Source organism: Perna viridis, chromosome 8 (genome assembly GCF_037379345.1).
Source record: "Perna viridis isolate PV_CMFRI_1.1 ecotype Kerala chromosome 8, ASM3737934v1, whole genome shotgun sequence".
Classification (NCBI taxonomy): Eukaryota; Metazoa; Mollusca; class Bivalvia; order Mytilida; family Mytilidae; genus Perna; species Perna viridis.
The window spans coordinates 48,030,465-48,132,975 of NC_142452.1; the positions used below are offsets into that span (position 1 = coordinate 48,030,465).

General features: G+C 32.8%; 1 protein-coding gene across 8 annotated transcripts; it reads right to left on the reverse strand.

Annotated features, from left to right (window-relative positions):
• Positions 1–20,001: 20,001 nt before the first annotated feature.
• On the reverse strand, positions 20,002–96,561 carry LOC148610793 (myotubularin-related protein 13-like). Of its 8 annotated transcripts, XM_088596157.1 has the most exons (42): positions 96,423–96,561; positions 83,500–83,585; positions 81,979–82,236; positions 80,881–80,983; positions 80,137–80,253; positions 78,448–78,580; positions 77,283–77,391; positions 74,233–74,346; positions 72,314–72,394; positions 70,992–71,105; positions 69,941–70,168; positions 68,661–68,815; positions 67,392–67,557; positions 66,388–66,606; positions 65,812–66,000; positions 64,961–65,074; positions 63,769–63,959; positions 61,985–62,151; positions 60,164–60,237; positions 58,868–59,063; positions 58,061–58,194; positions 57,012–57,184; positions 55,163–55,356; positions 54,313–54,508; positions 53,320–53,400; positions 51,881–51,990; positions 49,428–49,658; positions 47,128–47,151; positions 44,766–44,885; positions 41,971–42,015; positions 39,377–39,546; positions 37,978–38,151; positions 36,858–36,962; positions 33,997–34,182; positions 33,259–33,439; positions 31,844–31,965; positions 30,838–31,062; positions 29,389–29,692; positions 28,763–28,918; positions 27,698–27,837; positions 26,460–26,591; positions 20,002–26,040 (listed from the first exon to the last, which is right to left on the reverse strand). In XM_088596157.1, the coding sequence occupies exons 1-42, from the start codon at positions 96,475–96,477 to the stop codon at positions 25,951–25,953; spliced, it is 6,162 nt and encodes a 2,053-aa protein (XP_088452283.1). In that variant the 5' UTR covers positions 96,478–96,561; the 3' UTR covers positions 20,002–25,950. The 8 variants fall into 8 exon arrangements, with proteins under 8 accessions (XP_088452283.1, XP_088452284.1, XP_088452287.1 ...); XM_088596158.1 differs by lacking the exon at positions 47,128–47,151; XM_088596161.1 differs by lacking the exon at positions 44,766–44,885.
• Between the last annotated feature and the right edge of the window lie 5,950 nt (positions 96,562–102,511).

The following is a 102,511-nucleotide window of genomic DNA, read 5'->3' on the forward strand; positions in this document are numbered from 1 at the left end:
CATATCAGTAATATTGACGACAAATATATGATTAATCTTGCTGTGAACAATATGAGATTGAAATACACACACACACACACACACACACACGTACATATAATACATTTGGTTTCCTTTGCACTTGTGGTCATATTTTGGTGAATACTCCAATTAATTATGGTGTAATTGTTTTTCTTTAAAAATCCAAAGTTGTTGTACCTTTGATTGTAATGATGTTCTAAATGTCTTTTTTAGGTCACCTGACCATAAGCCAAGTGAGCTATTGCCATCACTTGGCATCCGTCGTCGTTAACAATTCTTCAAACGCCTTCTCCTCTGAAACTACTGAATGGATTTGGATGAAACTTGATATGATTGTTTTTAAGTGTATCCTGCACAAAATGATTGTTTCGATTTTTGATATGTCAAAAAACATGGCCACCATTACTAAAAATAGAACATAGAGGTTCAGACAGCAGTTTTTTGCATATGTATCCAAAACTGTTAGGTTTAACCAAATTCTGACAGGTTAAAAGTTCTTCTCCTCAGATACTGCAATACAGAATTCAATGGAAGTTGGTATTTTTGTTTTTTAAGGGTATCCTAAACAAATTGACTGTTTGGATTTTTGATCTGTTAAAAACATTGCAGCTGTTACTAAAAATTGAACATAGGGGTCAGAGAGTAGTTTTTGGCATATATCTCCAAAATGGTTAGGTTTAACCAATATCTTTCAAATTTGTTGAAATGATTCTTATCATAACGCCAATATCTTGAAAACTATAATAGATAGAATGAAACTTTCAGTTGATGAAATGATCCTTATGATAAGTCCTACCAAAGTCTTCATGGAGTCAAAATTGTCGGACAACTGTTAGAGTCATTGCCCTTGAAAGGCAAACATTCAACCAAGTGAGCGATTCAGGGTCCTAGGAGCCTCTTTGAGGTGAAACACTTTTTCAGTAAAGTACTAACTGGAACTTTTTCCACACACAAGTTAAATGTTCAAGCATTCAATATTTTGGTTATTCACGAATTGATTATTCTATTTATTATCTAGATGTTCCTCATAATTTATCGATATTTTCAACATGAATTTTAGATTCTGATATTGGCGTATTGATATCAAAGTTGTAACATTTTGAGAAAGTCCAAGAGTGAAATTACCGAATTTATTATACCCCACGCAACAAAGTTGTGGAGAGTATAATGTTTTTGAATCGTCCATCAGTCTATCTTCAGTCCATCTTCTGTTTTCCAGACTTTTTTTATGAAACACTTGCAGATATGGACATGATTTTTATACCCCTCGCAACGACGTTTCGAGGGGTATTATGTTTTTGACCCGTCCACAGTGTGGGAAATTATTTTTTCCCCAACTTGCCATTCTGGCTAGTGGAATATTGATCTTGCTAGCCAAATAGAAATTCAACTATACTCGAAGTCACATACAGCACATTTTCGATTTGAAGCTCTATTTTTTAAACTGTCGGGACTTCACTTAGTCATATTCAAGCTAAACTTCTTAAAATGTAGGGAACATATTCTTAATGTATGATGTTAAGGGATGTTTTACTAAATAACCTTGTTGGTTGGTTAATTTCCTTGGAACTTGCCTAAAAAATGATGGTCCCCAAACTGACGAGCGTAAGCTAATGAGAACTGGCCAAAATACACATCTCGTATTGGGCGAGCTGGCGAGCGTTGGTTTCCCACACTGAATCCGTCAATCCATCTTCAGTTTTCCGGACTTTTTATCTAAACGATAATGACATGATTTTTGGTCTATAAGTTCACCATGATAAGTTACAGGTTAAGTTTAATTTTCATTTTGCTCTGATGATTTACCGGGCCTTGAACTAAACTAAGTTCACTGAAATCACTGTTTTTCTGACTTTTTTTCTAAACGCTTGCAGATTATGAAAGGGAGAAGAGGAAGAAATCTGTAAAAGAATTAAAAACCCCTGAAAATCCACTTTTAGTGATTTTTCCAGTGTTCCAAGGAAAGTTGTTGAATTTGTATATATTTCACTAATATTATGATTATAAATAAATAATTATATAAAATGGCATGGTTTACCAGGTGAGTGATTCAGGCTCTTGTGAGCCTCTTATTTGTCTTTAATATTTGGCATTAGGGTAGATCAGCTCAAGGCAATTTGTCATGTACCTTGGTTGATGATCTTTGACCTTTGAACTTAGACCTGAAGGTCAAATCAATGATTTTTTGCATGAATGTTTTGTGTCTCAGCTGTAATGAGTTTTTCCTAATAAATTGAATGTGGCTGATGTATAAAATTTTTACCACAGTGGGTTTCCACAGAGATGGATTCCATCTCAATGATATCTAGTAAGAATACTTATATCATTTGAATGTTGTTGTGTATTAAGTGAAACTTGTCTTGAAATCAGCACTAGTCTAATGCAGATATGTTCTGAACAACCACCATGCCACAAACAATATATTTTGATCCTGTCTAAACACCTATGTAAATTGAACAAATTCTTTAGTCTGAAAGTGTTTAGTTTACACAGCTTTCACTGAACATGTACATAGCTAATGAGCCTGTTATACTTCCTTTCAGATTCACTGCCAAGCCTTTAGTAGAAAGTATATTTGATGGAGGAATGTCAACATGTTTTGCCTATGGTCAGACAGGAAGTGGGAAAACACATGTAAGATATTTAACAAATATTTGTTAAAGCTAGATAAGTTTCTCATTGGTGTAGCCAAAGAAGATTTGGTTAAGGTTATGTCTTCTATCCAGTCTGCCTATCATTCCTCGCTCTATTTGGCTCGTGAATCTATCCCTAGAACCATTGCTCTGTAAACGGTAAAAAATGCTGGTCATTGAACAACAAATTTTGCTAATGAGCAATGACAATTTTCCAATGTTGGACACATTTTATCATTTGGCAAACCAGTGCCACAAGCAGTAGTACCATAGTTTTCCCACAAATCAGTATAAAGACAAGGAGAAGTAAAAAAGTTGTCAGTACACGTGATAACCTTGATATCTTAATCGTCCATTAATAATGCAGTTCTTGACAGGGGATGCTAGGCTTCCTTCGCTTCCAATAGTTTTGCCTGGGTTTAAAGTGTATATCAATATATTATTTAGAATAAGTTTTCAAAAAAAAACAACTTTCTTGATATCAGGATATTAACTTTACTACTGGTAAATGGAATAACAATTATCTACAACAAGCTGTTTATTCAATAACCCTAGAGGCTGTGTCGTAATTAGGTTATAGGTCAAGTGGGTCAAGTCAGGGATACGTCATCAGTTTTGTAGTTTCTTGTTGAGTTAACAGGTTATTTATCGAAGTCATCCTAATTAGTGTTTTCTTTTAAATTTCCGCCATCCTCCCCACCACTCACCATGTTGTCAGTGCCTTAGGGGACTTATATTGTTTATTATTTCCATGTTTTGTTACTGACCAATGATCTTTATTTTGATGTTTATCTATACTTTAATGTTTTTGTTTTTCATGTGTACTCATGTTGTATATTTCTCGTTTTGAAACCTTGCTTAATAATTTTTGAAAATGCTCCCCTTTTTGATGCTATGCTCACGTATGGATGCATGCCTTTCTATTTCGATATCATGCTTACGTACGGCTAATTACCTTCCCATTTTGATACCATGTTTACGCATGGTTTAATGCTTTTCTTTTTGATACCATGCTTACGTATGATTAAATGTTTTCCTTTTTGATACCATGCTTACATATGGTTAAATGTTTTCCTTTTTTATACCATGCTTACGTATGATTAAATATTTTCTTTTTTGATACCATGCTTACGTATGGTTAAATGTTTTACCATTTTGATACCATGCTTACGTATGATTAAATGCTTCCCTTTTTGATGCCATGCTCACGTATGGATTTATGCCTTTCTATTTCGATATCATGATTACGTATGGTTTATTTTCTCGTTTTGTACCATGCTTATGTACGGCTAATTACATTCCCATTTTGATACCATGCTTACTTATGGTTTAATGCTTTTCTTTTTGATACCATGCTTACGTATGGTTGAATGTTTTCCCCTTTTTGATACCATGCTTACGTATGGTTAAATGTTTTCCCCTTTTTGATACCATGCTTACGTTTGGTGAAATGTATTCCCATTTTGATACCATGCTTACGTATGGTTAAATGTTTCCCCGTTTTGATACCATGCTTACGTATGGTTAAATGTTTTTTTCCTGTTTTGATACCATGCTTACATGTGTTTTAATGCCTTACTATTTTATTACCATTCTTGCCTTGTTGTTTTTAACATGCTTTAATATATTAGTTTGGCTATGTCAATTCAAATTTTGGTAATTATTAAAAATAATTTTTAATAATAATAATAAATACAATTTTTCTCTCATTTCCAAGTTTCATAGTTGAGTTGTTCCTCTTTCAAGAGAGACATTATAAACATTGTATTTTCAGCTGCAGTTGTTTAAGTCCCCATTTGCCAAAATGTAAATTTTGTATATAAATAGTTTAGTTTAATCTGGTTTGTTATTCTATAAGTATAGTGTCATGAATTTCATTGAATATAAAGGTTCATACATGTACATGAGAAAAAGTTATGGGCTTGGTTTAGTTTCAGGTATTATGTTGAAGGTACAGGTCATTTATTCACTACAAAACAAAGAGCATTGTTGAAAAACATAAGTTTACTTTCAATGACGAAATACAGTATTTGAAACTTTAGGTGCTTTGTGTGTTCATATTTATATATGTACATGTAAATATGAGATTTGGGTGAAATATGGTATGGCAATGTTGTTGTTCTTTACACAGAAATAGAGTAAATTTTTAAAGAGGAAAGGACCATTTATTCAGTAATTATTTATACGTGTAAAAATGTTGAACCGTTTTAACAAAACATTCCGTTCCATTTTTGTTCATTTTTTTACAAGTTTTGCAATTCCAATGAAATTTATCAATTTCAAAACGTATCAGTTAGTCATTAAGGCAGGCACATTTAGGTATTACTCTGAAGAATCCGTTTTGGCGAAATAGCACAAAAATCGCCTAAATGAAAACGATAAGCATTTGATTTTAAAGACTGATCAAGTTTGTTTTTAAGATTATCCTTTTTGCCCTGTTTTTTTTTCAATTTAAGTTGAATTTAACCTGATCAAGAACTGCACCCTGAATTTTTGATTGATGGTTTAGTTTTTTTTTATGTGGTTAATGTGTATTGCTTTTAACGTCCTTTTTCACTCATTTATGGTATTTCATTTTTTAAACGCTCTTATTAGCATTATTTTTGTTTGTTCGGTTTTATTTGAAAAAAGACTGTCCTAGTTAGTTAGTACATTTTACAACTGCGTCTGAAGGACGTATTTCAAGTTGGTATTCTTATTGGTACTAACTCTGCTCCTCTCCTAGCCGATTTGTTTTTCTATTCATACGAGACTGAATTTCTTCAGAATCTTGTAAAGAATAAAAATATAAAAGATGCTTAATCCTTTAATGTCAGATACATATTTTGATTATGTATTTTCCATCAACAACCCGTTGTTTTGGTAAATGGTTGTTCAATATCTCTACTAGAGCTCGAGATAAGGGGAGACTACAGAAACCACTTGTTCTGCATCAAGGGAACCAAGATCTCGAATTTGACAACAGTGGACATTTCAGCACTAAGATTTATGATAAAAGAGACGACTATTAATATCATAAATTATCCTTTCCCGTGCAGCAAGAGCCCTTCATTTCCTGTATTTCAGAGTTGATTCGCTACGCTATGGCAAGTTCTTAACTACTGTGATTTCCTTGAACGGATGAATATTTCCTGAATCAGGGAATGAGGATATGTGTCTTAAAGGTCTCTTACCAAATTCTTTTTTTAGATATCAGTTCTTGGTTTGAAAATAAAAAATAAAATTGTAAAGTTCTAAATTCTAAAATAATGAGTAACGATTTTTTTTACCCACTGCTCCGGTGTATAATATTTATTTAGCTAGATTTATTTTGGACTTGACTTGATTATGGATGATTAGTGTGATATTTTTGTTACCATTTTTTCTCATTGCTAAAATTATGATAAGCTTTTCCTTTTCTTCTAATCGTATTGATGTTTGCTTACTTTTATTTCTTATTAGCTTAACATCACAATAGTTCATTAATGTACAAATTCTGAGTTTAACAAGCGTTATGCAAAATAAAATCTGTCGAGAAACGCCCTTGAGTTTCTAACGAGATATTTAATGATGTTTGATAGATCTTAATTTAAAAAAAAATATATTATAATGAAGATAGATCATTCCTGATTTTTTGTGGATCTTAATAATGGATTCATTTGTATTTAAAGAACCGATTTTTTTCACCTTGTCATAGATCATTTTCCATCGTCTACATGTACTCCGGACATGATTAACTCAGCTGATGTTTCTAGAAAAGCCCTGAATGTTTACACTACTGTTGCACCCAATCATTGCTTCCACTTTTTTCATGATATGGAGTCCAGGTTGTTCATTTACTTTTGTTTTATGTGCATGTTATTTTGTTTATTTCACGTTCTTTGTTGTGTTTGTCGTTTCCCCTTGCCTGGATTATGTTCCCCTTGTCTGGATTATATTCCCCTTGTCTGGATTATATTCCTTTTGAATACCGTTTTGGACTTGGTTTCCTCAAACCTGATCAGATTAATGATGTGGTGCATGGATATTAATGTGTAACGTTACTGATCTCAGTAGATTAAGATAAAACTAGACAAACATCCTCTCACATCACAATTATATGAATAAAAAAGTCAAAATGAATAGCATTTCTTTTTTAAGCAAACCAACCATGCACGCTGGTTTTTTTACCATATAGAACCATATAATAGTACAGGAATATAAACCCTGTGATGTTCTTTAATCATAGTTGCTTTTTTCTCTATTAATTCATGCATTTTACAATAATAATTTGCAGATTTAATACTACACATAGGATAAAATCAAAAAATGAAATTAAATGCGGTTAAAACTGAAATTTCAATTAATACTGAAATAGTTCCTCGACAAATATTTTCCTAATAGAAAAGAAGTTATTAAATAATAAAACAATACATTGTTACAAAAACTAAAAATGATGGGCTAAGTTAAAACAAATATTTATCCACGAGACAAGTAATTACAACCTTTTCAAGTTTTCCAGATAAACATTCCTCCCCTTGGAAAAGGGAACTATGGAACTATGGAACTAGACCCTGATCATTTCTTCACTTGACTATTAATGCAGACAATTTACACCCCCCTCCCAAAAAAATAAAAAACAAAAAGAAGTGACTCTATCGGACGCATAAACTAGTGGAGATACCCTACTTAAACCGAGACACCTTTGCTCGTTCTCGACTTGTTAATTTCTTTACTTATCCAAAGCCACATCACTTTCACGAGGTAAACTTCAATTTCTATGGTATACGGAGGAGGGGGGAGTGCGGAGACCGAAGGATTAGGAATGGGGTTGAGAAATGCGGATTTGTTAGGGATGGAGTTTTATTTGTGGGATTATGGGGAACCAGTTTTGGTATATATTTTATATAAACATGTCATGTTTAATTAAGTTAAATACATTAGTTGAAATGGTGGTAAAATTTAAAAATAATTTAAGTTGATAATCATATTATATGAGAATGAAGAATGTGCAAGGGGTTATACGGGGGTCGGGATTTTTGTATGGAGAATAAGAAAATTTCTATTGGAATTAGGAATGGGGACCATTTGAGATAGGGAATGGGGTATGGTGTGAATATGGCTCTTCAAACTACTCATTAGTTTGATTAAACGAACTGAAGTTATAACAGTTTAAGTCATTAATTAATTCTTTGCTATTTAAAGTTAATAATGCTGAAACTTTTTTTAGAAATCCGTTGGTTATTTTAATGATACAGATTCATAAAAGTACTCAAATAGAATGTTTGTTTGTTTGTTTGTTGGGGTTTAATGTCCGAGCAGCAATATTTCAGCTATATTCAGGCGATGAACATGAAGTGGACGATAAAATGAACATGAAATGATGATGACATGAAAAATGGGATGGGACAAAAGGACAATGGGGTCGACAAGTTTGATTGCGACTGGAAGCAGGGAGAGGTGGAGAGGGTCGGACAATTTAGCGGAGCCCTATGGTTAGACATTGGATAGACAACACTATTTTTATCATTTTTAACCTACCGGTACACCTAGTCCATCCTCCCAATTTTTAGTGAAGTCCGAGTTGCTCATTTATTTTGTGTCTTTGTATGTTTTATTTTGGTTATTTTGTGTTCTTTGTTGTGTTTTTCTGTTTTCCATGTCTAATCTTTCTCCCTGGATTACATTCTTTCAATTTCCGCTTGAATCTTGGATCCCTCGATTAATCTTATATTTATCACTTTTCTTTACATTTCTAATTTTTTTTCTATATTTTTTGCTTGGTTAAGTAATGATTTGTTTTGTTTTTGCTTGTTTTTGTTGAGTTGTGGTTTGTTTTATTCAGTTTTTTGTTTCTTTTCTAAATACCTCAGACAAGGATCAAAATAACGGCCTTTTGGGCATACGACATATTGCAGGTTTTTGTAGAGTTCCTGTGATAGCCAGTCGATATCGATTAGTGGGCTAATGTAAACCAATAACAATAGTCGACATTTATAGAATGCATGTTTTACAGAAGGTTAGACGCGAAAATGAAAAGTAGCAAATTGAAAAGATATCATAAAACTCGAAAATAAATTAGTTAAGGGTGTTTTTTTCTGATCATTTTTTTTTCTTTTATCATTATTTTCATTTTTATTTGTATTATTTATATATATGTGTGTATTTTTTTATTCTATGTTTTCATTCGTTTAACTTTGGTCTTTATTAAAACAAAATTCTATTAACATAAAATTTTGATTTTATTGGAAACATCCCTAAAACCAAAATGCCTTTTTATGATTGTATATGATTGTATTTACGCCTGTTCGTACCTCAACTGTATCTGCCTTGGAAATTGCTATTAGTCAAAAGTCTTTTCTTACTGTAGGTAAGGACCCTCTGCGTGGATACCACTATCAATACACCGCAATGTCCTGGACAGGCGCATGGGAAATATGTAACAGAGAAAATAGATCTTTACTTATTATCGATGGTGACGAGGAAATGACGAACATCACCCACGTCATTGTTCCTCACGTCAGGACAGTGGCTGTTAATATCAGTATTAGGTATGTACAAGATGTATGATATACACATAGATTTTTTTTCTCAGTATGAGGCAAACATAATAAAATTATTATTTGAAGTCAAACACCAAACAGTGATTGATGTTTAAATGTTTTTTTTTCTTGACGCTGCAGCTAGCCCTTTCAGAAATTACAAGAACCTTATAACATCAGGAAAAATCCAATGATTTAACGTTGTCAAACGACTTTTATTGGTTTGTATAAGAAAAACGAATGTTTGCCGCTGCCTGAAGCGTAACTAGAATTAAAATAAAACATGTCAATACGGAAATCAATTTCGGACTATAAAACTTGTCCAGATGAGAAAAGCGTTCGGTTTAAACAGGCTCAAAATACATTTAAACTGATATAAAATGACTTCATGACGTGTCTGATTTAAACATGTTTTCTAGTAATTAAGGGTTCGGTTTAAACACGTTTTCTTGTAATTAAGGGTTCAGTTTAAAAAGGTTCCATTGTATTATAAATTATGTACAATATTCTTCTCAGTCTTAGAATCAGGCAAAATGTGTGTAAGGTTTGGCACATAAAGTATTAAAACGCAGAATTGCTATTGCATTATCAAAGCATTGATACATCATACCCTGCAGAGATAACCAACGAAAAATTTGGCTTTTCAAGATTTGTGCAAAAACGCACTTTTGACAATTTTTTAAGTGGTGGTGGAAGCGTTGTCATTGGAAACAAGATTCTAATGGAAATAAAAATGATTTAATCCAGGGACAAAGACCAGATATGGAAAACGGACTTGAACAACAAATAACATAAAATTACCAAAATAATACATACAAAATAACACAAATAAATGAGCAACTCGGACTCCACAAAAACCTGGGAGCATGGACCAGGGCAACGGTTGGGTAAGCGTCCTCCGTTTTTTCTAGAAACACCCGACGATTTGCTCATAAAGAGTCAAACCGGGGTAGAAAAAAGAGAAAAGGAAAACTATGACCCGTAAAATAAATCAGTTTTCATGGTGCAGATGGATACACCATAACGATCCACGAGTTCATGATGATGACCATAAAACTTCTGTAGAGATGACTTCAATCCTGTAGCAACATAACCCTGTTCCAGAAGCCTATTTGTTAGAGTTCTAGCGCGATACAAAAAGTGTGCGTAGTTTCGGCAAGCTCTGGCATAACGTATGAGTTTTGATATAAACACTCTGCTGAAGGGATGATTCCACAGATAAAAGGAAAGTTGACAATCTTGAATGAAAAGTCACCACGTTTGTCGTAAAGTTTGGCCAATAGTTTTCCTTTACTATCGATTTCTAAGTGTAGGTCAAGATATGAGGCTGACTTCACAGTGTCTGCAGTATCATTTATCTCAAGTTCTTTGGGAGTAGATGCGTTGTATCAAATCCCCGAAATTAGAATTGTTTAAAAATAATACGTCATCTATATAGCGGAAACTGAGATTAAAGGATCTAGCCAAACGATATTCTTTCTTTCGGATCAGATCTGCTATAAAGTCAGCCTCATAAGAGTGAAAGAATAGGTCAGCAAGTAATGGAGCACAACTTGTTCCCATTAAAATGCCGATCGTTCGTTGAAAAACACGTCCACCACACAAATTTTCCTACATTAAAGATATCAAGTTGTCATTTTTAACAGAGAAAATGTCTTTGATAGAAAGCACGTTGTCCAACCAGTGTAGTTTTGGAATTCATATTTCAAAATTGCCGATTTATGCCAAATTCTTAAAATGACTTATATTTATAGATTCCACACAACCCATAATAGAATAAGACGATATGCCTTATTTATGGATACATTAATTTCCTACGTCCGGCTTCCATAGCTACATGTAGAACGATATTTCATACTTAATGTCATTTAAAGAAGACACAAATAAAATCAGAAACAACAAATAACGAGTAGTCCAATCAGAAAAAAATCAAACAATATATAAAACACAATGTAAATATACAATGTACTATAAGCAATTTCTCACAAATGTAACCTACAAGCCACTGATCAAGCAAACACAAAGAGTTTAATAACATTTCATTATGGCATAACAAAATAAAACTTTTGTGATATATCAAGTTTCTATATGGTATTGGTTTGATTATACAATCAAATCTGTCTGAGCGGCCTTTTTAGGGAGAGTAAAATCATAAGACATTTATATACATCTATAATAAACAGTTACCAGTTGACTTCATACACAAAGACCTCTGCTTTATTTTCGTTGATGACCAAAAGCTCTTTCCTCTCGACGTTGTAGTATATTCCTTTCGGATTCAGTATTCCGTCCGTTTCATCCAACACAACTCGTCCGTTCTGTCGATCGGGCGACAGAAACATAACATTATTGCTAAAGCCGCATGCGAAAAATATAAAACCGTCGTTTGTTGCTGATAGTCCGTGTGGTCGAATGAAACGTTCATCTTGAAATTTCCACTTTTGCTTACCTTCAAAATCGAATGCAGCAACGGTGTCGTCTTCATACGAAGTCAACACAATACAATCATCAAACGCACAGCAATAGAGGTATTCAGAACTTACTAGATTAATCATTTTATTTTCTAAAATATTGAGGTTAATTTGCCAAACTGATTTTGAACTGGATGATGTTGCAATAATATATCCTTTTTGACAGTCTACCCCCATTGCTCGATGGTTGAGAATTTTAGTTTTTAAAGCATTGAGGTCTACACATACAATATTCTTCTCCATAATAAACCCAACAATAGCCGTATCAGTGTCGGTATCCAGTGCGATATCAATTGGATATTCTGGAAAATATGTCAGACTTGTCACATCGCAACCATCGCATTTACACGAAAAAAGAGTTTTACTATCGTAACTTAAAATCAACAATTCCCCTGGTGGCTTTATTACGCCAGCATCTAGGGATCCTTTGATTTTAGAACATAAGGAAAAACGCTGCTTCAATTTAAATGTAAAATCGTCTACAGATTTTGGCTGCTTTTCGAGTACCAACAGCAGGGCGTCTTTTTTCTTCAATACGTTAAGCGTACACTCGAAAGGAACTTGATCGTATTTCATTGTCCCTAGAATAGCCAAGTGCCTAATCGTTTATCAACGTTTGATAGTTCGAGACTGAAGCTTGGCTTTGACAAATCTTCACTTGTTACGAGTGAATCAAGGTACGACACATCCTGTAAAAGCACTTTTTCGATGCCACACATTCCATGGTATGTTTGATGATCAGTCGAGTGTTCCTTCGGCATGGCTAGGCCGTTTTAAACTGTTTTATTTGTTCAAGTTTAGTCTTAGATGTTTGCATTATATTTTCCAGTTTTGTTTTTGCTCTTTTCTCTTCTGAGTGAGTCTACTTTTCCAATTCATTTTCTAGCATGTCTAAATGATTATACAATTTTTTTCAAGCTTGTTTTATTTCTTTTCTGCAAGCCATCATTTGATTTCCGATGTTTGTCATTGTCTCAGAACAATACGTAATAACTGATTCCAAATCGGACTTTAATTCTGCTGCACTTTTTTCAATGGATTCAAATTTCGTAGACGATTTTACATTCTTGACAACATTATCGAACAATTCGATTTCCTGACAAACACAATCTGGGTGTTTATCCTTTAAACAACCGGAACAGCATGGCTGCTCGTGTTTCCTGCAGAAAAGGTTTACCTGTAAATCATGCTCAGCACATGTGTGTTTTCCCGCCAGAATATCTGTAGGGAGTTTTTTTTTATAGTGTCCGATCGAAATGACTTTGTGACTTCTGAAAAGTTTCCACAATTGATGGCTTTCCTTGCAGGCAACGCAAAGTCCTTCATCACATTGTAGGCACCAAAAGCCTGCAGTCTCTATCCGATCTTGTTGTTGACAAATACCACACACAATTCTTGTTACATTTTGTGCCATGGATGAAGTAAATAAGAAAATAAATATGTTAGATACGTCGCACTTTAACTGTCAAAATGATCAAACTTCAAAATGATCAAATGTATTTACTTGTATTAGGGTGTAAAAGCATACTAGCAGTCATACAACCAATTTTACTCACCATGTTTTATTATTTTTATGAAACCTTTTTATACAGAACCCCTTTTGGACTTTGAGTTTGGTTTAGACAGGTGTTCGAATAACAAAATTTCAAAATACCTTTAAATTGATATTTACCCATTTTAATTGGTGGCAATTTCGTTTATTCATAACTTTATTTCCTCTTACAGGAGATATAATGACAATACAAACAATTATATATACATATCATGCAGACAAACAGAAAATATAAGTAGAAATAATTAATACTTATAAATACTAAAGCGAGATCAATACACAAAAGAAGATATCAGCGATGTTAGTCTAATACTTTAAGTAATTCCTGCATTAGCGTATTTACATTCTGGTCCTCAAGATTTTATTGTAGTGACTAAGGCATTGAACGATATGTAAGTGACAAAGTCTCATAAATGTCAACGTCATCAAATACTGCATTTTTTTCAAGTAGTGTTACGAACAGATGTTCGTCGTTATATTCATGTAATTCGGTAAATACAATTAAATAGAGGAAAATTTTTAATTAGTAGGTTCCAAAATATATCTTGAATTGGTAGCGTTGCTGGACAATTGCATATCGCATGAACATATACGTCATTGAACATACAGTTACATAGTACACATAAACCTGCTGTAATATTTGGTGGGTCTGTAAGAAGTTTAATCACAAAATAATAGTTTTGATATCATACTTAGTTTGGACTAAATTCCAGAACGGGTTAATTCAACAGAGTCTATTACGCGTTTAAATTGTTCGATGGTTATAAAAGTCTGGTTTAATCCACCTTTCATTTTGAAATGATTGTACCAAGTCTGGACCATTGCGGTGGTTTTCCAACTTTCCGTTTTTTTTTTGTTTGTTTTTTTTATGTCATTTGTTATACGGCTTTTCTTTTTAGACTATTCCTTTTGACTACCGCCTAGATTTTATCAGTCCGGTAATTTTGTTATTTACCCTTCAGTTATGACTTTTCAAAGCATCTCGTTTATATAGTTTCAGGGTCTGGTTTAGACAGTTTTCACTGTATTGTGAGAGTCAACTGAGAAAAGGATTTCCCGATAAAGTAAAAATAAAACTAAGTTAAAAAAAACTCTGCTTTAGCAAAAACCCATATTGGCCCATTCTCCCAATTCAGGGTTTTGAGTCACTTTCGCTGAGGGAACGAATTGGGAGGATGTATTGGTCATGCATGCTTGCTTTCTCAAGCTACAAAAATATGAATTAAGTTGAATTGTTACATTTCTAATCTCTGCAATCATTCAACTAAAAAATTGAATGTCGTTAAAGTACATATTCTTAAAAATAGCTTTACTACTGCATGGACCTATGCAGTTAGCACTTTTTGCACATGAACCTGTGGTGGACTTTCGAAAACAATTAAACAAAATCAGTAATGTTTAGTTATTGCGATTGACTCCATATGCATAGAATAAACATTGGCGAAAAATGCCATAACATCCGAGTTTACAGTTTTTAGTTAATTGATAAAAGTGCATATTTATTGTATATGTGGGATGTCCTTTTTGCATAAAAATTTACTTTCAGTTTATCCTTGAAAGTCCCTGTTTGAAACAAGTCAACAGTATTTTCGTTTAATTTTAGTTTCGTTTTATTAAAATTGACACAATATTCAAGAATAACATAAACAACCCGATGCAAACCTTTGGGAGGTTAACTGGTTAATTAGGAGGTTAATTAGGAGGTTGAATGTCAGATCTGTTTTGATAATCTGGATAAAGAATAATCTAGTCCGACTTTGATTGCGAAGTAAACGGGGCCTAAGCGTCATTTAAAAATGATTTGATAAAGTATACGTCATGATTATCTTACAATTGCTAGTACTATGTGTATTTATATAAGGTAATTCATGCATTTAGAGCTAGAGTGAAAGAATCGTGTAACATTGAAGAGCTCTAAAGAGCATGAATCGCTCACTTGGTTTGATAAGTAATATTCTATTTTTAGTAAAAGCAGCCACAAATTTTCTGAGATAAAAATTCCTAACACTCATATCTAATGAACAATCATATCAAGTTTCATCGAGTTCAGTCAAGTTATATCATTAAAAATAGCAAAAAGATGTAGCAAAATGGCAATAACTGCAATATCGGTTCACAAATTTTCACAGAAATTAGTAAACAGGTGGATCTTAGTATGCTGAATATTTTCACCACAGGTCAGAATCTGGCTCATCCTAATGGTATTGGAGATATTTGCAAAAATGTACTGTTGAAAACCTGTTTATGTTATATTTTAGTAACGGCAACCATGCTTTTACACGGATACCATTTTGAGCAGGATACTCTAAAAAACAATCATGCCAAGTTTAGTTCCAGTAGGTCCAGTACTTTCAAAGGAGATGATATATGATAATTATAACATCAAAATTTGCAAAAAGGGCAACAACTCCTATATCGATCAATGGATATTCACGAAAATTTTCACAGATCTCATCACACTTTTACCCTAATCAGAATTCGGCTAAACCTAACGGTTTTGGAGATATTAGTAAAAAAAACTTTCTGTTTGATCTCTACGTTCTATTTTTTGTAATGGCGGTATTTTTTTTTCACGACTCAAAAATTTAAAGGCTACTTCTATTTTATCCAGGGTACCCTTAGGAACAATCGTGCTAAGTTTCGTTCCGATCGGTCAAGTATTTTATGAGTGGAGGATTTTTTTTAAATGCGTCCACAGACGGACGACAAACGAGCAGGTGAGCTAAAATAATGAATTATGCTAAGAAAAAAAAAACACACACACACACAAGAATTCGACTACGTGGGTACGTAGTTTATGGTCTATTGAATCCGCTCATCTAAGAAGTGTGAGAGATATCAAAGTTGCAATACAATATAACAATGTATAATGATAGGTGGAATAATTACGCATTTTGTATAATTCTGACTCTTAAAAAGGAAATGAATGTCCATTTCTGCATTTCAGATAACATTTTGATAAGATTTCATGGCAAGACTTAACTGTTTTCGCAAACCTCCTGATTCTTAAAGGAAATAGCACTTAATCATATGTGGTGTACAGCCTAAAAAATAGCGTGAACATATATACATGTACCCAGCATTGTACAAGTCTTAGTCCGAATTTCCTCTGACCCTGCAACCCTCTCCTCTTTTATTTGGATAAATAGTATGCAAGTCTCGTCACGTGACACCGTGGTTTCGTAAGAATGGGTCCTATCCTACCATTCAAATGTATGGAGATTCGTCATTAACATAGCATTGAGTTCCATATTAAAAGCGAAGTATCTTTTTGGGTAAAAATACTGATTAAAAATGACAAATATCTAGTTCCCAGGGATAAAAATGTTAGGAATGGCATAAAATAGAAGATTTTGCATTGTGAAGCAGCGTTTGGATTTCCCGGAATTACACAATAAAATGCAGATCGGTCTTCGGATTTCAATACGTTCTACACCGGAAATTCCGAAAGGGAAACTGAAACTAGAACGAGACTTACAAATCCTATTGATATGTCGGGTTGTAGCAAGTACTGCACTTGTTACAATGTAAAATCGGGTCAATTAATTTAAAATAACACCTATGATTAGAGAATCTTGTGTATTATGAACCCATTATAACTAAAACCATGATTAACTTGTACTATAATGTTTAGTAACATACCTTGATGGTTTGTATAACGGTCACGGGCATGAACCAGGAAGTTAGATATTACAGGTGGACATGCATATTGGGACATAATCGAAGGCATATTACTCATCGTACGCTCGCACAAAATAGAAAACGTGAATTTCTTAGTTACTGAAATATTGAAATAACTTTATCAGTGTTTTGCTAAGCAGCCATACCAGACAGCAGAAAAACACCGAGTCAATTGCAACCTACGTTAACATTTTCATTGTAGACCCAACATATTCTTATAGATGTCATATTTTTGATTAGGGAAATTTGGTGTTTTGTGAAATTTGAAAATTAAGACATAACTACTGTAACAGCTTGAAAATGTAGAAACTATAATTAATTAGTTATTCTGGAACATTTCATTGTGAAATTTGACAAGACAAGAATGCTGCTTGAAATGTAGAAAATATCATTGATTAGTCATTCTGGAAACATATAGGCTACATCTGCTAGGTCATATATATCTATATATCTCGAGCTATATACAACTTTCGAAACTATGATTACAAACTTGGAAAAACGTTCCCTTGTTCCAATATCTTCTTAGTGTGCCACTTAGCCGTTACAAGGAACTCTTCATAGTGACATCAATTTCTTGCAGAAAGTGTCGTATGAATTGTGAAATGAAAATTCCATACGATGGGGGCACTTGATTACTACATAGACATTGCAAAAATCTAAATCGAGTTTTGATGCTAATGTTCCACTATTGTCCTCTTCAGTACGAGGCAGAGTAGAGTCCTCAATTCCAAGCTATTAGAGATAGATGAAAAGACAATTTTCGAAGCTAGGATTGCTCAGTTTAAGAACGTCTTCTATAAAGTAAAAACTGAAATTAAAAAAAATAAGAGGCTCTAAAGAGCCCGAATCGCTTTTTTTTTTTTTTTTTTAAAGTTGCCAACTTTTTTTTCATGGATAAATAATTACAACAATCATACCTAAGGAACAATCATTATCAACTTTATTGAATTCTGTACTGTTGTATCACAGGAGAGTCTTTTTGTAAACGCGATAACATAAAAAAATAACCCCAAAAAGAGCAAAAAAGTCAATAACTCCAGCTTGACTTAACAGATTAACACGTAAATCTGACCGCAATTAGATGTCACCATGCTGAACACTTTTACACAGTCAGAATTTTGCTAAACCTGTCGGTTTCGGAGATATGAACAAAAACCTTAAGTTATATTATGACAACAACGGCCATGATTTTTACGGATCCAAAACTCCCACATAAGTTCAATGCAGCATGCATACCAAGTTGGTTCTAGTTGGTCAAGTAGCGTTAGAAGAGAAGGGTTTTGAATAATTACAAACGACGACGACGGACGCCAACTAAACTTACTTGTCGGTTGCAATAAACCCTGGATGGAATCCAATCTCGTGGAAATAGATTGGCCAAATGAGGTTTTCACAATTTGTACCTATTGGTGTTGTGATTTTCCTATTTCACTTTGTATATATTAAATATATTTGTAAAGAGAATGGACATGGTGAGTATGTCAAAAAGACAACCCCAACTGGACGAAAACTGTCAGCTCAAGACCATCCATTGGTCTCCAATGAACGATGAGGAAACCCTCATACCACCGGGTGGGATGCAGTTGTCCCAAAAACAACATTATACACAGATACAGTGAAATAGTTGGTTAATATACTGAACACTTAAGTTGGGTTCTGAAATGCGTGTTAACCTTTTATAGCGTTGATTTTTTAAATTGATTTGAGTAGAATGTGTTAATGTTACAAAATATTCTCTTCATATTTTGATGGAGGAATAAAAGATATTGACCTAAAATAAATATGTAATCAACATGTGGTTGTTTAATTATTAGTGTTTTGAGTGATTTGAACAAAGTATGCATTGTCTTACTGAATAATAGCATAAGGTAAAAGTGAAAATATCAAAACATTCATTGATATTCCATTTGTAACGCATTTTATTAAAAAAAAACATTAAAAAAACAAAAATAATAATGTCATACATTGATAAAACATCATGAAGAGACTAAACAAATCTTCAGATATCACACAGCAAGAACAAAATTATGTCCATTTCTTCCGTGCCCTGTCAAGCTACTACAATATACCATCGACGTAGGTCAATAGAGCTGACAAGCCCTGCTCCCAGTTGGTGGATCCTAACCTTTAGCTAGTCCAGGGGCGGATTCAGGCGAGGGCGTGGCAGGCGTGCCCCCCCCCCTAAAATTTGCAAAGCAAGGGTTGTCAGGGGTAGATTTAGGCGGTGTTAGGTTGAAACTTCAATTTGTCTCTAATTTTACCCCAAAAAATATCTATATTGCACCCACTCTAGAAGAATATTTCCAAAATTTGACCTCAAAAACTTTAACTGTGCACCCACCCTAATCTAAAAGCCTGGATCCGCCTCTGGCTACTGAATATAGGCTGTTACAATGTCTGGTATTTTCCAAGAAAGACGTGTAGCAAGGGCTGTACAGAAGTCACTGTATACCTCTACATTCCATACATTCATAAAGAATATGTAATAACAATGTTGAACCCTTTTCATATTAACTGAAAATCAATCCTTTTTTATTGCATTTTTTTAGGAAACCAAGATTCAAGCGTCAATCAAATGAATGCAACCAAGGGACAGAGACCAGACATGGTAGGAAAAGCGTAATCTCCTTTTCTAGAAACACTAACCGAGCTGCTCATAAAAATTCATTAACTATGACATGTTGAACAATTCGGTATCACGGTGCATATGGATACACCGTTATGTTTCACGAGTTCATGATGATCCTAAACTTATACAGTAATGACTTCAGTCTTGTAGCAACTTAACCCTGCTTCAGAAGTCTAGTTGCAAGAAGTCCAGCCCGGTACATAAACTCTGCATAATTACAAGCTCTGGCATAACGTATAAGTTACATGAAACCTCCATACGCAGGTGCTGAAGGGATGTTGCCAAAAATGAAAGGAAGATTGACAATTGGGAATGAAAAGTAAACAATTCCTAAAATAACCAAGTAAATTGTATTACTGTATAAACCAGACATTATTTTGGGTTTCAGTTTTAATGCCTTTTTAACCTGGAGAAAAACTAACACTTGCCTACAGTGAATAAGTTTTTTTCAGTCTGAAAGGGATTAAACAATTACAATTTTTCTATATAAGTAAATGGCACAGATACAAACTCATCACTTTGGTTTTTTTTATTAATGACATTATTTCAAACATACTTTAATAGTGTTTTAACCAAGCATAACTCATCAAGATACCAGAAAAAAAACCTCAACAAAGTAAAGAGTTTAGAGAGCAACACATGATCCATAGAAACAAACAAATTGTTAAATTATAGGAGGCATGGAAATTATGTTGAAATTTGACTGCCATTTTGAAAACTGGATGAAAGCTTATATTCTAAACTTAAACAATATCCTTAAAAGCAGTTATATACAAAATATACAATTTATGAAATTGAATGCAGGCTTAATAGAAAGTCTCAACTGAAAACAGCATATCATTTCAGTCATTATTCTAATATCTTCTTGTTAATCGTATTGTGTCTACACTGTTTATTTTCTCTCTCTCTCCAATTTCTGTGATTTCCCTGGCTAATTCATAAATAATCAAATCCTATATCATTTTCCTTTATTAACATTTTTGACAGGGACTTGTAGAAAATCGAAATCACATGTCTGCAGCTGAACGTACAATATATTTAATATCAGTACAAATGTGTACCTTGTTTTTATAGTGGACATAAAGAATACACTACAACTCTGGTCTACCTTGCTATTCCCACCATCTATGGCGGAAGTGAGCCTGAAGTTACAATACAAATCTGATATACTTTGCCATTGCCACTAGCCATGGTAGAAGTGAGCCGGTAGTTTTGACTACAACTCTGATAATTTTAGCCTTGAACCTTTCAAATTTTTACATAAGAAAAAGTCCCTTTGACCGCCATCTGAGCCAATAAATATCAAAAGGACAGAATGGAACAGATATTTTAACAAACAGGCAAATTGAAGTTGTTTTCCTTTCACAAATTTGTCCACTGTAAACTGGTGGAGACAGCAAAAGTCCCGAGCTGCAGTGTATGTTTAACTATATGGACATATTCCTCATGTGTTTCACAAAGAGGTCTGATATGCAAGACAATTAATAAAATAGTACACACAATCATAACCAAAACTGCCAGAGGAAAGATAACATAAATATTAGTAGTAGTCCTCTCATATAATTCTAAAATTTATCAACTTAATTCCTAAATATTAAAATCCTACTTGACTAGACTTTTGTGAAGCCTTCCAAAAAAGTTCATCAAAGGATAAATCCTAAATCACACACAGAAAAACTCTTGCTAGGTTAACAATTATCAGATGTATCCAAGATATATCAATTAATAGAAAAAAAATGGAAAAAAAAAACAAAATAGTAATTGACTTGTCATGGTGTACAGCAGTCAGATCTCATATCCATAGTACTGAACTAAACATTTCATGTCATTCATCTAAATTACCTTAACAAGTGTAAGTCTCTTAAAGAATCAGGCAGTGGCTGAAATACGGTAAAACTCACCATTTTGAAAGTTTAATTTGACCATTTGCGCCATCTTAATCAAGGAAAAAATACAAAATTTTCCATATCCTTTTGGTAAATTAAGTTATAATTTCATGGAAATGCACTTTAAATACTAAAGAGCAGATACTGTCAAAAATCTCATTTTTCTTGCATTCTATTGAAAAATTTCTTAGCAAATCAAGTGATGCAGCAATCAAATAGTGGTCATTTCAAATAGAGAAAGCATCTTGAGTGAAATTAATTTGTCTGATCGGCAGGTTTTTGACATGCATGTTTCTGATTTTTCACATTTTGCATAAATTTACACTGTAAATTACTGTACTTCCCTAACAGAGAGTTTAAATGGTGAAGGAAGTTTTCAAGATGAAAGTAATGTGTTTCATCAACTAAATCATGTTCTAAAGCTAAAGATGATGTAATATTCTAACCTCAAACTACGGAAACTAATGATTGGAGCGTTATTTTAATGATTTATTGCACAACTGGAAAAAGTTCCTATCGAAACTAATCTAGTCACTACGAACTAAATTTAGAAAAATGTTGGCTACAATTAGAAAAAAAATCATCCCCGTCTTATTTACATAATCCATCTATCTTACTATTGTTAAAAGCAAAAATGTAAGATTTGTAACTCCATTTCAGCGAAAATGCAAAAATTAATGTTGACAATTGTTTTAACATTGTAAATATACTATTTCATCTGTACATTATAGAGTAAGACACATATTGCACCTCTATCTTGAAAGTTTACAACAGTATTGTATTGTTTTTACTGGTTGATGAGCAGGGCAGACACTGTACTGTAACGGTAATGAATAGTCATTTTTCATATTCCCGATTTTTTTTTTTTTTTTTATAATTTTGAGCGAAGGGAGATAACTTTCCAACCTGACATACTGGTTTACTGTCCAACTTGAACAATGGACAGCAGTAGACATCAAATTCCAATATTTGACTTATTGGAGCTATAGTAAGTACTTGGATACTTTTAAATAACTTATTTCTCAAACCAATTAGGTAAGTAAAAATAGTTAAGTTTCAAAGAAAAAAAGTTTTGTTTGTGAGTTACGTCCCTTCGACTAACTTGCTTAAATGGCTTGCATTCTGATATGAAAAACGACTACTAGATATTTCACAAAAAAAACTCTTGACAAGCAACATCTATAATCACAACAGTAAGATCTAAATCATTACATAAAGATGTGTTTAAGTGGCAAAGTCAGCCATGACAATGGAATATTTTATGAGCTGAAGGAAAGTCAATTCAAACATTTCACCACAAAAGAATGTTTACATCTTGCAAATTTGTCAGTTTTGCATTGAAAGTAAGGAATTTTACAGGCCTTAAGTTTAGAAGTTAAACAGCTGGAAACTCCATTTAAAAGAAAATAAGCAGATTGCAAAACAAAAACAAATTCAGATTCTTCACAAGAAACCATAATACAAAGCAATAACACAAAATTAAACAATCTGAGATAGAGGTTCAAGATATACAAACAAATTTACATCACAATATATTCTTTGGGCACAGAATATGACAATTAAATTTTCTAATTACCAAGTTTATCTAAATTATAACTTCATAATAAAATTTTCAAAATATTCTAAAACCTTTTAATTATTTGGTATCATTGAATGCCACTGATTATGAATTGATGAAAGGTTTAATCTTTTAAGTTTAAGTTTGTCTTACCTTCATTGGTCAAGGGTTAGGGTTAGTTAGAAATAATAAAATTCCACTTTAATTCATAAATATTTGGCTTTTGTTACTCAAACATTACATAATTTCTAATTATAAAATCTAGAATGTGTTTATATCATGATGACATTATACAATGAGATGAAGCTATGTAAAGTTTTCTATGGCCATTCATCGTACAGGTCCATCTAAGAATCATGCTGGAGTAAAATTGGAAACAAAACAAAATCTGGAATCATGACTGAAAATGTACACCCTTGAGGCTGAAAATACTTTTCAAAATACGGTAAATACTGACTGTCACAGATTACAAATGTTTAATTTTTATTTTAAATAATACGGTAACTGCCTAAGCTCAAATTACAAAAAAAATATTTTACTTGACAAAGGGCAAACCCTTTTTGAAAAAAAAAAAAAAAGATTTACACTTCCTACAAGGTCTTGTTTTTATTGTTCAAGTTTCATACCGTTAGTTCCCATTATTGGTCAGCAGCAGAATTCATGCTAAATTGAATTTAAATTCATTGATTAATTCCAACCTGAAAATCACTGCACAAAAACCCTTGCTATTTTTAATGTATACAAGTTTCCTCAAAGAAAGCCTTCATCAATAACCTTTTAAGTAAGAGTTATCCTTCCTATAACAGAGGAAAGAAAACAATTATTGAATCATTTTTACCTACTCGACAAGACCCTTAAGTGGACCAGTACATAATTAGGTTGCATTTTTTCCCTCCTGAGTATATCTCCTTCCCAGAATAATACTGATATATGATGAGCAGTGTGAAATTTTCAGATCATTAATACAATATTTAAAATTAATACCCTATCACTTGAAAGTAAATTCAACTTTTTAAATGAACATGCTTGTTATAAGAAGTCTTTGTTAAAACACAATGGAAAATAACAATTCATACTTATTTTCTATTATAAATGAAATTTTTGATAGGCTTTTAAATTATTAAGTATAAACCACAAATCCCCCTTGGGTACCCAAATTAATACACTTGGTTGAACTGTCAAAGGTCAAATATGTTATTAAAATATAGTGAAACCTGTCTTACCTGAATGACCTTTGAACTGTAGAATATGTCTGGTTTAGTTATCAAGGTTAAAAATACATTAAAACTAATTTGAAAGGAGTTGAAGTATAAAAATAGGAATGTGGTTTAGACACCATGTCTGGACAATCAAGTTAAAAATACATTTGGTTTAAAAGTAAGGCATAAATGGAACATTGACAGCCTGCCATGAAATTGTGAAAAAAGGGGGATGGGAAAATGTTCAAAATGGCATTACTCGAAAACATTTTTGATTTGACTTAAAATTCAATTTTACCTGTATGTTATGGTATTTAACAAGTGTGCAAAGTTTAAAAAAAAAATCGTTCATCTGCCTTAAGTGGCAGGGTATAAAAACTGAATTATAGAAGTGTCTAGTTATGACAGGTTTTCCATTTTTTAAGGTTCAGTTTTAACAGGTTTAACTGTACATTAGCTAAATTTATAGCAAGTTGTTGGTTAAATTGACTGACATACCTGCAATAAAGCTCTAATACACCCATCATTACATGGATATAAAGATTACGTTTACATTAAAAAAATGAATGAACACCATTTTACCGAAAGCAGTCTTTTGAGATTTATTTAAACAACATGTGCAAGCAGACAAACTGACATTGGTATACCAAAAATTCATCAGTGGAAGATGGGCACTTTATATGGCCATGACAAAATGATGATAAACCTTTTGTCAAAATCTGCACTTCATAAATTCATGTATTTCTAATTTACTTCAATGTAAATAGGACTAAAACTACAACTTTAAATAGCAGTAAAAAACAATTGAAATTAAAAGTTAACAGCACTAAGGAAATAAAACTTCCCAATCAGAAACATAATATAAAATTACACAAAGCATACCACTAACAAAGATTGCATAAATCACAATTGAACATGATACAACTAGAAAAACTTAAGGAAAAGCTCACTTAAGGATAACCCCCGCATCTCATCCAGTAACCGTAAGGTCAAGGTGAATCTTTTCGGTCTGAAATCAAATGCTACAATATAACAGACCTATATGAAGCTTCTGTCAAAACATCAAGAGGCTGTGATCAGTAGTTGCAGAGAAAAGAAGTAGCGAAAAAGTTTTTCATGTACCAGCATACAGACAGACACCATAATCACTATATACCTCTGGCAATTCAGAGGGAATAATGAGATTAAACCTCTGACATATAATGCATTATTTTACAAAACATTAAATAATTTAAAATAGAAATATAATACAATGAATGACTGCATGTCTATAGACAACTACATTGATCAATGACAAAAATTAATGGACACAATCAACTGGTACTCAAATTCGTCAAATATGTGCTCAAATGTTTTATGTTCCAATATGGTACATGTCCATAACACATGCAATATGTTCAGTTTACAAAATTACACATGTCACCATGCACCAACAGCTGAGACGATGATGAAGAATAGTTAAAGGCTACAGCTCATTCTCTGGTTTATAATGACTCGGTAAGTGAATGATCCTGTTCACCAGGGTTAAGTTAGTGAACAAACTGGTTTACCAGGTTCAGTTTGTCAATGTCAAAATGGCTTGACAAGATGCCATTTTCTTTTTCACTTCACCACCAAAGTGCATGACCTCAGGAACAGTTGATCTGTAGTTGATCTGTGTATTGCCCTAAAAAAACACACGTGCCTTGCATTTTCATCGTTATTAAAAAAAAAAAAATATCCCTGCCTCCTTCAATATGGGATGATCAGTATTTTTCGCTAAATGTAACTTTAATAAATAAATACAATTCTTTAACAGTAAAAATCTATGAGTCCTAGGTTCATATAAAGCTGTGTATTTTGTCTATCCATTCCTGTGCTGTTTTAGCATCAGTAGCATAAAAGTGGTACATCCTCTTGCTTGTCTTCAACTGAAAAAAAATATTAAGAATTGTCATACTGACTGAATGGACTGTATGCTTAAGTGGAAGTATTTATAAGAACCAGATAAAATGGGAAAATCAGAAACATGCATTTGGAAACCCCATTGCTCTGACAATATATTTTACTCAAGGATGCTTCCTATAATTGAAAAGGCCATTATTTGATCTCTGCATCAATGGGTTTGCTAAGAAATTTTTCAAAAGAATGTTATAAAAATAAGATTTTTGAGTTATCTGCCCTTGAATGTTCATTTTCAGTGCACTTCTATAAAATTATAACACAATTTACCAGAGTGATATGGAAAATCTTGTCTTTTTTCCTTGATTCTAATGGTGCAAAAAGTCAAATTAAACTTTTGAAATGGAGGATTTTTCATACCATGTTTCATTCACTGCCTGATACTTACCTCGAAAGCTGCATTTTCATCAGATTTCTTGAGGGGGCCCTGAACATTTTTAATAGGATGGACTGCCTGCACATCAAACAAATCTATATAACCTTTACAGGAAGGGTCATCACTGGAATCATAATACCTCATCTGAAACAGAATACAGCATTGAGGACAAAGTCCTTATAATGGTATAGTACGCAAATTTAACCTATGACCTTAGAACCACCGAGTGTTTCATTTCAGCCTGACAGGATGTGATCAGCTGTGCAAATACTTGTCGCAAGAACTCAGCTTTCCAATTTAACAAAGGTTGTCAAGAAATTACAGAAGTTTCAAATATATCGGCCCACAGGCACGTCATCCCAAGTCTACTAAGATAAATGACATCACCTAATTTAAAATATGTGACATATCTATTGATAAAGCCTATACAACTGTCCTCATACAGGGTAAACCTGCCTTATATTACAAGTGAACCAAATTGCCAAAAATTATATTAATGAGATTTTGACAATTTGCACCCCTCTCCACATGTGTCAATCCTACTTTTATACACCTGTACCAAGTAAGAAGATCTATTAGTAGTTGTCATCGCCCTATTTTTTATTTATTTTTATATAAATTTTTTATAAAACAATTAATTTGTACAATTCCTTAACTTTTATTATTGACTGATAAGAGCAAATTCTGAACTATAGTTTTTATCCATATGGAAGGCTGTGGAGTGTTGTAACGTATATTTATCAGAGTATTAATGAAATAATCATCGCCTCACTGACATAATCCCCCCCCCCCCATCTTTACCACATTTTTTGAAAAACATCAATATACAGTAAATGCAGAATATATTGTGTGCATTAACTAGTGGAGTTGTGTAATTTTAGTGAAAAAGGCAATTTTCATTTTCATTAATTTTTTTATGGAAAATATTTGCATAATACATATTTAAAATTCAATAATATGAGATTTAGTTACTGTGATTTTAAATAGGTTATATTATTCATAACATGAGGATTCCCACCATTTTACATTTGCTACAGATTTCATGGGAGAAACCAATTCTCTGATTCTCCTTCAGCCTATTCCTGATTTAACTATTTATCAACTCCCTATGGTAAAATTAAGATTATAACATATTCCATATAGCACACCTGTTGAAAATCTTAATTTTTACCATCTTGAAAACCACTTAATACAGAAGGAACTTCTATATAAAAATATTGCATTAATTCATGAAATTATAATAATTTTACCTGATGTCTTGTAGAATCTAAGACAAACCATCTCTGTTTCCATCCTTTTAACAGTGCCCCCTTTTTATATAAGTATCCCTCCAATGTCCGATGTTCTGTTGTTGTGGTACTGGTGAAGTTCTCATAGCTAGGATGTACTCCTGTACGTAGAAACATAAAACAACTCTTGCTATCATATTTGGATATGTTCAGTAGAAGAAAATATTTGCTAAAGGTAATTAAATACAATGTACAAGTACTAATGTATAAATATGTGAAAATACACATGGGTACCAATTTTTATGGTTTAGTAAAAATTTAACAGCCTTATCTTTTCACTTTCAAATTTAGAGGACATTATTATTATTTATTTGTGTTTTCTGTGTTGAATTTTTTTTCAAATGTAGCAAAAATTTAGTAGTTTTCATTTTTCTGGATTATTCTAACCAAGTAAAAAAAAAAACACACCAAAACAATCCCCCCCAAAATAACCTATATGCTAAATTTTACGGTTAAGGTTTCCAAATGATGGCATAATAAGACCATGACTAATTCCACTATAAAACAATAAACAGATATTGTCCTCATATTCAGATTTATTTTTTTTATAACAAGGTCACAATACAAGTTAAAAAAATTCTGATATTTCACAAATGGCTAAAATCACAGTCTGAAGTAAATAAAAATATCTAATTATGTTGAACTAGTCCATCAGGCCTTTTTTTTAAGGTCAATATAATCTACCTGCTTTTATTGAGCTATTCATTGAGACCTCATTGAGTCACAGACACCTCAGACTGAGGTCAATAAGACAAACCTTCTTATATTGAACTAGTCACAGAAACCTCAGACTGAGGTCAATAAGACAAACCTTCTTATATTGAACTAGTCACAGAGACCTCAGACTGAGGTCAATAAGACAAAACCTTCTTATATTGAACTAGTCACAGAGACCTCAGACTGCTGCCAAAACACCTATCTCCTGATATAGAGTTAATTACTGAAAGATAAGAATAAGATCCATATAACATACCCCAGACACTAAGCTAGTCAATGAGACCTAATGTTGAGGTCAATATAACCTACCTCCTGATATTGAGCTAGTCTCTGAGGCTCCAGTCCGAGATACATTTGTGCTGCTGTTGCTAGATTCTGGTACTATTTTTAGCTTTGTACAATTCTTAGGAACATGAGACATGCATTTTTCATGGCAATTGTATCCACAGTCTGCGCAGTGCATTCCTAAAACAAGAAAAAATGTGAACAAATTAAGAGTGATAAGAAAATTACCAAACTGATGAAATGTAAGCTATAATTAAAAGAAAGAGTCAAAAAGGAAAGTCTCTATAACAAATGGCAATATCAGGGTAAAATCTGGAAACTTGGAAATAGCCGAAATGGTCCCAACTTATTACAGGCATTTCTGATAGAAATGATGGATTAAACATGGTTTTAATGTGCCGTGTACCAAATTTAAGTTAAATCTTATCTCTAAAACAACTTAAAACTGATTATCTCCCTTTGAGAGTACATGAATATGACAAAAGTTATTTTTTCACCTTAACATTTTTATGAAGTTACGATGAAATGAATCAAACAGTTTAAGAAATCATCAAAATGAACTAACAACATGGTAACAGCCTATAACTGATACTCAACCTCTGAAAACTGAAACATTTTTGCATAATTTTGTAGGCTTCAATAGTCCATACCTGTTTTGAGGAAACCCCAGAGCACTTGAGAACAGTAATCACAATATGCAGGTGTAGTATATGTAAATTTTTCAAACCGATGCGGCTGACTGAATCGTTTTGCGGCTTCTCCAAGCATTTTCCCTTTCACAAGAATTTCTAGCGTAGAACGTTTATGTATTGATCTACCGTGAGATCGTAAAACTTGCGTAGAGTACGAAACATTTCGTTTAAGAGCGTCCCGTGATGGTCCTTCTAACTTGTCCCAGATATAGCGCCATTTTTGTTGTAGGTGTCCTAAATCTGTCTGAACTCTGTGAACATCCTGGAAATAAGGATAAAAGTAAAATATGTCTGAATAAAAATACTATTGTTATGAAAGGGTAATCAAGGGAACCAAGGTTATAGCGGTAACCAAAAGAATGTAATCCAGGGACAGACACGGAAAACATACACAACAAAGAACATAAAGTAACGAAAATCATACACACAAAGTAACAAAAGCAAATGAGCAACTCGGACTCCACAAAAAACTGGGAGCATAGACCAGGTGCACCGGTAAGGAAAGTTTGAAAACAAGAAATCTGCTATGGATATCTCTTTAAGTATGTTACATCACAATGACAACATCATTGTAAAATGTGCCACATGACCACAAATTTCAAACCCAGTGGTCGTTTTCACAAAAAGTCTTATGTTATGATGTCACAATGCCATTTTTTATTATGAAGTCAAAATTCATGATCAACTTTACTCTTTTGAAATTGATGCCAGAACTGTTTAGCCAAGATTAATACAACTCTAAATTTGGTTTTGGGTTAAATTTTGACATAGCATAGATTATTCCTAAGCCTAAGACAAAACTATTCACACAAACATATGTTTACTCTTGCCCTTCTTATTGGAATACCCTCCAAAATGAAATATGAAATGCAAAAGGAGTAAGTCTTTTTAAGCAGAATTATAAATCTTCCTAATGGAACAACAGGCTATAGAATAATTCAACTGTATTTACATGTACTATAATGTTAAAAGATAACTTTTTCTGCATGTTTTATTATATTATATCATATTATATGATATTATTTTATATTATATTATTTTTATTAAGAAAAGAGGAAGAATGTAGTAGTAGAACTCAAACAATTTTAAATTGGTAAAAAAAATCAGAATCTAAATTAAGTTCCAGCAAATCAATGTAAGCACTGAATAAGCCTACTAAACACTGTTTTGGTGGGCAATTCATTTTTTTTTTCACACAAAGGGGAGGCGGGGGCATCTACTCATTAGTAACAATATTCTGATTTGAGAGGAAGGCTATTTTTTTAGTTAATTTATTTATTATTATTATTATTATTTTTTTTTTTTTTTTTTGGGGGGGGGGGGTGTATAATCTAATCATCTGTAACAAAACTGATTTTGCAGGCATTTTATTTGTTTACTCCAATGCAAAGGGCATAATCTACTCACTTGTAACAAAACTTTGAATGATTCTGGTTCCTGGATCTGTATATTATCAAAACAGATATTGACGACTCGTCGAGTACTAGGGGATCCCTCAGTTGTAACATCCTCATTCAGAGCCAGCTCTTTTTGGACCAATTCTAACTCCATGGAAGGACCATGGGCAAGATCTTCATCAGAGTAGTAATCCCATATCTTCATATTAGCTAAGTTTGAGTATGGCCTTAACACCTGAAGAAGAAAGTATCAAACGGTTGATTTACGTGCATGTATATTAAAAATATCAATGATATTATTTTAGTAGTGAAAAAGCATACTGAAACGAGGAAACTAAAGTCTAAAATCAAATCCCACAATATGGTACACCTATATTAAGCTTGTCAAAATATCAACAGGCTGTGATTAGTAGTTGTATGGAAATTTGTTACAAAAATTTTGTCCTAAAACAATATGATCACACATATCTTAATTTAAAAATCATCATACAGAAAGTTGACATGTCCCAAGAGAGATAAAACCAGGACCAACAAATGTGGAAACAGACAAACAGAGGGATGGACACCATGATCAATATACATGTGTATGCATACACTTCCTGCTTCAAAGGGGTATAAATAAGTTAAGGCTATCAAAAGGTGTTGAGAACTTTGTTATTACCATGACTTTATTTCTATTAAATGTGTAGAACTTTCAAAATGCACCCCTTCCCCCAATACAAGTAGCTGTGTTGGATATGCTAGTAATAAAAGTTAATCAAAAATGGAGTAGCAGGAACAATAATTGCATAATATTTCTTTATTCAATTTTTATTGCCCATGAAAAAGTGAAGAGGTAGCCTTTTCAGATTATTCACATACAGAAAAGAAAGTTAAGAAATGCTTTTTTTCTTTTCATTTTATTGATATGGTAATTATAATAGGTAATGATGCCTTCTAAAAATGAGACAATGATGTGCCTAGAGAATCAAGAAATTATTTTTAGTTGGCCTTGTCATCTATAAATAAATACATACCGTTTCTTGATCATGAAAACTGAACATGAAGTTACAGAAGACAGGGGATCTTCTATGATGTTTCTCTATGAAGTCCCAGACTGACATTCCAGGGTTGGATGGCTGTCTGTACGACACAAAACCTGAAAGAAGAAAACCAAAGATATAAATGTAACATCAACAATGGAAATTTGATGAAACTTTCTGGATACCATCTTCCTTGATATCAGATATGAGATAATATTCTAAATCCTCAACAACAATGGATTTCTGAACAAAATTAAATGTAGGCAAGTTATTATCTGGGTGTTAGTTTTGGAGATTAAAAGATTCAGTGAATTTACAGTAATCCTTTTTACAAAATCATCCTTCTTAGTTTAACAAATCTACATATATTGCCATTGTATTTAATAAAATTGATTTTTTTAGACAGTAAATTTCATATGTGTAGTTAAGTTCTTATCTGCAAAATGTATATTTTTAGTATTTTCAGTTGGTCAAGGGTAATAACTCTGGTATGACAAACTGATTACACCAAAGTGTTAAAGCGTATTGAAAGTGTGAAAAGAAATAAAAATCAATCTCTCTAAAATACATTTAGATATTTTTTGGAAACCACAAATAATATGAGAAATTTGCTGGTCAGGCTGGTAAAAAATCATAAGCTCCTTTACAAAACATACAGTACCATTCTCCAATAGGAAAATAACTGGACAGCCAATAGAATACATTCCAATTCCAGGGATTCATCAATTAAATAAAAATTAAAAAACAAGTGTTTTCTATAAGAATTATAGTATGGTAAAATCTGTACATATTAACAAATTTGTTTTTTTTTTTTTTTAAATACTACAGATTTCAAGAAATATACGTGAAAATATTTTCTATTTTCCTTGTACTCAATGTACAGATATCACCTCATGGATTTTACATTTGTCGTGATCCATGAAGGAATTTTGCGATCGTCCGTGACGACCTATCATCACGATATGAACAAGGAACCATCGTGGAAAAATCGTGAATCACCGCGGACTAGTTGAGTATCCGTCGCAACATTGAATCATCACGGATTATGATATGATATGATATGATTAATGTCCATTTAAATCCTGACATATATTGATGGAAGAATACGCTATTGTGTACTTTTTATCTTATTTTTTAATTCATAAACAATCCTAACATGCATTTTCTTTGCTGTTCATAATTTTATCTAGCAACTGCATGTATAGATGTTTTTGATATTCTTTTTCGGGAAGTAATAAGGCATTTGATAAAATAGCAGTTCATGTTTCGTATTAAGAAACTTATAATTATTACTAATTCATAGAAATAGGGAACCAGATCATGTCTGATTTTGGGTCACCTTAAAATGATAAAACCAGGTTTGGATGCTGGGAGTGGAATCTGGTCTTTCTAAGTATACTATCACTCACCATCTTCATCTGTATCGTCCAACTTGGACATTTTCTTCTCATCAAGTATCCATCCACACTCAAATCTCTCAAACTCATTGTCCATCATAAACGTCTTGAATCTGTTAGACACATAATGGTATGCCAGGAACTTCAAGAAAAACTGGTTAAACTCAAACGACAGCGGGAACTGGTTGTGGATCTATGAAAACAAGAAGCAAAGCTGAAACTATAACCTCAACAAGTGATAACTCCCCCAAACCCTTAAATCTTCATTGTCCCCTTTGCAAGAATCTTGCAATAAGGTTCAGCAACTTTTTTCATGCACATTTACTCGAGATGTCCATTCTACTTTCTGTTATGATGACCTATCGGAAGCATTATACAAAGAAGGAAAACTCAAAATTCTGAAAAGATCATCTGAACAGAAAGTAGAACGGATAATTAGATTGGAAATTCCATTGAACTGTTGTCAAACAGACAGAAAATATATATATACCCCAAACCTAGGTGGCATGGTGTTGAAAAACAAATACTGTGAGCAGGCTCTCATAAGGATATGCCAGTTTCCATTTTTTCCCCAGACCCTTTCCATGTAATCCTGTGTTTAGTTTGATACTCTAAGCATCTGACTAAATACATAAATACATGTATGGTTCCCAACCTTCAAAGATTCATCAAAATCAATTGTAAAAGTGCATATTTTAAATATATTGCATTCCCGGAGAAATATCTAACTTTTTCATCATCAACTCTTACCTGATGTACAACATCCAAGAACTGTAAAAACAAAGGAGCGAATCCACTGGCTTGATTGGCTGCTGTCTGGTTGCTACGGTGAGTAAATCGATGACCAAAGGACAACCATTCTTTCTCAATCAGACACTTGAATCCTTCTATAGTTCTATAGTGAGGGTCCAAGAGAATCTGTGCTGTTGTTACAACCTATAAAAAGATTCAAATCAATGTTAAATCTTATCCTTTTGCAAAATTGTAATAATTTATAAAATTGTAAGATCCATTGCCACTCAGAACAGAGAAACAACACAACAACCTTTCAATTTTTAAACAAATTTAAAACAAAGTTAAAAGACACCTAATGTATGTAGATATGTCAAGTCTGGAAGAGTTCAATCAAATAAATAAACAAGAGGCTCCCAGGAGCCTGAATCACCCACCTGGTTGAATTTGGCCTTTCAAAGGCAATAAATTTAACAAGAAGTTGTCCAACAATTTTGACTCAAGAAGTCTTTGGTAGGGCTTATCATAAGGATCATTTCAACAATTGAATGTTTATTTTTAATCTATCATAGTTTTCAAGATATTGACTGAAAACTGTTAAAAAAAGTCATTTTTTTTTCCTTTCAGGGGCAATAACTCTTACAAGGAGTCATCTGACAACTTTTATCCCTGAAGACATTTGTAGTCCTAATAATAAGGATCATTTCAGCTTTTGAAAGAATTTGGCATAACCTAACGGTTTTGGAGATATATGCGAAAAACTACAATCTGACTGCTATTTCTATTGTTAGTAACGGCTGCCATTTTTTTTTTGACGGATCAAAAATCCCCGCACCAGTTCTATGCAAGATACACCAAGGTTAATTAATCAATTGCTTAAATAGTATCAGAGAACATTTTTGAAAGAAATAACATTAAAAATAGCAAAAATTGTTGAAAAAGGGCAATAACTTCAACATGGCTTAACGGATAAAAACCAAAATTTGACAAGAAATAGATCTCATCATGCTAAACACTTTAGCTTGTGTCAGAATTTAGCTAAACCTAACAGTTTTGGAGATATATGCAAAAATCTGCTGTCTGACTCCTATCTTCTATTTTTAGTAACGGAGGCCATGTTTTTCAACGAATCAAAAACCCCCACATCAGTTCTATGCAGGATACCCCAAGTAACATTCGTAACAAGTTTGGTTTCAATTGGTCAAATAGTGTCAGAGGAGAAGATTTTTGAAAGAAATAATATTAAAAATAGCAAAAATCGTTGAAAAAGGGCAATAACTCCAACATGGCTTAACGGATTAAAACCAAAACTTGACCAGAGATAGATCTCATCATGCTAAACACTTTTACCCTGTCAGAATTTAGCTAAACCTAACGTTTTGGAGATAAATATGAAAAACTATTGTCTGACCCCTATGTTCTATTTTTAGTAAAATTCATGTTTTTAGACCAAACTAAAATCCCCACATCAGTTCTATGCAGGATACCCCAAGGAACATTGATACTAAGTTTGGTTCTAATTAGTCAAGTAGTTTCAGAGGAGTAGAGTTTTGTATAATTGTTAAAGACGGACGCCAAGTAATGGCAATAGCTCACATGGCCTCTGGCCATGTGAGCTAAAAATGGGTCAAAGACAGAAATGGCTGAATTTCGTTTAACAAGAAGTAGATTTCCAACAGACCTGAAATTAAATCCCACAATATAGGACCTGTATGATGCTGGATACCAAACATAAAAGGCTGCAATTAGTAGTTTCTGAGAATAGTGTTACAAAAATAATTTTCATACCCGCCCACACAACCAACATTCCCCATACCTTATCTTCACTTTGTGAAATTCTGCCAAAAATTACAAGCATTTTTGACTAAGAATTTCCCATCCATCGTAAAAGAATATCATAGGGATGGAGACAGAATGGAGAGGAAATATGCTAGGGAGAAGGAGGTTTTATAGGGGATTTAACTTTACAAGAGTAGAGATATCCCAAATCCTCTAAAAATAATCATTTCAGAAAGAGAAGGAGGGAAGATGCTTTTCAAAGACAATAACAGTGTGTAGTGATATCCCAACCATCCTCTAAACAGATCATTACAGGTGGATGAGGAGGGGTCAGGCCAATGATTCTAAGAGGAGTAATTTTACCTGAGTAGTGATATCCCAACCATCCTCTAAACAGATCATTACAGGTGGATGAGGAGGGGTCAGGCCAATGATTCTAAGAGGAGTAATTTTACCTGAGTAGTGATATCCCAACCATCCACTAAACAGATCATTACAGGTGGGTGAGGAGGGGTCAGGTCAAAGATTTTAAGAGGAGGTAATTCTACCTGATCAGTGATATCCCAACCATCCTCTAACAGATCATTACAGGTGGGTGAGGAGGGTCAGGTCAAAGATTTTAAGAGGGGGTAATTTTACCTGAGTAGTGATATCCCAACCATTCTCTAAACAGATCTTTACAGGTAGATGAGGCAGGGTCAGGTCAAAGATTTTAAGAGGGGTAATTTTACCATGAGTAGTGAATCCCAACCATCCTCTAAATAGATCATTACAGGTGGGTGAGGAGGGGGTCAGGTCAAAGTTTTTAAGAGGAGTAATTTTACTTGAGTAGTGATATCCCAAATGTCCTCAAACAGATCATTACAGGTGGGTGAGGAGGGTCGGGTCAAAGATTTAAAGAGGGGTAATTTTACCTGAGTAGTGATATCCCAACCATCCTCTAAACAGATATTTACAGGTAGATGAGGCAGGGTCAGGCCAAAGATTTTAAGAGGGGAAATTTTACCTGAGAAGTGATATTCCAACCATCCTTTAAACAGATCCTTACAGGTGGATGAGGAGTGGGTCAAGTCAAAGATTTTAAGAGGGTGTAATTTTACCTGAGTAGTGATATCCCAACCATCCTCTAAACAGATCATCACAGAAGACCCTTGTACATCAAGTAAGTCCACTGTAGCTCCTGCTAGCTGCAGTATGTTCTGAACCTACAATTTAAGATAAATTAATTGAAGCAGTCTGTTATAGTGATTAAAGGTAAACATAATCTAAATATCAATGAATTCACAGTGAAGAACAGATTATCATTTGTTATTTTCAATCAGGTAGTTTTTGTTTTCCCTGTGCCAGCTCAAAAGAAAAAACATAATCCTAGGAAAAATGTTATTGATAATGAGTTATAAGCTTGAATATTCTCAATTTTAATTGTTTTTCACTTAAAACAAAATATTTACATATATCTGAATCAATGCCAAAGCAATCACGTTTAACCTGATGATGATCCAATTATTCAAATGGTCTCTTGATTACATCTAGGCTACTTGACATTAAATAGGGTTTGAAAAGGCAAGGGGTCATGGACAATTTGGCTTTTCTGGCTGGAAATGTGCCCTTAGTTTAATAGAAAATCATCTGGCAGTGATTTTGTTCCTTGTTTTAAAAGCAGCCCCAACCCTTTATTTTTGGGAAATTTTGGCCGTATTTACAAACGCATTGGGAAAATATTTTACGGAGGACAGAAACGCTTCATATGCCAATCCAGAATCTGAACCAATACCGAACTGACAAATACATACTCCCAACATTCATTAGGTTACATCCTGCTGACAAAAACATTCCCCAGAAGTGAACAAAGTACCGGGCCGAGAAATCAGGACTCATGGAACATTTCACTGGCTTCTTTGCCTGGTTTTAAAAAAAAATAATACATTGAATGCCTGACAATTGGGAATTCTCCTACCTTTGGGAAAAATATTTTTCAACAGTTTGGGAAAATTCTCCAGGGGAAACAGCCGATATTCGGCTGCAATAAAAGGGTAACAAAATCACTGTATGTTACCCCATATATCAACAAATCCCCTTCAAAATTCCCTTGAAAAATCCTGAAAAAGACCTTTCTAAACATTTCCTTCCCAGCCATTGATGAAATATCAAAAAGGTGATAGATTGCCCTCTGCATGCTTTTTACATGGAACAATACTTCAGTCTTTTACCCTGCCATACCTGCAGAAGCCATTCTGACTCCTCCACAGCCTTGTAGAAAGTAGCATCTGATGATGGAAGACTGCTGGGTACACATGCCCTCATCAACTTCTTAAAACTAGCCTTCACATGACGGACCTCATAGAAATCTACTGGTATAAAGTCACACTTGGGGAAGGATTCCATCTTTATACCCTGTAATTGCATGAAAAAAATTATAATGCCATAACAATTTGAGACTCATCAAGGATAAGACCATATAATTAATCTCAAAATAGTTTAGGGACCAAAAGCAGTGTTCAGTTTCTCCAAAAAGATGACTAAGAGTACTTTGGTCAGTGCCTAGATGATAAGCCCATAAAACTTCCAATCCTGTGTACCTAAAGCTAAGCTGGCTGAAAAAGAGCTCTCCCTTTTGGGAATGTGAATCTATAAGAGGAAAACCTGAAACCGAGATCATAATGGGCCAGAATATATGGACAAAGCCACACTTCATGCAGACATATGATCCCCTCTGTTGAGTTCTATCAGAGTAGGATCCTTGGAACTGCTACAGAAAAGGAATTTTTACTGATTAACCAACAAAAGTGAAAACATAGCTTTATCTTGATTCTATGCCATTCTGTTTCTCCTTGCCTGTTCCATTCTACGTCTAACCTGTTCTCTTCATAGTTATTCATGAAATATTTGCAGCTTTCAATATTTTGAACATATAACAATCAATTAACAACAAATCATTAATTAGTTAAGTACCATTCCGTGTAAGAATCTGGCAATGGGTGGCACATCATATGTCTCAACTTGATCTTTTTTGCCTAAAATACATTTAACACATCTAGAAAACAACTGAACAGCTATTTAAATTTATCCTGAAGCCTCGGTGATGTAGATATTTTTGGACAGCTTATATAAGGAAAAAGTTCGGGAACATTTTCCCACCATTTTTCCACAGTGGATTTCAACTAAATTTGACATATCAATATCTAAAAAAGGCAAACTTTTCAAATACTTTGACAGTAATTTCTTGAGGTTATGAGGTATAAATAATTGGATTATGCAATAAAATGTCTCTGTATTTTTCTTCATGTGCCACACCTATACATATTTTGCCTGATTCTTAGACGGAAAAGTACTTAATAGAACCAACTGCTAATAGATGTATACTCCTGTTCCTCCCATCCATGGGAGCCACACTATACCTTCATCAGAGTTTCTCTTCCCGTACAGACTTAATAGCTCCTTAACTGCTGATCCTGATCACTTGGACATTTGCATCACACCAAAGACATAATTGTTGAACATACCTTGATTTGAGCCTTCTACCTGAGCATGTAGAGAGAAAGAGACCTTTTTAACTTCCTGATGACTTGACTGCTGGTGATTCAAGAAAGTGACAAATGTTGTAACATAACTACTATACCTTCATCTGAGCCTTCTCTCCCAGCACATAGAGAGAGACTCTTTTAAATCCCTGAACTGATGAGTTGATTATGTCCCCTTGACTGCTGGTGATCCCAGATGGTGATGAATGCCTTGATGGATCAAGTGTTGTTCTGGTCTTTTCCTTGATACTGCCGATACGACCAAAAGCTGAAATTGAAACATGAGTATCATTACACAAAAAGCACTTCATAATTCATTTGTAAATCAAAATGTTTTTACTTTATAATGTTTCCAGGGTTAAGTCTGTCAACTCAATTAATAAAACCACTATCTACAAAGTCCTCAGCAAATATGAATTTTCTGTCGATTTTTTTTTTAAATCAACACAATGAAGTTTTACATCCACATTAAAATGCTCATCAACTGTTAAACCTGAAACCCAAGAAAATAAGTTTTGCTATGGTAAAACAAGTCTTGATCAAAATTATGAATTTAATATATTATTTAAGTTAATATCCAAGAAAGATATCTTTTTTAACCAACTAAATATTCCTTTTGAAAAGATGCACACTCTTAAAAGTAAAGATAGATAACTCATCCAGAAGTGAGGTAACTCATTAATTCGTTTGAAAGAGAATATCTTGTGTTAATAATGCAATTAGTTACTAAACATCCAAATATACATTTAATCTTTACATGTACCACTAATCAAACCTTGTCATCTTAGTTAACTCTCATCAACCAATCATCTTACTGCTAAATTCATGCTTACATTATTCAGACACTTGTTAGTAAAGGAATATTTCCAATAACTTATTTTTTTTTTTAAATTTCATTGATAAGGGAAGTAATTCTGATCAACTGATCATCTTATAGCTAAATTCATGCTTACATTATTCAGACATTTGTTAGTAATAGAACATCTTTCAAAAGTTTACTTTAAGATTAAAAAAAATATTAAAAGGGAAATAACATGCTAGAAAGAAAAACTGGTTCCTTGCTTCCCAACAGTTAGATTCTCAGTTATTTCCCTTTTTTACCGAGTAAACAGTATCAGATTTGAATAAATGATGTTTTAGTAAACAGAGCTTGCATAGATTATTAAGTTTGTTAATTAAGAACTTGTAACTTTTACTCAAATACTACAAATTTTAACATTGAATTACCATAGATATTTAATATGGGGCAGGTGTAATTGTAGGAGGAGGATGCAGATAGATTACAATTTTTTTTCAGTTTGTATGTTATTCTTGGGAAGACTAGGGAAGACTAGTCTGCTGGTAGTTTCATATGCCTCAACCTTTTAATGTACTTTCAGGGCCCTCTGCTACTTAATTATTATTTATTTACACAAATTTTGTTTCACCCAATTTCAATCCCACTTGAATTCCTGGAAACCCTCTGAATTTGACACAAAGGAATCAGTCTATTCCAACAAATACTAAGCCATTTGAATCATGACAGATGACAATCAAACTATAGACCAGTCGTTCAGTCACAGCATGAAGGATCTAACAACACTTCACTCTACTTCTTGTTCTGATCAATTTTTCTGATCAGACAATCAGATATCTTTCATGATTTTGAAAGCATTATTCAAATGAGGATTCTGAAAAGATCATCTGAGCAATAAGTAGAATTGAGTGTTGTTAGATCCTACATGCAGTGACTGAATGGAACAGTTAATGAGACTAATTTTAATTAGACTAGTCAAATGAAACGTGACATTAAAATACACTGGATGAAATATTAAAAAACCATCAATTCTTAAGCTGAGGACAGGCATCCAATAATGCAGGATTCTAATACACCAAAGATTTGGATTAGATAGGTTCCATCATGGATTATTTTCCTCTCAATCACAGCCAAGTAAAAACCTTGACCAAGTTGTTCAGTAAGAGACTTGCTACAAGTCCTTATTTATTATATACACTGAAAATTTATATAATTACTGGTAACAACTGTCTAGTAATGAAAGATTTGAGAGTTTTCATTTCTTTTTGGGTGGTGGAAGAGTGTATATAGATTCAGGCTAGTTCTTGTAAATTTTTCCAATAAAAAAAAAGACCAATTTTCTGTAATAATCTGAAAGTACCACTACTAACTGCTCTCCTGCAACAATCAGCAATTTCGCCATAAATGCAATAAATAAACTGTTAATTTGGCTGCATATTAGATAGTGGGAGCAAGTCCCAGTGGTTAACTGAAATAATTTTACAAGACTTCCCTCCCCTACACTCTAATATTTTATAACACCCAGATGATTGGACAGTAGAATCAATCTGCACATAATTTATAAACAATAGTGTATACACAGCCTCATGGGTAAAAAAATGTATGAAAAAAATAACTTCAATACTAGTTATTGAAAAACTGAATAAAAACAATCCAAAGTCACTATCTCAATATCAATTACAGCATTAAATCTAAGAGACAAAACTTGCAATGTGCATTTGTTTTTGTTCCAAAGCTAGCCAAATGCAAATGCTGCAAAGAAATTATATGCCACACATTGATTATATTATCTAAGCATTGTCACACTATAGAAAATTTGTGTACTAAGAGCAGATAACTCCGCTGTATAAATCTAAGTCACTGCTGTGCATGCAGCAATATGTGTAAAGCATATACTTTGCCAAGAGCTTCGAGACCTGGTCCTTCTAGGCAATGTTAGAACTGAAATATACACAGTTTATATGCTAAATATAGTATAACAACAAAAACATAAATATAATCAAAATAATTTTGTGAGTTATATTTGGTAACGTGATGATAAATATAGCAAATATATCTTATATTATACTTTTAAAAGCTGGAATAGAAAAATATAAATGTGAGTGTTCACTAATGTTATGGCAATTTAAAAAAAAGGTCTAAACATGCAAATACAAAGCTAAAAATCTGAGAAAACTGCAGTAAACTAAAGATACCAAAGATTATTGAAAACAGAAAAAAAAATGCTCTGCAAAAAATAATCTAAACAAAAAACAAGTGCTGTATATAAAAATCAATCCCAAAAAAGTGTTTTCTCACATGATGCAAATACATGTATAAAAATCAGGATCAACTCTGTGTAAACTGGACCCTAGAAATACATGTATAAAAATCAGGATCAACTCTGTGTAAACTGGACCCTAGAAATACATGGATAGGGCTTCATTAAAATGATGTGACTGCCACCAATAAATAAAAAAGCTCAGGAAAACATTACCCAGTGAAGAAATTTGAAGGATATCAATTTTTGTTGCATAGGGCTAAATATAGCTATAAAATTGAAAAAGAAATTATATGCCAATCACAAAATATTAAAAGGAATATAACAAGCACTGATATTGTGAATATGTCAAAAGACATCAACCCAATTGGAACGAAACAAATATCAGCTCTAGGTCACCCATGGTTCTTTAATGAATGACGAAGAAACCCTAACATCACTGGGCAGGCTGCATTCAGTCTAGCAGGCAAATAATATATAATTTTCTACATAAAATATGCTGCAAAACATAAGTCACTTAGCTAGCTCCTAATTGTTTTTATCACAGAATGACTAGTAATTTGGATTAGAGGGGGCCATGTGCCATTTATCACCTTGTAGAGGACAATATCACAGTACATTAAATTCAGAATTTTTTGTATCGCGCAAGAACTCTTACAGTTAGGCTTCAGGAACAGGGTTATGTTGCTACAAGATTGAAGTCACCACTACAGAAGTTTAATAGTCCTCATCATAAATTGTAAATTGTTACGATGTATCCATCTACGCCATTCCCATAACATTGTTTTCCTTTCCTCTTTCTTCTTCCCAGGACTTTACTTTTTATGAGCAACTCGGTGGGTGTTTCTACAAAAGCAGATGACGCTTACCCTACCAGTGCACCTGGTCCATGCTCCCAGTTTTTAGTGGAGTCTGAGTTGCTCATTTGCTTCTGTTACTTTGTATGTATTATTTTAGTTACTTAATGATCTTTGTTGTATGTCTGTTTTCCATGTTTGGTCTTTGTCCCTGGATTACTTTCTTTTGACTTCCACAAGAACCTTGGGTCCCTCGATTACTCTTTTACAAAGAATTTTAAATAATTGTGACTAACAATCCTACAAAATTTGAACAAAATTTGTCAAGCTGTTTCCAAGAACTTACATACACAAGTGTGACCAGACGGAAAGACGCATACCGCTATTTCTGAAAACCCATAAAAATTGAAAAATTGATACCCACAATAGAGAACTAGTTACAGTATGAATACACATCTTTGAAGTATCTATGTTGTTTTTAAAATGCAAATACATACAGCTTGGATACATATCTATAAAGTATTTATGTTGGTTTTTAAAATACAAAATACATACATGTAGTTGAGTTAAAGTTTTTATATGGGTACAAGTAGCATATAAATTGGACATTATTCTTGGCTATTTAAATATATTGTTATGGACAGGCGGTTTGGTAAAGAAAGAATACACTTAAACATATCATTCTGTTAATTAGAGAGAAAGTCTCGGAACAAGTCAGTCAGGTTTCCATAGTGATAAATAATATGGAAGGTAAAACATATTCAAATGATTTTTACCTGAATAGAGGAATTTTTTTGTGAAACTTTCACTAAATTGAAACTCATGAACTATTTTACGCAATACTATAGATCTTAAGGCCATCATTAAATAATTCCTTGATTCTCATCCAACATTTTTTTAAATTAGGAGCAGGCGGGCAAATTTTACTTTTTTTTCATTTTTTATCTATATAAGTGAAAAATGCTGTCAATTTACAAGAAATGACCAAAGTTTTGAAAAAAATCCAAAACTTTCTGGGAGGGGGAAAAATTGGGTTAGGGGATCAGAATCTAGGATATGCTTTATTTTTGGCCTAATTTGATAACTAAATTTAAACTACAAGATTTACTGGGTATTTAACTGTTAACCTTCTGTTGCTACTGAAGCAAATGAAATAAAAAAATTCCCAAATTTTTGCTTCTCCTAAATTCATCTACTTGCTGAAAGCAAGGGCAGATATTGATACACGTACCAATACATGTATAAACAAATACTCTTTGTTTAAACACATAAAATTTAGCATAAACAGCAGAAACAGCTTATCCTTTGTTGAAAAAAAATCAACATGCAAAACTGTAGAGAACATATGCACAGGAGCTCTACCACCAAGAACAAGAATCAGAAGTTCAGAAGTATAGCCAGGGGGTGGGGGGGTTCCAACACCCCCCCCCCCCGATTGGACTACTCATTGGAAACCTGACTGAGTGGACTATTGTATAGTTAAGTAAGAGGTAAATAACTGTAATATGCATACACCTGAACTGTGTCATAGGATTAAGGAATAACCTTGGCTAAATTTTAGACTAGACTAAGTTTGATTATGGAAAAGTTTCTGATAGTTTGTGCATGCCTTCATCCAAAATATCAGGACATACTTGAGCTCCGCCATGACCCACTGGCTCGGAAGGCATTTGCGGCTCTTGTGAAGAGAGTACTGCCCCTTGATGACGTACTCAACTGGTCTTCGCTGATTGAGTCAAGGGAATCTCGACTTGCTATCAAAGCAAAAATTGACAACTCAAGAATTGTGTGTATTTCTTCGTAACTTAATATAAACTTTTTTTATACAGTTGATTGAGAAATTGTTTAAGCTATTTTCCTGAAGGTACCATGGTTGACGGTACCATGATTGATGGTACCATGGTTGATAGTACCATGTTTGATAGTACCATGGTTGATAGTTTTTATACTTTTTAGTTGTTAATCGTGATAAAAGTAAAATATAGTGATAAAAAAAAAATTGAAATAAGACCTTTTTTTCCTAGGTAAAATTAACTTTTTTTTTTTTTTTTTTTTTTGTACTGTGATGGAAAAACAAGAACTTCAATTATAAAGGGAGATTTAGTAAAAGTATGAATTGAGCCACTGTAAAAATTTTTCTCGAAAATACCATTTTCAAATACAAAAACAGCAGCGTGCAGTTTTCTCCTACAGAAGCAATTACTGGCTCTAAATTTTTGTATATACCTAATTAGCAACAAGAAAATGTGCTCTAGAATATTGTTTTTCATACAGTGATGAGTGGATCCTTTGAAAGAAATGTAAACAAACAGACAGACAGACAGGGTGACTTTATAGCCACGTCATAACTAACAGCTGGACTAAAGCACATGATACGAGCCATTCCTACTTTGTGTTATGGTCAGTCTCTGTAAGAATCAGGCAGTGGGTGAAACATAGTATAAAAAAGAACCATTTTCAGGGTGTAATTTGACTACTTGTATTGTCAGAATCAAGGAAAAAAATGTTCACTTTGGTAAATTGATTTATAATTTCAATGAAATGCATGGGAAAATGATACATCTCAGGGACATATAACTCTTTCAAAAACTCATTTTTCTGCCATTCTACTGAAAAACATCTGATCAAATCCAGTGCTTCAGAGATCAAATAGTGGTCTTTCTAAATAGAGAAATCATCATTATTGAGTGAAGTCATATTGTCAGATCAGTAGACATACATGTTTCTGATTTTTCCAATTTTACCTGATTCTTACAAAAACTTACAATTAAATTCACAAACTTTACTTTCATGAAAAATGGTTAAGGCTCACAAATATAGAAGTTGATATTGAACAGCACCCAAAATATATGTCCCTTATATATAAAGCTATAAACCCAATTTAAAATCAATCCATACATTTGGAACAGAAAAATTAGATGGACGGTAAGACAGGCAAACTGAAGTACAGAAAAGGTGATTCCAATATACCATATATTTGTTGAGTGGGGGTATATGAATTTGTCATAGAGTATCTGAGCTATGCACAGACAGACAGACAGAGAGTGGTACACCATTACAATCTGTCCAATGATTGGAATAATTTAAGGATGACTGTATTTTATTGCAAGTTATTCAGGATAATTTTTGTTGAAGTGGCAGAAAGAATTTTAATTATTTCAAATAAAAAAAAAACATACTTATAACATGGCAAAAGAATGTAGACATTTCTACATCTTTTTCATGTCTAAATCAGTATGTAAATATAGAATTATTTCTTTAATACAAAAAACATTCAAAATTATACACTCATCACTGTATTAAAGAAATACTGGCTTCTTCATTTAAATGGACAAAAATGGAAAGATATGTAAAGTACAGTGGACTTGTCTAAACCAAACCTATTAAAAACCATAAACCTGTCTATACATACACTTTTTAGAAGTCCCTTCATACAATTACAATGTATTTTTAACCTTGGTAAACCAAAAGCATGTCTAAACTGAATCATTTTTTAAGTCCAAAAGAAAACAAGAGGCTTCTGGGAGCCTGAATCGTTCACCTGGTTAAATTTTGGCCTTTCAGAGGCAATTACTCTAAAAAGGAGTTGTCTGACAATTTTGACTCAATGAAGACTTTGATAGGACTTATTATAAAGATTATTTCATCAATTGAAAGTTTCTATCTATCTATTTTAGTTTTTAAGACATTGACTAAAACTGTTAAAACATCATTTTTGGCCTTTCAAGGGCAATGACTCAAACAATGAGTCATCCAACAACTTTGATCCCTAACAAACTAATGTAGATCTTATAATAAGGATCATTCAGCAATTGAAAGATGACAACAAAATCATAGGGGTAAACAGGTCTGTGTTTCAATAGGTTTCACTGTACTCATGAGATTGTCATAAAATTTGAAACACTGATGTCAATTTTAAATTTTTAAATGTCCATTCAAATAGAAGAGCTTTATATATAGTAATTACATGCAGGACTGAATACTTTCTTTACTTACTATTATAATCATAATCAAAATCATCTAGGAAAAAATGTACAACATGAAAACAAAATGAAAAAGAAAGACAACTTAAAAACAAAATGAAAAGGGAGACAACTTCTACAACAAAATGAATAGGGAGACAACTTCAAAACAACAACAAGTAAAGAGTTTTTTGTCAAATATATCATGCAGCTATAATGTGTGTCATAAAAATGCAAAAATAAATCAATTTATTTTAAAAGAAAATCAGAAAAGCTGCTAACACCACAAAAACCTAAAACAATAAAAAAAATAATAAAACAAAAGATACATTTCTGCTTTCTATATCATAATGTGAATCTTAATTGGAAAAGAATAACTGATATTAAATATTTCTGGTTTTGGCTGAAAGCAACATGAAATTATAAAAGTCCAATTTGCATGAAGTTGATAAATAATTTAGTTATCATTAGTTTTACAATTTAAAGATTCAACAATTCTGAAAAAAAAACACCAAATAAAAAAATCAAAATAATAAAAAACTTCATTAAACTCAAGCAATGGTCTAAATTTCCCAAAAATTCTCCATCATGAATTTATATACTTTTCGTGACTTTTTATTTCAAACTTTCACTTTCACCTACACTCCTTGACATGTTTTGGTTTCCCACACACACAATACAAAAACACACACTAAACGCTCACCAAAACATATGATAAAATAGTCGTGTATTTAAACGAACGCTCCCATCATGTGTTTAAATGCACAATAAATGAACTCTCCCAGCCTGCACTTAAATGCACGATAAACAAACGTTCTCAGCGTGCATTTAAATCACACAATTCATGAACACTTTTAGTGTGCGTTTAAATGCACGATAGAAATTCAATGAAAAATAAATATTAATGAAGAAAGTAAAAATCAAAAATAAAATTAATGAAATAACAAAATAATAGCAAATTAAAGAACCTTAATGAGCCTGCTAACACACCCGAAGTGTCCTAGTGTTGGATAATACATGTAGAAGGACTCCTATAAAAAGTGGAATAAGAGTGTTTTTTCAGGCTTTAGGCCTTCATCTTCTAACTAAATTCTGTTACTCAGTGGTAGTTTCCAACGCTAGACTAATTTCTTAGAGTTTAAGTTAATCCAAAGTAAATATCATCTGAGTGTAACAAAACATAAACTTGACCTGTAACTTATGGTGAACTTATATACCAAAAATCATGTCATAATCTGCAAGCATTTAGAAAAAAGTCAGAAAAACAGTTATTTCTGTGAATTTAGCTATATTCAAGGCCCATAATTTCGGTAAAAATCATAGGAGCGAAACCAACTACAAACTTGTCCTCTAACTTATCATGATGAATTTATATACTAAAAATCACGTCAATATCTGCAAGCATTTAGAAAAAAAGTCCGGAAAAATGTTATTTCTGTGAATTTCGTTAAGTTCAAGACCCATAATTTCAGTAAAAATCATCAGAGTGAAACAAAAGTTTCTGTTGACCTGTAACCTATCATGGTGAACTTATATACCAAAAATCATGTCAATATCTGCAAGTGTTTTAAAAAAAAAAGTTCGTAAAACTGAAGATGGACTGACGGACAGGTCAAAAACATTATACCCTTAACAACTTTGTTGCGTGGAGTATAAATATAAAAATAACTGTTGAATAAAGGAAATAATGAATGTACAAAAATAAATGAATGCTTCTATTGTGTGTTTAAATCAACACTACTATCGTGCGTTTAAATGAACGCAAAACAATATGTAAACAAACAATAAACAATGCACAAACACTAAAATGGGAAACTTGTGAACATTTTTAGGAGTGTATCAAGACCTGATGAAATATTTGAGATTAATGTCAAATAAAAATTGAGTGTATTTCTATGTTACTTAACTTCAGTCGTGACTGGATCTACATACATGCCTGTGACATTAATTTTGAACTACTCATTCATCTGTGAAATTAATTTGACCTATCTACACATTGGTGACATTTATTTGCCCTACGTAAGTGTCTGTGACATATATATGCCTTACTTGTATGTATGTTTTGAGCATTTGACCTCCTTTAACATCTGTGACATAATCTGACCTACATATCAGTCAGTGACTGCAGTTTGAAATACTTATGTGTCTGTGACATGTTTACTTACATGTCTGACTATTGTTTGAAATATTTACTTGTCTGAGACATTATTTGACCTACTTATGTGTCTGTGGCATAATGCAACCTAATTACATGTCTGAATACCATTTGACATTTACATGTCCATGACATTTTTGACAAACATATATTTCTGTGACATGTTTTGACCTACTTACATGTTTGAGACTTTGGTTTCGGTACCCTTGGAAGACTTCCAGTTTTAAAGGATCTTCTAATTGTGTCAGGGGTCTCTGGAACATTGATCCCTGCCATCATCAGCGAGTCTAGACTCGTCAGAGAGTCGCTACAGGAGCCTCGATATCTCTCACTGTTAGGAGTAGCCGAAACAAGACATGAGAAATATCTTTCCTGTTCTATACTTGAAGTGGTTTCATTGCCTGCAGTTCCTGAAATAAAACATGAGAAATATCTTTCCTGTTCTTTAATTTAAGAGGTTTTACTTCCTTCAGTTTCTGGAACAAAACATGAGAAATATTTTTAAATTGATAGTTCTCATAAAGGTAATCTTAACCTATGACCTATACTACTCCAAACAAAAAAAATCTTCAAAAAAAATTTAAGAGAATCTGAAATCCCACAAGTGGAAGCTGACAATGTGTTAATTTTATACAACTCAGTTATTTCCAGGTGCCAATGAGAGCTAACTGTTTATCGACAATTTTATTTATTTTTTTCCCCTTGTTCTTACTGCCTGATAGTTTCTATCTCAAGCCATTGCCGTGATACTCAAATATATTGGAAATCTCTGATTACAATAAACGAAATAAGGTCAGTTTTCAATGTCTCAACTGAACATCACATCATGAGAGGCTCATTGTGATATTTCCTGTCTTGACTTCCAAACGCCCGTTATTTTGTATTTAAGGTGATGTGTTGAAAGTTAATGGTGTTCTTTTCGGGTGACCTTTTATCTGTACACGACCTGACTGGTTGGTTCTATTTAAACATGACCTGAGTGGTTGTCTCTATCTGTACATGACCAGAGTGGTTGTCTCCATCTGTACACAACCAGAGTGGTAGTCTCTATCTGTACACGACCAGAGTGGTTGTCTCTACTTGTATATGACCTGAGTGGTTGTCTCTACTTGTATATGACCGGAGTGGTTGTCTCTATCTGTACATGACCGGAGTGGTTGTCTCTATCTGTACATGACCTGAGTGGTTGTCTCTATCTGTACATGACCGGAGTGGTTGTCTCTATCTGTACATGACCGGAGTGGTTGTCTCTATTTGTACATGACCCGAGTGGTTGTCTCTATTTGCACATGACCTGAGTGGTAGTCTCTATTTGTACATGACCTGAGTGGTTGTCTCATTTCCAAATATCTTTGATATACATGCACTATTTATGTAGTTGATTGATTGATTGATTATTGTTCAATCCTATAGCAAATATTTCATGCATTTTAGGACTAGAACATTTGATCAATCGAACAGACCCTGCTTTGTACTAGACACACACACTGTGTCAGATTGTGTGCTAGCTCACAGAAGCAACAGCCCACAGGTAGGTATCCCCAACTTAGACACATTATTCTGACACTGAGCAAAACAGTCATTAATCTATCCCTTTACATAGTGTGCTATGTCATTTTTGTAGCTGACATACTTTTGTGTAAACAAAGGGTTTTTTTTATTCTGAATTGTGAATCTTCCCACTTAACATCAGGATCAGAACGAAATCTACCAAAATATCTATCTGTACATGACCTGAGTGGTTGTCTCTATCTGTACATGACCTGAGTGGTTGTATCTATCTGTACATGACCTGAGTGGTTGTATCTATCTGTACATGACCGGAGTGGTAGTCTCTATTTGTACATGACCTGAGTGGTTGTCTCTACTTGTATATGACCTGAGTGGTTGTCTCTACTTGTATATGACCGGAGTGGTTGTCTCTATCTGTACATGACCAGAGTGGTTGTCTCTATCTGTACATGACCGGAGTGGTTGTCTCTATTTGTACATGACCCGAGTGGTTGTCTCTATTTGCACATGACCTGAGTGGTAGTCTCTATTTGTACATGAATGGAGTGGTTGTCTCTATTTGTACATGACCAGAGTGGTTGTCTCTGTACATGAATTGAGTGGTTGCCTCTATTTGTACATGACCTGAGTGGTTGTCTCATTTCCAAATATCTTTGATATACATGCACTATTTATGTAGTTGATTGATTGATTGATTATTGTTCAATCCTATAGCAAATATTTCATGCATTTTAGGACTAGAACATTTGATCAATCAAACAGACCCTGCTTTGTACTAGACACACACACACTGTGTCAGATTGTGTGCTAGCTCACAGAAGCAACAGCCCACAGGTAGGTATCCCCAACTTAGACACATTATTCTGACACTGAGCAAAACAGTCATTAATCTATCCCTTTACATAGTGTGCTATGTCATTTTTGTAGCTGACATACTTTTGTGTAAACAAAGGGTTTTTTTTATTCTGAATTGTGAATCTTCCCACTTAACATCAGGATCAGAACGAAATCTACCAAAATATACAATTTGTGCAAAATACAGAATATTACCAGTCCAAAACCTCAAGTAAGTTTTCAATTTTCACAGCTATATAGTTTTTATATGCCTTGATCAAATTACCTGAGGTAGAATCATGTTTTAGCATGCCCATTAGTCCTCTGCTGTGGAATCCACTGGCTCTGATCAGTAATGCTTTGGTTCTAGGATGTTTCCATGTTATCACTGGGAATCTATACAAAATAAACCAACCTATTTTAGAAAATCTATAAAATATTCCCCTGTTGTTGGATGTTTCAATGTAAATGACTTAAGGAGGTAGACCTAAGGTAAGGGACACAACTGTTACAAATCACTGCAACGTTTGTACTCACCACTTTACATTAATCTTATGTAAGCATCAAAGTTACTCGGACTGATTTCATTCTTTTTCAAGTCTTTGAAACATATCACTGATTTAAAGAGTTATTTCCCTTACCCTGGTCTAACTCCATAAAATGTCATCAACGGAATACCCAGTCAGTAGGTGGCACATGCAAAATTTTGTCTTCAAAATATTTTCCTTCATTAGAGATTACAAAGTCATGTTTTATCAAAAATGGATATCCTTATGTAACAAGGCTGCCTTGATTTACCGAAATGGTAACAATGAAAGCTTAACAAAATTTGAAATAAAGGGAGACAACTCACTGATCTGTACATAATTTAGTTGATTTTTAATGGACTTTTTAACCCGAGTCATCCACTTTTGAAAAATTCATGTTATCTCTGATATCAATGGAATTGAACAGTACAATGAAGCAAAAATATGGTGGGATAGAATTTTCTCTATGCCATTCATATGATAGGATCTAGATGGAGGATTCTACATGGACAGTCTCAGAATCAATTGTATCAATATATTAACATAAAGCAATCAAATGTGTACTAAACAGCAGGCCAAAACAACAGGCCAAAACAGCAGGCCAAAACAACAGGCCAAAACAGCAGGCCAAAACAGCAGCAAAGTTAAACATACTTAAGTCAGAATATTCTTAACTTCCATGGTAACTCCAATCAAAGTCTATGAAAATGATGATGTCACAAAGAGTAAGAGTAATCAAGGGAACCAAGATTATAGCGGTAATCAAAAGAATGTAATCAAGGGACAAAGACCCGACATGGAAAACAGACATAAACAAAGAGTAAAGAATATTTTCAGACTTGTGTAATGTTTCAAGTTTGGTGATACTGCTGCCTGATGATAAGCATCCTTTCCATGATAAGCTAGGCTAAAGATAGCACAATTTATCAATCATAAAAACTAGCAACAACTTGGAATTTCAATTATTCAATTGAAAAAGTGGGCCATTTTATCCACTAGTTATGCTGCCAAATCTGGATAATTTCCTATTATAATATTACACAACATTAACTGCAACATCACTAATAAACAGAACTATGTCAGTTTTGAAAGTCACAACAGAACATTACATCTCGCTCTGTCGGGCTGGCTGTGATATTTTCTGTCTCAACTTAAAAACAGCTGTTATTCAATATAGACACCCAATGAGTTCTATTACCTGTATTGTCGATGAGTACGAGCTAGTTTCTTTATACTGTCATCTGTAACACTCAGAGGTACTACCAGTAATGCTGGATAACTGGAATTTAATATGTAGATAACTGCAGAATAGTTATAGTAGTGGCTTCATAATAGATATTGAAAACCAATTGGTGGTCTTTCATAGATAAAAATAGTAGTAAAGTGTCAGTCCCTGTAAGAATCAGGCAGTCAGTATGAAAAAAAACATTATTTTAATAGTGTAATTTGATTATTTGCATCATCAGGATCAAGGAAAACCGACAAGATTTTCCATATCATTTTGGACCATTGAGTTATTATTTCATTGAAATGAATTGTAAATGAACCTTTCAAAACTCTGTCAAAAACTTCATTTTTCTAATATTCTATTGAAAAATATCTGCCCAAAGCCAGTGATGCAGAGATCAAATAATAGCCTTTTCGAATAGGAAAAAAAAGTATCCTTGAGTGGTATTTCATGGTCAGATCAGTGGGGTTTTGACATGCATGTTTCTGATTTTTCTCAATTTGTCTGATTCTTACAAATACTTACACTTAATCTATCCTTGGTCAGGTTGCTTTCCCAATTTATAGTTATGTTTTTCCTCAATTTTGAACTCTTTTTTAATGTGCACAACCCTACTACTGTGAAAGTACTTTAATTTGTGAATACCAATTTTCATGGATAAGGGAAGAAACACAAGTTGATGGATTCTTGAATTCGTCGTTCTGAGTTTTTCAATATACACATCAATGGAAATCTCCTTTTCGTTGGGAACAAATTTTCCTGGTTAAGCTCACCCACGAAAACTACAAAAATTGGTGCCCCTAAAAAAATAGGAGTTTCACTGTATACGAGAGGTTATTCCTTGAAACATGTATACAACATATAAGATTAAGCAATATTCTAAGATTGGTATTTTTGTACTTTAGATAGGTATGCACTTGACAAAGTCAATGCAACAATTTTAACCGATAGCTGTGTGCCTACCTTCGACAGACAGAGAAGTTTGCATTGACAGCAGATATTCTGAACTGTTCACATCGCGGTTCCTGACCATGATGAGGTGTCATAAGACTGTTCAGACCTAGTCTATTGTAATCATTATAACCAGGACGCTGTAGTAACTTCTCTATTGTTTTGGGATCACTGGTCCATGACGATGCATACTCCATCTCGTCTACAACTGAAGTTTAAATATGTATGTCAATTATAGCAAGACCAATGTGAAAGAGTAATCAAGGGAAACTTGTGTGAACTTTGATCCCATGACCCTGACCTTTGATACTGTATGTTAGATATACTAAAAGACTCTGGAATCTTTAAGAAAAAAAAAAGGATTTCTAAAAAGATGGACAAACCACAGCATTACAATATGTTCCATCATAGCAGTCTTAGAAAGAAGATTTAAATGAAGGCTAGTAAGAGAATACATCATTAACACAAGATTCAGTGACTCATGTTGCAAGTTGTCTTTACAATGTTCTGTATGCCATAATAAGATTTTACACACAAATTTTAAACGTGTGCAAAGTGTATTTCTGTAGGTATTTAGTGAACTCAAAAGAATATGTTTTAAAGTAAGCTGACTGTAACCTCAGACTGTGTAGAAATGGAATAACCCACATTAAAAATATGAGTTCACTTAGCATAACTGGTATTCACTTAGGGCTATTCCAGTTCAATAAGGTCAGATGTTAGGGTCAACTCGTTTTAACATTTCAAAGGAAATGTAAGCAACAAGTTCTTGAACTATAAACTATTGCAAACTAAAGATTACCTCTATTTCCTTAGGAAAGACAATCGCCAACAGTGAGCTACATTTAGACATCAAACTTACTTGACAAATCATCAAACTGTTCACTGTTTGGTCTTTCTGACTCACTGTCGGAGCCAGCTGATGATGAACGTGGTGACATGCTTCTTCTGTTCATAGGTGGTGTTGGCAGCACATATTTCTGTTTACGAGCATTTTGCTTGGGCTTAATACCTGCCTTTCTGGCAGTTCTCATCAATGTCTTCTTTGCAAAATTTCTGGAAAAGTAAAATATGGTGTTGAGTAAGGAAAAGTTCTTGTGCCCTTTCCTTATAATTTAATTTCAGAAGTAATGAACTTTCTGACAGGACAAACAAATTTGCCCATCATCTCATAGACCAAATTTTGTTATATGACCGTGACGTCACCTTTTTTACTCATGAAAGTTTGATTCTAAAATTAAATTTAAGGTACAGACTGTTATTTTTTTTAGTTTATTTGAATAACCTAAGTGCCTGTGGTGCACACATAAAAATAACCTGTGTTGCATGTTTTTTAGTGTGCACCACCTAATTGAGGTTATTTCAAACAGACCAAAAAATATAACAGTCATTCCTTAAATGTATAATTTTATAAAATTTATTCAGTTCAATTAAAATTAAATATTGAGGGTTTGTAAGGAAAATATAGAAACACTGTTCATTTTCATATACTGTCCGTTATAACTAAGATTTTAACCGCTTTTTATATCATTTTTTATTGCTTTTATTTTTGTAAATAACATGGTAACCCAATTTACCAACACCATGTCATGTGACATCTTATAATAAACTCTGCAGAAGTTTCTTGAAAAGCAGACGATGCTTATCCTACCCGTTCATGCTCCAAAATTTAAGTGCTCATTTACTTAAGGTTTTTTATGGATGTGTTTTTTTGGCTATTTTATATGTTTTTCACTGTGTGTGTCTATTTTCCCTGTCAAGTCTTTGCCCTTCCTATAAATTCTTTGGATTTCTCTTCATAATCCTGGCTGCCTTGATTACTTTACATCAAAACAGGACAAAAAAATAAATCATTTACAAATCGGAAGATTATAAAATACCTTTAAAGTAACACAGGAAACATGAAAGGCATGTACATGATTTCCTTGAACAGTAAAATTTAAGTAGTAGTCTTTGTAAGAATCATGCAAATTCTGTAATATGTGATACACCCACAAAAAGGCTACATATTTTTATCTTTGTTATTAAGTTGCTTCATATCTCAATAAATGAAATGTTTCATTATTCATTCCAATTTGTCTGCTCATAAGAGATAATCCACTTTGAAAATCCAAGAGTTTCTACTGTATTTTGGTGTCATTTACAGAGTTATCTCCCTTAATTTTGAATTCTTTGGTACATTCTATATAATTTTTATCTCCTAAGAACAAGGGTTATATGGAAAGCCACATGTTAATTTCTGTTTACTATAACATTTTAAACCAAATATTTAGGCTTTCAAACCATAAGTCACATTTTGCATGATTTTATCTGGAGTGCTACTTAAAAATCTTTTGACCTTGAAAATCAAGAAGGGTTAAACGGGCTAATAAGGGTACAAACTTCATACCAAGTTTGATAAAATCAAATCAAAGGATATTTACTGTATATGCTCTTTTTCACAAGTTAATTTTTTTGTTTTTGTTTATAAAATTGGTGATCATGTAATTTTGGCGATCCAAGAATATACTATATATATACAAATAAGGAAAAATAGGGACAACTTTGGGGTGGTAATTCATGAGTTTTTTGCCATTGTTTTTTGCATTATTTTTTGAACAGGGAGTGTGTTCATTTGAATGTTGTAAACAGGCACACAGGCAAAAGCAAAGATGATCGCTAAACTATTCCCCTTTGCATCTTGTTAGCAAAGGGCTAAAGTCAGTACTCACTTCAAGGAGGCATTTTTTTCTTTGTGTTTCATTGGTGTCGGCTGGATGATCACATGACCCGTGAATGCAAACGTGTGGAAGACAGAAGCAGGATTGCGGTATTTATTGGCCAGCTTCCTGAACGTATCAATATCCTCTGGGATCACTTCTTCATCGAAAGCTAATCTCATCAACTGTAGATTAGAATAGAACTGTTCATAAACATAGAAAATAAATTCTTCATACTAAATTCCTACATATTACTTTGTATATTTCACAAACCCAAAAAAGAAGCCGAAGTTGACAAATTGGAGGTAAATGTACAGTAAAAAAGGGGATAGTAATGATAAAATCCTGATTTAAAAAATCGAAATTCCATTATAAGGTGGAAGAAAATCATGTCTGTAGGACAGGTAGAGAATAACATAAAGTGAAAGTATATATAAAAATTTAATAACACAAAGTAAAAGTATATACAAAAAATGAATAACACAAAGTGAATGTAAAAAATGTCAAAATATTTCACCACTGTTGCACAAGTGAATTATCATGTGATCAATCTTATCTAATTATTCAACTTTTATTTCAATCATTTATTATTTCACAATGAATATTCTGCATGTGTTTCATCTAATAATTTTTTTTTAACTTGATTTACACTAAGTTATAAAGCATTTAAAAGGAAAACCTTTACCCATTGTTTGCATGATACAGACCATTAAACAACCATACCATCTTTTTACAGTTGACAGTCAGACAGAAGGATGGACAAACATCTGAATACACCAAAACATGTACATCCAGTCTATCAAGCTGCGAAACAGCATCTGACATTCGAAATTCACTCTAGACGCTGCAGCCAGCCCTCTTAGAAAATGCAAGAATCTTGTAAAGTCAGGAAAAAGTGAATGATTTTACATGATGATGTCTGAATGTCATACAACGTTTTATTTGAAAACTGTCCGATAATTTCAAAAGCCTGTCTGCAGCGGTTAGTAAGAGATGGAATGAATGTCTTCTGCTGGGTGGAGCTTGCTGGTCTTTATTGGGAATAAAAAAATGCTACAAACCTGGAATATATTGGATCTAATTTGAATTCCTTCCTTTGGAAGTTGTTCTAAATTAGGTGTATACCCTAATTTTATCTGTTTCTCTTTTGTCATTGTAGATACAGGGAAATATCTCACAACCACTTGTTCACAAGCTGAAATACATACATGTACACACAATATAACACAAAATAATGTTTCCAAAATCAAGAGCTGGTTCATAAAGCAAGTCATTAATAGAAAAATGTCATTTGTTACAGGTCTTTAAAATGTATCTTCTCTTATGAGTTTTTAGATTTCACAAAATTTTCAGACCTTTTACATCCTTTAATTTGCTTCATGGAAATCTTGACCTTATGAATTTCTTATACTGTAGAAGAACTATTGTTCATGGGGAACCAATTTCCAGTGTTTTTTTTGTGGCTACGTCAAACCTTAGTTTAAAGTTAAAAAAGAAATGAAAAGTTTCTACTGAACTCTTAGAGGGTCTACTAAAATCCATGAATTCAAAACCCTATGTACTAATGAAAATTAGTCTAACACAGTCTAACACAATGTTTTCAGACTGGCAATTCCAATGTAATAGAGTGACACGCAATGTACAGAGTGCCAAATTTCTTAATTTGTTCTGTGAGGATAGTTTTTTTTTTTAATTTACGGTCACATATGTGCATCTATGCTCTAATGTAGCAAAATATTAGTGTTCATATATATTTTCCCACTTCCACCACCTTGCGAATATAATGAAAATTAAAACCTTGCGAAATCTGTTAGGATTTCATTATTGTCCCATAAATATTTCTTAGACAGTCCTATCTATCTCCCTACCTAAAGGATCACAAGGAATTCCTTTAAATATAATCCTATAGTTAGTAAGAAAGACAGCTCCTTCAGCAGGAAGTAGAGTAGGACCTCCAAGGTTCCCTCCTGTACCCTCCTCTCGTCCATCAGGCAGGAGGTACACCCTTAACCCATCCATTATCACTTCCTCTCCTTGTAGTAAGGTTGGCTTCAAGATCTTTGGCTGTAATAGCAAGACAACATATTTACAAACCCCTAGCTTTACATATCACAAATTATTGATGTTTTTGGATATTTAAAAAAACTTTTTTTTCCGATGCAATCAGTATAGTTTTTTTACCCTTTGACCTTAAGGAGGCTCTTCTATGGAAACACAAGTCACCTGATCCCAAATTTGTTTCCCAATTGGCCAAATACTAATAACTGAGTGGCATTTAAAAAAACTGAATCGAAACCATGTGCTCATTTCCTTGAATGAAATGTAGAAACTTATAAGTAAAAAGAACAAAAATTTACAGTGTTGGCTATCCTCTTTTTTTTTTTTTTTTAAGATAGTACTTGTTTTAAATTATTCACTAAACAAAAGTTTAAACTGAAATATAATAAACCAACAATTTGTTTGTAAGTGACTTGTATATACTTTTGCTCGTTTCATCATCTAAAAAAATGTCCCCAAATAAATATATCAGGTTAAAAAAAGTGAATGACTTAACATTATATAGCCATGAAATTAGAACTGGGATCAAGAAAAGTGAAAATATACAGCTGTGAAAATATGTTGGTGTACAGTAAGCTAATATACTGCATCATTAAACCAATAAGACTATTTCTTTGTACTTGTCTGTTGGTACAAGTTTTTTTTTTTTAATTTCAAGTAGTAGTCTTAGTAAGAATCATGCAAATTCTGTAATACACCCCAAAAAAGGCTACACATTTGAATTTTTGTTATTAAGTTGCTTTATATGTCAATAGATGAAATGTATAATTATTCATTCCCATCTGTCTGCTGATAAGAGATAATCCACTATGAAAATCCAACAGTTTCTATTGCATTTTGGTGTCATTTACAGAGTTATCTCCCTTACTTTTGAATTCTACAGTACATTCTATATAATTCTCCTAAGAACATGGATTTTATGAAAAACCACATGTTACTTTCTGTTTACTATAACATTTTAAACAAAACATCAAAAATGAAAATGTGAAGGCTTTCCAACCATGAATCGCATTTTGCATGATTCTTAGCAGGAGTATTACTTAAATCATAAATTGGATAAAGCTCATTTCTTGCCTAATGATAGTGTTTTCTTTATTTGTCCTTACCTTCTGTATGGGAGGTAATCTCTTACTCTCTTTATGGACTCCATCTAATGTCTCTATATGCATAGCAACCACTCCTGCAGAATATAGAAACAAATGTTACAAGATCAGACTAAATGTACAGACAAATAGTCTTTAACAGCCATGCCAAGTAAACATGAATTACCTCCCCTTGACACAAGCAAACCCATTTTCCCCCCTTTTTTAAGGAGGTAATAATAACTCATTAAAATCTTTAAATGTATTTGAATTAATTGAGATTTTTACAGAAATTTAAGTATTTTACTGATTTACAAATTTTCATTTTTACCTCAACATAAATAATTACAAGAATAAAAAGATTAAGAAACCATGAAATATACTACAAGTACAGAAAATACTAAAATATAAAAAGTGGGTAGAATTGCGATCATGCCTCACATAAGTTAAATATTCATATGTACTCAGCAGGACTGAAAAACTTTTGTACTAATCATATTCTCTATTTGTACAAATGTTTTAAGTGTGTTTTTTTTTAAGCAATATCTGATTTATGCAAATGATCTTTTTTTACAAATTGGCAATAACATAACATAACATGACTGCAAAGTAATATGACATTTTAGCCAAATAAACTCAAATTCAAAACAAATTGCAGATATTCAGAAAGTAATTTTCTGTTATTCAAAAAAATGAAATATGAAATTTCCAAAGGATAAGGTAGGATAAGGGCCATATTTAGCCCCCTATTTTACAAAAAAACTAGAAGCCCTGTTTATCACAGGAGCCCCCGCCTCATCTGTTAGTAGTGATTATTTTTTTTTAGTACATCAAATGCGTCTGTAAGACACTAATGATGCCCCCGCTCGCTAGATTTGCCACATTAGGAACATATTTATTTTTGTATGAAGACATGGTTTGCAGATTCAGAAATCCTTCAAAGACTTGTGTTACTCATGGTCTAGGGATCAATTTGGGGATCAGAAATTCCTAAATATTTGCATAACTACATATTGTATCCTGGCCACATAGTGTCATGAAATTCTGTTTGGTAGTGTCAGACTAGTTGCAATGAGAAAAAGGGGACCAATGGACGTATTAATGGACGCATAAAAAATGTTAATACCCCCCCATCACAAATCCCTAACTTTGTTGCTTGGGATATTTTTCTGACAAAAATAACAAAGTCTTAACTATCACCCAGTTCCGTAATTTTTCATGAAAATCAAGATCCAATGACCTTGCACACCATCATTATGTGTAGAAATATCCTCCAAAAAATATTTTAGTTGTAGTTCAAAAACTACAGAAAGTGATAACCATACAAGCCATATAGCCCTATTTTTGACGAAAATAAGTCTAACGTTCACCAATTTCCATAATATTTCACAAAAATCTAAATCCTTTGACCCAGCACACCTTTATCATGTGTTGAAATAACCTGTAAAATATTTTAGATGTAGTTCAAGAACTGTTAGAGGAGGTAGACGTACAAGCCATGATCCATATATTTCTAAGTAAAATGAAAAAGTGTAACTATCACCAATTTCCGTCATATTTCACGCAAATCAAAATCCTTTGGCCTTGCACACCTTCATCATGTGTAGAAATATCCTGTAAAATATTTTAGATGTAAATTCTTGCACTGTCTCTACCTGAATTTCATTTCCCACACTAAAATTCCAAGCTGTCAGTCAAACTGATGTAACGTTGCTTATATCAATCTGTGTCTGTCGTATACTAAAAGTAATGTTTGATCGTAAAAATTGGAAATTGCCAAATTGGGAAGTATACATAAGGTTAAAAAAAAAAGCAAAATCCTTTGCAAATAATTTTTGACCTCACCAGGAATCATGGTATGTAGAGCTTTGATATGATCCTGTGTTACTTTACTGTCATTACACACTTTATCTACAAATCGGGTGACAAACTTCACAACCCCTGCTCCAATGTCAGAAATCTCAGTCTCATCAAATCCACTTTCAGCATCTACACTGTCGCTCCCCGCTAGACTAAAATAAGATATTGAAAACAAAGGCTATCAAAGTTGGTCTATGAAGCAATGAATTACACGTAAATACAGTCACAAAGATAACTATTGTAAGTTCTAAAATTATTGCAAGCATTTATTATTGCAACATTGTAATTTCAGCTGACAAAAGCAATATTTTTTGCGATTCTTTGAAATTGTTCACAATTAAACATTTTACCCCCAGGAATAATGTTTAATTGTGAACAATTTCATAAGTACTAATTACTGCAATTTTATTTCAGTCTCATTTTTGCATTAATAAATACATTGCAATAGTTCACAGTCATCCTTTTAAGATATATTTTATTTACAAACTTATGAACTGATTTAGATCTGACAAATCAGAAATTGTATCAATGGGAGATTTTAAAAATAGTGTCCTTTTTTAAAATCTATCACTATTTGACCTCTACATTACCAGACATGTTTTAAAAAATTCCATTAGGATATAAATAAATTGAGGATCTTTACAGAGTAATAAGCCCAAGAAATGTTCATTTCAATGAAATTATAATTAGTTTTAGCAAATTAACAAGGAAATCTAATCTTTATTCCTAAAGTGGTGGGTTCTTTGATATCATAATTCACTCACTTCAAGGACTGACACTTAAGGTTCTGATAAATCCAAATCTAGGACATCATTTGTCAAGATAATTTTAGTCAAGATGTTAAGAATGCAATTATAATGTTCCTGAAAACTTTGCTTATTTCTTTATACAGTATTCTACATATATGTATGTTTCCTCCTTCACAAAGCATGTTACTACAGCCTTATTTTGTTAACAGTTTTCTTCCTACACAAAGCATGTTACTACAGCCTTATTTTGTTAACAGTTTTCTTCCTACACAAAGTATGTTACTGCAGCCATATTTTGTTAACAACAGAAGTGACAACATCAAATTTTAAAATAACAGATTTTTGTTCGGAAATGTAAATATTCTGTAGCCTAAATATCAACTGCAGTGTAAGCTAGCAATAATTTGTGACATATTGCCAGATTTGAATGAAAATTTAAATATTTTATGTTAATTAGTGTTGGTATTTAGCTGGATCATGGCATAAAATATCTCAATTCATCTAAATTTAAAGAAATTGCAATTTTTTCAAGAAAACTAATGCTAGCTTGCACTGCATAACACATTTAGGAACAGAGCTACATGAATTTCAGACTTCAAATCTTGTTTTGGCAGCTGTAGATTTGGTATGAAGTATGTTGTTTATATTTTTGTTGTCAATATTATGTAGAAGTTATAAACATTTTTTTCTAATTTTGACTTGTGCTTGTGTATAAATACAAATAAAGATGCATTAAGTGATATGTCAGTGCTAATTTAAAGAATGATTAAAACTATTTCATTTCATTAAGGATTATCCTAGTTACTGACTTTAGCTGAACCTTAATTGAATGCATGATCAAATATCATTAATGTTCTCCACATGTGACTTAAAGTTCAAAGAAAAAAAAAACAAGTAATGAAGCCTCATATCACTCAATATTTAAAATCATTCAGTAAAGTTTGGATTTATTTTCATATGAAAAGGAATTCCTATATACAGAACTTGTACAGATTAGTTTTGATATTCAATAGAACTGACCTGGCTGTAATATTGCTATTGCTGTTACTTTCCCAGTCAGAGTACGTCTTCAGATTTGTTTTAGTATCAAGAGGAACCCTCATGTAGACCATACGGTTGGCGTAGTGTATGGCTTGACTGTAGACAGTCGATTCTTCATTATTAATCATCTCCTCTTTCTGCTCATTTGTCATATTCGGCCAGACCCGCAACTTAAGAATTTAGAAATTATAGTATCAAACATAGTACAAATAACCATTTTCTTTCTGGTAAGAGTTGTATAAATCATTTCTTCTATTGAGACAGTCAAATTTAATTTTCAACATGAGAGCTGTAATAAGCATGTTAAAAATATAAATTTTACTATCAAGAGTCGTAAGATATTTTCTGTGAAGAATTGGCTGTTTCTCCCATACAAGAATACATCTGATATAATTATTATTGTTGTTGAATCCAAATCTTTCTAAAAATCAAAATTCTTTGATTCAAAAACCAAGATAATCAACACCATGCAATAAGAGATTCTGTTTCTTCATGCAAAATATATTTTTGTGATTCCCATTTTTAGAAGGGATCCTTTCTTGTGCTAAATTCATTCATGATGTCATCAATTTTTATGAGGATTCCTGGGTTTGTTCAATGCCCTGTGTTTTCTGAGACATATGGGGACATTTTTTTTCTAGCTGTTACAAATTTTAAAATCCAAACACTTCCAAGAATTAGCAAATAATTCATATTCATAAGGCCAATTAAATGTAATGGCTAGATTTTCATCCAGGGGTCCACAAAAAAGTGGGATGGGTTGGAGGATTTTAATTTTCATCCAGGGGTCCACAAAAAAGTGGGATGGGTTGGAGGATTTTAATTTTTATTTTCTTTTTTGTCCTGTGACTTGTCTAGAATTACAAGATGCAGATGGAATTGTCATTTCAAACCATCAAACATTTAAAACATAAATTTTCTTCCATACATATTGATATTAAACCATATGTTTAACCATCGCATACCATCTTCTATTCTGCTTATTCTGACAGACAACGCAAAGTATAGTAAAGGCCAATTTTGTCACAAGGAAGTGTAATTTACTCTAAAACCTGTACCACACTGGACAGGGACATGTAAAAATCCAGAAATTGTAAATTTGAAAAAATAAAAAAATTCAGGATGGAAATGAAAATCTATCAATTAATTTTTATTGGCATTTCCTGGGTACCTGTTCAGCTGCTATTTCTAGAGCACCAATCTCTCTGGGTCTGATACCAGATCTTCTCTTTGTATCCGGTGTGGTAGAAGATCCTCTGTTCCAGTTTATATTCAACTCATTGGGCTAAAAATAAAAACATTTCAAAGAAATAAGAGTTAATCTTTCACTGAATAAAATTAGCAGAAGTGCAAACTAATATTAAATAACCTACGCTCTTTCCTATCTTTGAGTCCAAATGAGCAAATTAAATGAAAAAATTTGAATTTTCAACTTATATTCAGTTTTGATTGTTTGTTTTTCCGACACAGTCAGTATTGAGTTTGCTTTGATATCACGTGACATCCATGATGCTTAACCTTGGCAACCTAACTGATGTAGCTTACAACCTCGCATTTCATTGATCAACTGTGATAGCAACTGTAAAATTACAGCTCCATTGGGGGCATTTGTGTCTGGAATATTTTTGATCCCTTTATCTTTTATAAATTGGATAATTGGAAATAGTTGGACCAAAAAAAAAATTGGGTATTAACAAAGCAAGGGTATGCGTCCGATATCTTTTTTCAAAGAAAGTTCTTGTTTTTTTTGGTTTTTTTGTTTGGTTGTATTTGATTATCTTTCATACACTGTTTATCCTCTTTGTAATTGTTTTCTTCACATTGCCTTTTGAATATTGCTGTAAACAGTCTTATCTTAAATTTTACCTTTGCACAATGTGCATGTATATTCTTCTTTCATTATACACAGTAATAGCTGAAAGAAACTTTGACATTGCAAAGTTAAGAAAATTATTTCAGTTTTTTATGTTTGGTTATGTTTGCCATATGAAACAATAAAAAAATAAAATACATTACACTTACACTAGATGGACCATACAAGGAATCTTTATCTTTGGAGAGATTGTGTTCCTCATAGTGTGGAGCATAAAGTTGACGAATCTGTTTCTGAACATCCTGATAGAAGGCAGCCTCCCAGAACTGGATATTGCCCCACACTGCATGTTCTTGGACACACGTGTAGGCAAACTGTATCACTCCTGTACATAGTTTCTGTAAAACCACACAATATCATCACATTTTAGAAACAATAATTATAAAGCACATTGTTAGCAGGAGGTGTAATAAAATATTACCTCTTCCATCTTTTTTTTTTACATCTATGAACTCATTAAATTTTGTTTAAAATACAAACAATACATATGTCACAAGAACCAGGATATTTATTTTGTATGGCCTGTGGTTGCTGAAGGGTAAAATGGCCTAACCTACCTTACATAAAGAGGTTGCTGAATGTCAAATGGCTTAACCTACCCTACAGAAAGAGGTTGCTGAAGGTAAAATGGCCTCACCAACCCTACAGAAAGAGGTTGCTAGAGGTAAAATGGCCTAACCTACCCTACAGAAAGAGGTTGCTGGAGGTAAAATGGCCTAACCTACCCTACAGAAAGAGGTTGCTAGAGGTAGAATAGCTGCTGCCACTCCATTCTCATCCATACTTGACTCGTTCTGTAGAGCACAGTTGAGTAGTTTGACAATCAAATCAAACTGTTGGTGCTCTAACATGGCTCTGTTACTACGAATATGGTAACTAAGTTCCTGAGTCAAAGCTATCCTAGCCACCCGACTCTTTAGAGCTCTTAGTACTGCTGGAAATATCTGGAAAGAAACAATAACATAAAAAACTGAAAAATTTTGTGCTGTTTTTTACCCGGCAGTTTGTGCAATCAACCTATTTTCACATAGTTTTGAATTTGCGACTGTATCTAGCATCATGTTATAACGTTCTACAAAGAAAATAGTCAAGACTGTTTTATTCTTGAGTTGAAGGTCTTACCTAAAAAATATCAGTATAGAGTAACAATAGAGATAACATGCTGCTGGATAACCAATAAAACTTATGGACATTTTTGCAAGATGTTATTTTGTTTAATTTGCTCTGTCAATCAATTTGTGTGGGTGCAAACTTGCAGTCAGATGTCTTTGAGATTTTACAAATTAAACAGGAAATTTTGATGTTAGGGTCATTTTAGCAGATATTTAATTTCCAATAATTTAGCAAAAGTTCTCCCAAGCAAATGTTTCCACTTAAAGAGTACCAGTTAGAAAACTATTTTCTAATAATTTAATTTTATTGTTTATTACTCATCTGTGCATGACAGGTTATTTTCCATAAACTAACTTGGTACTGTGTTGTCAATAATGTTCATTGGTCGGCAGTCCGCAATTCAAATAATTCCGAACTGAATAAGGCTTCGATGAAGACACAAATCCTAATTTTGACATTAATTAATAGAAATTTAATGATATGGAGTGCTTTTAGTTTTTGAACAAGTTATGCCCGCATAACCTGGTAAAAAATTTAAAACAATCCATATAATTAAATTTTTAATCGATTAATCATTTGATCATTTCTATAAATATTTGAAGTAACTTTTCCTTACAATTCTGCCATCTGAGATCTTATTTTCAAATATAAAGTTGACACAGTTCCTGAGGACTTCAAGCCTCCTGGCATTATTGTCAACTATCCTCTGCCTCTCTGTGAGGGAGGTGGCAGGAGGTCCTATAGGCACTATCCTCAACTGATATGGTCTCATGTTACTGAATCTAAAAATAAATTATTCTGTATCTTTTGTAGATGTAAAATACATATTTAGTACATGTAATATACATGTATATCTTGAGAACCCCCTAAATATATATTTATTACACATAAATAGAGAGATAGATAGATAGATAAAGTATCTTTTGAAATAAAAAATCACAAAATTTGAGTTACAACCAAAACAGGAAATGCCAGATTTTCCCAACTTTTAATTTTATTTTATAAGCCATTTCATACATCCTGTGGCAGTTTCATCATGCTTCCAAATAAAAAAATTATCCAATTAATGTAGCTACCGAATTTTACATGATGTTTTAGTATGAATATATGTTTCTTTCCTTAGACATTTTTGTTGGAAATACCACATCAAGGTAAATAAATTGACCGATCAAGTGCAAAATATCGATCTTTTGTCAAAATTCTACTGGAATCTATGACTAAAAAACTTATCACACGATTTGACCTTCAAAATTGCACTGCATACTATACATAAACACTGCATACTATACATAAACGTGTATAAATCAAAATACAGTATTTAATGTACATGTGAAATATATATTTAGTAGATGTAAATGATATATCTATTACATGTAAAATTCAAGGAACAGTTACAAGATATTGTGAACCAATCAACTTTTACACATTCTTATATTTGCAATACAAGGAGGTAGACCTAGCATAAGTTACAAAGATGTTTTTAATGGAATGTTGAAGGAGGTATACCTAGGGTAACGGACATAACTCTTGAAATCAGTAATATGTTTGTATCAAATTCAATTTCACCAAAGCCTATCAAGCTTTCATTTGAAACAGAATGAAATCAGTCCAAGTTACATTGATGCTTACATGAGATTGATGTAAAATGATAAGTACAAACGTTCCAATGATTTGTAAGAGTTGCATGCCTTACTCTAGGTCTACCTCCGTAATACATCTATCCAACTTCATGGTAATTCAATTTTGCATTTTACACTCTCTCAAAGAGTTATCAAAATATGAAGTGACCTATTCATGACAATATTTCTTGTGTTTTTTGTTGTTTGCAAAATTAGTGGAGAGGAAAAGTCCCAAAAATTAGTTTATTTTCATCTGGGGAACTTACTTAGATTTCAGATTGTTTTTAGCAATGCCCTCATCTATAACTTCCTGTACATGTAACCAGTCTAAATATGGGAATTGTGGCTGATGTATTCTACTATATGCTCCTTCTGTTGGCTTTGGAACTTTCTGTACATATGGCTGGGGGTTTGGGTTTTCCTATACAAAAACAATTTGCATAAAATGATATTAATTATCAATGATATACACATAAAGATGATTTTATTTCATGTTTAGAAAAATATACAAGAGAAATGGACACATAATTCATACTGTGAAATAAATTTGGAAAGATCAGGAGAATTTTTCATTTTTAATATAGATCTGTTTTCTACAAAGTTGGAAAAAGTAATGTATGCTGCACAGAACCTTTTTTTTTAATCAGTCAACAGAATAGAAATTTGAAAAGAAAATGCATATATACCAGTGCTGTACACATAACTTTCCATAATGTACCTGCTTGATTGTGGATTAGCCAAATATCTCATAAATTTCAGGATAACAATATTTCCCAGCAGGGTACAGACCCTACTTTGTGCTGGCCAGAAAGACTGAACCAGGTCATTATTGTGCTGGCTCACAGAAACAGCCTGCAAGTAGGCATGCCACTCTGCCTGGACACAGTATTCTGGCTCCAAGCAAACCAGTCATTAACCCCTTAAATACAGATTGCTTGACATAGAAGTGACCAATCGAAGAGACCCTGCTTTGTACTAATCAGACACACTGATCCAGTTCATAAAAACAACAGCCTGCAGAGAGGCCTGCCACTCCACTTGGACACAGTATTCCGACTCCAAGCCAACCAGATACCTTCTTAAAAACTGACTGCTTGGCATAGAATCAGTGATTACCTTTTGATGAATTGAATAGACCCTGCTTTGTACTAGTAGGACATGCTGACCTGGATATTTATTGTGCTAGCTCTCAGAAACAGCATGAGCTAGAAGGATATGCTGACCTGGATATTTATTGTGCTAGCTCTCAGCCTCTAGGTAGGCCTATCACCCTACTTATAAACAATATTTTGATGCTGAGCTAGCTAAACATCACTCTATCTCCAAATACAGTGTGCTTGGTGCAGAAGCAGTGAATACCAATTTTAAAGTCTGTAGTGTGACTTGGCTAGGGATCGAACCCACAACCTCCCCACTCAAGGTACATATGCTACCTGAGACCACTGAGGCTGTTTTCAGTAACAAACCATTAACTTTAAAATTTTAATTTCCGATTTAAAAAATAGTTCTAATCCTATGTAATACAGCATTAACTTCAAACACTTACATTTGTATGAAGCTGTTTTGCTAGTTCCTTAATATTGTCCAAGTGTTTATTCAAGTCTCCCTTTTCCTCCGCCAGTAAATCTTGAATTGTTGCATAGATCTCATCAAATATATCACAGACACGATAGGGAGGGCCCCTCTCAGCTACAAATCCACTAAATGCCATACAGTCTAAAACACGTACTAGGAACTCGTCCTCAATAAATCCTCTTGTACTAAGAAAATTTGCCTACAAATTAACAAAGGAAAATCATACAACATTGTAAACATTTTTTTTTTCACTACTACCTTTATTTTTTTAAGTACCAATGCATGTAAAATTCAGACATTGCCAACGGTAGAGGTGATTTATGGTGCAGAAAAACTCACGGAACAAATGATATTTGTAAGTCTTTGTATGCTATATTTTAACTTAACTATAATCCTTTCTGTATTCAGATCTTTATTTTTAAGAAAAGCATATTCATCTAAAATCAACAAATTCAAGAACAATAACTCTTGCAAAGTGCTAATTTCATACACATTCTTTATATTTTTATCTCAAAAGTGTGACAATCAAATGATAAACCAAGTCATGGTTACGTGGCCTGTAAATTTAGTGGCTTATCATATTGCATAAATCACCTCGTCTGATTTTTACAACAAAAACTGCTACTTAACAGAAATATTTCTGTTGAAGTTGAGATGTTTTTGTTGTGACAAAAAATGACCATAGAAAGTGAAGAAAAATTTCTCACTTGAGCAATACAAAATGTCACGAAATCTCGGACATATTTCATCACCGTCCAGTCAGTAAAGAGTCAATAGTCAATTTGACATTTAGTTGTAAGTGCATTGTACATGTAAATTTTTAACATTCTTTATTTTACCCCATTCAACTTGTTAATAGAACAAATATATCCCATATGTTAAATATCTGAAGTAACTTAAATACAATCAAATTGATTTTAAAATTTCAAATTCCTGAAAATTGAAATCACTGAATGCAAGGTCTCCTTACAATATTTCAGTGTAAAAATGTACTCACCTAAGGCTTGTTTATTTCTACATACCTTGTGAAATGTGATAAATGGTTCAGGATGAATACGAATAACTGTTAGACATGTTCTGTACCCTGTCAACAACTCAGCAAACAAACGAATAAATACAGCTCTGATTTCTTTATCCTGAAAAGCAGTCATTTAACAATTACAGCAAAACCTGTTCACACTGAACCTGGATAAAAGAGGAACCAGTTTTAACAATATATCTTCTTTCATCTCAGTTTCAATGCATTTTAGACCAAACACATGCCAAAACTGAATATTTACAATTACTGTGCATATCATTAAAATATGTTAATCTGATTGGATAATCGGCTGTACACCTGATGTTTTATTAGTCAATGAAACACATCTTCTATTCATATAAGCCACGCCCACAGTTAAGTGGACTACTTTTATTGATCACTGTGTACTGTCAATTTTCTATTTATTTCTTAAATACAATAGAAAAAAAATTATAGTAACGTATGAAATGTAATAATAGAAATCAAATGTTTCTTTTCTGATGTTTCATGTGTGAGTGAAAGTGTTGATCAGTTACATGACATGAAGCATTCCTTAGTATATATTTAAAAAACATTAAAAAGGGATCTGACAGACATGAGATGCTTCAACATTATATCATTTTGACTTTAATCATGTACAAGGAATAAAACATCATTGATTGAATTATTATTAGTATAGTAAATGTAATAGTTTTCATCTAGTTTTAAGTACATATAGATGCCTGTTTCATTGGCTGAATCAAACTTTTTGTCTAATTTTACAGACAAAGCAGTATCGGAAAACTAGATTCATACACAGGCTAAATATTTTTATACCAAAATTCACATGAAATTCAACTGAATTGAGTTAAATTAAACCTTCAAATGAAATTTCACAGAAGTTAATTGAAGTGAATTTTACATTAAAGTCACAAAAATTCCATGTTAAATTTACATAAATTTCATGTGAAGCATGAGTTGCATGCTATTCTCTGTAAAAATCAGGCAGTGGAAAAAAAACACACATAAATCTTATTCAAAATGTTATCTGAAATGCAGAAATGGCATTCATTACTTTTTTAAGTGTCAGGAATTTAAGGAATAAATTACATGAAATGTATTATGATTTCATCATCAGAGGGAGATAACTCTCCCCCATCATTTTTTTTTCAACCTTACTTTGCATCCTCTGACACATCTAAGATGAACAAACTGTCCATTCATCTTTAACATACCATAAACAATGTTTCCACATAGTACAATTCATGTGATTTTTCTGAGCATGATTCATTATTTTTCAATCATGTTTTATTCTTACAGATTCAAGTATTTAATCACATTACAAACCTTCATCTCTAGACTAGTCTGTTTCTTTGGAGGTGAAGGAGGAAATGCCAAGTCAGCATTAAACAAGTCCATGTTCAGTATCTAAAAATAGTCAAGGGTATTCCATGTGATTATAAATAAAATAAGTAAAGCTTCTGACCAATAAGTCAAACAGTAATAGTACCACAAGCTAGTTAACAGAAATATTATCACACAACAAGGATTTCTGACTCATTTTTTTGGCTTGTTAGATCAGCCATTAATCTATCTTCTGCATACAACTTGCTCCACAGAGATTAAGTGACTATCAACTTTAAAGTTTTGGCCTGAGTTGTATGCAAGCATTTGCAGCTGACTTTTCTGCATATTGACGAAATCTGTTCAGATGATGTCCATAAAAGGTCCATCATTAGAGATCACAAGCTCATGTTTTCCAAAAAAAAAAAAAAAAAAATTGATGTTGGTTTGTAACTTACTTAGACCTGATTTTACAAGGTCAACAAACAAAGTCGAGTTTGGCAAAATTGGAAGGAAATGTACATTAAAATAAGGAATCGTAACGATAGACTTCGGATTTGAAATAGCAGAATTCCCCTAAAAAACAGAAAAAAATCATGTCTGCTAACTGAAATTGATTAAATTACAAAGCCTTTAAAATTTTAAAGTAGAGGGGAAACAACTCTTTGATCTGTTCATAATTTAATTGGAGGTTTGCCTCGTGCATTAGAGTACAAAATCAAAATATGAAAATAGCAGATCATGCATAAAAATCAAATTATAGGGCAGAAATATATTGGTAGTTAAATATTAAGTAATATGAAAGTATAAAATCATGAAAAAAATATTATTAATAAGCAAAATGGCTATGACATGAATCCATGGTTTTGCAGTGAATGAACATATGAAGACCTATCAACATTATCAGAGAAATGTATATAAACTGAATTAAGAATCAGTCTTTGTAAGAATCAGGCAGTGGGTGAAATATGGTATGAAAAAAAAAAACCAATCATTTTGATAGTGTACTTTGATTATTTGCACCATCAGAAACAAGGAAAACAGACAGGGTTTGCCATATAATGTTGGTGCATTGAGTTACAATTTCTTTGAAATGCACTGAAAATGAACATTTCAAGGGCAATAACTCTGTCAAAACCTCATTTTTCTAAAATCCTATTGAAAAAAAGACAGTGATGCAGAGATCATATAATGACACTTTCAAATAGAGAAAGCATCATTGAGTGATATTATATTGTCAGATCGGTGGGTTTTTGACATGCATGTTTCCCATTTTGACTGATTCTTAAAAACACTCACACTCAATTTACAGACTGGGATGATTTTTAGATGTTCTAAAGTTCTGCTTGCCATGCAGAAAGATCAGAGAAAATGTTTATACTGAAACCATATTTACCTCCTCAACCTACATTTGTTTTATACACTTTGTAAATGTTAATGTCATTTATGAGTATACACGCTTTTAAGCTAGTTACTGAGCATGCTCAGTAAGTACATTGTAATCCCCATACTGTAAATTCAAACTTTATTATAAATTTTGGTTGAAAATGGTTAGAATCATTTCAGGAAAATTGTTGAATGTACCTCAATGAAGTATTGACTAAGAGCCCCTCATAAACATGGCATGAAAAAGTCTTTTTTAGCATTACATAGTCATTAAACTATCTCAACTGGAGAAATCTGTTAATTTGTTGGTCACATTGAAAAATTGCACTGATATAAGCTATTTATAAATATATCAACAAAAAAATACTGAAGCGTCAGCTGTAGGATGATTCAAATACACCAAAGTCCAAAAACAAGATGGAAACATGAAACAAAGATCTGCATACACAATGTAACAATCTAAATAATAGTTGGACAGATACAACAAAACATAACCACGAAAACGTACACCATAATTGTTATTTTTAACTTATTACCATATGAAGAGATGCCTTGGTCCGACTGAGTATTGGTTCAGGTATAAGGGGTATATTTACACATTCAGGAATCTTGATGCTTCCGCCATCTAAATCCACAACTATCACATCAAGCTAAAAAAACACAAGAGTCAGTTATCATGTATCTAAAACAATCTCAGGCACACTAGAGGGATTCTAAGTTCTCTAAAGAGGCTCTGCCAAAAAGAGAACAATGATGTCTTCCATTAAAGTGTCTCAGATTTCATACTCTATCATAATTCAACAATTTGTATCTTCACTTTCTTATAAATTTGCAATATATATGATTGGTAATTTTTTTTTGTATTTTATTACCTCTGGGTCTATGCCACTGCTGGTGGATCATAGATCCCAAAGGGAATTCACAAACCCAGCAGTCCAACCCCGAATAATATAAGATTTTATTCATCATATTTATCAAAATTTGCAGTATTCCAAATTTCAAAATACCTAAAACATTGAGGCTTCATACCTTGTATTGTAAATGGTAGAACCCCTCAGTCATGGATTTAGCTTCCTAATTCCATAATTTTTAATTTGAGTACTTCTAGTATACAAGGTTTTTTTCAATGAGATCTTCCTACATATTTGATTCTAATGCAGCTGATGAGAGGTTACTCCTTGAAACATATGTATAGCATACTGAAATTTGCTATAAATATGATTGGTATTTTTTTGAATTTTTTTTTTAATAATTTGGTAAGATGACATCCTGACACATAAAACACACTGGGTCTATGCCACTGCTGGTGGATCATAGATCCCAAAGGGAATTCACAAACCCAGCAGTCCAACCCCGAATAATATAAGATTTTATTCATCATATTTATCAAAATTTGCAGTATTCCAAATTTCAAAATACCTAAAACATTGAGGCTTCATACCTTGTATTGTAAATGGTAGAACCCCTCAGTCATGGATTTAGCTTCCTAATTCCATAATTTTTAATTTGAGTACTTCTAGTATACAAGGTTTTTTTCAATGAGATCTTCCTACATATTTGATTCTAATGCAGCTGATGAGAGGTTACTCCTTGAAACATATGTATAGCATACTGAAATTTGCTATAAATATGATTGGTATTTTTTTGAATTTTTTTTTTAATAATTTGGTAAGATGACATCCTGACACATAAAACACACTGCCTGTACTTTTCCCTTGTACTTACAACAGTTTGTAATACTTTAAATATATTAATTTTTGAACTGAACTAATTTTCGCTATTTTCACTGTGGACAGAAAAGTACGTAAAATAGTACTCACAAAATTAATTTTTAACACTTCGATATGCTCACTATTTCTGGTAATTGTGAAAATTGATACCGGCTAATATGTTCACTCGACACAATCCGCAAAAATAAAGAACCACGAAAATTATTACATTTTCAGAATGTTTAATTACAATAATGAAATCTCAGCTAAAAATAGAAATATCCTTGTCTCAAAGTGAGAAATAATTGGTGGAGTAAAACCTCACTGAGAAAATATCCAGTACTATTTTCATATGAAAATCACACAAAATTCATGTGCATGAAGTATGTTAATTTGTGACATGAAAATCTGAATAAATACACGCTAAATAACAGAAATATATTTGTCTAAAAAGTGATAAATAATTGATGGAGAAGACATCAATAAGTCAAACATCCATTTATATATAAAAATCACATAAAGTTCATGTCATATTTATGTGAATTCCATGTAAATCTCAATTCACATGATTGTCACATGATCAATTTTTGTCTGTGTATCACTATGTATGAACAAATGAACAATGCCACAAATGTCTACCAATTGGGGCAAAAGAGTATAAAAATACCTTCAAGTTGAACATTTTCATGTTTTTTTTTATAACTGAATGGCAAAATGATAGCTCTGACCAGGCACAACTTAAGGTAGGTCATAGTACTGATTGATTAATTGTGGGCAAAAGAGTATAAAAATACCTTCAAGTTGAACATTTTCATGTTTTTTTTATAACTGAATGGCAAAATGATAGCTCTGACCAGGCACAACTTAAGGTAGGTCATAGTACTGATTGATTAATTGTGGGCCAAAGAGTATAAAAAATACCTTCAAGTTGAACATTTTCATGTTTTTTTTTATAACTGAATGGAAAAATGATAGCTCTGACCAGGCACAACTTAAGGTAGGTCATAGTACTGATTGATTAATTGTGGGCAAAAGAGTATAAAAATACCTTCAAGTTGAACATTTTCATGTTTTTTTTATAACTGAATGGCAAAATGATAGCTCTGACCAGGCACAACTTAAGGTAGGTCATAGTACTGATTGATTAATTGTGGGCAAAAGAGTATAAAAATACCTTCAAGTTGAACATTTTCATGTTTTTTTTATAACTGAATGGCAAAATGATAGCTCTGACCATGCACAACTTAAGGTAGGTCATAGTACTGATTGATTAATTGTGGGCAAAAGAGTATAAAAATACCTTCAAGTTGAACATTTTCATGTTTTTTTTTTATAACTGAATGGCAAAATGATAGCTCTGACCAGGCACAACTTAAGGTAGGTCATAGTACTGATTGATTAATTGTGGGCAAAAGAGTATAAAAATACCTTCAAGTTGAACATTTTCATGTTTTTTTTATAACTGAATGGCAAAATGATAGCTCTGACCATGCACAACTTAAGGTAGGTCATAGTACTGATTGATTAATTGTGGGCAAAAGAGTATAAAAATACCTTCAAGTTGAACATTTTCATGTTTTTTTTTTATAACTGAATGGCAAAATGATAGCTCTGACCAGGCACAACTTAAGGTAGGTCATAGTACTGATTGATTAATTGTGGGCAAAAGAGTATAAAAATACCTTCAAGTTGAACATTTTCATGTTTTTTTTATAACTGAATGGCAAAATGATAGCTTTGACCAGGCACAACTTAAGGTAGGTCATAGTACTGATTGATTGTGGATTTACTGTCTGTTGCTGTCAGTGCTTATGAATAGGAACGTTTGACAAATAGAGCAGACCATGTACTGGACATAACGAGCCAACATCACTTACCAGATCAGCAGCATCGTCAGCTAATGATGAATGGATACCGGCCATGAATGGTGTAGGTGAAGTAAGAACTTCTACAAGATGAGCTGGCAAGATGGGTATATATACATAACTGTAAATAGAAGCAATGAAAATGATTTAAAAAATATGATATGGATCAATTTTAAAAAAAATATGTCCATTAACTTCTAAGTGATTTTTCCTACCTTTCCTAAGTTTCTCTTTCCTAAAAAACACTATCTAACAAATCATCTAGGATCAACTTAAGTTTAGAATCTTGTATGATTTTATACTATCATATTTAAACAAATAAAAATATTTTGACAAAGGTCCTGAAATGGTAAAATGGTGTCAAAGACACTTAAACTAAAACTAAAAAAAATTGCAATTTTAAGGTTATTTGGAAACCTATAGATGTTGAAACAAAGAACTTGTTACATGTTTTATAATGCATTGTCTTAAAAATCAAAATATTTAGTCCAATTCAAAGAAACAGTGTTACTCCCCCTGTATGATAGTCATTAATTTAATACTGCTTAAAAAATACAACCAAAAATCAATCTATCTTTAAATTCATTTTAATACTGTTTTTTTTTTGTTTTTTTTTAGTAATTAAGAGGTGTCACCTTTTAAATGATGAGATGTGTTTCTGTAGTTTTTTTTAATAAATGGTGAGAAAGACATTTATTTAAGATGGTGAGAGAGGTGGTTTTTTTTTATTTGGTCCAAGAGGTGTTCTTTTGAAGATGGTTTGAGAAATGTTTTTCTTTTTAATACGGTGGTAGAGGTATTTTTTAAGATGGTACAAGAGGTGTTTTTAAGATTGAGAAAGAGGTGTTTTTAGATGGTGGAAGAGGCTTTTTTTTTTTTTTTAAAGGGTGAGGGAGAATTTTTTTTAAATGACGTAAGAGGTGTTTTTTTATTTTCTATTTTGTTTTATTGCAATGGCATTGATAATTGGTTTACACCTGAAAGAGATGAAAAGATAAGGGAGGTCTGAGACAAGGCCCCACAGTTTTTGTTCTCTCGAGTTATGTGCATGATGGGCATGATCCAAAGGGTATCCAAATCTGAAGACTGAAAAAAAAAAATGGCCGAAATTAACGGACCAAATTTCCAGAGCCTTGGTCTGAGAACCAAAAAAAGTATTATAAGTTGGCCTTTTTACCTGAATTTGAGAGGATAATGAAGAACAACCACAGCTTGACATGCATCAGTTAATCGTGAGTAACTCTGGGAGAGAAAGACAATCTTATGATCAGTCAGGGCTGCACAGAACAATACCAGTGTGTTGTGTATACCTGTAAAATACAGCATACATAACAACAGAGCACTTTACAATATGTTAGGTAATATGTGTTCCTGTAGAATACAACAATAACCAATTTGACATTTTTGACAAATCTAGTTTTTCCTTAAAAAAAATAGATGTTTTGTTATGAATATTGTATTTTCCATAGCAATGAGGTGATTTCAGTGTTGGTTAATTCATCTTTCTCTTCGGTATCGTTGTTATGTGGACGATAAAAAGAAACATGCTATCTCATCCTTTCAATTCAGTATAGTTTCACAGATTCATCATGCAAAAGTAGACAATAAATGATTCAAACATGTCTTGTAAAAATATATTTAGGTTAGTACCATTAATGATGCCTCATAGCCAATGTTCTAATAAAAAATATCAACAAAACTTGGCTTTTAATTTTTGTTGTTTAAAAAATACTGGAAAATTTCCGCTACATTAGCACACAAATTCTACCATGTATCCAGTGAACAATTATCTCATAATACCAAGTATTCCTAAAAGAAATTAACATTGAGGAGATTAATTAAGGAGGTAGACCTAAGGTAAGGCACACAACTCTTACAAATCATTGGAATGTTTTATTCAGGCTTTTTACATCAATCTCATGTAAGCATCAAAGTAACTTTCATCCTGTTTCAAATGAAAGCTTGAAAGACTTTGGTGAAATTGAACATGATACAAACATATCATTGATTTTAAGAGTTATGTCCCTTACCCTAGGTCTACCTTCTTAAACATTGGATAAAAACATCCTTGTAACTTATGATTAAATAATATGATAATATGAAGTTGGACTGTGTCTATGAGGGTGGAGCTATTTCTGCTCAAATAACATTTCACTTGTTATATTGCTGATGTTTGGACCAATGGGAATCTCCAAGACACTCTTCAAAGCACACAGTGTGTCTGTGTTAATATTTTAAACAATCCTATCCTAACTGCAGACATAACTTCCATCAGAAAGATTTTGAATCATTCATGTTTTGACAGAGATTTGAACTGAGTAAGTCGCAAAAATAGTGCTATGCAGACACAATAATGTAACTGCTTAATGGAATTAGTGCTCATCACCCCTAGAAACCTAGACACTTTACAATGTTAAGGAAGCTTGACAGCGATAATGGTTAAATAAAAGATAAACTTGAAAGAAAATTTTTGAAAGTGAAAATAGTGCCAGTTTCATGTATTATTGGTGGTATTGAGGACAAATTACACTTTTCCTCAGGAAAATTCTAAAAAAATGAATCACACTTCCCACCCCGATATTTTAAATGGAATGCTAGAAGTCTATCCTGGTCGATTTGAGTGGTCCCTTATATCCAAAATAGCAATAGAGCCCGAGCTACAACACAAAATATGAGTATGATGGCCTATGGAATGAAAATTACGAGACTTTTCCCATATGTAGGATATCACTGACACATTCTCCTTACCATACAGGTGATGAATAACCCCCTACATGACTTTTAGACAAAGTCATACTTTATACAATCAATAACCCCCTACATGACTTTTAGACATAGTTATACTTAATACAATGATATGAATCACCTAATTGTTGGAAGAGTACAGCTACACAATTCCTGGACGATGGTATACTACTACTGAGTCGTGGTTGTAGAGCTTGTCTGTCACCAGCTCCTATAGAAAACCTTATCTGGGGTCCACCTGCACAAAACGATGATAATAGTTTTGAAACAAGGCTTCAAATGAGTAAGTCCAAGGTTAAAGTCCTTCAATTGCAATATAACCCTCCCCTCTTTCATTAAGCAAAAGAAGGGGTACAAAAAAACTGAACAAAATTGGTGCATAATATACAACCATAATAGTAATAGTAATACTATCCCCTTTCCCTGCAAATGATTAACTTTTCATGTCACTTTTTAACAACCAGAAAGTGATGTAATTTCGGCCAAGTTTCCCCTACTTCATACTTTCAGAGTTAATGTATGATTTTCAATCACTTTCTTGAATTAAAATATTTCTTCACTCGAAATAGTAAAATTTAGATTTTAACAGACTCTTAAGCTTGGAAGTACAATACTAACCCAACAGAGAGTGGTATTCCTTCACTCTCAATAGTAAAATTTAGATTTTAACATACTCTCTTTAGCATGGAAGTATAGTACTAACAAGATGGAGAGACATATTCCTTCACTCTACACAGTAAAATTTATATTTAGATTAGAACATACCAGTACTGTACTTATCAGGTGGAGGGACATATTCCTTCACTCTCGATAGTAAAAATTGGATTTTAACATACTCCCTTTAGGTTGTAAGTGCAGTACTAACCAGGTGGAGGGACATAAACACTGCCTATGATATTTCCAACCAAAATCTCTAAAGCTGCCTCAAGTCTGTCTACATAGGCTGTATATATTATACCTAAACAGTTCTGTAATAGAAAGAAAAAAATAAAAAACAAATAAGATCTTGAAAGTAAAATGGCTGAGTATAAAATCCTATGTTTGTGTGACTCATTCTTTATTTTTTTGTCCTATTGATGATCCTGGCATTATTTTGTCAATAGATTTTCACTGAAATGCATTAGCCAAAAAAAAAAAAAACCAGTCATTTCTAAGGAATGATCAGCCTTTCATAGTGCTACATATCAATTTGGCCGCTATATTTTCATGCTTATCTGTCTACTGCAAAAACTAACAAAAATTAATATTGGTACTGAATAAAAATTAATGCATTTACATTAGCAATCAAATTCAATAATATTTGATTCAGCATGCCTTGCGATAATGGGTTCAGCACTTTAAACTGACATGATTCTAATATGATATGCTTCAAAGCTCTTTAGACCACAGCCATGGTTAAAAGGTGATAAACACAGGAACATTTTGTGCAACACATAGGCTGAGTCTATTCACAAATATAAAGAAACTAGTCCTATTATAATTTAAATAAAACATGGAAACTCCATTTTATCATTGTTTTACCACAGGCTTGCCATTTATGTCATTATTTGATCTCTTGCTATCGCTTGGGGTAAAACAATGCAACATAAATTGCCAGTCCGCAATAAAACAATGATAAAATGGAGTTACCATGATTTATTTCTTAAGTTTACAAAACAAACAAAAAGAGGGGAAACCGATGAAATTGTATGTAAACATAATAAGAAAAGAGAAATTTTATATTAAAATCTGGATTTTCATTTCAAAACTGAAGAAAATCATGTTTATTTTAAGTGGGCTCTGTTTTAAGTGGGCTCTGTTTTAAGTGGGTTCTTCTCATAGATTGTGGCTTAATATAATAAACTGAATCACAGTATGTAAAAATATAACCTTTGTTATGAGGTCACCTGAGTTTAATGGATAAATTTTTGTTCCGTGGGTGACCTGAATGTGCAGGTTTGTCCGTAATCCATTATCAACTTACCCTAAAGGTTTCAAAATAGTCTAGCCGTGATATGAGAACAAGACATTTTGGTGAAAACATAAGGGACTGAGGTAAAATATTTTCTGACATTTCAGGTTCCCCCTCGTCATCTGGGCGGGGCACAGTTACAGAAACAGACTCGCTGAATGACAGACAAGCACAGTAATGGCGATCTGCGTCCATGTCCGTTAAAACAGCAATGAAGAACTCCGGGGGAAATCTCTGTGGTGATAACTTCCATCCTGATGGCTGGCAGAACTGTAAAATACCACACCATGAGTAAGAAATTCATAAAATAATAAAATTGTCCGCAAGAAGAAAAATGCAATATTTTATAATGTTTAACAAAAATCAAGTGGCTGATAGGTTTCAGTTTTTTTAAGACTATGTCAAAGCTTATTATATCAGGAATCTTTTAAGCAGTTTACTAGAGAAGCGTTTCCAATTTTCAATTTTAATATGAACATCTTAGCTAAATGAACACAGGCAATTTATCACTTAGTTTTGGGTGAACTGATCCTCATATGACATTCACATTCCTTGAATTAAGAGTTTACTAGAGAAGCATTTTCAATTTTATTATGAACATCTTAGCTAAATGAACAAAGGCAATTTGTCTCTTATTTTTCAGTGAACTGAGCCTCATATGACAATCACATCCCTTGAATTAAGAGGCTGTCCATGTAGAAATCAGGCAAATCCTATGATATGGAATGCTCATCATAATTTTTTTCCCACAGACTTTTTGGTCCAACATATCACACAAAATGTATTTATGTCAAATAATGTAAAGATTTTAATAATCGACAATGGACGGCTCAGAAAATGATTGTAAATTTCCTCAACAAATCAATCAAATTTTGAACAAGGTAAAGAGTTATCTTTTTTTCAATAAAGTTCTTTCTATGTAATTCATTACTTTCTAACCATTGTAGTGAATCAAGACCAACTTCTATAAACTTTGAGCAGGAGGCATGGATGAAAATGTTTTGGAAATCATATTGTCACGTGCCGCCCACTGCATGGTTTTCACATGTACACCCTCTTAAATGTGAAAAAAATCAATTCAAATTCAATTCAGATGTTATCTGTCATAAAATCAATCAGGGTCCAATTCATTTCAACTTATTTTTTTCATGTGTACACAGCTGTATAATGAATATGAACTGCTGTTCCAGGAAATTTTACAGCAAAGATTGTGGAAGAAGTCAACAGTCATTATAATTTCCTTGATTAATGATAACAAGTTCCAAAGGTTATTTACAAAAACAAATAATAACCTTTAACCGCATAGTGGTAGCATATCATAAGGTTATTTACATCCAGTGTAAAATTAAATTGTTGGGAAATCCCTAATAACAATATGCTGTCATATACAAAAATTCTATAAAAAACAACCTTGCAGCGAAATGAAAATTCTTGTACTAAATTGGTTTTAGGATAAAATTAAAAATTCCCTTAAAAAATGTTGCAGTTTTACCAACTCATGAAAACTGGTACCCCAAATATTAGAAAACAAACCAGTTCTATTCCCTGTGTGTAAGGACAGTCATCCCAGTCTTTTTCTGGAAACTTCTGGATAATCTTCCCTTGACTTTGGCCACCTCCTGAAATATTTAAAGTTGAGTATCATACCAATATTCAGAGCTCAATTAATATACTGAATACACCAACATCTGAGCCATTAACAGTTACTGGATCTGATCCACCTTTACCTGCCTACAATTTATAATACTTTGGAAGAACTATTGTTTGTGGGGTACTAATTTTCATGGTTTTCGTGGGTAGGCCAAACCATGAAATTTGGTTCACAACAAAAAGGAGATTTCAATTGATGTGTGTACTGAAAACCTCAAAACAACAAATTCATGAATCCACAAACTTGTATTTCTTCCCTAATTCATGAAAATCAGTATGGACATATTTAAGTACTTTTACAGTTATTCACAGATTAATTTTCGGTCACACCAAAAATAGGTGCTACTCTGATCAGTGGAGGTTGTATGCACACAGTATTCAAGCTTGATACATTCTAAATTTGGATCGTGACACAGCATAATATTCTCGAAAAAATGAAAGATGTTCACGAACTTCCAAATTTGGAAGTAGAAAAAAGGTGCCTAAACAATTTTTTTACAAAATTGAAGAAAATACTTATATTTGGTGTCCGTTTTGTTGTTTTATTGTGATAACCCTCAAAATGAATCTCAACCTTCCTATAGAAGGATGAAACTGTGGTGTAATTCCATTAAGAAGTCAATACACTCTGACTGATTATATTTATTGTCTGAAAGCCAGAAAAATGCTTATCTGGCCCTCTTTTAGTGCCGTCATCCTAAACGGTAAACAGGGATAAAATTAGCAGATGTCAAGTAGCCAATGGCTACTAGATTTTGAGCTCTGCTACCAAACTTTTGGGTGAAATTTAGTTGAACATATAGAAAATATAAAAAAAAATATGGTCTAGGATACCAGCTTGTATTTCCTAATTTTTAACCCTAATGGTAAAGTCATAACCCCCCAAAATCAATCACCAGTCTGACACTGGGTATGGCAACTTCCTCTCCAATTTTATAGAGATCTATACCCATATATTCCAGTTATGGCAAGAAAAGGCAAATGCCTTAGAAATCATTAATATAAACATAGGAGATGTGATATGATTGCCAATGAGACGGTCATCCACCAAAAGCCAAACAACGAATAATTAAACATGTTTTTGAGCGCTATGTCCTCCCCTAATCTGAAAGAGTGGTGAGAAAACACCAAAAAAAATGAAACTATTAGTTCACTTGGATCTCCCATACCAAGTGAGATATATAAACAGAATTCAATACAATTTGAGATGTACCCACTTGTCCCAGTACTACAGGTACTCCTCCTTATAGTAAGGTTGGAGACTATCCAAGTACATGTACCAGCACTTAAAATTGGATGAGCAACAAATTTAAAATGTCATATAATCATAATTCACATTGATTAATACAGTACTAGTGGAGAAAAAAGCTGTTTCTGGTAAGAGAAGGCCTCAAAAGGCAGATCAAGTTGTCATTTTTTATCTGATGCAATATTACAGCTTCTAATCCTCAGCATACATATTTTGATAGTTAATACCAGGACAGTGAAATCTGTCTAAACTAAACCATTATTGGACAGTTGATTTTGTTCAGTTTGGACATGTGCTTGGTTTAGACAGGAGTTAAGTTTAGACAGGTGTTCAGTTTAAGTAGGTGTTTAGTTTAGTCCGGTGTTTGGTTTAGACAGGTGTTCAGTTTAGGCAGGTGTTTTGTTTAGACAGGTGTTCAGTTTAGGCAGGTGTTTGGTTTAGACAGGTCTTCAGTTTAGGCAGATGTTTGGTTTTGACAGATGTTCAGTTTAGAGTTTGGTTTTGACAGGTGTTCAGTTTAGACAGTGGTATAGACCTGTGTTCAGTTTAGACATGTGTTCAGTTTAGGCAGGTGTTTGGTTTAGACAGGTGTTCAGTTTAGATATTGTTTGGTTTGGACATGTGTTCAGTTTAAACAGGTGTTCAGTTTAGACAGGTGTTTAATTTAGATAAGTGTTCAGATTAGACAGGTCTTCAGTTTAGACAGGTGTTCAGTTTAAATGTGCTTGGTTTAGACAGGTGTAAAGTTTAAACAGTGTTTGGTTTAGACAGGTGTTTTTGGAATATTCAGGTTCAAAATACATTTAACCTGACACCAAGGTTATACATGTTCTCTGTTTAACACTTAAACTCATATGAATAGACTTGAACAAGTGTCTGTTTTCAGGTTCTGTAGTTTATTCAGGATTAAGTTAATGTGTACCATAATACACCAAGGGTTGACAAGGCTAATGGCCATTGGCCATTTGCTCCTTCTAACAGAAAATAGCCCCTTCACATAAAAGAAATTTAAATGCTTTGCTAACAAATGGCCCTTAAAATTTAGAATATCTTTCCAGAAACATGAAAATGGTCCATTCTCAAAATTTTCTTCCAAACTACTGAATTACACTCAGAGAAATGCTATCATATGAAAAAAGAACACTTTGCTTTAAAAACTCATTCAGTCAACTGGCAAAATATTAACAAAATATTTCAGTAACATTTGCACTAAAATACAAACAATGTACTTGAATACAAAGTTCGTAATTTCCCTTCAAAATTCTTTCCTTCTTACCACCTGCAAGCTCAGTACAAGGATCTCCACTTAAAACAATTTCAAGATGAGAAGAATTGAAGCAACTAGAATAATACTTAAACAGCGTACCTAATTATAGCCAACCACTTAACTATTTAACTGCTGAGAAGGAAACTCATTTAATGCTAAATTAAGTTTGTTATATCTGCCACAAGGCAGCCTTTATTAACTGCACAGTACATGTGTTTTGTCTTTTGCATACAGTTAAACCTGGATAAACCAAACCCTGAATGAGCAAAAAACCTGTCTAAACCAGACACTTGTTCAAACCTCTTCATATATGTTTAGGTGTGTTTAAACCGAACATCTGGAACAGGTCAAAAATGCTGGTCATTGACTGACAAATTTTGCAAATGATCGACGACCATTTTCCAATATCGGACATAAAAAACTTTAAACCATGGTAAACCAAATACATGTATAATCCACACAAACTCTACAGTCTAAAAGGAGTTCAGTTTAGACAAGTTTCATAGTAATACTGTTTTATGCTATGCCTACGATAGACGGAACTCAATGTGTGCCCTCTAACTACACATTTCTACACAGCCAATAATTTCCAAATTAATAATATGAGACAGGTGAAACCTGAAACTCTCCTGAAGAAACATAGTCAAATTTTGTCACTACCTTCAGAATATTTTTAGCCATTCATTCTGGTCTAGAATTCTACATATTTACACGTATAATCCAAACAAACTGTACAGTCCAAAAGGAATTCCGTAAAGACAGTCTTCATTGTAAAGACAGTTTTCAACGTATTATCTAATTGTTTAGACTTTTGTTAGATGTTTCATTGTTTGTGGTTTAAAGGATTAGTAGCTTTGTATGAAATATAAAAAAGGATGTCACAAATTTTTTTATTTAATAATGTCTGACAATAAAGATAATGTTGAACAAATGCATATGGTAGCAGATTTAAATGAGAATGTAAATAATTCCAAATATTTTTTTTATCAGTAGAACAAAAGAATTTTTAATCTCGACACCTGCCAAAACCTAAACTGACATTTTATCTAAAATAAATCATTTATCAGAAAAAGAAGTCAGAATTTGTCAGATCAGGTATATCAAAGAGAAGTTTTAGCATTTATAAAAATAATTTCAAGGTTTTCAACATGTTTTATCTAACTTAGGAATCCATGGTTTATAAAAGCATCTTGAATATCTGCTACCTGTGACCTCTTTGCACTAAATGGCAAGCAACAATATTGACTATTTTGGCAAACATGTTATAGTGTTCTTAGTATCTGGCAACAAAGTTTCTGCAGGAAGAGGGATTATATAATTCAACTTCCACAAAACTAATTCATTCCATAGATGAATCCTGAAACATTTCCAAAAATAAATTTTCAAAGGAAAACAGCACTTATTTTGATCTTTCAATACAGATTTGTTTTGTATATCTACTTGGTCACAGGATATATAAAACTTGATTGTGTTCTTGTTTTTTAAAGTCAGTGGCAGATCCAGAAATATGGAAAGGGGGTCCAAGCTATTTTTGGCTCATTTTTTTCAAAAATGCGCTTGAAATGAACCAAAAAGTTAAAAAAAAAAAAAAAAAAAGGGGGAATTTCCATCCCCTAGAACCAACCAAGTCACTCATCACCTCATCCCATGATGGAAGTTGTACATTTTTCTTATTCAAATACGCCAGCAAAACAAACTTCTCAGTAGCACTTCTTTATATTACCGATACATGTATTACATGTACAGTGGATCGAAATTAGACTAGGCATTCTAAACTAAACTTTAGCCCCTCTTCCTCCTGCAACCCATTACCCAGCTGTTAATTAATACAATTGGAAATCACATTATATGACACAGTAAACCATTTTCATAATCATTACTTGCTGACAACAGTGACTAATTATGTCTAGTAGTTAATGCGTAATTTTTCAATAATTTATATATATTTCCTTGTACATGTACATGTAACACAGAAAATATATACATGAGACAATACTACATGTAATTGCATGATCAAACACAGAGTAATGTGTATCACACATACATGTATTGTGAAAATGTTTTGTAACTACAAGTAAAATATTTGCAACAGAGAAGATTTTCTAAGTTGAAGATGACTTGTCTATGCTTTACACAGTCAATGTTAATATCCTCCAAAAATACATATTCCCCTGCCCAATACTAGTTTGAAGAAATATTTCATAATACCTATTTATTTTCTTTATTAATCTGGTGTTTTTTTTAGTATTTATGAAATTTAAATCTACCATTTTATAGAAAACAGTTGTTCAAGGAAAATGCCTTTATTGGTATTTTACAGTGTAATCTGTCTTCACATAACCTTGAATGAACCAAATACACTATCTAAACAAGATATCTGAAGCCCATCTATGTCATTTTCCATGCATTTCCGGGGCAGATCCAGGACTTTATGAAGGATAGGCATAAATACACTTTGTTCATGCCCATATTTAAGTTGGGCTAATAGTAAAAACCAAAAACAAAATTTAATTAAGAGAATCAGTATTAAAGGAAACCAGATTATGACATGTTAACTGAATCACCAAATTCAATATAATATTTAGCAGATTACAACAGATTTTTTTGTTTTTTTGTTTTTCTTTTTCTTGGAAAAGGGGGGGGCATATACCCATTACACCTTTACCTGGACACGTCCCTGATTTTAACCTGTGTAAACTAAACACCTGCCGAAAGTGAACAAAACAACCTGTCTAAAAATAGTTCAATTTCGACAGGTTCCACCATAGTTTTCTAACGATAATAGTTCCTGGATTCTCTATGTAATAATACCAGTATGTGTAATGCATTACAGCGAAACCAATCATTCAATCTTCCCTGAAAGCTACCACTTTACCACATTATAAATGTATAACGCCTATCTTAACAACAGAATCCATAAACTAATTAAGACATTGTAATTAGTGTATTGTTTATCAGTAGACAGATTCAAGCCGATTTGTTTAGACAGCCAAATGAGATTCCTTTGAATTCATTACAACAGAGCTAAATCTTCATCCCATATGTTGCAGCTCTCTGTATGTTGTGACTGGAATTCAAAATATTCATACACTCACTGATAGGTTTCAGCCCTAGTGCTACAATATTTAGTTATACACTTGCAGGGATCCATTTCTATGTCATTTGTCATTCCTTCTGAATCATTCAAATAAATTCTCACAAATAATGCTATTCTAGCAGCTGTTAAAATACTACTGGTAGAATTTATCATTCTCCTGACTGTTACCTAGATTGTTAGAGATTGATGGGGAGTTTATTTGAACAATTCGTAAGCATTTATAATCTTATAGGATGATTTTCAGTTGATTAAGAACAAGTATCATACTAGTAACTACAGCAAGACCAACAGTTAACTTGAAAAACCTGTAATTTTTTTACAATTCAAGGAACTGAATTTGAATTACAGCAAGTTAAACATTTAACTTCAAAACCTGTAATTTTCTAACAATCCCCAGTGTCTGCATACTTGTATATTCAATTCTTTTGATTTAATTACCATTACCAGAAGAATTGTCTCAGGTAGTTATGTGGACAGTTGACATCATTCCATAGGTATTTGAATCTACTGCTGATATAAAGTTTATATCTCCTTGTGGATGTAATGATACACCTACCTCATGATACAAGGGTGACGATACAATACATTTCGATATGATACACACTACACAGCAGTAACTTGTCCTGTATATTTTCTTCAATTTGGAATAAACAATATTCATTTGATTTAAAAATGATGAATTTTGTTGAAGCCAGGTTTCATTCTTAGTCTTTAACTTTGATCTTATCAAAGATTAATGTATTTTTTCCTCACAAGACATGTCTTACTTTACTATTTGCATAGTAATCTATCAATTGTTTGAAAAGAAAAATTGTATTTTTTACCCGTATCGTATAGCATCGAGGGCTCAGTCAAATGAATCGTATCATATCATGACCAAAAGTACCATGTCACGATTTTATTGTGGACTGTCACATTTAACTATCAAAGGCAGTTCATCAAGTAATGGACATTTGATGAAAGGAGGACCAACTCTATTCCCTAAAGTTAACTGTTTTACCTGCTATAATTACAGAAATACCAGCACTATTAAGTACTGATAGATGATTTTGTTGCTTATTTTCCAAGAGACAGGAATTTACTGTCCCGGTACTATCACAGAGAGGTCCTTCATTTGTTTTGTTTCTTACAATGCAGTGATCCTTCCTTTCTGTCGGCAGTTACGTTCATTACTTGAGAGGACAAGGATTAAGAATTTCTCATTGACTAAACCCAATTAATTTTGTATCTTTATTCCTTCTGTTTAAAATATTTACAAAAACTATAAATATTTTAGTGAATACAAAATAGCCGAGTAGTTCCAATTGTGACACATTCAAAACTGTTTGCCTGAAATTTATAGTAAGTTGTAAGTTTGTACTTAAAATGTAAAATGAATATCATATTATAATGAATTAATTGAAATTCTAATCCATTATCTGCATGTACTGAATTAATTAAAAACTTGCATGTTATTCATATTTACATGTATCTTAGTAATTTTTATAGGTATAAATATTTTAACATAGAACCTACATTTGTACCACACACACCAGGTTGACATTTAGGGTTTTTTTAAGTGCTGCCAGTAACACTGAACTTAAGCTGGACACTTGGTACTTTGGGCTGACATATTCATCCAGATGGGGTTGTTGTCTCAACATATACACCATATCTACTCTTGTTATATTAAACATATTAAAAGAAACAAATCATTTAGGATGGATTAACAGGTAAGCTGCAGGGGTGGAAACAAAAAAAAAGGGGGTCCACAAAATAGGAAGGTTCAAGACTATTACATGCTCATTTTTGCTCAAAATTTGCCCAAAATTAACAACATTTTCGATCACTGAACTGGAAATTCCGTACTATCTCTGTCAAAAGAAAGAAAGACTTAAAAGCCTAATAATATCTGAAAATCAACTTTTCTTTGAAAACCTATCTTTATCTTTCTTAAAAAAACATTTTTTCTTATCTGACCTAGTAAAAATTTTAAAACTCAGAAAAAAAAATTACATAACACTAATACATGTATCTATAAAGATTGCAGACAAACTGAACATGGTTACAATGCAATGTCGGTCCATGCAAAGAGGAATTCTGAGGTCAGGAAATTTGGAAATTTGCATAATTGTGAGCAAATGATCATGGACTGGTACCACTCTTCCTTTAAATTTTTGGATAAGAACTTCCCCATCCCACCCTATTCATAAATTTCTGGATCCACCCCTGCTATATACATGTAGAAATATGACTTGTCCTGTGTTAAAGAATGATTTCAATTCTTTCCCTATTTACCAATATTCAAGGAATAAGCTTTGCACAGATTGACCTATCATTTTGTCCCATTTTAGTATTTTTGACTGTTCAAAGCTTTTTTTTTTATAAAACTTCATGTAACAACATCTATAATCCCTGGCTCCCATGTGACGGATGCAGGCCATGCATGTAACAACATTTATCCCAGGCTCCCATATGGCGGGGCAGGCCATGCATGTAACATGTATCATCCCAGGCTTCCATATGGCGGGGCATGCCATGCATGTACCATCTATCATCCCAGGCTTCCATACGGCAGGCAGGCCATGCATGTAACATTTATCATCCCAGGCTTCTATATGGCAGGGGCAGGCCATGCATGTAACATCTATCATCCCAGGCTTCCATATGGCAGGGGCAGGCCAAATATAGAGAGTAACCCAATCATTGAATACATTGTGTATGTAATTCAATAACATGCAGATGAATAAATATAGATGCAAGTCTTACAAACAAACTGAGAATCTCAAATTCTCTTAACTACTTGAACATGTATTAAAATGCCTTGTTCAATTCAATGAAAGCAAGAAAGCAACATTTCAATCAGCCAATGCATTTTTTTTCATCCAGTCCCATTCTAAATTTTATTTTACAGAAATTATAACTTCAAGACATCCTTTCCCTTGTACTTTTTCAGAAAACATCTTGATAAACCAATGATTTTCCAACTGTTCAGGGGGGAGGGTCATGGAATAAAGCATGAAAATTGTGGCTGGGATATACAGGATTTTTATTCAGTTTTTAAAAATAATTTAAAATTTGATGTAGTAGAGAGGAGAGAGGTTCTGTACCTCATAAAAATGTCCATTCTAATGTAAAAATCTTAATAAGACAATGTTTCAAGTCACAATTGGGAATTTCAGTGAAGAAATTTGGGGCATCTTTCTCCTTGGGAACGGATCCCAAATTCTGACCCCAAAATCACTGTATATTAGTGAAAATGAAATCTCAAAGGACTGACAGACATGTCTGGTAAAAATGACTTTGACCTGTAAAGAATATCAGGTTTTTTTTTCAGTTGCCCAAAAAAAAGAAAATTTCAAAAAATAAGATTCAGTCCAGTAATCTCTAAACCAATTTTGCATACACTGGTATATTATCAATGTATTCACAACTACAATCAAACCTGACATTTAAGTGGACAGTATTTGACCTACATGTACATAACTGATTCATAGTCAGCAGTTGCTACATGTATGTCAGAAACCAATTGTAAGTTGATTTGCAGATGCAGTGATTTTGTTTGTCTTTTTCATAACAGTCCCTCCACCCCACCCCCTCCTCCCATCCCCTCTTGGATTTGAGGACATTGGTTAACTAGGAACAGCTGGATATTTTGGTAATTTAGCATGATTTTTAAATAATTTTGCTTAGGAAACATGGAAGAAACAGCCTATACTTGGTGGTAAATCTAGGGAAACATGGGGAAACAGTTTATACTCAGAGGTAAATCTAGGGGAACATGGGGAAACAGCCTATAGTCAGAGGTAAATCTAGGGGAAATATTGACACGCAATCAACTGAAATATATTAACATACATGTCACAAAAAAATAATTTGTAACAAAAATAAAAACATTAATATACTATTACAGATCACTGAGTAGAATAAGTTCAAATAAAGATTCAAAAATTGATTTATCAATTTTACGAATTTTCTGTGATGATTGTATTTGTAAATATGGAAAAAATAGAATCTCTTTACTCTATTTCCATCCTATTTGGGGGTCTAGATGGTACATGTAACCTTGCAACTAAATGCATATGGCCTAAGCTAAACCTATTAAATAATTGTCGTGCAATGCTGCGGGAGCTAAATTACATTGCAGATTTTTCAGGTTACAATTATGGAAGGCATTCTATTATTTGCCTTTTGGACTGTCAGAATTCTCACATTTTCTTTTTCATTCTTCAGTAATCTTTAATTAGCATTTAATGTTTGTGAGGTCATTTTTCCTGATGACTTGAAACAATAAACAACAAAAATCCTACTTTCACTTTGGAATAACCATGTACAATGTATGGCATGCATGGTATTGATATTGACAATTCACACTGAAGGACATATGGGTTCACTAGATCATCAAGTAGTTTTTTCTATACTAATTAAATTAACATATAACAAACTTGGGCAAAAATAATCATGTTTTTATTACACTCTCCTGTATCACAATGTTCACTATAGAATGAATAAATTACTTATAAGAAACATGTAGAATACCCAAAATGAAAAATGTTCATAATTTCAATCCAAATCACTGTAGCAGAGAAAAAAATATCATTGACTTTGCTAAGTCAAAAAAGTGCCCAGCTCCGTGTCATGGCCTGTGCTCGTAGGCCTTCAATTTATATATGTACATGTACATGTAGGTAAAATCCAGCTTTGGGAACTTTTTGCACTGATTTAATGGATTCTTACGGGGAAGATAGGTTTTATTCAGAGAGAAACCAGTGTTCATTCAACATTTCAGGCCCATTTTATGGGGCAGTACTACATGTACTTATATGGGTACTCTGCTATTAATTACATGTACATGTATATAAATTCATCTTTATGCAAAATCACACAATGATTGACTTGTGCATGGCTTTTAAATAAACATAGGCTGGAAACCCAATACCTGTCAAGTCTCATGCTTTCAAAACAAAATCATGCACTTTGCTGTCACACTTATTCCATTTTTCAAATTTTTTCCTCCACAAAATAAAATATTGATGTTTTCTCCATTTCAAAATGGAAACAGAAGTACTTCCTGCTTGTTTCAAATATTATTTTACATCTATTTACTATTTTATATTATTTTACATCTGGTACATGTATACTATTTTATATTATTTTACATCTGGTACATGTATACTATTTTATATTATTTTACAACTGGTACATGTACATGTATATTACTTTATAACAAAACTAGCTTCAATGAGTATCATGAAGCAGGACATAATTATTCTAGTTGAAACTGGACAGGGTAGCCTTGGAGCAGGACATAATTATTCTAATTGAAACTGGACATGGTGGTCTTCAGCTGACATTTTTCATCCCATTGGGATTTTTGTTTCTTTGACTATTCACCATATCCTTTAGAGCCTAAGAACTTTTTTAACTGATTTTTAGGTGTGTTTTATTTTGTAATATTTTTTTCACAGCGGCCAGATTTTAAAGGGGCTGGTTGCAATCAAGCAAAAGTATTTTAACCCCATTGCCTTATTTGCATCTATCCCAAGTCAGGAATTTCTGGCCTCTGTATGTCTTGTTTTGTTTTCACTATTAGTTTATTTTTATATTACTTCCATACTTGAGTAAATAGGGACCAGACCTGGGGTCAATTACATGCAAAAGTAATTAATTACAACCCAATTACTTGACAAATTCTTCAATTAAATTATAATTACACAAAATTTGTGAAGTAATTACTGTGAAATTATTATTGTTCATGGGGTACCAATTTTTGTGTATTCAGTGGGTTTGGTGAACCACAAAATTAGATTCCTAACGAAAAAGAAATTTTCCATTCGTTTGTATGAAAGAGTTGTCATATCAATGAATTCAAGAATCCACGAACTGATCATGTTCCCCTAAACCGTGAAAAATGGTACCCACGAATAAAAGTACTTTCACAGTAATTAAATTACAATTTCTTCGGTATTGTAATTAATTACTTTTCAATTACTTTTGTGACATATTACAACAGTAAAAAATGAAATACAACAATTATACAGAAATACAGAATACAGAATTTGTTAAACATTATAGTTTTTGTAAGGAGTGACCAGTCCCTGTAATACTAAGTCCCTGATGTACATGTAATATGAGTTAGGCACAGCCTACAACCGAGCATCACAAACATACTTTATTCTCATTTTTGTAAAAATCATTGAAAAAAAAGATAACAGCTGAAAGGGGCGATGTAGGATAGGAAAGCAGTTGTCCATTTTTTTAAAATAATACAGCGTACCGGATCTAGATACTGAAAATATTTCTTTTGTTTTTTCTTCATTTTTTAATTGAATAACTTAACATTTAACCAATTTAAAGGCTACTTTCACTTTGAAATTACTCCCCTGACCCATTTCTGCAGGTCTATCTGTTTACCAATCTGGTTTGACTGAACGTCTATCATTAGCCTTGCTTGCAATGCTCAGTACTATTCCATCAGGGGGCGAATCCAGGATTTTATGAAGAGGAGACGTAATTATGATAATCGGTATAAAAGGAATCTAGACTATGACATGTTTAAATACCATTTGTGCGACTCGTAAGAGTAGTCAAGGATGTTAAAAACTCCCTAAGTAGACATGCTTAATGAATGACTGATAAATTGCCATATTCAATACAATATTTAGCAGATTACCAAAGTTTTTTGTTGTTGTTTTATTTAAAGAGGGAGGGTGTACACCCATTACGCCCTCACCTGGACCTACACCAGTCCATACAACATGCTCAGAATTATCCCATACAACACGTGCTTTCGTTAATAACAGTTCTTTCAAGTTGAACCACAGATTGATTTTACTAATATCTTAGTTCCTGGCCAGTATTTAGTTTCAGGTGACATACATATACATAATATACTAAGTGAACCAGAAGTGAAAGTAGGTTTGTACTCAAGTAAAATCCCAGGCATGATTCTTACTCCGAATACTCGCATGAAAGAAAGAGTAGCAGAATATCAACTATAAATTAAACTCTTCCCTGGCATCATTAATGAATTTAGCTTCTTAATTTGAGCCATAATTCAACAGACTGGGAGAATAATTATTAGAAGATCATCGATCTACTCATTCTACTATAAGTTCAGAGTTCATAGATTTGGGAGATGTCATGTCAATATCACTTTTAAAATGTTCTTCTTTTCGAAGAGTGAATGTCCTACTATATGTGGTCATACTTACTATTTTTTTCATGGTCGTATCCTACTATGATAAAGTAGTCGGCCAACCGAGACATTGCATAAAATACCACAAACTTTTACGATTCTGAAACATTCTCATCAACTAGCCGCCATCTTGTGTACATATTTGAAATCAACTTCCGGAGAAACAACAAATGATCAAAGAGAGATAATTCTAATTCTTCTTCTCCTTGAGTACAAACCTGGTGTATCCTCGTACTGGTTGGTGACTATATACAAATGTTATCAGTGCTGGAAGGACCCAAGGTGCAAGTTAAAATCCATATTTACAGTGCAGCTAAAAACGATGATGTGTTGTTATCTCAGACTGGTGGATTGCAACTCACTCTTGAACGATTCCAGCGAGTTGCACAAGAATCTCTGGTAGTGGCCTCTAAACATTCACTGCAGCTACTTTGTACTGTAAATGCGGCTAAGCAAGAAAAAAAAAAGAAAATAAAAACAAAACAAACAAAACAAAAACATACAGGGTGAGAAATTTTTTCTATAATAATGAACAAATAGCTGTAGTAGGATATTTTCAATATACTGACAATTTTATGGCAGTGGCTATTTTGCTGGATCCGGCAAATAGCGTCTGAGGCTATTTTGCCGGACCTCATTAATATATTGATTAATGACGATATGCTGTTATTGTATTGTTTAAAATTGTATTTACAACCTTCTTACTGACTATATAGGAGAGTTCGCCAATATCATTAGTGATTTCATATTCACTAATTTGCATATCATTAAGTGTCAAATTTGTTGGCTAATAAACAACGAAATCAACAATTAACAATTTCATAATTAGAATCCCAATTTTCAAAACTTAATTGCTTTGTTATTTTATATCAAATTTTGGTTCTGCAAAATGTTTCATTTAGATAAAATAATTCATATTTTGTATGTGAATATTTTACTCCTTTCCTTAAAAAAATTAATTTGAAATGATATTTATATGTAAACCTCTATTTTCATTAAAAATTATCTTTGAATTTTTATGCTCACGTAGTCTAATTACTGAATAATTATTTTAAAAATCCGTGGATGAAAAGAGTATCATTGGCAGTGTAAAGAATTTTTCAATTATTTAAAAAAACAAAAAAGTTATGATGATTTAAAGTTGATGCCCCATGCCACTCAATGGATTTTTTGCCAACCAAATCCAAATCACAGGTAAGTGATGACATCACCAAGAACTCTCCTATAAATATAAGGTATATTGAGTACATTTCAATTTCTTTATATGATTTCAAAAGAAGTATAACATTTTTAAGCAGAAATCAGATCATCCTATATAAATAATATAAATATGGATATTAAACTTGCGACGAAAATATGCAAATAATCTAGAAAAGAGCACAAAATGCAGTCCATGCTTGGAATGGCAGCATTTTTCTTGTACACCTATATGTATTAAGCAAATGCCCAAAGCGCAATATATATACTGGTTCTGTATCAATTGCAGTTCTTTTAAGCCATGTACAATGTTAACTTCTAACATTTTTAACTGCAGTTCTATTTTGAAATAAAGATATCTGTATCGAATTTAAACATTTGGAACTCTTATTGTATTCTAATTTTTGTGTAAAACTTTATCAATTTTTTTATTCCTAACTTTGACAGCCCCGTGGTGGAATGGTACGTCTAAAAACCGCTCAGTACATCCTGAGTGCACTCGGGACATGAAAACGCACTCCAATATACACTGAGGACTGCGTATTTAAATTACTGTATAGTATTTACGTTAGATATAAATTTTGGTCATATTTGAAGATGTAGTTTTTAAGTTATTTTCGTTTTTCATCGGCAATGTGGGCACGTGTCACTTATTACACAATTAACCGACCGTGAATGATTAGGTGTCGAATGTTGAATGTTTCCTCTCAGTGTTCATTGAAGTGTGACTGATTGTATAAGAGCAGGTTATTTACGGCTTGTTGCAATGATAATAACTGTGTAAAAATAAGTTTGATAGCTCCTTTTTATGCATATCATTCAGCAAAATAAATAAATTATTTTCTCATCCTTGTACAATACTCACTTTTTACGTTCAAATCATGAAAACAAATACTCATATTTTAATATTTTATTAATTATCTACATAATGTAACACAGAGGCAATATTTAACCAAAAGATGATCAAATTGTGTAAATTAGACATATTTCATTACAACATACTTAAGACAGACGGTGGAATACGGTATCCCTGGTATGTTACACGCTTGGTGTTGTCGGGCCATAAAAAGGTAAACTGACCATAGGAAGCTAAGTTGTCTGACCCTACCCGTTTCTCCTTATTTCTAGTGCCAATCAAAATTTGTCGATCACATTACCCTTGTGATCTATCCCTTTTTCAATTCATCATCATTTCATGTTCATTTTATCACCCATTTTTTGTTCATCAACTGGATATAGCTGAAATATTGCTGCTCGGGCGTTAAACCACAACAATCAATCATTCAATATTTATTTCAACTTTTATATTTTTATGTAAAGAAATCTGTGTCAATTTTTAAATATTAGAATTTCTATTTTACTTTGATTTATGCGTAAAATTTTAGAATTTCTTTTGCAAAATTTCAACGTATTTAACCATTTTTTTTATGACAGAAAATCTTTAAATTTCCTATGATTCGAATTCATATTATACTTTAATTTATGTGTAAATGTTTTAATAATTTTCATTCAAAATTTTATGAATTTTTATAAAACATCTCCAGTTTTATAACCACTTCTATGTTTTTTAAAGTTTTGTATGTATGAAGTCTTGTTAAATATTGACGGCAAAATAGCCAAATAACATTACATAAGCTATTTTGTCGGATCCGGTAAAATAGCGTAATGATACTGATGAAATGAGCTATTTTTTCGCATCCGCCAAAATAGCCACGGCCTTTCTTTTTTTTTTCAGAAAAAGAAATAAAGCTAGACTTGTACAACAAGCTAGGAAAGCATTGTCTGTTCTTGTAAAGCACGCACTTAGTTTGCAAATATATATATTTTGTTGCAATTATTAAATGCAATTGTTGCACCTCTAGAAATTTGCAAGTATACGTTGAAAGTGAAAACACGTACTCCGAACTATATTGTATAAGATGAACTTGGCAGAGCGTATCAAAGCAAAAATGATTATTTTAATTTTGGCAACGAATTATAAACAAGTATTAGCTTTTCAAAGAAGCTTCTCGTCTCTTAGCCTTAAAATAGAATACTTGAATGTCCTTAAATGTTATCTTTTTCTTATTTAAAAATTATAAAAGATATAAATTTTTTAATATATACGGTAAATAATTTTCGGTAAAACTTTTAAGGGCTGTAATGTTTCAAAACATTTTGGATTTTGATGTAATTTTGCAGGTGGGTAGACTTTTCAATGCTCTACATTATGGCTCCTTATATTGATTATCTATCTTGTTTAGTTTAAGAGCTGCAGCTCTATCAAACTTTATGAATTTTGATGAAATTTGGCAGGAAGGTACAGCTTTGAGTGTTCTACATTAATGCTTCTTACATTGATTATCTATCTTGATGCTGACAGACTCCAAAAGATATATTCCCACAACTGGTACGAGAACACAATTCCCCTTGATTAATATAGTTCCAACTTTGGTAGTAGGTACCTTCCACATTTTTTCATATTTTTACTGGAAACTTATTTGCTGAAGTTTTGCCTCTGATTGGTAGAACATAGGTTAAAATTACATGGGATTTGTTTTCATTAATCAATTCTGACTAAAAGTTGTGATTTGGTTCAGTGGAAGAAGGTTAAAATTTAGGACTTTTAACTCAGTTCATTTGCCATGTTTACCCCATCTCCAAATTATATATATTAATTTCAGAAAATGATGATAAAATTTTCTACAATTTATATATAAAATCCTGTTTGTACATATCTTTAGGCCAGAGAAGTTTTATTCAGTTTGCGCCGGTGGAATGTTTTTAATCTGCTCAAATGTGTATATTGAAATGCACTTGAAAATTAATTGCGGTCTCGTGCCAACTCATTACATCATCCTAGGGTACATAGTTTCTTAGAAATTGACTTTGACATAAAACGTAACCAAAGTCAATCATGCATGATCAAACTTTCTTCTATGTTTTCGAGAAAATATTCACGCGCGAAAAGCCTGCGAAAATAAAACGGGAATACACGATAGATAATGTAGTGAATATTAAATAACATTGATAGTATCAAAACTTTCTTGAAATTATTGTTACATACTATATTGAGTATGTCGTAACTCTTTTTTTTTTTTAATTTGATCGTTGCCACTATTTATGAAGTTTACCGATTCTTCTGATTTAAGACTGGTTTCCTTTCAGCCAGTATCAGTCTAAAGAAGATGCTACAATAATGATAATATACCGTAAGAGCATACGGTTCTACATATTGGTTTTATAGTGTGTTATATTGTCAGCCAATCATAAATAATCGGCGCTTCACTTTTGCGTTGTTTGAGATTTTTTTCCAATGAGATGATCGTCTTCAATTTCTTCGTGCATGTTATCTGCTTTTAATTCTTTATAATCGTCTCCACGGAGACGATTAATGACAAAAAAAGTGAGAAAATATATCGAAAGAGTAATCAAGGGAACCAAGATTATAGCGGTAATCAAAAGAATGTAATCCAGGGACAAAGACCAGACATGGAAAACAAACATACACAACAAAAAACATAAAGTAACTAAAATCATACATTCAAAGTAACAAAAGCAAATGAGCAACTCGGACTCCACTAAAAACGGGGAGCATTGCATGACATGTTGTATATACATGATGAATGTGATGTGTATACTATTCTAAATGCCTTTTATGCATAAAGGCATTTTATATGAATGTGGTTACGATAAGTATTGAAATGACCAATCTGTATTAAGAAATTGAACTTGGTCTAATCTTCATGGAAAATTAGTGGACAAAATGAAGACCTCACATAAGTGATTCTCCATAGTATATTATATCAAGAATTAATTAATCTAACTTAGGTTTTGAGAATTAGATAATTATGCTTGCACCAGATTTGATGTATAATCTTATTAAATTTAGATGTGGCAGGGAGCGTATATTAGAGGGAGAAGTCACTTGTAAATCTCTAACTTCTTTAAAATGATATCATTTTTATTACATAATATAATGGGTTTAAAATACTTAATTAACAGTTAAAAGTTGACCAAATTCATTCACTTTCCCTGGGACAATTATTGATAAATATTAAGTAATTATTGATTTATACAGGTAAATTTTGACATTTTTATTATATTTTAGTGTTTAAAGAACACACCCTTACTCTGTATCACACCTTTGTCATTATCATCATTTGTCAATTTTATGACAAATATAACAAACATCCTGAATAATTTTCTCCCCCCCCCCTACTATGCATAAATCAATTGTAAATCTTACCGGTTTAAAGTTTAAACAGTATGAAGACCGAGGATGCACAGTTATTTTTATTTATACATTATATAAACTTTGTTAGGAGTGACCAGGCCCTGAAAAATGCCTGGATGTGGAAGCCATAGATTGCCAGATTGGTAGATTTTTCAGTAGTAATAGGTCTGAAAGCGTATGTGACGTCTGTAATAAGGAAGAATTGGGTGGTGATCCAAATTTCACTATATATTCAACTGTAACTTTTTAGTCATGAAAGACGAAAATATATTCCGGTTCATGTGTGTAATAATAGAAATATTGATGGCTTGGTAGATTTAATAAATAGCCAAGATAAATATATACATTTACTTGGCACGATGGCGACATTTAGCAGAATTGTTATGTCTGTATTTGTAATATTTCTTTTTCATCTGCATACACCTACTTCGTAGGTATATCTGTTAATTCATGCAATCTTAATTGTTTGTTAAATTTTTTTTGCTATTGTGCCTAATATGAGGCCTTTGGTGAAATAAAAAGTTTCAGAATCTCAAGCGACTTCACCACTGCTTAATATGGGAATTTTATCAAAAGAAAGACAAATATATATAGCTGACATTATTCATCCCGGTGAGGTTGTTGTCTCTTTGACATATTCACCATTCCCATTCTCGATATATTTTATTCATTTACATATTTGGAATTGATTT

What these genes read in the sequence shown, in the direction of transcription:
- LOC148610793 (XM_088596157.1), bottom strand. Translation starts at nt 96,477, where the DNA reads ATGTCTCGGTTGGCCGACTACTTTATCATAGTAGGATACGACCATGAA. An exon ending in CATTTATCACATTTCACAAG is followed by an intron (nt 70,169 to 70,991) that starts GTATGTAGAAAT and finishes GTTAATTTGTAG; the next exon opens with GCAAATTTTCTTAGTACAAG. An exon ending in TAGCAACCTCTTTCTGTAGG is followed by an intron (nt 66,001 to 66,387) that starts GTAGGTTAGGCC and finishes GTGGTTTTACAG; the next exon opens with AAACTATGTACAGGAGTGAT.